A 121,896-nucleotide genomic window follows, 5' to 3' on the forward strand; every position below is an offset into this window, starting at 1 on the left:
CCAATTCAACTTGAATCGATTTTAGCAAAAGTTAATTCAAGTACATTCTCTGTATTCTCTTTTGACTTTTTATATTCAATTTAGATCAAATTGAAATTTCTCTTTGCTTTTGTATATACACTCCAAAATCGAATTGAATTTTTGTATGGAACCTAATTGATTTATCTAAAATCTCATTTTGTTTCAGTTTGTTGGATGCATGTCATTCATTTGATCTTTATTCAACTTCTTTCCTTATTTTCTTGATTTTTTTTTTGTGCTCTGCATTTCCGATTCCTTTTCAGGAGTAACCAATGGAGAAGAATTTGAAGAAAAAAGGAAAAATTTTGTCTATTGCCAAAGATTGTGAATTAGAAGTATCTCTTCAAGAAGATGGGTTCAAAGGTTCTTGGTTTAGAGCTATCCTCGAGCAAAATCCGACGAGAGTGAAAGGGAAAAAGCTTCGGGTTTGTTACAAAACTTTGTTCAACGAAGACGGTGTAAATCCTTGCAAGGAAACTATTGAACGATGTTTTATTCGGCCGGTCCCGCCAGAATGTCTGAATGAGGGTGTCGTATTCAAGGAAGGGTCGGTGGTGGATGCTTATTTTAATAATGGTTGGTGGACTGGTCTTATCGTAGTTGAAAGGCCAGATGGTAGTTTTTTTGGTTTACTTTGATGATCCACCAAACATAATGAGATTCATCAGAAGCCAACTGAGACCTCATGCTAATTGGATCGGCTCCGAATGGGTCAAAAGCAAAAACAAGGTATAGTTTTCTTTGTATGTTTTAAGTTCTAAAATTTTGAATTGTTGAGGGCTTTAGCTTATATATGATTGTTTTGGAATTGAAGGTATTGAGTCAACACATGTTTAGAACAGGGAAGTTGGTCGAAATGACCCCTGAAATTAGTGAAAGTGAAAAAGAAAAAATTTGGGTCTGAGAATTAGTAATTACAGAGATTCAAGGGGGTTATAGAAGAAATTTTTTGATCAAAAGATGTACAATCTCACAAAATTCGAGTGATAAAGCGGAAGGAAAACATTCAATAGTTGATATTTGCAAAATCATGCCATCTCCTCCTCGAGATCTTTGTGCAGAGTACAATCTGAACGACTATGTTGAAGTGGTTGTTACACATGGGTGGCGCAAAGGTCGAGTGACGGAAATTCTCCTTGAAAACAATTACAAAGTGTATTTCACTGCCACAAAAGAGGATGATTTTTAATTATACTGAGATTAAGCTGTCAATGGAATGGCTAGATGGTGGTAGTTGGATTCGGCACATGAGGTATTTTCTCACACATAAGTTGTATTCATTTTTGGTGTAATTTAAAATCTTCCTACACCTTTTTTCAGAGAGAATTTGAAAATAATGCTGCCACACCAATCAGACCCGCTCAAGAGAGCCCTAGTAACACACTTGTTTTAGAATCCAATGAAGATGATACGGTGAATGATGATGCCACTGAAATCAAATCCTCTCGAGAGAGCCACAATAACACTTCTTTTTTAGAAGCCACTGAGACTGAAACACAAAACCATGAACCCGTAGATGTAAGTTTTAAACTATCACCCCCTTGTGTGTTGTCCATAGGCATATTTTTCTTATCGTTAAACTATATGTTTTTACTAATGAATGATGTGTAGGGAGTGGAGTTACCATTACCTCATGAATCAGATGATATGATGGATGATGTAGCCACTCCAATCATAGACCCTCAAGAGATACCACGAGGTAAAATGTAAATTAGGATTTATAAAGGCCTATAAATAATTTATAAAGACTTACAAATCGATATATTCTAATTTATAAAGTCCAATAAATAATTTATAAGAGCATATAAATAGTTTACAAGGGCTTCTAAATCTATATTAAAAATTTGACAATTATTTTATAATGATTTATGAACATTTATGAAATAAGTTATAAGGTAATATATAAAGGCCTATAAATAATTTAAAAAGATTTATAAATGTGTATAAAATGATTTACAAATTTTTGCCAATAATTAATTTATAAAGACTTATGAATTTATATATAATAATTTATAAAGCCCAATAAATAATTTATAAGAGCATATAAATACTTTACAAGAGCTTGTAAATCTATAATAGTTTATAAAACCATAGTATTGTTTTCTAAGCATTAAACCATATATATAACTGAGCCTTAAACATTGATAATCAAAATTGGGCTTTAAACATTGATAATCAACATTGGGCCTTAAAAATAAAACCGTCACAATTAAGGGTAAAAAGACGGGACCTTTCATCGTCTTCCTCCGTTCGCGTCTGTTCCGATACAAATCCACAACCGCATCTTTTGATCTGTTTTTATATTCCGCCGTTCTCCATTTCTTTGATTACAAAAACCTACTTTTCAATGGTGGTTTTCAATTACCATCGATTTCTCTTAATTCCGGTAATGTTATTGGTTCTTCTTGGCGATTCTTCTTCTCGCTCTGTGTTGCAGGCTGGAAATCAGGGATGGCAAAATGGTTGATGGAAGCTTGATGGATCGACCAAAGATATGATCGGATGGGCGATATGATGGAATGCAAGTTATGATCCTGAAAACAAATGCAAAAACAAATGAGATATGATTTCTAATATGATAAAACAAGATAAATAAAGATAGATATGATGGAATTAGGCTGCTGGTCGTGTGACACTCTCAGCCTAATCAGTTGATGATTGAAGTGGATTGAGATGGTGCTTTGCTTGCTGGATGTGTATCACTCTCAAGCTTGGCAAACGAATTGGAATGGAAGGATGGGGGATTGAGGACGCCACAAGACTCTATGGAAAGGAGCCTTGATAAGTCAAGGTGCTTTGGAGTTGCTTCACACAAACTCAAAAGACTTAGAACAATAGTTTTAAGAAAACTAGAAAAACTGAATAATTTTTATTACTTTAAAAATGGGGTGATTTACAATGAAACAAAGACTAGAGCTTTATAGGCTCGACCAAGGACTCTCTAACAGTCATAAAATGACATAAGGAAAGAATTAAAATCGAAATAATAAACTTGGAAGCAAAGGAATTGATGGCTCCTTGAAAACTAGCCGTTGGAGGCTTAATGATGAGAATCTTGGCCAAATGAATGTAGATGGTGTCCTCCTTGTATCTGGACGGTTTGAGGGGGTAAGTGAGCTTCCTGGGAATCTTCTTAATGGTCTGGAAGGTGCTGATGTCGTGCATAGACTGAAGGAAAAGGAGCTGTTGGAGTTTTAATGCTTGAGACTCCAAATAAGGCAGTTTGGTGATAATGGGGATCTTCTTATTCCTATGTGGGCTGGTGCATGGGATGAAGTTGTAGAACTCTTCTGGCTCGTGTATATTGTCTCCTGGATGTCTTGGTTTTGTCTGGACGTCGTCTGGTTCTCCTGGTTGGATTGGAATTGCTTGGAAAGGATCAAATCGAAAGATTGTCCAATCTTTCCATAAATAGCTCCGGTTGGGTGTAAGTGATTCTCCATTGAACCAACTGATCTCCTGGGTTCTGGTGCAGAAAAGGACTTCTGGAATACCTCCTGATTGGTTAAGATGATCTCCTGGTTCCCATAAATAGCTCTGGGTCGAACCAAGTTGAATTGGTTGGAGACTTTCCATAGATGACGTCGGTTTGGCCGGTTCTGGGGAATTGATCATAACTCCTAATTTCCGTGGCCATTTCTCCTGATATTGGGCTTTCTGGAAATATGATAACCTCCTCTTGACTCCTATAATGGGTTTTTCTTCAAGCCGCTCCTTAATTGAGCTTGAATCTTCTTCTAAAGTCGGGTACTCGCAGATGGACGGGCTGGGAAACTTCTGACTTGTAAAATTCATAACTTCTTGCTCCGTGAATATTTTGGCTCGATTTCAATTGGGATGGACTCCTTCTTGAGTTTAAAATACAATAAAATTGGTTTCATGTTGAAAGTCCTTCTGGTTGTAGAGATATATGCCTTGGACTGAACCTCGGTCGCTGGTACCTCCTAGATGGCCGGTTTGGACGGTTTGGTGAGACTCTGGTTGGACCATGGATTTCGTGACCACAACATCCCCTCCCTTTTGACAAGGTTTTGACCTTGAAACTATGTAACCTGCACCAAGATAGAGCAAGTCAGATTTCATCCTCTTTTGAGATTCTAAAACCTTACCTTGAAACTGTTTCGGTTTGGGAATGGAATTTGTATCAGGTGGTTCTCCTTTGAGAAAATAGGAATGGATCACGCTTCTGCTCTGGACATGGTCATTTCTTATCTTCTGGAGTGGATGGTCCTTCAAATTTTTGGTGGCCACGTTTCTGATCATCTTTGGAGTTGATCCTCCTAGCAACATAAGATAATCTGGTGGGATTTCTTTGAAGCTTTCTTCCTTGCAACCTGAAAAATTCTCAACATTCTGGATAAAAAGCAAGTGCATTATATCTGTCATTGAAATATTAAGAACATGCTTATCTAAAAGGAATCTTACCATAGGTTTTGGAACTTGGACAATGGATTGTTCAGATTTCGGTTTCCACTTAGAAGTGGGTTCATGGCTGAGCTTAGGGTCCGGTTCTTTCTTTGGAACTACAATAAGCTTATAGCTTTCATTTGTTCTACCTGTACCAAGAACACACACGTCAGTACTAGTATCCAAAGGTGGTGTTTGAAACTTACCTTGGTGGGATACTTTTATGACCGGTTTTGCTTCTTTAAGCAACATGGACTGCATTGTGTCTTGAACCATCTTCTGGTCTATCACAGGTGTGGCGCCTGGTGGCTCCTCTCCTTTGAATTCATGCTCCTTAGTTCCTTGGCTGGATGCCTCTTCTTTCTTTGGGTTTGAAATCTCATCATTCCTTGGACTTAAATCATGAACAAATTCAACAAGGACTTTGAGATCGTGTCTTTCTTGACTTCAGGACCTGTCTTATCATCCTTGGACAAAGACAAGTGACTCATAACAGTGGAAGATGATTTATAAACAAATTTATCAAGTATAGGACTTACCTTGGCCTTTTCTTGAAAAATGTTTGTCTGATTTTTCTTTGTGTCTAGCCAATGTGTCTTGGCTGACAAAGTTCTTCTTCTCCATGGCCTTTGGGACCTCATAAGGCTGGTATTGATCATATAAAACCTTGGACCTCTTGTTTGGTCGAATCTGGTCTTGGTGGATTAAGCTTCTATGGCTTTGTTGTGGCATCATTTTCTTTGCCTCTTTGGAACCATGAGTTGGATACCTCCTTGGATAAAGTTCCTGGATTTCAGAACTTGTAAAATCTGGTGCAAACTCATATCTCATGACTTCCTCAAGAGCTCTCCATGTTTTGATAGTTGGCGCATTGTAAAACCGCCTATCATCTTCTTCTTGTACCCACCATTTAAAGGCTTCTTCTCTAAGTTGATCAATAGCATAAGCTAGCCTTTCTTTCCTCAGGATGTTGTTAAAGTGAAACCATTCATCAAGGTTCCTCTCCCATCTAAGATAACCTCTTTTTCCTGAAAATTTAAAGAGTTCAATTTTATCAGCAAAAGAGTTATAATCAAACCGAGAATTAACAACATGATTGTTGTGGGTTTTAGAAGTTGGAGTTTGATTGATCCTTGAAGGATCTGGTGGCTTGGGTTCGACATATACAGCCCCTGGTACATCTCCAAATCTCCTTTCTCCTTCAAGTGTACGTTGGCCTAGTGCCTTGTTTCTTTTCTCCAGCTGAGAAATCTGATCTTTTTCACCCATCATAGCAGCCAATAGCTGTTTTTGAGAGGCCAATAAGGCTTGACTTTGTGCTAATTCTTCCATTTCTTCCTGCAAACAATCACAAAGATCAAGTGAAGAATACGGAATTTATAGTCGGATCAGAATAAGAACCAAAAGGCAAGCTAATTAAAACTAAACCGAAAAAATATGCAATGTTGAACTGGAATGAAATAAATTATGCAAAAATGATTTTTCTTTTGGTTTTCTTAATGCAAATCTCGAAATGAAAGAGTAATAAATGACAATTAACAAAAATGAAAAGAAAATATGGAAAGCAAACTGATGCTGAATTTTTTTTTGTGAATTTTCTTTGGATGAAATGCAACAATTAAATATGCAAATGATATAAACTAAAGCTTAAAAATATTTTCTTTTTCTTTTCTGATGCAATCACGAAATGGACAAGTAGAAATGGTATGAAACAATAACTAGCATGATTTCTTTTGGCTCTGAATTTATGAATGCAAATGAAAAGGAATCAAATTCAAAACAGAAATGTTTATGGAATTTTCTTTTATGGAAACTAATGAATGCAAACACTTTCTTTTGGGATTTTCGATTTTTAAATGAATCAAACAAAACTTTTTCTTTTCTTTTTCGTGGCTTTAAAGTATGATGAACAGCAAGAACAAAAATATGCAGAAACAAAACTTGAAACAAAAAGAAACAGTTTTTTAATGGATTTTCGGTTTATGAATGGAAAAAGAAATGCAAGCAAGTATGAGATGCAAGGATAGATATCACCTGAGTCAGGAGCTTAAGCTCTGATACCAAATGTTGCAGGCTGGAAATCAGGGATGGCAAAATGGTTGATGGAAGCTTGATGGATCGACCAAAGATATGATCGGATGGGCGATATGATGGAATGCAAGTTATTATCCTGAAAACAAATGCAAAAACAAATGAGATATGATTTCTAATATGATAAAACAAGATAAATAAAGATAGATAGGATGGAATTAGGCTGCTGGTCGTGTGACACTCTCAGCCTAATCAGTTGATGATTGAAGTGGATTGAGATGGTGCTTTGCTTGCTGGATGTGTATCACTCTCAAGCTTGGCAAACGAATTGGAATGGAAGGATGGGGGATTGAGGACGCCACAAGACTCTATGGAAAGGAGCCTTGATAAGTCAAGGTGCTTTGGAGTTGCTTCACACAAACTCAAAAGACTTAGAACAATAGTTTTAAGAAAACTAGAAAAACTGAATAATTCTTATTACTTTAAAAATGGGGTGATTTACAATGAAACAAAGACTAGAGCTTTATAGGCTCGACCAAGGACTCTCTAACAGTCATAAAATGACATAAGGAAAGAATTAAAATCGAAATAATAAACTTGGAAGCAAAGGAATTGATGGCTCCTTGAAAACTAGCCGTTGGAGGCTTAATGATGAGAATCTTGGCCAAATGAATGTAGATGGTGTCCTCCTTGTATCTGGACGGTTTGAGGGGGTAAGTGAGCTTCCTGGGAATCTTATTAATGGTCTGGAAGGTGCTGATGTCGTGCATAGACTGAAGGAAAAAGAGCTGTTGGAGTTTTAAGGCTTGAGACTCCAAATAAGGCAGTTTGGTGATAATGGGGATCTTCTTATTCCTATGTGGGCTGGTGCATGGGATGAAGTTGTAGAACTCTTCTGGCTCGTGTATATTATCTCCTGGATGTCTTGGTTTTGTCTGGACGTCGTCTGGTTCTCCTGGTTGGATTGGAATTGCTTGGAAAGGATCAAACCGAAAGATTGTCCAATCTTTCCATAAATAGCTCCGATTGGGTTTAAGTGATTCTCCATTGAACCAACTGATCTCCTGGGTTCTGGTGCAGCAAAGGACTTCTGGAATACCTCCTGATTGGTTAAGATGATCTCCTGGTTCCCATAAATAGCTCTGGGTCGAACCAAGTTGAATTGGTTGGAGACTTTCCATAGATGACGTCGGTTTGGCCAGTTCTGGGGAATTGATCATAACTCCTAATTTCCGTGGCCATTTCTCCTGATATTGGGCTTTCTGGAAAGCTGATAAACTCCTCTTGACTCCTATAATGGTATTTTCTTCAGGCCGCTCCTTAATTGAGCTTGAATCTTCTTCTAAAGTCGGGTACTCGCAAATGGACGGGCTGGGAAACTTCTGACTTGTAAAATTCATAACTTCTTGCTCCGTGAATATTTTGGCTCGATTCCAATTGGGATGAACTCCTTCTTGAGTTTAAAATCCAATAAAATTGGTTTCATGTTGAAATTCCTTCTGGTTGTAGAGATATACGCCTTGGACTGAACCTCGGTCGCTGGTACCTCCTAGATGGCCGGTTTGGACGGTTTGGTGAGACTCTGGTTGAACCATGGATTTCGTGACCACAACACTCTGCCTATAATAGATGTGTAATTGATATTAGTGTTATATTTGACTAATTTTGTTAGAGGTTGTGGCCTTTAGGTTTAGTATGTCGTAACTTGGAATAGAGTAGATTAGGGTTTTTTGTCATTTGCGATATATTTCATTGCTAGTTCTTTCGTTATTGATGTGGTTCATCAATTTTAGATTGATATATTATGATTTACAAGTGTTGATAAACAAAACTTTTATAAGTCATTATAAAACATATCTTTGACATTACCATTTTGAATTGTTTCAGGTGAAAGGATGAGTAAATCTGATGATAAGATTGCTTTGCCAAAAAGAATATCCGAACCTGGTACAAATGGAGGCGTATTGGATAGAATTAACAAGCGCTCCAACCTGAAGTTGGTTGGTACAGTTGAAAACGTTTTGGGCAGAGAATTCAATAAGCTTGAAGATTCATTCTTGGCTCCGGTAATTAAGATGGGAAGGAGGCAGAAGTATATGGTGTTTTCAAGGCATTTGATTCATCACTTACTCTTAAGGAGAATAGATATAGGCAAGAAGGGTTTTTGGTTTTCTTTTGGAGAACAACTAATGAGATTTTTTCTAAGAGAATTCCACTTGGCAACGGGTCTGCCTTGTGTTGTTGACAAAGATGAAGAGGAAGTGGAGACTTCAAAAACAAAAAAACAAAAAGAAAGACCCATGGATGAAGAAGAATCAAACTTTAAACACCTTGCTTAATCTACTTGTGAAAAAGAGTACAAAGCTTACTGCTGATCAGAGATTAAGGTTGGGAGCTACAATCCTTGTGGAAGGGATATTAATGGCAAGCAATCCAGTGACAAATATACCAGAAGAGCTTCTGCTTAGAGCTAGAAATTTCAAAGAGTTTTGCAAGTATCCCTGGGGGAATTTGGCCTTTGATTATTTACGGAAAGAAGTGGAGAGCTTTACCTATACAAAGTTGACGGAGAAAGATCAATATGCGATTTGTGGCTTTATATATCCACTTCAGCTATGGGCGTTATCTTCTGTGAATCAACCAGGCACGTTCTTTGGTATTAGGAATGATGAAATTCAGTTTCCCTTGTGCTTGCATTGGATAGAAACCAAATCGCTTACTATTGAAGAGGTTAACAGATTCGACAAAATGGAGGAGGTAACCTTTTATAATGTTTTATAAAACTGTTTTAATCTTTGCATTCTTCTTTTATCGATTGTTTGACCATATGCAAACACTTGTCAGGTTGATGTCAAATGTATCTTTGGAGATCCCGAATTGCATAACGACTTGGTTGAAGATGTTGACAGTGAATTTGGAAGAGTTGTCGATCTTGTCAAAAGAGGATATCGTTTGAAGAGACAAGATTGGCTTAATGGAAGTGTCGACATTGCTGTTGCTGAAGCTGAAGTGGACGAAAATAATTCTGCTCCTGGGATTGATGCAACTGGTCAAGAAAAGATTGAATTCCTCACTAAGATGGTAGTGTCTCTTGAAGAAAAAGTGAAGTACCTTGAAGGTCTTTTGAACATTCGTGGAGAAACAGTGAAGGTAAATTATTTTCTATATTTGTTTCGTGTTGTAAATGAAAAGAAAGATTCATATGCTTCTAACTTGTAACAGGAAACTGAGAAGTCAAAAGAAACTGAAGCCGACACAAAAACCAAGGTTTGTTATCTATAACGTCTCCATATTCTTAATACAATGTGTGTGTGCTCACATATAATTTTCCAGGTATATGGACAGAATGCCGATTATGAATTTGATGAAACAGAATTTTTACAAAATTATATAGATGCCAAAAGACAGGAAATCGCTAAGGTTATTGTGTTTTTGATATTTTATAAGACTGTTATTAAATTCGAAATTGGTAAGCTATTTTTTTGTCTTGTAATATTAGGGAAAGAAGAATGGTGTAAGACCTCCACGTGAAGTAGATCATCAAGATGAAGATGATATAGAAGTCGAACACGGGGCTAAAGAAAGTGACACATCAAAAGTCAATGAAGTAAGCTTTTTTATAACCCTTTATAAATTGAACAACCGTTTTAGAATTATAAATCATTACAAATATGCAATTTTTTTTTTTAAATATGAACAGCCACAAGAAGAAAATGAACACCACGAAGAAGATGATACAGAAGTCGATGTGGACGACAGTGCTAAAGGGAATGAAAATTCAGAAACAAATAAAGTAAGCTGATTTATAAATCTTTATAAACTGATCAATCGTTTTAAATTTATAAATCATTATAAAAATGTAATCCTTTTATTGAAATAGGGACAAACACAAGAGGAAGAGGAACAACAACAAGAAGATGACACAGAAGTCAATGCAGATGTCGACGTCGGTGCTAAAGAGAGTGAAAATTCAGAAACCAATGAAGTAAGCTGATTTATAAGTCCTTATAAACTAATTGACTTTTAAAATGTTTAATATACTCTATGTAAATTTTTTTATTGTGTCATCAAAATTGAAGGATGGAGAAGTAAATGAGGATGCATTTAAAAAGCCCGTGAAGGTTACAAAGAAACGTGGAAGAGGAAATAAGGTAAATATCTTCGTGTATAATGGTTTATAAAATGTTCTTTCAAATTTCATAGACTACATTCAATTATCATTTCTGATTTACAAAAGCTGTTATTAAATTCGAAATTGCTAAGTTAATTTTTTGTCTTGTAATATTAGGGAAAGAAGAAAAGTGTAAAACCTCCACGTGAAGTACAACAACAAGTAGAAGATGATGCAGAAATCGGTGCTAAAGAGAGTGAAAATCCAGAAACCAATGAAGTAAGCTGATTTATATGTCTTTATAAACTGATTGACTTTATAAACTGATTGACTCTATGTAACTTTTCTTATTGTGTCATCAAAATTGAAGGATGGAGAAATGAATGAGGATGCATCTAAAAAGCCCCTGAAGGTTACAAAGAAACGTGGAAGAGGAAATAAGGTAAATATCTCTCTGTGTATAATGGTTTATAAAATGTTTTTTCTGATTATCATTTCTGATTTATAAAGGCTGTTATTAAATTCGAAATTGCTAAGTTATTTTTTTCTCTTGTAATATTAGGGAATGAAGAAAGGTGTAACACCCCCACGTGAAGTACAACAACAAGTAGAAGATGATGCAGATGTGGACGTCGGTGCTAAGTTGATTTATAAGTCTTTATAAACTGATTGACTTTTTAAATGTTTAATATACTCTGTAACTTTTCTTATTGTGTCATCAAAACTGAAGGATGAAGAAGTAAATGAAGATGCATTTAAAAAGCCCGTGAAGGGTACAAAGAAACGTGGAAGAGAAACTAAGGTAAATATCTCTCTGTGTATAATGGTTTATAAAATGTTCTTTCTGATTATCATTTCTGATTTATAAAGGCTGTTATTAAATTCGAAATTGCTAAGTTATTTTTTTGTCTTGTAATATTAGGGAATGAAGAAAGGTGTAGCACCCCCACGTGAAGTACAACAACAAGTAGAATATGATGCAGAAGTCGATGCTAAAGAAAGTGAAAATCCAAAAACCAATGAAGTAAGCTGATTTATAAGTCTTTATAAACTGATTGACTTTTTAAATGTTTAGTATACTCTATGTAACTTCACTTATTGTGTCATTAAAATTGAAGGATGGAGAAGTGAATGAGGATGCATCTAAAAAGCACGTGAAGTTTACAAAGAAATGTGAAAGAGTAACTAAGGTAAATATCTCTCTGTGTATAATGGTTTATAAAATGTTCTTTCAAATTTCATTGACTACATCCAATTATCATTTCTGATTTTCTTAATTCTTATGCATATAAAGGAACCTAACGTTGACACCTCCAAATCAAAAAGACAAAAAAAAACAAGAAGATTCAGCTGCTGATGCGATAGGACGTGTATTGGAAGATCTGAAAAAAACCGATTAGAAGCATCGCGAATTTGAAGAAATGAAGCTCTTTCAGTTTTTTTAGTGCTTTTAACTAATATCAATGAAACTTTTTCAGTTTTAGTGTTATCTTTTATTGACGTCTTCAATGAGGAAAATCTTTTGGCGTGTACCTTAATCCTCCATGATGAGGAAAATATCTTTTGGTTTGTACCTTAATCCTTTGATAAGGAAAGTATTTTATTTATGTTCATGCAGGTATGCTAAGATATCAAAAGAAGATATAATTTCTGCAATTAATCTGAATCCTAATGTTTTATAAAGGGTGGTTAGTGTAACCACACATTTCCTATAATAAGTAACATAATTTCTATTAGACGCCTGTAAACTTTATAAAGCATTATAAAATGATAAATGTAATAATAAAATGTTCCCCAAAAGCTATGCGATTCCAATTCTCTCTTATAACATCATATAAAAATAATCAATTGCACACAAGTTTTTATATTACTCTGTTATCAAATAGACACTACACAACTACCTTTGTTGTGACCTTTCTGTCCACATCTGCTACATTTGTAAGACTTGTGTGATATTTTAGATATGGGCCGATATTTTCCATACTCCCAGGAACTTGGTATCCTCTTTTTTTTCCTCATGCCACTAGGAAAACGTGTAGATGGAGGGCGACAGACAAACGAAGCTACATGGTGAGGAATATCCCAATATGCTTTATCGCCAACAGAATATATACTCTCTGAATATGCTAGTGTAAACCTAATAAGAAAATTAAGAGAATTAGGAAAAAGTAAAACCAAGAAAGAAAAATGAAAAAGAAGTGTTGTAAAACAATGTTTATAAAACCTTATAAATTCGATCAATTATATAAACATTTCTAAACGTGGTAATGTATTACCACAATGACTGAGAGAACGCACCTTTCATTGGAGAAAAAATCATCGACATAATCATTTTCATGCTTGTTTCCAGCCTTTGCAGCGACAATTGCATGAGCACAAGGAAACTTCTCAACATCAAACACAAAGCATGAACAATGCCTTGTTTGAAAATTCACCACTTGATCTCTTGTATCTCCCTTAACCTCAAACTCTGAATCATTGATTTTGGAAACTTCGAGAAAGCGAGACGTAAAATCATATAGCTCTTTCATCTTGTTCCCCACATCGAACGTGACAGGGTGCATGTGACGAACTCCTTGCTCACGTCGTTCAGTGAACCACCTAGTCATTATCATCCTAATAGTGTCAAAAAGACAGACTATTGGATACTCACGACTCACTTTCAGCAAAGAATTTATAGATTCGACCAAGTTTGACGTCATGATGTTGAAGCGATTAGCAGGAGAATAAGCTTGGGACCACTTCCTGAAGTCTGCTTTACGAAGATAATCTGCTAATACAATGTCGGATGCCTCAATCTCATGAAAATAGCAATCAAAATCATCCTTGGTGTAGGCATAAGCAGCTTCAACAACCAAAGGGACAAGTGTTGAACTCTTGAAATTGTCCTGGACATTCTTTTCAAAATGAAAGACGCAGATTCCATGGTGAGCAAACGGATAATGTTGTAAAAGAGCGTTTTCAATAGAGGTTGCACGATCAGAGACAAAAACCAAATCCTCTTCATCAGGAATGATGGTTTTCAAACATTTCATAAACCAACTCCATGAGGCATCATTCTCAGAATCAACTATAGCAAAAGCTATAGGATACAAGTGAAAATTACCATCTTGTGCTGTGGCAGCAAGTAGAGTCCCTTTATACTTTGCTTTCAGATGGGCACCATCAACAGAAAGTACCTTCCTCATCAACTTAAACCCTCTAGTAGATGGACCAAGCGACAAAAATAGGTATTTGAATTTCCCAACAGAATCAACTTTGATAAAAGTCACAAAACCTGGATTCTTTTCTTTTATCATGTGAAACTAGCTGGGCAAAGCTTCATAACTATCATCAGGAGTACCCCTAGCTATATCTTGGCCGTGCTCTTGAGACCTCCAAGCCTTTGAATATGAAATCACAACACCATGATCTTTTCTAGCTTTTTCCATGATCTGTTTAGGTTTCAGCCCAATCTTTCCTCCTTCATAATGATTGCTGACCATAGTTCCCAACAGTTTCGCAGTAGCTTGCCGATGACTAACACTTCTCAGAGAAGTGTCACAAGTATGTTTAGATACATAATGGCGAACAAAAAAACTTTGAGATCCTTTAACTGATTTTGCACGAAAACTCCAACTGCATCTTTCATCCACGCAACTAAGAACATAACGTGTTTTGTCTGAATATTCTGTGTGGAACTCAAAGCGTTTGCTAACTGTATGCAACCTCAACTTTCTGCTCATTTCCTTTTTGTCCTTGAAAAAATTCCCGCAGAACAAATCATCATCATCATCACATTGATTTGTTAAACAAATTGGAGACAATATATCAGAATGGGAATGTGAATCTTCTCCCATGCTTTCTCTACCACGTCTACTAGAAAAAGATGTCAATTTTGACTTTCCAGACCCATATCACTACAAGAAAACACGCCGAATTCCGACGGAGGTTCCGATGGACATCAACGTCGTCGGACATTTGTGACGGATTACTGACCAATTTCCGACCAAATCCAAAAAAATGAAGTCGTCGGAATTCCGTCGGCCATTTCCGACGGAATTCCGACGAAACAAGGGTCGTCGGAATTTTCCGACGACTTTTCGACGACATTCCGATAAAAAATGTAACCGTTGTAGTCGTCGGAAGTTCGTCGGTATATTCCGACGAATTTCCGACGACATTCCGATTAACAGTAAAGTCTTCGAAATTCCGTCGGTATTTTCCGACGAATTTCCGACGAACCATGTAACCGTTGCCGACAAATATATATGACCGTTGTATAGCCGTTTGAGATTGGACAATACCGACGGAATTCCGACAGACTGCTTTACATCCGTCGGAATTTCGTCGGAAAGTCGTCGGAGGGCCGTAAGCAATTTCCTATAAATACAACCCCTCCTCATTCAACTCATTCACACTTCATTCTCTCTTCATTCTCTTTAGTCATAACAATTCCGTGAAAATCATGTCTTCAGAAGTTTATTATCGTTCGTGGATGGATAAACCTCATTTGGATCCGAACACCAATTTGCTTACGGAAGAATACGTTCAAGGGATTGGAGAATTCATGAGGCTTGTTCAACAGCAACCGGATGCAAAAAGTGGTATGTTAAGATGTCTCTGCTCTTCTTGCAATAATAATAAGGTTATAAAAGAATTTGATGTTTGGACTCATTTGTATATGAAAGGGTTTTCACGTAATTATAAAGTTTGGTACCTTCATGGGGAAACTGGTTATGAATATGGTAGTACTAGCGAACCTCAGCCTGTTAGTGAACTTCAGCCTGATATTAGGTTAGAAGAATCTAGAATGGATTTAGATTATGGTGTAGGTACTGACCAGATGGTACATGATCATTATAGAGGGGAAGAACCAAATCCCGAATCTAGGAGATTTTTTGACATGTTGGATGCAGGAAAACAACCTTTGTATCAAAATTGTAGAGATGGTCATTCAGTCTTATCATCTGCAACTAGATTAATGGGTATTAAGACAGACTATAATTTGGCTGAAGAATGTATGGATGCGATTACTGATTTTGTCAAAGGTATTCTACCTGAAGATAACCTTGCACCGGGTTCATACTACGAGGTTCAGAAACTTGTTGCAGGTCTTCAACTACCGTATGAAGTGATAGATGTATGTATTGACAACTGCGTGATCTACTGGAGAGCGGATGAGACACAGAATGTATGCAAATTTTGTGGGAAACCTCGTTATCAGGAGACGAAGGGAAGAGTTCCGATCCCATTCAAAAGAATGTGGTATTTGCCTTTGAAGGAAAGATTGAAGAGGTTGTATCAGTGTGACCGCACAGAAAAAGCAATGAGATGGCATGCAGAGCATTCCACAAATGGTGAAATTAGACATCCTTCAGATGAGAAGGCTTGGAAACATTTCCAGTCAACATATCCAGAATTTGCGGAAGAGAGAAGAAATTTTTATCTTGGATTATCTACTGATGGTTTCAGCCCATTTGGAAAGCATGGAAGACAGTATTCTCTATGGCCAGTTATTGTGACACCGTACAACTTACGGCCGAGCTTGTGCATGCGACGAGAGTTTTTGTTTCTCTCAATTCTCGTCCCCGGGCCAGATCATCCTAAAAGATCACTAGATGTGTTTCTTCAACCACTAATATATGAGTTGCAACAACTATGGGCGCATGGTTTTGAGACATACGATGTTTCGTGCAAAGAAAACTTTCAGATGCGGGCAGTACTTATGTGGACAATAAGTGACTTTCCAGCATATGGTATGTTATCTGGATGGACAACACATGGGAAGCTATCATGTCCATATTGTCAAGATGACACAGATGCTTTCCAACTAAAGAACGGAAGGAAAATGTGTTGGTTTGACTGTCACAGACGATTTCTACCACCTGATCATCCATACCGCAGGAGTAAGACTTCGTTTACGAAGAACAAGCAGGTGTTTGATGGTCCACCTGAGGAAGTTAGTGGGAAAGATTTGTTGAAGCAGTTTAGGTATTTTGATGCAGAAAGGACGCCAGATGTAGGTGGACATGAAAACATTTGAGTCAATGCGGTTGGAGAGCTACATAACTGGCACAAAAAGAGTATTTTCTGGGATCTGCCATATTGGGAGAGTCATCTATTGCGGCATAATTTAGATGTCATGCATATTGAGAAGAACTTCTTCGATAATCTGATGAACACAGTCCTTAACATCCAAGGTAAAACGAAGGATAATTTGAAGTCAAGGTTGGATTTAGTCGATATTTGTGATCGTTCTGAACTTCACGTTGATGAGAACGGTACGGCCCCTTTTCCCATTTATCGGCTGGATGGTGCTAGAAAAGAAGAGTTCTTTGATTGGATTACAGATAAAGTGAAATTTCCTGACGGATATGCATCAAATTTGGGGAACTGCGTTGATAGAAGTGAAGGAAAGTTTACTGGCTTGAAGAGTCATGATTGGCATCATTCTCAGAATCAATTATAGCAAAAGCTATAGGATACAAGTGAAAATTACCATCTTGTGCTGTGGCAGCAAGTAGAGTCCCTTTATACTTTGCTTTCAGATGGGCACCATCAACAGAAAGTACCTTCCTCATCAACTTAAACCCTCTAATAGATGGACCAAGCGACAAAAATAGGTATTTGAATTTCCCAACAGAATCAACTTCGATAAAAGTCACAAAACCTGGATTCTTTTCTTTTATCATGTGAAACTAGCTGGGCAAAGCTTCATAACTATCATCAGGAGTACCCCTAGCTATATCTTGGCCGTGCTCTTGAGACCTCCAAGCCTTTGAATATGAAATCACAACACCATGATCTTTTCTAGCTTTTTCCATGATCTGTTTAGGTTTCAGCCCAATCTTTCCTCCTTCATAATGATTGCTGACCATAGTTCCCAACAGTTTTGCAGTAGCTTGCCGATGACTAACACTTCTCAGAGAAGTGTCACAAGTATGTTTAGATACATAATGGCGAACAAAAAACTTTGAGATCCTTTAATTGATTTTGCACGAAAACTCCAACTGCATCTTTCATCCACGCAACTAAGAACATAACGTGTTTTGTCTGAATATTCTGTGTGGAACTCAAAGCGTTTGCTAACTGCATGCAACCTCAACTTTCTGCTCATTTCCTTTTTGTCCTTGAAAAAATTCCCGCATAAAAAATCATCATCATCATCACATTGATTTGTTAAACAAATTGGAGACAATATATTAGAATGGGAATGTGAATCTTCTCCCATGCTTTCTCTACCACGTCTACTAGAAAAAGATGTCAATTTTGACTTTCCAGACCCATATATAACAAGTCCAATCGGGTCCAATCCTCTCTAAGATAAAAACATGAAACATGTACATTAAAAATAGAATTTATAACCCATTATATGACATTGATTAAACTCTTATATATTTATATTTAACAAAGGAAAAAGTTATATGTACCTTATTGCTAACAAGACCACTTGAAGGAGAAATAAGACTGTCTCTAATACGAATATGTTGTATACCAGAGACTTCGTCAACTCTCTGACTGTTGTTCCATTCAGTCTCCGGGTGTGGTTTTGTTCCTCTCTAGAAAATTAAACGTGTATATATTACCTTTATAAGACATTATAAAATAAAACCTTATTTACAAAGTTTTAATAAGTACGTCACAACCAATAATAGCTCAATAAGAGCCAATATTGCCAAAAGTAACGATATTATTGTAGAACTCCATATAGTTTAATTTCTAAAACAATTTATAGAACCTTATAATTATGAATGTTAAGGTAAGAGTTTTGAAAAGTACCTCAAATACATCACTACTTACAGCAATAAGCGAATCAATAGTACTGGAAATTTCATCTTGTGTCTGCATCATGTTTGACATAATCAATGGTGATTTTTGTGTTCTTCTCTGAAACATAAAAACATAAAGCTAGTAATGAATCTTGTACATTGTCTTTTATAAGGTTCTTATAAACTTTAAAGGTGTCATAAATACCTGACATAAATTTCTACTACCAGCAATAGGCAAATCATTAGTAATTAACACTTCATCATGTGTCTGAACCATATTTGACACAATCATTGGTGATATTTGTGTTTCCCTCTGAAACATAAAAAGATAAAGCTAAATATAGAATCATTTATAATGTTTTTATAAGGCCTTATAAATATAAGAGTTGTAATAAATACCTCAAGCGGATTATTATTTCCAGCAATAGGCAAATCATGGTTAATTAAAACTTCACCCCGTGACTGGATCATATTTGACACAATCATTGGTGATAATTGAGTTCTTCTCTAAAACATTTTAAAAAAAACATAAAAGCTAATAGTTAAAATATATGTGGTAATGATCCTCCAAAATGCACAATTATTAGTATAAGGTCTTATAAATGTAAAAGTTTTAATAGATACTGTTGTGGCATACTTCCTCAAGCAATGAGCAAATCATTAGTACTACATACTACCTTATAAAATAACTGATAACTCTAATAAACAAACAAGTTAGCAAAAGAGTTTCATGCAGTTACCTTAATGGTTACACATAGATGAAGGTCTCCATTCTCTTTAAGTTTGTTCAGATAAGATGTTACTTGACGATCATTCCTAATAAATGCTGGAGGAAGCTCTTTTGTACCAAAGTTTAATTTTAAAGGTGCCATCAATTCCAAAATCTTCCAAAACAGCCACAATCAAATCATTGTAGCTGATATCTTCATGAATCGTACTAAGAGAGGATCCTCGTTGATCATCTACTATGAAATCCCAGTGAATTCCATTTATTAGTTTCCATTCACCACATATAGAACATACTAGGTTTCTTACTGCACCATGTGCTGTAAAAAAATTTAAAATATTTTTTAACAGATAAATATAAATTATATTGTAAAATAAAATTTTATTAATATTGTAAATTTTCTTTTTCGCATCAATATTTTAATATAAATTTGATTTAATTAAACATAAAATTATATTTAAGAATATGCATGTATATATTTAAAATTATAATTTTAGATAGATTTTTCTATCTATTTATTTTAATTAAATATAGTAAATAAATTTGTAAAAGTTGCATAATTACCAAAAATTAAAATTAAACAATATTTATAAAATTTGTAGATATTTAAGAAAATAATGATTTTACGATTAAATTTTTTATAATTTTCTAAAAAAAATGTATATATTTTTGAAAATCCCTTAGACTATATTTGCGAAGTGATTTTGCCACATGTCCTCTCTACAATCAATTTCACGAAACAAATATAACATGGCTATTGAAATTGATGACATGGCTTCTGGAAAGATATGAATAATTTCATTTAATGTTGATTTATATTTTTGGCAAACTTATTTGAATATGGTAATAATTCATATACTACATTTAATATTGATATTTCTTTTTGGTAAACTTTTTTTAAATATGGTAATAGCTCATACATCATCTATAAAATAAATATATTCATATATAACATTTCAAATTTCAAAATATTATTATTATTGCATCATTATACAATTTGTATTACTAAAGCTTTCAAAAATTTCTACAATTTTTTAAAAATTTAAATATCTAATCGTAAGATCATCAATTTTTTTATATACCTATAAATTTTATAAATATTGTTTAGGCTAATTTTTTTATAATTATACAATTTTATATCATTTTTATTAGTTTTATACAAATTGATTTAATATATATCAAATCTATATTAAATATTAGTAAGAAAATAGTCAAATCTATAATATTTAATAAAATTTATTTTTAAATATAAGTTAGATTTAAAAAATTCCTTACTGCACATGAAATCAACATGATATATAATTATATTTCGAAATTTGTATAATTTAAAAATATATAATTAAATTATATTTCGAAATTTATAATGTCATATTTGAATATATTTATTTTAATGATGATTTATGAGTTATTCCCATATTCTAAAAAAAATTCCAAAAACATAAATTTACATTAAATGTAATATATGAGTTATTACCATATTTTAAAAAGTTTACCAAAAATATAAACTAACATTAAATGCAATTGTCTATGTCATATTAAGCTATAAGACATGTCATCAATTTCAGCAGTCATGTCATATTTGTTTTGTGAAATTGATTGTATAAAAGACATGTGGCAAAATCAATTCGCAAATATAGTCTAGGGGATTTCGATCTATCATAACCTGATTATAAGAACATGGGGATTAGAGAAAGAATGATAAACAAGATATATCAAAAAGAAAAATACATAACACTATGTTCTTCATAAATAAAAATTTATAAGGTTTTATAAATCTTAGATTTCAAAACTTCATGAGAAAAACTTCGTCTCCTTCCCAGAAACTGATCGATTTTAAGAAACCAAGCAAAAATTACAGAAAAAAGACGAAAATCACTATCTATTATCCTTTGACTTTTGTTACGCGTTCGTGAAGAGAGATTGTTCTATTCGTTTAAGCTTGTAGTCTTCGCCAAATCTCGTCGGACGTCAACGTCGTCGGAATAATCAAATTTCGTCGGGGAAATCGCCGGAGTCGTCGAATCTCTCGCCGGAATCATCGAAGCCGGAATCATCGAAGCAGGAATCGTCGAATATCTCTCGATCGATTTGGAGAATTTGAAAATTCTTGTTGGAGAAGGCATAGGTTTATGTTTGATTAGATAAGAGTATAATGGTACATTACCTATTAAAAATTTAATGGTAAAATTGAAAAGTGTAAAGTTGAAAAGTTGTATTAGTGACAATTCCCCTGTATAAGAGACAGTTTTACTGAATCTTTTTATGAAAATTTATATGTGGTTATCTTTTCTGCAACATAAGCCGTACGTATAAATAATATTTCTGAAATTTGGTTATAATTATTCTGTCTAAATAAACAAATTTTCTTCTCGAGAAAATATCAGCCAACCCAACACAAACAAGAAATGATTCGGAAGCTTGAAAAACTCTTGACCTGGCGCAAAATAATTTGCCGAAATTAAACGTGGCTAGTATTTATTGGTTTATTGACTCTGTTCAATGCGACTACCTCCTCCATGTTTCAAGAAGTTTCCTTCCGCGTGTTTCATGGCCCCCGAAAAGGTAATTAACATGTAAGAAGCGAGGGCATTATCGTCAAACACTCTCCAATCTTAAATTCCTCCTATAAATACCGAAGGGGCTTCTTTCATTATCTCGTGAATTTTTCTCTTAAAGCAAAAGAAAACAAAAGGCATGGATTCATTCTCGTCCTTCTTCGATTCTCAACCTGGTAGCAGAAGCTGGAGCTATGATTCTCTCAAAAACCTCCGTCAGATTTCTCCCTCCGTCCAGAATCATCTCAAGAGGGTAACTTCCTTCTTCCTCGAACAAACCGCCGGTTCTTGATTAGAGACGCTAGTTATACGATTGACCGAGATTCATTCCGTTTTCACGGTGTTAATCGTTGTAGTAGACTCGATTGCATCTCAATTTTGTTTTGATCGTTGCGATTGTACCTCCTACGAGGTTCTAGGGTTTCTAATTTCGTCGTGTTGGTTTCTGTGGAGAAAGATTCGTGAGATTGAACTTGTATGTCCGTTGATACTTGCTTTAATTCTATCATTACTGCTTCGCTTCGCTTGTAACGGTCAAGATCGTCTTAGTCATTTCTTGTGAAGCTTATTTTCTTTGTGATTATACTGATATGCGTTGAGGAGTGTTCTTACTGATTGGGGATGTTATGCTTCTTGTGGAATTTGTAGGTTTATCTCACTCTGTGTTGTGCTCTCGTTGCGTCTGCGTTTGGAGCTTACCTCCACGTGCTCTGGAACATAGGTGGTATTCTCACTACCATTGGATGCTTTGGAAGCATGATTTGGCTGCTCTCCTGTCCTCCTTATGAACAAGTATGTCAGCTTAAACTCACTTTCTTTCGTAAGGTTGCGTGCTTTCTTGTTGTATCCTTTTCCTGAGACATTGTTGTTCTTTTGGTGCAGCAAAAGAGGCTTTCCCTTCTGTTTCTGTCTGCTGTTCTCGAAGGTGCTTCAGTTGGTCCCTTGATCAAAGTGGCAGTTGATTTTGACCCAAGGTGATTTGCCGTTGTTATTTATCGTCTCTTCATGTTGGATTCTTTGTTAGACTTCTCTTAGAGCTGACAGTTATTATCGCATTCCAGCATCCTCATCACTGCGTTTGTCGGAACTGCGATAGCCTTTATCTGTTTCTCAGGGGCAGCGATGTTGGCAAGACGCAGAGAGTACCTCTACCTCGGAGGACTGCTTTCATCTGGCTTGTCCATGCTTATGTGGCTTCAGTTTGCCTCTTCCATCTTTGGTGGCTCTGCATCCATCTTTAAGTTTGAGGTACCATACCAATAAGCGTCTCCTTCTACTCTTGTTTGTAATTCTTTCTCTTTCAGATTCCTCATATTGATATGGATCTGGTGGTGCAGCTCTACTTTGGACTCTTGATCTTTGTGGGATACATGGTGGTGGACACTCAAGATATTATAGAGAAGGCCCACCTCGGTGACATGGATTACGTGAAACATTCGTTGACCCTTTTCACCGATTTTGTAGCTGTGTTTGTTCGTGTTCTCATCATTATGGTAAGTTTATTCCCTAGCTGATATTAAGTTACTGTGCTTTATCTGTTAAAAGATATCCATGTTGATGAGGCCTTCTGTTATACAGCTGAAGAACTCGGCAGATAAAGAAGATAAAAAGAAGAGGAGGAGGAACTGAGACTAAAAAGTGAGAAAGAAAGCTAAATAGAGTGGGTGTTATGTGTGTTTCAAAAAATAAAAAAGAGTGGGTGTTATAAGTACAGACATGATAGCGTTGGTGTTTTTTACTTGTTTGGAACAGTTTTGGTAACAACACACGTTACGTATTTGTGTATTCCTCTTAGTGACTCCAGATTGTGAATGGATCAGTATCTTGAAACTGTGTTGAAAATTATCAGTTGGGAGCTATGTTTTTGTTAGTTTAATAACGCTTCTGGTAGGCCAGAGAAAAGCAATTATTGGACCTCTTTATCTGTGTGCGAAATGCTCCGAAGTCTCCGCTATATTCATCCTTGCGGTTCCGCATGTGGCTCGACTCAAAGAATGTTGCTATGTAGGAACGTGTGGTCTCGAAAGGAAAGGGAAGCTATCGTTAGGCGGAAAATAACGTGTGTCGTCTTCGTTAGGGTCGTTCTTTCGGCTCAAGTATAATCCAAGATCAACCGAAATTGCAATTCAACCTAAAATAAAATAAGATCACATTTGTTATATTTTTGCTCTTTTTAAAAAATATTTCTAATTTAGACGTGACAATCATATTTAGAATTTTGAGGGGTTGATTGGAATGAGAGGTAAATATTGTAGATTTTCTCAATATATCTGTATAATTTTTTTATGTGGAATTTAGGTGTAGGTTTGTTGCTATTTAGTTGTTTGCTTAAAAACTTTCTAAAATTCAAAGTATAAGTGTTTTAGGTATTTTGCTTTTTAAAGTAAAAATGTAATTTTGAAGATCTTTTTAAAACATGATTGAAAGAGATTTGTGGTTTATATAAAATTTTGGCTGAGCACTTTCCAAGAGTTTGTTTTTGGATTCTTAATTTTATGTTTGATTATCAAATCACTATAATGAATTGTTAATATATAAAGACTATTCAACTAATTTGTTAATTTAGTCATAAATTATTTGATTTATGTTTGGAGACTCAGATTGGGCTTCATCTTGATCTGCTTTCTTGCATTGTTTCGTTGTATAGCAGTGTCACCTAGTTCCATCTCCTTGGCATAAGAATCGGAGGCGTTAGAGTTCGGATACTATGACCCCGCGATGGCAGAGGAACTAATCGAGGAAGCATTCAGTCCACGGGCTTCGTTCAGTCCACGGGCTTCGTTCAGATCATGTGTAGATCATTTTTATGGTTTAATTGATTATTTTAGTGATGTCTTATTTTACTACTGGTTTAGCCTAGTATTTTGTAACTATGTGGCCCAATTGCTGTGGTAAATAATATAACGATGTTTCAATCGGGTAGGGTAGGATCTATCCGATATATTCGTAGGTGATCCAGATCTCGTCATTTATATACATGGTTTAAATTTCTGTAAAATTAAAATGTTATATTTACATTTGGTTAATAAAAATTGTTGCTGAGCCAAAAATAAAAAGAAACGAGATAAGTCACAATAAGTGACAGTGATACCAAAAGCGCTCGTTGGAGAGTGAGAAGAAAGAGCATGATTACTAGAAGGTTCTTAGGGCGAGGTTTTTAGCGGAATATAAGAATCCGACTCTTAACTTTTAACTAAAAAAACTAAGAATCGGTTCTTAAATAAGAGTTTTAAGAAAAGATTCTTAACTTTTTTAGTTAAAAGTTAAGAGACGGATTCTTATATTTCGATAAGAACATCGCTCTAAAAACCTCCCAGTAATCATGTTATAAGTGAAATGCTAAAAAATATCTGTAATTTTTTTCATTCTTGGAAAACTTTCGTTTGAATAAAAAAGAACAAAAGAGATAGGACATATCATTCCAGTTAAAACTTTTGGTTTAATTGTTGTTATTTTGTGCTGCAGTGGTTGTGTTTTATTAGCATGGACTAGATTTTGATCCGCCTTTTAAGGGTAGATATATTTTTTGTTTTACATTTTTGTTGAAATTTAATTTTTATATTTTTGTTTTTAGTCATATATATATATATATATATTTTATAATATTTATCTTAAATGATTAATAAGAAGTTTTAATAATTGTATTATAAAAGTTGGATCACACTTATATTAACAGGTGATATTCATGTTTTAATAGTATTGATGGGAATTGTTAGCAGACCATCATTTGACATACTTTGTTTTTATTTAAGCACCACTCGTGCATAACCTTCGTGTATTTTAATTAACCTGATTTCATGCATTAGTTTCATCGCCTGATCTCCACCGTCCGACTGAATGATCATTATTACATTATTCCATCAGAATTTTCGTAAATTAATTAGGACGTAGTTTTTTTAAAAAAACTGGCCTATAATTAGGACGTAGTTGGTCACGATTTCTTTACCGTCTCGTTCCTTTTTACTCTATAACATCAATACGATTGACATTTTAAATATTGCCATTACAAAATTATTTGACGTTTTATACTTACAAAATAATTGTATTGTTTCATTATATTTATATCTCTCTTGGGAATATAAATACTATTATTTGATTGAGACTCAACATTATTTTTGGAGTTACGTAACAATAATCACTGTTTTCTACAATTTGCTTCTTCCTTGAGATGAAAAACCAAACTTTTGTTAGCCTAATATTTTTTTCTTTTGAGAAATTTGTGATGGCGCGTGAGAGCAACATTATCCGTTAAAAACTGTAAGGTTATCTCCAACAAGACACCAAGACACCAAAACACCTAATTTGGTATGATTTCATCTCCAACAAGACATCAAATTTTTCATCGCACCAAATCTTTAAATGTATATTTTATTATGTTTCATTTAATAACATAGTTCAATTATTATCAATTTTGTAGTTAAAAATTAATATATTGTATTATTTTTATTTTAAATTTATTTTTACATAATTAAAATACTAAATTTTTATTTTTATTCTTATTTTCAAAATAAATCACTAAATGACTATTATCATTCATCATTTACAAGTAAGAAAAAATAATAATAATATAAATGTGATAAAATAATTATTTATCAATTAAAAATAATATACAATAAAAAAAACTGAAAACATCAAATAATATACTCTCTCTGTTCCCGAAAAAAATATTTTCTTGAGTATTCACGCATATTAAGGAAACAGTTAATTTTTTACAACTGAATTTATTATTTATTTTACTATATATTTTCCAATAAATATCAATCAATAGTATTCAACCAATTCAAATATTTTCAATTAATGTTTCTTAAAACTATACAATTTTTCAACATTAACTACTAAACTAATTTAAAATTTTAGAAAATCTATTATTTTGGAACAAAAAATAAATCTAAAAAATCATACTTTGAAAAACAGAGAGAGTATAATATTACTTTTGGTGTAAAATTTGATGTCATTGTTAGAAATGACAAAAAATTTATAACACCAAAATACCAAATTTGGTGTAATTTTAGCACCAAATTTGGTTTGATCGTTGGAGATCGTCTAAGGGTTTTAAAAAAAACAAATTAATATTTTAGTTTTTCAAAACCTCTTGCAAGTTGTCATAGTGACAAGTGCAAAAGTTGATAAATAAAAAACTTTTGTGTTATTCTCTCACCTAATTTCTTTGCTTTCATTTATTTTAAATGTTTAGAACCCTTTAAAATCCTCCTGATGGAGGTGCACTGAAGGTGTCATCAATTAACCTAATATACTGATACTTCATACTCATACATCTCATCGTAACATGTTATAAGTTCACCAAACCTTAACATTATGTGGATCTCGATCATGGATGACTGCATGTTTAATTTTTAAGTTTATATGTATAGCTAACTTCGTGGGAATAGTATAACACGCGTAGACACGCAGTAATGTACCCAAATTAGTTCACTAATCACATTCACGGAACTAAAGAAGTGGGACCCATCACTTAAAAATACTTTAACCTAATCAAACGGTGCAGAAAAGAGCTGTGTCCATGATCGTCGTCCTCATTACGGCCGGTGACTCCAATAAACCATTTTTGTTTGATATTCAAAATCTATTAATAAAACTGTAGATATAATTCACCAAACGTCATGCCATCACATACGTTCAAATAAGTTAAAACCTAATCTTATAGCCAAGTCTTATCTTTATATTAAAAAGACAATTATTTACATCAATATCTACACTTTTATTTTTACAAAAAAAATATCTACCCTTTTTTATTTAAAAGTAAAAAGAACAAACCTTGTTGATTTCATCTTTCCTTTCCAACTCTTTCTTTATTGGTTTAACACTTGGAGATGACATTAATTTTATTAAGAAAAAGTTGATTTGTGACAAAACATCAACTAAAATATATTACATAATGTAAATCAGAGAAACGAGACTACGTTGTAGTTTAATTGACAATTTTCAGAATTATCTTTCAATATAATAATGTTGTAGACATTGTACTATAATTTCTTACATCAATTGTACTATAAACATTCATAGAATAGGGTATTTTAATAATAGGAAACTGTAATTTCAGTAATTGGTATTTTTATTCAGTGTAATATTATACGGTTCCATAATCTTATCAAAATTTTATTATATTTTTCTTATGACTAATATAACTGTCGTCATTAATAAATATTAATTATCTTCGTTGGAATCAAAGGAAAGAACAAATAAGAAGAAAAGTCTATAGTCAAAACAAGCAGGAACCATGAGGCACAACAAGCAATGGTATTCCTCCAGCCCCATTGTCACTTTCTTACCATTGGAGGTTTCTCTATGAATAATTGAGTTTAGATCAATTATTTTAATTTGTTTACAGAAGAAATGCCTCAATATATAATCCGTTCACTTTATCAGTTAAAATATTGTCTAGAAAGTATTCAGATGTGCTCACTTATTTTTAATTATTATAAAAAGTCACATGTAAATAGCCTTTGGTTAGTATTTACCACAACTACAAAATAGCTAAAAGTAGTTAATTGTATTTAAATTTAAAATGTAAACATGTATAGTATATTTGAACAAAATATTCCTACTTAACCATTTACACACTATTAATCAAATGGAAATGCCCTTTTGAATATTTTTAACAAAAAGAACTAATTAAGCAATTTAAAGAACTAGTTAAGTATGCTTACGGTTCTGGTGTTCATCGGAGGTCCCTGGTAGAAGCTCTGTCCACGGCGGAGCAGAAGCTAGACTAGCTGAAGATAGATCTGGAGCAGTGGCGAGCCGTGTGAAGAGAAGGCCACGAGAAGGTCGGTTTTTAGGGTTCAGTCGTCGATGCTCGGTGAACCGTGTTCCCCTTGGTTTCGTCGGCACTCGGCTCTGAGGCTGTGTCTCTCAAGTTACAGATCTGGAAGCTGGTGTGGTTTTGGTGGCTTGTAACTCAGACCTGTAAGGAGAAGGGGCGTGTGGTGGTGCGTGAAGCAGACTCGGTGCGTGGGTGGCTCAACGCCCATTCTTGCCAGTGTGAACTTTGGAGACTTACCTCTGGAGGCGCACCAGAGCTAAGAAGGCGGATGTGTGTTCGTCGGATTGACTCTCGTGATGTGTGTGTTGTCTTTTCGGAAGACTGAAAGAAGCGTCTATGGTTCAGACAGAGGAGGGAAGGGCAGCACTGCACTCTGACCAAACGAAGCCTCGACGTCGACGTGAAGACACCCTGTAGAAGAAGCTGTTCCTACAGTTCTCGTAGGCAGAGGGTGGCGAGTCTTGGACTTTCCCGTGTGGTCTCAGGGAGAGTTTCAAAGGCTTGGTGGCAAATTCGCTTAGGAGTTTGGCATTCGCAGTACCGATCTATTGTAACATCTGGTAGCTTGGCTCCTTCTTCCATTTACATGTTCCCGACTGATGGTGGACGGTGTCACTGCCTCGACCCGACTTTTACAGGATTACAAAGCCTTAGTCTCTGGCCATTTAGAATCAACTGAGTGGAATTTGCACCAAAGGTGTTATCGCGGTTGGTCATGAACAACATTCTAATCTTAAGGCATCAACTGCTCCAAGCTTCAATTGAGTCTCACTCTAGTTTTTTTTTTCTTGGTGGTTTAGAGATAGTTTTGTAATCTTGTTTTTATAGTGGTAGAATTTAGGTGGTTCAAGAGACGATTTGCTCTGAGTCGTGGAGTAAATTTGTTCTCATTGTGGTTACAAGAGTACAATGGAGTTTGATTAGGTAGCGTAGGATCCATAGACGTGTTCTTAGGTGATACTAGATCGCCTCCATTGTCTTGCGGTTAAATCTCTTGAGGTCTAATTCGTTTGTAACAAACTTTGTGTTGGATAATGAAAATTGAAGTTGAACCAAAAAAAAAGAGTATACATTAAAGTTGGACAAAGATACTTGTTAAAAGTTCTCTCTCTTCTCTAAATTTTCTTCAAAAGCGATTTTCAGCATATCTAGATTTAGTTCTCGGACAGTTTCTGCTTCGTCATTTTGAAGATCCAAACTGATTTTTTCGGCGCTTGAGAGATAGAGACAAGCTATCCACTTTGTTTTCCACTGATTTAGTGAAGGTGTTATCTATTGAGTGGTGGAGCATCAAACCTCTTTGAACCGAGGTTAGGCGTGTTGACCCATTGTAAGGTTGTGTCTTTGCGTTCAATGGAGGCAACAAATTAGCTTTGTTGGTTCGTTACCATCTCGTCTGGTGGCTGTGTGTCTACGATTTGGTTGAATTTTTGCGTTTGCGGCTTGGAATGGCGGGTGTCTATGTCGTATCTGGCAGACAAATCCATCTTCTTGGCGGTTAATCTCCATTTGCATGTCTTCCTTTCGTTCTAGTTCTAGTTTTGTTTGTGCCATTCACGTTTGGCTTCTGAGTTGTGTCGATTCTTTTCATCTCTTAACTTTTGTTCCTCCAGCGATGTGTGATTGTGAGGCACTAAAAAGACCAGACATGGTTCTCCTGTTCCGGACTAGGGTGTCGCTTTGCAACCAGATCGAATATGTTCGACGAGGAGACATGGCTGTGAATTAGTCATCCTAGGGCCACGATGTCCGTTTGGATGTTTTGGCAGACTAATTTTATTCTTTTTTTTTTTTGCAAGATCTAATAAATTTGGATCTAGAGATTGTCGTCTTCGTAATTCGCCTTTGTTTTAGAGTGACAATCATCTTTGCTCTCGACGGATGGAGACGGTTGGCATTTTTTGCAGATCATTGTTCCATGCGTCGTGGACTCTCCTTCAGGTTTGTTTCACTCTCCATCCTTGACCTCTAATGCTTAAAGCGCTAATGTCAATTTTGGCTGTAACTTTGAAGAGATCTTTATGACCTAAGATATGCTGGTGATGTCATGTGAGTTACGGGTAATCGAGGTGAACACCACGTTTCAATGATTAACATCGACGGTAGAGAACGGAAAGTGATACTCTAAAAATTATGGAGCAGTTTAGGGGTTGAGTGAAACTAGATTGCAAAATTTGAATTAATTTTGGAGTAAATTAGCTCAATATCCAAAAAGAAGTGAGATACCATAGAGTTGTGGGAAAATGGTGATGATGGGGGGAAAAAAATTGGGGGGAAATAGGGTATAGAGTGCAAATAGGGTATATGTTGAGTGTAGGGAATACAAATTCTCTTAATTTTGTTTGTTCGATTTAAGTTTATGGTCAATATTTGAATTCCCGATCATATCGTAAATGTTAAAAAAGTATACATTAATTTTTTTTAATAGATATGAAAATGTAAGTAAATAGAAGGGGACGCTGAAACATTAACTTTCATTATACAAAAAAAAAAAGAGCCATAGCCTCACCACATTCTCTTTCTCTAGCCTCACCACTTTCTCTCTCTCTTTCCCATTTTCACAGCCATTTGTTAGATTCCTCTCTCTCTCTCTCTCTCTCTCTTTTCTTTTTCTATTGTGGTTGTTTATTAGAGACTGATTAGCTCAAAGGAACCCAAAAGAGAATTCTTCCCTTCTCTTCCATTTTTTCTAAATTTTCTGGGCTGTTATTGTTTTCCTCTCCAGCCAATTTTCTAAGAAGGAGACTTTTGAGTTTCTGGGTTTTTCCTTCGCAGTGAAGCTTCTCAATACCCATAGAACCTATACTGAAGCAAATTACGGATTAATAAGAATTTGTTCAGAGTCTCTAATACTTGGTGATATTATAAGCTATCTATCATCTCTATATTAATAACTTTTTGTAAAAAAAAAGATAAAAGAAGAGATGGGGAAGCAAGGGCCTTGCTATCACTGTGGAGTTACAAGTGAGTTCTTGTTGTTTCTCCAAATCAAGATTTGTTTTCTGTGAATTAAAAGTCCACAACTTGAGAGCTGTTTACAGATTGTTTCATAATAGGAAAGAAGAACTGCTTTCAATTTGATTATGTGTAACATTTGTTGTGAACAGGCACACCTCTATGGCGAAACGGGCCACCGGAGAAGCCGGTACTGTGCAATGCGTGTGGCTCCAGATGGAGAACGAAGGGATCACTAGTAAACTACACTCCCGTTCGTGCTCGTGCTGAAGGTGATGAGGTTGAGATTGACGATCGAAGAGGTGGTCAAAAGATGATGATGATTAATGGAATGTCTATGAACAAAAAGAGGAAACCATATCAAGAAAACTTCACAGTTAAGAGAACCAACTTGGAGTTCAGTAACGGTTTCAAGAAGAGGTCTTTAGAAGAAGAAGCTAGCAACAATAGGTCGAGTTCAGGGTCTGTTGTATCGAACTCAGAGAGCTGTGATCAGTCTAACGTGTGGGAAACGAGTTTTGCTGCTTGTAAGAAGAGGACGTGTGTGGGGCGTCCGAAGGCTGCTTCTTCTTCTGTTGAGAAGCTCACAAAGGATCTCTTTAGTATTCTACAGGAACAGCAGTTTTCTTGTTGTGTCTCTGGTATTTCAGAGGAAGAGTTGCTGTTTGAGAACGAGTCACCGATGGTGATAGGACATGGGAGTGTTCTTTTGATAGATCCTCATGAGGACTCTGAAGCTAGCTCGCTCTTGGTTGAGAACAGCAAGTCCTCATCAATACATTCTCAAAACTCTGGTGGAAAAGCTATAAAGCAGGAGCAACTCAAGAGGTAAATAACCTGGAATAAATGTGATTTAAGCAAGTTGTAAATGATGTTTTTGGTTGCAGGACCAAATCTCAAGTCTTGGGAAGACATAGTTTACCACTCTGTAACATAGATTTGAAGGTAAAATTCATTTGCAGTTCCCTACAATTTTTGTTTTCTTCAAATATTGATTTGAATGTTTTTCTGCAGGATGTTATTAACTTTGATGAGTTCATAGAAAAATTCACAAAGGGAGAGCAGCAAAAACTGATGAAATTACTTCCTGAAGTTGACTCTGTTGATCCTCCTCATAGGTTAATGCAACTTCAGTGTTCACAGATTTGTTTCACTGGCTACTTCTGAGTTCTTAACTTTTGTTTATGTTTTCTCTTTTGCTAGCCTCATGAGCATGTTTGAGAGTTCTCAGTTCAAAGAAAACTTCTCCTTGTTTCAGCAACTAGTCGCAGATGGTGTCTTTGGAACATCAACTTCTTCCTCTGGATCAAAACTTGAAGAGTTTAAGACACTTGCAAAGCTTGCTTTATCCGATCCTGACAAATCCCATATGCTGGAAAGCTATCAGATGCTCAAGGTTTAACGTCATATACTCTTCTTGAAACAAAATAGTTTCTTGTCTTGCAGCTTCTTATCGTAGACCTTCGCCTCAGGAACAGAGAAAAGGGATTGAAGACTCATCAAGGGTCTCAAACCAGACTCCATCAGATAATAATAGGCTAGTAATCATTGAAAGACCTTGTGAAAGCTTAAACCAAAACTTCTCAGGTCAATTCAAAGATTCTTCAATTATGGCAATCCACAACTTTCTGCGATAAAAATCTGTTTGTTTCTGATTAGTTTGAGTTTTGCATTCTCCAGAGACAAGGGTTGTGACGAAGAGCCCCAAAGAAGTAATGAAGATTAGATCAAAACACATTGAAACCAAAGAGATTATAGAGAACAGTGTCTCTTCCTTAAACCATATGAGCTACGGTGGATCTATGGTGTGTGGTGGCTATGAAGATAATGATAACTCTGATCAGGATCTTCTTCTTGATGTGCCGTCAAATGGATCATTCCCTCAGGCAGAGCTTCTTCACATGATATGATATGAAAGATGAAAGTTTCTCAAACTCAGTTGTTGGTATTTCTCAGAATAAAGACTTAAAAGACTCTTTAAAGATCTCTCTCTGATCCGAGGAGAAAACTCTTTCACCCTTTTTGACTTTTTCTGAGAAAAAATGTGGCTAAATGAGTTTTTCTGAAATAGAAATTGCTATCATATGCAGATACATAATATAAAAAAAAGGAAGGATTTTTTATGTAAGGGCACTTTTTGGCGGTCATATACTGTCTTCTCCTTCTTACTACTAAACTTGGAGAACAAGGAAGTTCGTTTCCTTATTGAAATCTTTTTCTTGTGCTCAAAAGATGAGATCGAGGGTCTGATTGGTAATAGTCGTACCTTTAAAATTTTTGCTGTAGAAAATTTTGCTGTGGCTTTACATTTTATTAATGTAGAATTTTATGGAAAGCACTAAACAATTACTTTGGATTTTTGGTTCTGTAGAGCACTTGTATCTGTAGGTTATTTCAAGAGCCGTAGTTTAAAAAAAAAAATGTAAAGCTTGATTGCTCTAAATTTGGTGCTGTAGAAATAAATAGGGCTGTGGACATCACCTACCGCAACTACCAATCACCCCCTCATAAGAACAATAGTATTAAGATACCATATGCATAAATATTTTAGTAAGTAATTATTTTAATTATAAAACAATATTAATAGATATTTATTATTTTATTACAAATTATTAAAATCGTAACATATACTGTTTTACAATTGACAATTTTGCTATATTCGATACCACATTGAACTTTATATTCTATTTACACACCAGAGATCTTTGGTAAGTTATTTTTATCAATCTTTATAACTGTTAACTAGACCTAGCGTGGGTATGAATTTTCGGTTTTTGGTTATTTATTTAACTAAATGATGTATTTGTAATATTTGATGTATTATATTCACCAAGTAAATAATTTTTTTAGCGTCTTAAACCATTTATTTACGACGAATATTCGATATCATATACAAAATTGAACAAATGCATGTAATTAGAGAATTGTAGTAGATATATATAAAAATAGTGGTTATTAATGTAAAATATGAAAAAATATTATATTATGACTTAATATGGCATAAGAGATTATAAATTAGTTATACATGTTTTAAAAAAATACAATGATTTTTAAACTTCTATGAAAAATTTAACATATAAAAAAGGGCGATGAATTGGTTATCAAATTGTAAATAATTTCATAATTTTATTAGTAATTAATTATTTATAGTCTTTGTTTTGCGTCAATATAATTATTAAATGTCCATAACATTAATATGTTAAAAGGCCATATTATGAAAGACCATGTTGTAACCGTTTTTTTCCGGAAAGTGTAACAAAAAAAATTTGTCTTTAACTCTTCGTTTTGTTTAAGTTCTGTGTCGGTAAAAGATAAAAAAATCTCTCTATCTTTTTCAATGTTCAATCTGAAGCTTATTATGCGAAAATCATACGCAAATATAGGCAATTGGTTGGAATCTCTATATTTTTATATTCGTACAAATTTTAAATTTATTGTTTCCTCTTCTGTAAGCAAATCAATTACTGAAGTAATAGATCAATTGGTTGGAATCAAATATATTCTTATAATTAGTGTAATTATGGTTACAATTTCTATATTTAATAGGTACATTAAAAATACGACATTGAAGATATTCTGTTTTGATTAATAAAAGATATTGGATTTTGAGTTTGTATTTATTGATTTGCTTTTTATAAAGCTTAGAAAATCAATAGGATGATTGGTTGGTTGATACATCCTATAAAGAAAACGAAAACTATAGGTGGTTTGAATATTGTACATCGATCGATGCATGATGTAAGTTGACTATATAAAACTTGAGCATGATCATTTCAAACTAAAGTATAGGTAGGTTATATGCATTCGTTATATTGTAGTTAATATATTTTAAATATTACATACGTCAAATGATTCACGTTTTCGTAAAACTAAAATTCAAGTTCATTATTGGGCCGTACTCGTCCGTAATAAGCTACGTTAAATATAATATATTTTTTTAGGTTCATGACATTAAGTTTAAATTTGATTAAGGAAAATTCATTAATTTAACTGAAAAATACAAGCATTAAAATAGATAGGTTCATTTAATGACATTAAGTTTAAATTTGATTAAGGAAAACTCATTAATTTAACTGGAAAAGATAAACATTAAAATATGTAGTTTAATTTAATTCTCGGTAGCATAGAAGTGTAAATAAGTTAGAAAACTTAGGGGTATATTTTAATGGGTACTTCTCTTTTAATAATATAGATGAATTAGTTTCCTTGAAATTTAATTTTTTTTTTCTTTTTGGTGTAAAAGTATCAATAAACCTTGGTAAAATCACTAAATTAATAGAACTTCCACATGTAATCTACATTTTTACAAACTGGAAGAATACGTTTATTGATTTAACTGCAGTTACTTTTTACGCAAAAGCAATCATACGAACCTTATGGGTTAGAATTGTGGGATCCACAAAAACTAACGGTGTTAAAAGTATATTTTGAGAAATAAAAAGATAAAAGAGTCAAAGTCTCTCTCCATTAATTCTCTTCAACACTCTCTCTACCAGAAATTTTGTTTCTTTCCCGGCGACGATTAGTTTCGCCGGAGCCGGAGAGAAAACGCAGACGAGCTCGAAGAAGAAGAAGATCGATCGTTTACTGTTCTTGATCCTCGGGTAATGCATTTCATCTTACCTCTGGGCTCGGCTCGGCTCATCCTTGTGAAGTTTTGATAGAGAAAGAATTAGATCGATTACACTCTCTCTCTCTCTGTGATCTCACACGCTGCTTCGGAGTAAATCCTCAAAAAGTAGATATCTGTGGTTGATTTGTGTTAGACTTTGTAACTGATTGTTGAATCTATATAATATTAGTAAAGGAATAGACTTTGTAATGTTTTTGACAGGAAGGATGCACGGTTCACGTAAGCGATCAATCGTCTACGCCATTCGAGATTACCCACTTGGCTGTGGAACTCACCCTCAGAGATCCATCAAGATTCCAAGAACTAGTGATGTCAAGCAAGAAGACCCTGCAGGGTTTAAAATCTCTGTTCGTGATTGCGATGTTGCAGCTCCCACACGTGAGAGAATCGGTCTCAAACAAGAACCAGCGTTTAGAAACTCTCTCCCTAATCGTGTTCTTGCGGCTCCAAGGTTTAAAGGAGCTTGCTCCAAACAAGAAGCAGCTTTTAGAAGCTCTGATCAACATGTTCTTGCTGCAGCTCCAAAACCGCAAGGAGCTTGTCTCAAACAAGAAGACCCAGAGCTTAAAAACTCTGTTCGTGATTACACTGTTGCAGCTCCTTCGCCTAAGGAAACCTGTCTCAAACAAGAGCCAGCCTTTAGAAACTCTCACCATGCTCCTGTTGCTGCAGCTCCAAGGTTTAAAGGAGCTTCTTCTAAACAAGAAGCAGCGATTACAAGCTCTGATCAACACGATCTCACTCCTCGTGAGCAAGTGCTTGAGGTCCTGCGTCTTTTCAAAGATGTGTTCCGACAGTTGGACCGAGATAAACAAGCGAGGCTCCTCGGCGGAGACGTATTCGATGCTACAGCTAGAATAGACATCAGAACGCTAGATGTGTTAGAGAAGATGGGGAAACAAGTCAACACAGAGAAGAGAATCGGAGTGGTTCCAGGAGTCAACGTTGGAGACGAGTTCCAGTACAAAACCGAACTCCGTCTTGTCGGCCTTCATTTCAAGACAATGTGCGGGATCGATTACATGGACATCGGAGATGTTAAGCTTGCAACAAGCATCGTTTCCTCGGAAGGGTATGGTTACAGCGATAAGTTTGGTGCAGGTGTTGTGGTTTATACAGGTGAAGGAGGTAACGTGGTGACCAAGGAAAAGAAAACTGAAGATCAGAGATTGGTTAAAGGGAACTTGGCTTTGGCTAATAGTATGAGGAAGAGGAGTTTAGTGAGAGTGATACGTGGTGAAGAGAGGCTGGATAAGAAAGGGAAACGGTATGTGTATGATGGATTGTATTTGGTTGATAAGTACTGGTTAGAGAAGGAGGTTAGAGGTACTACTGTTTACAAGTTTAAGCTTTGTAAAGTCCCTGGTCAACCTCCTCTCTGTTGACTTGAGCAGAATTATTATCAGATGTATGAAATAAATTTGATATTGTGCAATAAGATTTTGAGGGGACAAGGTCGATTTTACTGAGTTAAAATGGAGTAAGATTTTATAAATAAATCAATGAATTGACTATAAGACAGAAAATAAAGACTTACGCAAATGACAAAAGCTAAATTGCTATTAGAAAATAATAAAAGCTACAAATAAGAGATTGGATGAAAATTTAAACCATTATTTATATCAAAGGCTTTTGAATTATATATACTTATATTCAGTTTATATGAATATAATGCAGGGCAATCCTATAAAATAGCACCCCACCCTAAATTAATGGATCAACAAAAATTTAGTATATATTATAAGAAAACCAGAAACACAAGTTCTTAGGAGACTTATTGAATCAACGATTTGAGAGAACTCAAGATTCGAGTAAATCCAAAAAATAAAAGAGATTTGAGTAAATCTTAAAAAGATTTGAATAAAGTTTCATGGGTTTTTGAAGAAATTTTGAGAGTTTTTGAAGATTTTTTAAAAATTTTAAAAATTTATTTAAAATTATATTTTTATTTTTAAAAATTATATAATTTGATATTTTTATCTTTTTATGAAATATGTAAATATTTTTTTTAAATCAATTTTCAAACAAGTTTTTGTTTTCTCTATTTCAAATAGTTAGTTTTTCTTTCTAAAAATGTGAAGTAAGTTTTTTTTTTAAGCTTCAAATACCATCACAGGAGGTGGTATTTCATCATTTTTCACTATAAATTATCATCCAAACTCCAAGAAATCCCATTTGATAGATTTTATTGCAAAATCCATATTTTCCAATAAATTGGAATTTGAGAAAATTATACAATGACTAATCCAACAAGCTTAGATTTCATATAGAATTTGTAAATGATAAATAAAATAAGAGAGATTTGAAAGAAAAAAGATGAAATCCTCACAAATCATTGATCCAATAAGACCCCTTAGTGTATGTTTATTTTGAACACTTTTACTCCATTGTATGTGCTTAGATATCTTTATATCACAATAAACACATATTCATTTTTTCCTTTTTACTATATGATTATAATTTTTATAAAGTTAATTTCATATTATTATATTTTAAAATTGTTTTTTTTTTGAAAATCCACCACTGAATACATTAATATTTATTACATTAAATGATGATATTGAACTTGAGAATAATAGATGATGCATTTATACGACATAAATATAATTAAATACTTAACTAAAATAGTATGATAGAGATGATTGGTGACATGCGTAGGAGCTATGCATAGCAGATTTACGTCTACAGCAGTGAACCTAAAGCAATCAAGCTTTATTTTGTTTTTTATCTTCACAGCAATTTTGTAACTAACGTGTGTGAGTGCTTTAGAAAGTTAAATTTCTACCGCTCAATTTTGTGGGTTTTCCAAAAGAAAAAAATAATATTTTATTTAACTTTTAATAAAAGAATAAGATAAAAGAAGCAACATCAATTTCAGTTTTGTGTGAAATTGATGCATTTGCCAAAAATCAAACTTACGACTTGGTTCTTCGGCCGAAGAATGTCAACATCGCCGGTTGCACGTGGGTTTATAAGAACAAATTTAAACCTAATGCTATTCAAGACCGGTATAAGTCTCGTCTAGTTGCGAAAGGGAACACTCAGCAGCCTGGCAGTGATTACAACGATACTTACAGCCCCATAATAAAGTCCACAACCTTGCGCCTTGTACTTGATGTTGCTGTCACTCGTCAATTCGACAATCAGATGTGAACAATGACTTTCTCCAAAGAACACTCACATACGAAGTCAACATGGACCAACCGCCTGGATTTGTCGATCAGGATAATCCTTCCTTTGTTTGTCGTCTCAAAAAGGCTATATATGGGTTGAAACAAACTCTTCGAGCCTGGTATACTGAGCTCAAGAATTATCTTCTCACGGTTGGTTTCTGTAACTTTCTAGAAGACACATCTCTCTTCATTCTTCGGCCTGGCTTGGTCTCTGTTTATCTTCTCGTTTAGGTAGACGATATTCTAATCACTGGAAACGATGAGCCAACGATTCAGCGAATTCTTCATCAACTAGCAAATCATTTTTCCATTAAAGGCCCGGAGGAGTTGAATTATTTTCTCGGCATTAAAGATGTGCGTACCTCTGCTGGACTTCACTTGTCTCAAAGGAAATATATCATGGACCTGCTTCATAAACATGGCATGACTGATGCAAAACCCGTGGGAAAACCAATGGCATCCTCGCCTAAGCTCACTCTCTGCTCAGGCACGTCACTCTCGGACCCAACGACGTATCGTTGGGAAGTCTACAATACCTTTCCTTAACCAAATTAGACGTTTCATGCAAAGTGAATCACCTCTCTCAGTTTATGCATCATCCCACATGCCTTCATCTTTAAGCTGCTAAAAAGAGTTCTTCGCTATCTCGCAGGCACTGTTACGCATGGGATTTTCTTCTCTGGAACAAACTCACTATCATTACATGGCTTCTCAGATGCAGACTGGGCCGGTGATTCGGATGATTACATGTGGACGAATTCCTTCATCATCTATCTCGGCAGTCATCCTATATCCTGGTTAGCCAAGAAGCAGAAGAGTGTTGCCAAGTCTTCAACTGAAGCTGAATACAGGTCTGCTGCAAGCATAGCTTCGGAGTTACGTTGGATATTCAATCTCTCGAACGAGTTGGGCATCACTCTTCCTGCGATTCATGTTATCTACCGCGATAATGTTGGCACCACCTTTTGTTGTGTCAATCTTGTGTTCCATTCAAGAATGAAGCATGTCGCATTAGATTACCACTTCATACGAGGACATATTCAAAATGGTTTGCTCAGAGTCGCACATGTGAACACACGAGACCAGCTTGCAGATGCTTTGACAAAACCATTACCACGCACCAAGTTCATCGAGCTCAGAGACATGATCCGAGTATCCACTGCCCCTCCGTCTGGCGGGGGAGTGTAAAGGATACATTAGTATCCCGAAGATATCTCTCTAATATCTTCTGTATTATACATTTATAGAATGTACTCTTAATGCCTAGACGTAGATCTCTCAGCGCACTCTGTATATATATACTTGTACATTCTTACTATATATGAATAAGAAACCACTTCTACACACGCCCCCTAACCAGTCTTGTTGGGAAGACTTTCGATACAATTTTCTATTCAGACCAACTGACCCAACGATGTTCTTGAGACTGCACAGCTCTCCTTGATATCACTACGTCATAATATCACTCCCAGCTTAAACTTCTTCCTCTATTTACTTACATGAGGAATACACTAACACGTTGGTTTCTTGTGCACTGATGTTCTTCTTCATGTTCTCACTTTATTTCTTCTCCTCCAGAAAACATAACATGTGCCCATCTTGCACCGCTATTTAAAATCAAATAGGACACGCCGTCTAACTTCTGTGTTAGAAAGACTATCGACACAAGACCAATATCATATATTTGCGAGTTAACTTTGAGAACCAATGCACTGTCCTACGCCTGAACTTCCTTAAGCCCATCATTACAGCGTCTTCCGACGTTCACGAACGATCACGAAACGCCACCATCTTTCTTCAAAGCATAACCTGAAGCTCTAACATCATCTCCACCTTGATCTTGACTCCTTCCTATTTAGAGAGATCAGTCTTGAACACACTTTGTACCGCCATGAGTAATGGAACCCGCTACTTAACTTCAACCTTGTTAGGAAGACTTTAGATTCCGACCTTGCTCAACTCCCTTGAGATGAGTGTTATTGCTTTGACACCTTGTACTTCCCTAAGCCAAAGACACGTTACCTTTTTATATGCGATTCCGTTGAGATTCTGTGATCTTTTCTACACCCGCAATCAAAACCTGGATTGCTTTGATACCACTTCTTAGGAATTATTTATCGTTAGATTGCTTAATTCTTTAACACAAATAATTTGATCACCGTGGTCTCGAAACGGTACGTTTCGGATGGGAACCGTATCCCACAATTTCTACTATCAATCAAAGAGTTTAAACAAACGCTCTAAGCGCTTAATAGGAAGACACAACAAAGAATAAGAAAGATCAAAGAAACTCTCTCTCTCTTTTTCTTTGCATGCCTCACTATATATAGCTCGAGAAATTAATGTATCCTAATAGGATTATGACATAATTTCCTTATCCAAATTTCTTTTAATGCTTTAGTTTCCTTTATGCATTTGTTAATAAATAAACTAGCTGACGTTGCTTCTTGTGCAGTCTAAAACAAGGATGGGTCATGTGCACGGAATTGGAATAAGAATCTGGGCCTAATACCCACAAAAAAACTCTAAAATAAAATTTTGGTTTTGATTTATAAACTTAAATCAATAATATAAATATGATTTTTCATAAATGAACAAAAATCCGCGCAATCGCGCGAATCTATATCTAATAATAACTTAATACTATATCTTTAAAGTTACAACATAAAATATATTAGATTTAGAAATCAATATTTTAAAGCTTTATATTTAGTGTTTTAAAAGTTATTGATATAAATCTACAACAATAAAATCTAGCGCTACAACATAAAAACTTACATCCTATATTTAAATTAAAGTGACAACCTCTACCAATCAATCCTTTTATCTTCCTAAATGATGCAGTGTGAAAACCAATTTATTAATGCATATCTTTTAAAAAAAATCATATTTTGTAATATTCTTGAACTTTTAATAGCAAAACATTCTTTTATAGACTGAAAGTTTATATACCTAATTATGATTATTTGATTCCACACAAAACTTTTTTATTTCTTGTGAACAACAAGGCAGCATTGCATGATTGATTTACTAATCTAAGAGTCATAACTACTTTTTAATTTCATTTACCAAATGGTGAACACAATTACATAAAATATCTTATGAACATTAATATCCGAATCCATGCCTATCCTCCCTAAGAGAGACCTTTAAGTAATGTACATAGATTACATTTTTATTATAAATAGATACAATTAACTACTCAAACTCTTCACTAATTCTCAAAAGAAATATGAATCCTTCTCAGAAGCGACCAGTTGTCAATGCATCTAGAGATTTTCCACCTGGTCGTGGAACTTCCACTAATGTTCCTGACAAGGCTTTCAAGAAATCAAGAGCAGGTGATGTGGTTGTTCATCATGCTGTTGCAAATTCAGAACCCGTTGAAGTTTCTCCCGGAGAAGAACAAGAGTTTAGAAACTCTCATCAAGAACATGTTCCTACACCTCGTGAGAAAGTGCATGAGGTCTTGCGTGTTTTCAAAGAAGTGTTCACACAGTTGGATCGAGAGAAACAAGCTAGGCGCGGTGGAGATTTATACGAGGCGACAGCTCGAATAGACCTCAAAACACAAGTTTTCTTAGAGAAAGAAGGCAAACATGTGAACACGCCGAACAGAATTGGACAAGTTCCTGGAATCGAAGTTGGGGATGAGTTCCAGTACAAAGCTGAACTTCGTGTCGTCGGGCTTCATTTCAGGACCATGTCCGGGATCGACTATGTGGAAGTTGAAGGTGTGAAGTTGGCGACAAGCATCGTTTCGTCGGAAAGATATGATTTTGATGATAAGTTTGATGCTGATGTTGTGATATATACTGGGGAAGGAGGAAACGTGATTAACAAAGAAAAGAAAGCTGAAGATCAGAAGATGATAAAGGGCAATTTAGCATTAGCTAACAGCATGAGGCATAAGAGGGAAGTGAGAGTGATACGTGGAGACGAGAGATGGGATGGTAAAGGGAAGCATTATGTGTATGCTGGATTGTACTTAGTTGATAAGTACTGGTTAGAGAAAGGAGTTAGTGGTAAGAGTGTGTACAAGTTTAAGCTTTGTAGAATTCCTGGTCAACCTCCGCTAACTTGATAACCATATTTGAAGGAACTATCAAATAAATGAAAAACTATAATTGTATAACTAATAAATATTATTTAATAAAGGGTTGATAGTGAAGTATGTTCTTTTTTTTTTTTCAAATAGAGAGGAAAGCTGTACGTGCATCAGTATGATGAGTTGGATTCGGTTCATTGGCAAGAGAGGTCATGGAGGTAAAATTATAATTAAGAATAAGCATTCTAGGGTTCCTGGCCAGCCTTCCACTAACCCGAGACACTATTGTGAGATGAAATTTTACATAAATAAATAGCGGACCATACTTTAAAAATATCAATAAAAATGGTTGGACTCCGTGTTACTATTGTTACATATGTTGCAAAATCGAGTAGTTTATAACTAATAACGTATATTTTCTTATAAAAAATTATTGGTAAATATAATAAAAATACGACGACGTGACAACAATCATTTAAAAATTGATGTGTTCGCATACTAATTTTCTTAACTTTAACGCAGTCAATTTAATGAGTTTACACACTAATTTTTTTAATCTACTCAGGTTTAGTTCTTGCATTTCTCCGTGCACCTACTGAATAATACAATCGAGTGAAAGGGGTTAAGGCTGCGTCAAAAATAATGTGATCTCTTCACTGGGCACCTGAATTTTATTTTTCAATCAATCAAATTTTCTTTTCTTTTAAAGATTTTCTGATTTATCTTTTTTGATTTCTGAGTTTTTTTTTACCATTTTGATTATGTTTCTAATAATTGGTCTGATATGAAAACTCTGTAAAGAAAAACAATATTTGGCTAAACTAAAGATCTAACTTTGTGTGTGGTGGTTTTCACCTTAGTTTCTTTAATTCATAACCAATCACAATTATTTGTTATCTCTGTATACAGAAGCCTCAACCATGGCCAAGTTCGGCATTGTACAAAACTATCAATTTTTAAAACACTTTCATTCCAGCATTTTAGTTGATGCAAATCTTAATGATTTTATAATTTTTTTCTTTCAACAATGAAATTATTCAGTAGTTGCACGAAGAGAACTTCAACTCACTAGTACAAATGTTAAAATGCAGGAACTAACAATAAACTGATTAAAAATTAGTGTGTGAACACATTAAATTGTTTACATTAGAGTAATTGATTATGAGGCTGTCCTGTCGGCATTTTAATTTTTAAATGATTATGAGATTGTCACGTGTCAATGTGTGATTACATTTATTAAAAATATTTCTCTCTTAATATATAAGACAAGATATATTTACATTTCATCAAACCCCACAAAATTCATTGCATTAGTATAAAGATAAGAGTATATATGGGTTGGAAATAGCTAAAAGCAACTTTGGATATAATTCAAGTCTTTGCAATCTACTTAGAAAAATAGCTCATGGTGAACCACTCTCATTTAATACCTCCAACTACCATAGAGAAAGTAGAAGAAATAGCTTACGTCAAAAAGTAGAAGAAATAGCTTACGTCAAATATATTTGGCAGTGTCTTTTTTTATTTGGCAGTGTCTTAAAACAGAATAAAGAAAGGAAAACCAACATCCATTCTACACAAAGACAAAACTGAAGTCGCTATGTTTTCAAACTAATTGTGGTTAAATCCAGCTGTTACAAATGTGAAATGTGGAACACATTATGATTGATTCCGAACTGGTAAAGGATACAACTAATTTCGGTGAATGACATACATAAACAAGTTATACTACATATCAGTGTTGTTTTATTAAATCCACAACGTTTAAGAATAACTCGAGTTTATCAGCAGCTTCAGAAACACTTCAGGAGAAGTCACCAATTCAGATTTAAGATACATTTTTTGGGCCTAAAAGTTAAGTTGAAATTTGGATATTCAACTAATTCAAAGAAGGATTATATTAAGGCTAAGAAGTGACTTAAAAGTCTTTTCAGAAACAGATTTCCTTCACAATGCGTACAAAGGATTAGGCATGACCACTAAATGGAGTAGTAGAGAAGTAAATTCGTATAAGGAAGGGTCTGTTGAGTCAAAAATGTACATCCAATATAACTGACAAAGAAGCAAATTTGATGGACAAAACAAAGAAGAGAAGATCATAGAGAAAGATATAGAGAGTTAACAGAGTAGAATACCCACAAAATGTGAAGCGCCGTTTTGATTCCTGCGGTTACATATGTTGAGAAGCTGCTGATAGTGGTTATGTGGGAGAAGCTAAGGTGAGTTTTAGGATGAAACCGATGATGAGTCCGATGAGTCCAACCAAAGCTGCCAACTTCAAGGATAACCCGCTGTTACTCTGGTTTCTTCGTCTCTTCACCATCTCCTGCAATGTCAATTTAAGAACGTGATTGGAGACTGTTAACGAAAACAGTTAAGTTCACATGATTATGTTTTTAAATGACATTGATTAATCAGCGATAGAATATCAAGGAAAAGTCTATGGAGGCGTACCAATTCATGCTGCAGCTGTTGTGTTTGCTTAACAGCTGCATCTCGCTCTTCCTTCAGCCGCTGTATAGTCTGATCATACATATTGATGGTAAAGAGATTAGAATGGGAATTAAAACAAGGGAAGAACTTAGTCTCTTTTAGACTATGATGTGGTGAGATTCTGTGAGCTACAGTTGTGGTACCTCTGCTCACACTATGAAGACAAAAGAAAAACAATATTTAAAGTATCAAAAATTCTCTGTATCTAAGTATCCCAAGCAAGCCTCGAAACAACAAGTTTGAATACTAGACAGTCATGGATGGAAATGAAAGTTTGTATTATTAATACAGCTAAAAGGGAACTATTGATAAAGTGTCTGTTTGAGCAAGAGGTCCATTGGTATATTAGTATCACATAAAGAGTCATCCTACTATAAAGGTCTTTGCTATGATCATAATTGGTTAGCACGCAAGCTAATAATGCTCTTTAAGAGATTTTGCAGTAAGCCAATAGAGAGCAAGCAGATGAGGCGGGTGTGGTTGTTACTCACAGAGATGGTTTCAGAGCCGTTTCCATCACCATTGGTTGCTCCAGATTCAGAGGATCTTTGGGTTGTAGACGGGGAGATATACGAGACCTTAAGCTTACACTCTGTTAATGTTTTCCCACTGTCCTTGGTGAACTAAACACAAGCATGCAATTTGTTTGTCAATTTCATTTTTCCCATTAAAAAGAGAAGAGAAATCATGATTCGGAATGAAGAGTGAGACTTACAGTGTCTTGAGGAAGGTCATCAACATCAGTGTGTGGAGGTACAATGGTACTTTGAAGGAGAAACTTGTCTTTGCACTGCATATCTGGAGGATACTCCCTTTGCGCTTGTAGAGTAACTACCAATTTTAGAAGATGTTAATGAGTCCCATGTTTAAAATGGCAATGAGGGAAGGAGTTATGAAGAATGAATGAGTGTAAAACCTCTAATGATGCAGGAGTCCCAAGGCTGAATGACACCAGTGTTGGGTCTTACAAAATACTTTTTTGGAGATGTTGTTTTCACCTGTATTTAGTCAAAAAAAAAAAAAAAAGAAGTTAGGGAGGGAAGAATCATGATAAAGAAAGAAAGAAAGCAAATGAAGTTGACCTTGAAAGCAACATAGTCCTCAGTTTTGTTGGCAACTTTGAGATCACAGTAGCTCTGTTTCTCAAGTTCAACTGATACAATATCAAAACATATATATATATATATATATATTCTCATTCAATTTCATAGAATCACTTTAGAAATGGCAAATCAACCATCACTCATAGGAGAATAATAATGCTTACAAAGGAATTTGAGTTCATCAGGTACAATGGAGATGAGCTGGTTCTCGCCAACGCCAGACATTACACAGAATATCAACAAATCACTCGAAACCTATACACATCCAAATCCAAACCCCCTAATTCCAGATTCTTTTTTTTTTTTTTTTTTGAGAAAGTAAGAGCAACAAAGACGGGATCAAACCTGCAGAAAAGAAAAGAAAGGAACAAAGGTGGATCAGCGAAGAAGGTGCTTATTTCTTTTCTCTTTCCCCCCGTAAATCGCTCTCCACCGTTTACCAAATTTCGCCAAAGCGCTTCGTGGAGCAGAGTTCCTCCGGAGGCGGGGAGGAAAATGTGACACGTGTTAAACAGTTGAGGAGGAGAAAAATGGTACTAGCGACAGGCTGGAAGTATAGGCCAATGACGTTGCAGTTAATTATTTGCAGTTATTTATTTATCTTTCTCTTTTCATTAATTTATTATTTATTTCCGTGTCCGTTAATGATTAATGCTTGTAGTGATTTAAACATCGGACGTTAAAGATTTATCGAGAATACTCGAATCATGAGGAAGATAATAGAAACAGCAGTTATAGTTAGGAATTAGACACAAGAAAATACATTTTTCTGCTCAGTCATTGTTCAATAAGAGCTATTCTAACAATGACAGTTTGCATTGTAACGTTTGAAAATTGAATTAGCAGTACCGTACTAATTTTTCTACTCCATTCGTATCACTTTAAAAGTGGTGTTTAAATTTTTTTATTTTGTTTCATAATCAGTGATGTTCTCACTATTCTATATAAAATTTAATGTCATTAAAAATTGGAGAAATTGCCAAAACGGAACAAAAAAATAATATAGTTGTCCTTATGGTATAAAACCATTTTTATCCATTTTTTCTCTCTGTTACCCTTTCATTTCTGAAAATTAATAAAATAATTATTTTTATAAATTCAAAAAAATATTAAAAATATAAACAATTAATAAAACACCTACATACATAAACACATTTTTTGTTTGGTTGAAAAAATTGATAAATAAAATTTTAAAATTACGTTCTACTAAAAGTAGAATTCGTCTTCTACAGAAAATGGGTAAGTAGAAAACGAATTCCAGAACAAACAAGTTCATCTACTTTTTTTATAAAAAAACAATCTACTTGTGATTAAAATTCTAAATATGAGGAATGCAAATTCTACTAATTGTAAAGATTTCTACTTTTATCTTGAATACAGTTTCTACTTTTATGAAGTATTCTAAAATTTCGGGTATGCGAAATCTAAACTTAACACAAACGTCTACAAGAAGTAGAAATTGTATTCATGATTTTTATTATGATTCTACACGGTGTAGAAGGTGTCTTCTACGAATAAAAAAACTGGTTTTACGAAAATTAAGGAAGTTTCAGTTAAAAAAACTGGTTTTCCGAAAATTAAGGAAGTTTCAGTTAAACTGCAAACCAACTAGAGATAGAGATGCAACTGCATCTCTAACGTTCATTCTGCTTAACCTGAACAGTCCATGCCTAAGTCTGGATAAGTGTCATCGCCAATAGAAACGTAGCGCCGATGGTGGCTGTCCCTGTCCACGGCTTACCGAAATACACACGCTTGAGGACTTGTTGACTTCACCCGCTATATCATAATAGTAAGAACCAGGATCTAGGATGACTGTCACGAGCTTGTTCACCATCTGCGCAACTTTTTAGCGGGTTGCCAAATCCAACTTTTTAGTATTCCTTTCAAACCAGAAACCACCACAAATCATTCAATGCACACGTTTTATATGTATACTGATATAAAATAAGGAGAAATGAGTTACCTTTCTCGAGAAGCAAGTCAACGTCTTTATCAGTGTCAATGAGATAATCTAGGAATAAGGCGTAGCTACAGACGTGGTTCTGTTTAGGGTAATGGCACTGCTCAAGAGCTATTATGTTTCTCAGTTTTATCTCACGGCTGTCATGCAAAGAAGAAAGAGATAGTTTAGACATAACACAAAATCAGATAGGATCTGAACAAATCAATCGAAGAAATATCAAAACCGAAAACAAAAAAAACTAAAGAGAAACTGGAAGGAAATAGTTTCGAGTTTTACCTTGCTTCTAGGGATGTTGGAGAAAGAGAGAGGCATAGATACAGAGGCTGAGAGGCGGAGAGGCGTAGCGGCTGAGAGAAAGGGACAGACGAAGAGGTTACACCGGAAGGGAAGGGAAGCTCGATTTCACCGGCGAAGACACATAATCGTGTCTTGTTCCTCTCGTCAGAGAGAAAGAGAGGGTAGAAACCAACTGTAATTAGGTTACGGGATATTTTTGGTCCGTGTCTTGTGTTCTTTTTTTTTTATTGTTTTTACATTTTTTTCTTTCTAAAACATTATTTCCCTCATTTTTTTTATCTCTTTTCGTTAAACTTTTTAAAAATGATTTTAATTTGTGTTTAATTCGATTAAAGAAAGGTTAGTTTTGGTATTATGAAAAATATTATACTATAGGGACAACTTAGTGATGGTTTTATACTATAGGGACAACTATGTTGTTTTTTTGTTCCGTTTTGGCAATTTTCCCTTAAAAATTTGTGACCAATTACAAAATAATGTGTGTTTTTCTTATTGGTTAGACTATTTTTATTTAATGCTACTTTTATATAACCAAGATAAACTATATAAAAATTTGTAATTTTTTAATATAATAATTTTTGGTAGTTGCACAATTCTGACAAAATGTTGAATGAGAATTTACACATTACTTCATCTACTTCAAGGGTTTTTAATAGACCAAATAGCATATTGATTTACTTTTCTCAAGTCTGTAAATTACATGAAGAGAAATGAAATCCAAAAGACAAAAAAAAAACAATTATTACAAGAGGAGGGAAGAGAGACAGAGTATGTAAGAGGCAGTGATTTAGCTACCTTTGAAGGTTGAAGAGAGAACAAGACGGTTGGGTTTTTGGTGTTCATTTAAAAGTAGAGAGGCGAGCAATTCTGTCTCTGAGATTGTAACGTCTTGCTCTTTCTCACTTACCTGTGACTCACCACTTTTATCTCCTTAATGTTGGGAGAGTATCTGTTTCAAATCAAAAACACATCATATACACATATTCTTAAGCCCCATTTCATTGTAGATTCAGACCAATGATACTACAACGTTCATGGAGACTAGTATGTTATGATGACGGCTAAACTCTAGAGTGATCAAGACTATGTTTGATGCTGATAGGTTTTAGCTATTTAGAACTTCTCAACAATGTAACACTTTCTTTATTATCAATGAGACACCGATAACAGCTTTGTGTATGGATACTAAGCTATGCTCTTATGGCGACAAGCTTAGATCATCAGTCTTAAAGTGACTGTGGTGTAAGGGCTCATGGCGTCTCTTAAAAAAACATCAAAGTATAATCCTCAACATCACTCGAGCCCCACTCTTAAACCGTCTTCTTTCTGTTTCAGAGATCCTAACTACAAAGCCTCTGAATCATCCCAAGCCTCTTTTTGTTCACGGCAGCAGTTCATTTGGCTTCTTCATTTTAAGTACCTATCAGATGCACTATTCTGTAACAGTCCTTCATTAGCACACTTGAAGTATCAAACGAAGATAGCTGATGATGGTATTTATGATACGATTCAAAATCAAAACTCTACTTTATTATTCAAGTAAAGAAGAGCATGATGACCCTATAGAGTTTGCTTTATATTAGTCTCTACATCTTAATCACTCCCAAAGCCAACAGGCTCAAAACAACCAAATGGTCAAAGACCCTTAACTCTGATCTCACCTACTCCTAACTTATATGATTAACAGAGTTAGTAAAATTATCAAGAGTAGCTAGAAAGAAGAAACTTACATATGAAAGACAATTTCAACACCAATGCCTGCAGTGATTCTCCGGATACGAATAGTAGTGTGAATACCAGTTTTGCCTAGACATCACTATACCTTTGTACATAGATAGCCTACGTCTGTTCTTAGGAACTTCATGTAAATACCAAACCCACCACCAATTCAAACCAAATCTTGCAGCTTGGTGGCACTGTAAGAGTAAGGTCAATTGACCCCATTATTTTTCTTAAAATATTTGTTTTTATTTAAAGAAAATTTTTATTGACCCCACTAGATATAAAAATATGACCCCACTAAATTTTTTTAATCCTAGTATAAAAAGTTTCTGAAAGATCAAATGGATACCAAAGTATAAGAACTGAAACACTTTTCAAAAACACAACTTGTTATATTAAGAATCTCTTAGACAATCATTCAAGATCTGTCTAATCCGACTTATACAACGTCAATCCTGACTTGTTACGGACCAATCCTTAATCTACCCAAACACTCAACTGGTGATGAAACTTCACCAATTGTTACAAAGCGAGCCAGTGCAGAACAACCTCTTACACTAGCTCTTTTCAATCACTAAAACCGTAACCTAGATCAACTCTCTAGTCACAGTTATATGCACTATTACATAATATTCTCCTCTCCTAATATTATGCTAACAACAGATCTTCTCATGCTTATCACCGAAGCAAAGATCTTCTAAGTCGATGTCTCCACGTCATCAACTGATAACCACTCTGTACCGGTATCTCACATACCGAACGAGCCATGTAGCACATGCTCTGTTTTGCATTGAACCAGCTCCTTTCCTGGAGCTAACATTCTCCCCCTTTTTATCTGAATGTGACACGCTATGCTACCTGCAAAACCACTGCAGCCAAAAGGTACACTAGGGTCAAAAAGCAGACTCAACACTTTAATCATAACGCACAAAAGACATGAATTCATTCCTGATAAGAGTCTTTGATATTACACAACCTAGAACACAGCTTAAAAGCATAATCGAGAAGTTCACACCAAAATACATCTATAAGCTCATTGTCTCCCGATCAATTATGAGACAAATCAAACACATGAAAATTTGAACTTATAGATGAATCGACTATATATAAGGTTCCCTTAGCCACTTCCACCATCTCTGTCTTCATTCTGCTGTTGGTGTGGGTATTCTCCCCCTGCATAGATGCACATTAAGATAAAAACACATTAGTACTGGTGCAACATTAATTATTCCAACTCCTCAAGATCATCTTACTCCTAAGACGAATGCGGATGGCCCTGAGACCAGCTATGGCATGCTCAATGTCCTCTTCAAGGTTAGGTGATCTAGACTCAGCTCCAGACCCTAAACCTGCCTTCTTGTCTTTGATTCTTTCTTTGGCATACCAGTGAATTCCTCATCACCAGAGTCCGGAGGAACGTTGCGCTGGACAAGCAGCACCTGCTGAATCAGGGTGGGGAAGATGATTCTTCGAGTGCGTTCTTCTCTCGTGTTCTCGGCCATTGACATGATCTGGTTGTAGACAAGCTTTCCGAAGTCGAACCTCCGGTCATGATAGAGCATGTAGATGAATCGAAGACGTTCCGGGTTCATGGCTGTGTAGCTTATGGTCGGAATCCAGTTAGCACAGACGAGTTTGTACAGCACTTGATTTGTGGCAGTTAGAAACTTGGAACTCATATCTTCCCAGCGACGGATTCGGTTATTTGTCAGAAAAGCACACACTCGATCTATGTTGTAGGTTGTCCAGTCATGATCCTCCTCGCATGTTGGAATGAGATACAGTGAGTTGATCAGGTTTGGATGAAATTGACAAGTGAGCCGTTAACATAGACTGCAACTCCATCTCCTCGAGGCTCAGCATCTAACATATTTGCGATGAACTGTCTCACCACACACGGTTTGAAGGGGTCAGAATCAATGACCGTGTAGATCAGCCCTGAGTCCACAATCACCTTCTTGACATCTTGAAGATTCTCTTCGTCCAAGGGGAGACGATACTGGATGAGGAACTTCCTGTTTTTCAGATCCTGATACCTCTCAGTAGCTTCCACCGTAGCAAAGCGAGAATTGATTGGTACCTTGGACGGTCGGAGAAGCGCAGGGTTAGCTTGAACCAGAGTTTGAAACTCTCGGCGACTCTCCTCGTATCTTGGTCCTTTAGGAAGAAATTCGTCCGGTTGTTCACCTTGAGGATTGTCACAGACTGCTTCTTCCTGAGATGCGTCTGATTCGTCATCACCGGAGTTGTCCTCGGAGAGAGATTCAACCTCGGGTTCCGGGGGCGGAGTGACTGGCGTGCGACGGCGGAGACGCTTGTGTGAGTACTTCCACTGGCATGAGGACGAGCCTGGATTGGTTAGAGAGGTCGGAGAGCTTGGGGTCTCCTGCGATTGTCTCAGTCGCGAGCTTCTTCTTGGTTGCATGTTGATAGTGGAGGTGAGAGAGAGCTTGGGGTGTAACACCCCGAACCGTTTTAGACATCGGTCAGTCAGCCGGGCCACAATCAAACAAGAACATGCCCGAACGACCTTCCTCTGCCAAGTCCGAAAGTGTTACGACGGGTTGAAAATAGACTTTCCAAGTCACAAACATAATTCTGTAACCCAGAATATCCATGCAAAACTCGTTTCCTCTAATCTTCAGCCTAAGGCTTTGCAACCCGTACCAAATCATAGATTTGTGTTAGGTTGGACTAACCTAATATCAGATTCAACACGTCACGAATATAAAACATATTTGATTCCATATATATAAAACATGAAGTTCACAAGCTCAAAATATTATACATATGGTCCATGGGCGCAGTCGAAAGTAAAACATACATTTATATATCTTGAAAATGAGTCTTTAGCAAAAGATGTCCAATCTACACTAGTTCCTACGGTTCCACGAGCGCTATGGTACTTTCTACTGGTCACCTGCAAAAGGATGTGAGGAGTGAGTGAACTAGTTTCACTCAGTGAGCCAGGGTTCCTTATCTAGCATATACAACTACCCGTCATTCTAAACCTAACCCCAAACACAAGCAAGACGGGTAGTTCAACAAGCAACATTCAAGATCATAAAGCAAGACCGATTTAAGCAATAAACCATTAAACCATATTAAATCAAAACACTCTTTACGAGTGTCGCATCAATCAAACAACATATATATATATGCACTCCTAGGGCCCAACAGAATCATTCTTCCTCCACATAAGGGACACCGGCAATCCCTTCACTATTAGACCACACAGATGTAGACGCTTGGGAATCGCCCGGTCACGGTCCTCAATCGGAATCGCCGTGACCCGGTCCTCTATCAGACTCGCCGGGGGCTGTCACATCCACGTGTGACACTCGGCCTTGGTGATCAAGCCAAGTTAAACCGAGCCCACCACTTTCCGGACCACGACCGGCTTAGTGGTACCATTTGAGGAAGCAATGACCTGCAAACTACTACTAGAACCACCACTAGGTTCTCACACAACAGTACCAACACGAGGTACACACTATAACAATATATAATAATCACACAATCACATTAATCCAGGTGCTTAGACTAGTCTTGATATCAACTTAGCCCAGACATCGTCTCAAGCCTCGGATCCACAAACTGACACCTAGACCGGTCAGGCTATCCTAGCTCGGAAGCCGTCTCCGATGTCAGGAACCTGCATTAATAATTTGTTAACAATCAATTAACCGTGACTCACAGTGATTAACCGATGTGGCTCGACTTTTTGATTCCAGATGTTGACCAAACCCTTTTTCTCCCCTCCAAATCTTCGTCTTGGTACCGTGATGCTAAATCCCAAAATCCAACGTCGATGTCTTGAATGGACTGGTCTGGACTGATCAGAACTCGGAAAGAACCTTCTTTCACTTCTGGACAGTCTTTCGGAACTTCCCGGCAGTTTATCGGTCTTTGGAAATGTCTATACTTCTAAAGCACCTCACTTCTTTTTTTCTCTCTCTCTCTCTAGCCACGTTTTGCTTTGGTTTCTATGGAATGAGATGAGTAAAAATGGTGAAGGATGGCTGGGTATATATAGAAGTTGTCGGCCGATAAGAACATGCCACCCGATCGCATGTGTGTCGTCTCGCATGCTTCCGGTCGCATGCGTGGCGACACATGGGCATCCACATGCCATGTTGCATGCCTCCTGGCCATGCCATAAAACTCCTCCACGTCCACTTGCCCTTCAGCATGTCTGGTGTTCATGCATCGCGACACACGGGCCTCTGCATGTCGGTTCGCATTCGCAGATCACAAGTACTGCGACACCTCGTGCTTCTGTGTGTCGAGCTGCATGGAACTGCTTCATGCACATCTACACCTCCTTCTTGTGTTGACACTCAGAAGGTTTAATGGTTGAGACCACGTCCTGACCCCTTAGATCAAGCCACCTCGAGCTTCTCAGTCGATTTGCGCGATTTCGGCCCTTCTGGTGAATTTTCGTCCCGCGATCAATCCCAAATATTTTTCCGCTCCCGTTCTGATGAGCTAAATATGTTTAATAGACTCCATACTAACCTTAATCTTGAGGATACAAATTTCCCGAGCCTTCGGCTTCCCCGAGAAATTCCATAAAACCGAAATATGGTTTTTTTTTTTTTTTTAAGACGGGGTATTACATGGGGTCTCACGATTTGGAGTGTGACACAGCAGCTGAAACCCTTAGTAGTTAAGTAGTTCCCCTTTCAGCTTATTTCGGCCCATCACACAAACCCATCAGCTTATTTCACAAACGACATTCAAGCCCAATATTCACTTTTGTACTAAAGAATCCTAATGCATTTCTAAGCATGACCCTTATGCAGAGAGTAATGAGAACTAATTCCAGTGATCATCAAGACATGATTGTCAAGATATTATTAACGACACATATATGCATAAACATTCAATGTCCTGTGAGAAAAGATACAACTAGCTCAGGCAAGATCAGACACTCTCAAGTCAAAATAAACGGATGAAAATCAATGATTCAACTCCAATCTGTAGCTGACTCAGCCGAGTAACTGACACAGATTAGTTCATTAGAAGTTTTGCAGAAACTAGATCAGTCGCCTATCTTAGTCACACTTTAGAAACACTTCTCGCAACATTGTGCTCCCACTTCTGCTTCTACAATGGGAACCTATCAGGCATTTTCTTTTCTTTACATTTTTTTTTCTCTTTCAAAATCATAGTCTTAATAGGGCAAAGAGCATTACCAGATACAGAGTGTTGTAGCACCCCGATCCACAACGAGTGTTCTACTAATTTCTGATTTTGCCTAATCTGAACATTGATCGTCTCAGATACAAAGTGTTGTAGCACCTTGGTCCAGAACGAGTGTTCTTCCTTTTAGGCCTTTCACACTGTTATTTTTGTATGTTACACTTTGTCTAACGTTTCAGTGTTTCTTGACCCAATCCAGACAGTGATCATTGCTCAGATCAAAATGTTTTAGCATCCTGATCCAAGATGAGTGCCCTTCACCATGGAGTCTCGTGACTATGATAACTAAGAACAGCTCAGATTATGACTTCTAACAAAGTGTTGGTACAAGGTTTTGAGAGGGGTGACTTGATATGTGCTTTCTTCTACCTGTGCTTATCTACCCCCTAGGACATTATAGGTGATATGATTATTGGTCGACAATTCCCAACGCTTTTCTGAGTCCCAGAAAAGTGTTGAAGTCGAGAGGTTTGGTGAAGATATCTGCTAATTGTTTTTCAGAAGAGACATGTTCAATGATCACAAGTTTTAGTTCTACTAACTCTCTCACAAAGTGGTGTCTGAGGTCGACATGCTTTGTGCGAGAATGTTGCACAGGATTCTTAGTCAAGTTAATGGCACTCATATTGTCACAGTGAACTAGCATAGGATCTGAGATGTACCGTAATCAACAAGCATTTGTCGCATCCACAGAAGTTGAGTATAGCAGCTTCCTAAGGCTATGTATTCGGCCTCAGCTGTTGACATGTATTTTTAAAAAAATAATCAATTAAAATTGTTATTATCATTGAATATCATTATTTTTGACATAATTTGAGTTTTCGTTTACATCAAAACTTATCATATTTTAGTAATTTTAATTTAAAATGTAATTTTCATATTTTTCAAACAAATTCTAAAAATATTTTTTAAATATTTTGTTATAATTGTTAAAAAAATATTGAGTTGCATTTCAAATAAAAAAGTAAAGATATTAAAAATATTCTAATTAAAATATGTAAAATTTAATATAGTTTTAAGGAAATGGTCAAAATAAAAAAAAATAATCATGATTTTTGTTAACTGGGCGGATCATTATTTATATGATATCGTACACGAAAGAAAAATTTCTGTTTTTAAAATTATCTAATTAGCTCTATACTCATTTTTTTATATTTTTTATATGATATCACACATTCGTAAAAAAATAGATAGTTTAAGATGCAAAAAAAAAAAATTTATTTAATGAATATAATATGAACGAATATTATAAATATATTATTTAATAAAATAAATAATTAAAAACTGAAAATTCATACCTGTCAGGATGTAGTATTATGTTTATAAAGAAGTACGTGCTCCAGCGACTTTTTCTAGACAATCCGCTTTATTATTCGCCTCTCTTTGCAAGTTGCATGAAGTTGTTGTAATCAAAAGTTTCGGGGGTGGCCATATGTAAGATATCCTCGAGGTCTATATTATTATGGTTAAATGACTCCATTATCGAGTTTCTCGAGGTAGTATTTGTTTTTTTATAGAGGGTTTCTATACGACTATACTTTTGAGTCTGAGTCTCCATGGTTCTTATTTCTTTGTTTGTTAAATCATTGTTTGGGCAAATCTCCAAAATAGCACCTTTCTAAGTTTATATCACAAAAATAGCACTCAAAAACTAAAATGACCAAAATAGCACATTTCTAAGTTTATCCTTTGAAAATTTTAATTTTTTTTATTTTTCAAAATTTGAAATCTTATCCCCAAAACCTCATTTCTCAACTCTAAACCCTAAATCCTAAACTCTAAACCCTAAACCCTAAAATCTAAACTCTAAACCCTAAAATCTAAACCCTAAACCCTAAACTCTAAACCCTAAACCCTAAACCCTAAATCCTAAACCCCACCCTTTAACTTTAAACCATAAGTTTGTGACTTTTGATAAAACATTAAGTGTTATTTTTGTGACTTTTGACCTTGAGTGCTAATTTGGGAACATAAACTTGATTTAGTGCTATTTTTGTCTTTTTTTCTTATCAAAATGTATTTCTTTTTTCTTCAAAAAGCTTAATAATCATAAAAGTAAGATTAGTGAGATTCGAAACCTAAAATTAGTTTTCCTCCGTCCGAGTGTATAGAATCAAGAAAACCCAAAAAAAAATAACAAAAAGTAGAAGGAAAGAACTGAATGATTCTTTGTCATCCACGCATCTCTCTCTCTCTCTTGGTTTGGCTTTGCCAAGTCAGCATTCAAACATCTCAAAGCTAAACGCATTTACAAATTTTCCCAAAGCAATTCCTTCAGCCAAAGGAGAAATAAATAAATAAAATTAACAAAAACATTCAGTCTATCTCTCTTTCTCTTTCTGTTCCGAGGAGACATTACTATCGTCAGATTCTCGTTTGATACGTTGTGGGAGATCGATCTAGATACTATACTTCGCCATGAATCCTGAGTAGTAAGACGCCTCTCTCTTCTCATGTTTTCGATGTGTTCGGTGGTTTAGTTTTGTTTTTGATTTTGCTTTTGGATCTATGTTTGTTGGTTACTCAAAGGAATCTACCCAAATTTGCCTCGTTTGGGGGTCTTATTCTGTCTGATCATCGATTCTCGATTGGGATCTCGTAAATAGGTTAGATCTACTAGGGGTAGCTGACTGAGATCTCTGCAGTCTCTGTTGATCACTTAAATAGTTTAAATTCGAGGGTGTGACGTAACACCTTTGATCTCTTTCTTACTCTCACAGTTTTGATTTATACGAAACCAATTCATTTCACTAATGATGTTTTAACCGTTTCTGTCTTAATCCTTTTTTTTTTCTTTATTTAAAAATGATTGCAGTGACTATCTGTTCAAGCTTTTGCTTATCGGTGATTCTGGTGTCGGAAAATCGTGCTTGCTTCTAAGATTTGCTGTAAGTAACTCTCGTTTCTTTTCTCAGCTGAAGAATTATTCATTAGATGCATCATCTTTAGTAATTGCCTTTTAGCATTGAATACAAATAAATCTATCTATAGGTTCTTGAAAATCACATCTTGTTTGTCAAAAAAAAACAGCTTAGTTCTCTGTTTACACTATGGTATGGTTGTTACTCTCTTGTGTGTTATAATTTGTTATCTTGAATTTGTGTGTGTGTGCAGGATGATTCTTACCTTGATAGCTATATCAGTACCATTGGTGTTGATTTTGTAAGCATCCTCTTCCCATCAGTACATGTTTGTTAATATATGCAGAACACGGAAAAACAAAAAGAAAAGTATAAATCTTTTTACAAATGATGTAATGTAGAAAATCCGCACAGTCGAACAGGACGGAAAGACAATCAAACTCCAGATCGTAAGAGTGTTCTTGAGCTCCATTAGCAACATATATATTCAGTTTAATATTTTGGAAGGAGCATATATTAACTCTTGTTTTGGTAATCGTTGTGTGTAGTGGGACACGGCAGGTCAAGAACGTTTCAGGACAATTACCAGCAGCTACTACAGAGGAGCTCATGGAATCATTGTATGTACTCACTCTCACAAAGCAATCACCTTTTTTGTCCTCCCTCACAATTGACTTTTCTTGGCAGGTCACCTATGATGTCACTGACCAAGAGAGCTTCAACAACGTCAAGCAATGGCTCAATGAAATCGACCGTTACGCTAGTGAGAATGTGAACAAGCTACTGGTTGGAAACAAAAACGATCTGACATCACAAAAGGTTGTTTCCACTGAGACAGCTCAGGTAAATATACAAACCAACTGGTCTCTTTTTGCTGTGAACCTTGTCGAACACACACAATAACATTGTCATCTTCTCCTCCTACAGGCTTTTGCAGATGAACTCGGGATCCCTTTCTTGGAAACAAGTGCTAAAAATGCAACCAATGTTGAAGAAGCTTTCATGGCCATGACTGCTGCTATTAAGACCAGGTTTGGATTAGATTCCACTTGTGTTCCTTAAACTCCTTGCTTCCATACTTAACCGTTGCTCTTGTCTGCAGAATGGCTAGCCAACCATCTGGAGGTGCAAAGCCACCGACGGTCCAGATTCGCGGACAGCCAGTGAACCAGCAGTCAGGCTGTTGCTCATCTTGATTCCATTTGTCTCAAAAGGTCTCTTTGGATCATTATAATCATTTGTTTGCATCGCATGTAATCCAATTGCCAACTCGTTCAATTGAATCCTTCTTTTTCCTAAATTTTATAGCTTTGCTATTATTTTCTCATGTATTTCGAAGTTTGAAACTCTCATACATTCTATAGTAAATTCTATTTCCTCCATTCCTATATATAATTCGAAATATATTTAATTTTATTGAATACTATGGTAGTTATAACACTAATCAGCGATGCTAAATATTTGTGCGACAGAAAGTTTATAATTTGTTTTTTCCATCATAACTTAAAAGCACTCAAACTTGTTCTGTAGAAAAAGTGTAACAAAAATGATAGAATTAAGAACAAAATTAAACTAAGAGAGTAGAGGGATAAGATAGATAGATGCTGAAGGACCAAGAGGGGTCTGTCTTTACTTGCCCAACGATGGGAACTGAGCACTGTCTCCGATGGCCGGAGCAGGAGCTCCTTCGTTCACTTTTTCATCTCTCTGTCCACGACCACCATTGCGGCCTCCTCTTCCACGGTATCCACCACCTCTTGGGTTGTATCTCTCTCCATCAGCCGGCTTCAAGAACTCGTTAATGCTCAACGACTAAAATCACACACAGAACAAAGCATAAAACTCAGTACGAAGATGTTTAAAACCAAAAGCTTGCGTATTAGAACGTGAGAAGGGAGAGAAACAAACCTTCTTAGCCTTCTCTTCTTTCTCAGCGGCATCTTTGCGTTTGTCCTTGTCGGATCCCTGAAACCATAAAGAGACAAGGATCAAATCTTGATCTGTTATTGTCAAAGCAACCGACAAAAAATAGAATAATTCAGATTCTGACCAGCTTGATGAAGATTTCCTCATTGTTGGTCTTCTTGCTGGAGAGCTGCTGCATAGACTCAAACACTTTGGTGTCAACTTTCCTTTCCTCAACCTTTGTGGCTTGCAGAGCTTTCTTCTTCTCCTCCAGAATTTTCTCATACTCTTCCAATGTCATTTCCTAATATTAAACCCAGTATCCATTTTAATATTAAAAATTCGAACTTTCTCATCTCATATAACATGTTAAAGCACATGAGTAGAGGAAGATGTTTATACCTTGTCTTCAGGTTCTTTCTCCTTTCCCTCATCAGCAGGAGTGTCTTTCTTTGCATCGGTGGTGTCATCCTCACCGCCTTCCTTCTCAGCGACAGGGCTCTTCTCAACCTCTGTTGTGGCTTCCTCCGTTGGTCTATTATTTAGACAAACATAGAGTTTCTTATCCAGTGTATAGTACAATACATCGTACATAGAAACTGAAGAGCAGGAGGATGCTTACGGTGGAATATCATCTTCAGGGGTACCCCAGTTTCCACGACCACCACCCTCACGTTTCAGGTCATTACTAGCAAACATCAAGTTACAAGAAACAAAAAAAAATCACAAACAGAACAAGTCAAACATAGCAGTAACGAAAGTAGAAAGACCTAAAAAGAGAGCTTACCCACGACCTGTCCCACTACGGCGCTCGAAGACCCTTCCATCACCAGCTCTACCATTGGCAGGTCCACCACGTTGACCTCCGCGACCACCACTTTCGCGGTATCTACGGAACCCACTAGTCCTTTCTCCATCCTTTAGATCATGAGGTCTGTCTCCTCCAGGATTAAATGAACCACGAGGAGGTCCACGACCCGCACCACCACCACGAACTCCTGAAGGAGCATTCCTTGACTCCCTCACTACATTCATCAAAGATAAACCACACTTCATTCAATAACTTATTTTTTACTTCTTATGTATACTTCAAAACAAGTAAAAGAAACTTTTCAATATTCATATTCTTAATAGAATAAAATCATAGCTCCAATTTAAAAGATTATGCATATCATCATCAAACAAAGCAGCAGAGAGAATCTAATACAGTAAAACACTAGAATCCCATATGAGAAAAGCTTACATCTTTCATGTCAACCGTCAGCAAGATTCACTTATATGACTTAATCAAACACTACCCATCATGTCTGAAACCTAAGTCTGTTCCACATCATCATTACACAAACAGCAGACAGAAGCTAGGTAAGACAGAAAAAAAACGCCCCCAAATGACCAAAGCATACATCTTTAAACAAGATTCACTTACACGACTTAATCAAACACTAACCAACTTGTCTGAACAATAAATATCTTCAACATCTACACAAATCAAAGAAAATTTACCAGCTTGGGAAGTAGGCGGCTGCTTGGTCTGAAGCTTAGCACCCTTAGCAGGCTGCGCAGGAGCTTCTTTCTCGACCTTCTTCGGCAAAGAGACAACAATCTGGCTTGGATCCTCAGCGTCACCTCCCAAGAGATCAAACGGGTTCAAAGTCGACATTTTCGGATTCTGGTGAGAAACTGTTTTTGCTTGATGGGGTTTTCGAGAGGGAAAAAACCTTATTGACTACACGAATCCATGGAATAAATCAGAATCAAAAGGTCGAAGAGATGATTTCGGACAAGAGTTGTGTTTGTTTTGTATGACTCAGAAGTCGAAGGAGAGTGGATGAGGGGAGCTTTGGAAAAAGTATGCGGCGGAGAGGTGTAAAGATGCTTTAAACCTAATCCGTAAAACCCTCTGGGGATTATACTCTGCGGATTGTTGTATCTTAAGCTTATCTATTCCTCTTATTTCGTACGTACGATTGGGTTTTAGTCCTGCGATCGTGTAGATTAGTTCTCGCGGGCTCCAACTGGTTAAGCCCATTAGCTGTTACAATACGCTTTTATTATTAAAAAGCTTAAAACCCATCACGAAACCTTTCTTTAGACACAGAATTTTAGTTATGATTTATTATCTTTTCTTTTAAGGTTTGCCGCTTTATTCATCTTTGTTTAAAATCTATGCGCTTCAAAAATTGATTTCATATGAATTTTCTCTTTATGGGTGTTATTCGGTCATTGATTTTTAAATTTCATTATATAGCTTTTTCTCGTTTTATAAGGATTTTAAAAGGATTTCATTTTGAATGAAATTTTGTGTGAATTAAATCTCTATAATATATTTTGAATTGGTTTAAATATTTTACCAGTTAATTTTGTTGAAGTTATTCCAAATGATTTCATATATATATGGTTTAGATCTGAATGATTTCTTTACTAAGGTATTTGAAATTTTAGTTGAATAGCATCAGGTTTTCAAAAAAATTATTAGATTCAAACCGAATTTTCAAAGCACGAAACATTTTTAATAAATTTTACCTTTTCTGAAATTTAGTAAATATTGATTAATATATAGTTGTAGATGTAAAATTGAAGATATATTAACAATTTTTTTTATAAATGCATTATATAGTTTACTAGTTTTAAAGAGTTCTAGCGGAAGTAATATTTTATCTAATTGTCAGTTTAAAGAATGAAATTTATATTTATAAAAATAAATGATTATGTGGAAGTTTTATATGATTTTCATATTTAACTTTAGTATGGTGTTTGTATTTTTAAATGAATACTATGAATATAAATATATAATAACATTTATTACTAATTATGAAATTAAAGAATTATTTTATTAAAAAGTATTTGAATTCTTTTTATAAGATTTTGTTAAATTTCTCAATAGATTTCATTATAATTAAAATGATATATATATATATATATATATATATATATATGTCAAATTAGATAAACATGATTTTACATTATTATTTTTAATAATACAAATCATAAATAATACTTGATACAAAATTTTCTTTTGTACAGTACTTATCTTTTATAGAATAAATGATGCAGTATTTATAATTATAATATCTATCAACACTGTTTTATAAACAGAAGTTCAAATTGTTAACTAAATAGGATTAGAATTAACTTCTCTTAAAATAATCATTAAAAATATCTTTTAGTCTTATGTTTGATTTTCTAGATGAGAAATTAATCTTGTGAAGACTCTACAAGTCTTCTGTAGAAAAGTATTCTATGATATTTTGCTTCAATGTACTTATATTTATTTTATTTTTCTAAAATTATTATTAAAATATAAATTTAAATCAAATTATTTAATTATAAAAAAAATTAGTAAAAATATAATTAATTACGAAGTTAGGAGAAAATTAAATTATTTAATATGTAGAAGTATCTTATATTTTAAACACACACAAAAATTCTAAAACATCTTAAATATTGAAACAAAAGGAGTGTACGAGCTTTTGACAGCAAATGAGCAAGTGTTTTATATTTATGAGAACATATATTACTGTCTAAACCTAGATGCTATTTTAAAATGAATCGAATTATACGCATATCATAAGTTGGTCAAAAGTAAGGTTGTCAAAATGAATCCAAATTTTGAACTGAAACTATGAGTTTTATTATTCTATGTAAAACAACAAGAGAACATATATTTAAATGATCTGTCTAAACCTGGATAATATTTTTAACTGAATTGAATTAAACGCATATCATAATCTGGTCAAAAGTAAGGTTGTCAAAGGGAATCCAAATTTAGGATTCAAAACCCTGAATTTTCTATGTTCTACGTACGTAAACAAACAGGGTGAATATTATTCAGCTACGATTCAATTCAATAAAACTTATACACGCACACTACACATTCAATTAGTATTGTGACAGTGTGACGACACTAATACATACTGATAATATTGTTATGTCTCGTCTTGCAATACAAAACTGATACATATATAGCAGTTTGTAAAATTTAATATGGTTTTGTTCTGGTTGGACCATATTCACATCATATGATATTTATGTACGAATTTATTAATGGAAATGGCTCTGTATAGTGAAAGAGAGACCAATAAAAAACAAATAAAATCCATATCAAATAATTTACATGAAGAACAATTTACTATCTGCCACAACAATTTAATAGCAAAACTTTCTACTACAAAACACACATAAAGCTTCGAAACCAACAAGTAACTGACACGTGTCTCTTACACAACCTCGCATTTCACCTGGAACTCGGACGGTACGTTCTCTGTTTTTCTCCTCCGTTTCAGCTTCCTGTTTTCTGACGAAGACGATGAAGACGAAGTATAAGACCTCTTTGACGTGATCCTCACCGGATCAGGCTCACCGGAATTAACTCTCAACGGGAAATTCAACAAAGCGCGGGAACCACGCATCCTAAAAGCAGCTCTATCGTAAGCAAACGCCGCGTCCTCCGCCGTCTCAAACGTCCCTAACCAAACCCTCGCTCCGTTTTTCGCCGGATCTCGAATCTCCGCCGCGAATTTCCCCCACGGCCTCTGTCTCACCCCTCTGTAATGCTTCCCCTTCGCCGTCGCCGCCTTCTGTTTCTCCACCGTTGCCGCTGCGAAGCTCTCCGCCGGTTCGGCTTTAGCCACCGGAGAATCGCTAGGGCGCTTCGACGACGTTTCTAAGTCTACAAATTCGGTGATACAACTCAAGTCGGACGACGGCGATGACGTGTCATAGGGGTCGTTAAGGAGTCCGTAGACTAACATATCTTCGGAATCGTTCTCTTTCAACGGCAAGTCTCCCCAGCTCTCTGTGAAACAAGAACTCGGTATTGACTCAGCGAACCGCAACTCGGCCTCTCCTCCTAGCAAGTGACGTCGTATCGACTCCAACAAAGCGTAGTCGGATTCTACCTCGCTCTGTCCGTACATCATTACAGAGAAAATGAGTTTTTTTGTTATGTTTCTTTTTTTTAATTGAATTGTCAAATGTCTGATTTTTTTTCTCAGTGGAACGATGGTGGAGAGGTTTATATGGTGGATACTAGAGGGGATAAGGTTCATGAACCTGGAAAAATTAAATTAGTTTTTCATGTTTTTCAATTTTATTAATATAGTGGGAAATTAAAAAAGGCTGGAAAATATGAAAGTTGTGGATTTTTCATAACCACGAAGGTTCGTGAATTAAAACACGTGCGCTTTATCCACAGAACGAAAGCTTAGGGTCAAGATGACGTCATGAGATTTACGGAAGCAAGATTCTGATTGGTCTTTGTCTCGCAACTTGTCTTTTGTTTTGTCGATTGGTTTTGAATTCATATTCCGGTTTTATTAAGCAACTTGTCTCGTGTTTGGTTTATTAATAAAACCAAAGTCTTCATCCGTTATTATATTTCTTGCAGCGGGTATGTTTTCCCTCATTTGATTTTTCAAATGTAACGATTTTATTTGGGTTTAGAAAAACGATTAATATATAACTATTGGAGATATAAACAACAAGATTTTAATTTTCTTTTTAAATTTACCAATAAATATAACCTTCAAAATAAGAGTTTATTAGTTAAAAGAAATATTATACGCTATCAAACAGAATATAAAAAATACACAACTAGGCAACTAGCTATGAGATGTGTTTATATATCTATTTAATATTCACAGTGTTACCTGTATCAGATATAGTGTAGGTTAGCATGTGGTGTATGTTAACAGTTAGTTGTACAGTGTAAGTTAGCTAACCACACTTTGTAAATAAGCTAGAAACATAGTGTACAGTAAGCTTTAATGTGAGATTCATATTCATAACAAACTCGTCTTCTCTCTCGCATTCTCCCTAGTTTTTCCTTTCTCAATATTCTTGATATGGTATCAGAGCTTCACGATTCATGAGTTCCTCCCTTCGTGAGCTTACATTTCTTCATATCTTCTCCATCATCCTTTTCGTTCATCGATTCATCGTTCGCTATCTCCGATCGATTATCTTTTCCTTCTCCATCTTCTTCGATTGAAGATTTGCGGTTCTGATTCGCTCTTTCGTGGTGTTTCGTCTCTTGATTCAGCTCAACGATGACTCCTTCTCAATCCAATCCACCGGATCCAACATCGCCGTCTCCGATCACCGATCATTACGACAATCTAACTATCTTCATAACTCCGATCATGCTGGATTGAAACTCGTCACCGATCGCCTTACCTCTGGTGCTGATTTCCATTCTTGGAGACGCTCGGTGAGGATGGCTCTCAACGTTCGCAATAAACTAGGTTTTATTGACGGTACGATTCGCAAACCTCCTCCTACTAGTCGTGACTCTAGATCTTGGTCAAGATCTAACGATATGGTAGCTACCTGGCTTATGAACTCAATTTCCAACAATATAGGCCAGAGTTTGTTGTTCATGTCTACTGCAGAATCTATTTGGAACAATCTCATGTCAAGTTTCAAACAAGATGATGCTCCTCGCTTTTTTGAGATTGAGCAACGTCTCAGTAGTCTTACACAGGGATCTCTTGATGTTGGTGCTTACTATGCTAAATTGATTACCTTGTGGGAAGAATACAAGAACTATATCGAATTGCCTGTTTGCACATATGGTCGTTGTGAGTGCAATGCATCTTTGTTGTGGGAGCAGATGCAACAGCGAGGACGCGTCATGAAGTTCTTGATGGGATTGAATGAGGCTTATGAACCGACGCGTCGTTACATTCTCATGTTGAAGCATATTCCTCTCATTGAAGAGGTTTTCAACATTGTTTCTCAAGATGAGAGACAAAAGAACATCAAACCACCTTCTAAGACAGATTATGTATCCCTTCAAGCTATTGGACCTGCTCTTGGCTCTTCTGGCACTGTATCTGAGTATATGGATCCTTCTGCGTATGTTGCTGCGTATAATACTTATCGTCCTCGTGGTAATCGTCCTCTCTGTACTCATTGTGGTTAACTTGGTCATACTGTTGCCACGTGCTTCAAGTTACATGGATATCCTCCTGGTTTTAAACCATCTTCTGGATACCAAGGACAAGCTTCTCATCCTCGAGCTTCCTCGGGATATGCTCCACGTGGTCAAGCAAATTACATTCCTCGCTCTCAAGCTCCTGCTAAATCTGTTGCTAATGATGTTACTGGTGCTGTGAATGTTGGGTCTACACCTTATCTGCCTCCACCTGCTGTTCTAGCAAGCTCTCTGGATGTTAATCAACTTACATCTTCTCAGCTCCAGTCTATTATTCAACAGCTTCAATCTCGTGTTCAAGTCTCTGACAATGTTGCTTCTTGTTCTGCATCTACTATCACTGAACAGGGTGTCATGGCTGATCAATCTTCTGCTGGTACTTTTCTTACCTTATTCTCTAACCTACGTTATCATCATCACACATTTACTTTCAACCATCACTGTCTCTCCATTCTTTATAATTCATTACCTCCTGGTTCTTGGATAATCGACAGTGGGGCTACTAGCCATGTTTGTGCTGATATCTCAAAATTTCAAGAAGTCTTTGCGGCTTCTGACTTAACAGTCTCTTTACCTAATGGAACAACATTTCCCATCATGCATACTGGCACAATTCGTTTATCTGACACTCTTGTCTTACATGATGTTTTGCATGTTCCTTCATTTCATTTTAATCTCATTAGTGTGCATTCACTTCTTCATCGTAATAACTGTTCTGCATATTTCTTTCTTGATTACTGTTTTCTTCAGGACCGTTCTCAGGCCTCGATGATTGGGAAGGGTGATGTGTTCCATACTCTTTACATACTGAACCTGCAAGCTTCTTGTTCTGCTTTATTTCCTGCTTTATGTGGATCGCTGTCTATTGATGGTTCTGTGTGGCATTTTTGTCTTGGTCATCCCTCTACTGCCAAGTTGATGTTAAGAGTTTTCAAGGCTCCTAAGACAAATGTTGTAGTATAGTGAATGTCGAACCAGTTCTGAGGGATATCAAAGCACCGAGAATGCAAGTACTCACTTAATCTAAGTGCAACCAATGATTTAGATGAGTTTTAAACTACTACTAATACTAGAAAGCAATAACAGAATGATACTTTCTTGACTAAGGGAAAAGAGAACTCATGGGCATAGGGATTAGACCTTGGGTAATCAAGTATCGAACTAAGGATGACAAATGATCAATCAAACTATCAACCTTAAGCCTAGACACAATTCTAAGCAAGCTCTATTTCTAGATGAATGTTCATTTGCTAACATATCTCAAACATCAAATGTCTTTGGTTGAATAATATGAAAGCAATCATTACTAACAAGTCTATTAGCTATTTTAGCACCTTTAACAACAAATGTCTTTGGCAAAGTATACTAAAAGCCTAGGAGAGTTGTCTCAGGCATTTCATCAAACACCTTTTGGGTGGGAAATGTCTATTGATCAACTTTTGAGTGGCCAACTCAGAAGATGCATTATGAATACTCTACTAGCAAGGAACAAGAATGATCTACACTAAAACATCCTAGAACTAACCTAATCACCATTAATCTCCCTAACCCATGAATTCAAAAAGTGATTACTCACTAATCTTCATGATTCCTCTTAAACCCATATTGGATTTCAGATTAATCATGTAGAGAAATAGATAAGAAATCAACAAGAACACAAGATGAAAGCAATGAAATCTGAATCAAAAGAAGTTTTTACTTGTTCTTCTCTCTAGGAAAGATATTATCTGCCTCCCATGACTTACAAAAAATACTTAACTTAGGTTTAGAAAGTGTAAAAACATCAAAACAAATGACTAAAAGGCCCCTGAAATAACATAAAAATCGTCCAAGCAAAACACGCGGAGCGACCTAGCATAGTCGCTCCCAGGAGGTCGCTCCCGACGCGTTTCTTCGTGTCTCGCCCCGTCAAAACGCGAGCGACTTGAGCTGGTCGCTCTGGCTGGGAGCGACCTTGGTAGGTCGCTCTGAGGGGTCGCTCCAGGATGCTCGATTTTGGTGTCTCCGGACGAGAGGACGCGGGCGACCTTTGTGTGTCGCTCCGGACTTCGGGAGCGACCTCAGTGGGTCGCTCTGAGAGTTTGCTCCGGGCTTCGTTTTGTGTCGTCTCGCCATGGAAACGCGAGCGACCTCGGAGCGTCGCTCTGGCAAGTCGCTCTGAGAGGGGTGTCTCACGATAGAAACACGAGCGACCTCTCCATGTCGCTCTGGCTGGATCGCTCCGGGATGTGTGTCACATCGACTTCACGGCGTCGCTCCGGTGAGGTCGCTCTGGTGCGCTGCTCGTCCGTTGATCGCTTTAAACAGTTTTTTTGAGCTCCAAATGCACCCAAATGCCTCCAAGAACTCCATGTGGTACTCCAATACCTGATAAAGACTCATGTATGCAAAATGCAACCTAAACATGGCTAAATCCTAGTCTATATGATCAAAATGCACATGGGTGAATGAATAAAACAATGTAAATATGCAAGATATCAACTCCCCCAAACTTATTCTTTTACTTGTCCTTAAGTGAACTTTCTAGAACTCATATGGAGAGAAGTTTGAAGGTGGGAACTCATAGCCAAAAGAAACACACAAAGCACTCAAATCAACATCTAAATTCAGCATTAGTACACCCTCTCTTATTATACTCTAGCTTCTCTAGGCCTATTCAACTCTTTTCATCCCTACACTCATCATCATGCATTCACACATGCAAATCAGCCAACTCTCAAGTTCATTAAGCATAGCATCAAGTGAATTCTTGCAAATGGTCAATTGGTCCAAATCATTTGGTTGAGTAAGGGAAGATTTTTATTCAAGTGGGTCAAGAGGTTCGAAATCCATGATCTTTTAAAGTGGTTTACTCTCAAAACAAGTAGTCTTGACATTGCACATAATATATCTAAGAAAGGGACCAACTCATGCATACAATGTTCAATCTCCATTGTTCTACCCTTTTTCCAAACATACAAGTTACACAATCACTTCCCAATGTCAAGCCCAACTTCCATCTCTCACCAATAGATCCCAAGAATACTTTACACATAAAACTCTTTTTCTTTGAAATCTATAAAGGATTTTCTCAACTTCTAAACAAATCTTAGCTCTAAACAACTTTGCTAGCCCTTTTTTTTTTCTTTTTCTCTTTTTTTTTTTATTTTTATTTATTTTTTTTTATTTTTTTCGGGGGCCAAGGCATTTCATAAACTCGAGCTAGACGTTTATCTATTAATTCCAATAAGATTATCCATTTAAACACAAAGAGTCTATTCTTTTCCTTCGAACTTTTCATGCTTCCAAACCATAGTCACAACACTCACCCCCACCTATAGCTAGACAATAGAGTGCCTAATCTAGCAAGAATGAAGACCAAGCATTGTCGTTCCCGATGCTCTCAACATTATGCACATGTAAGGCTTTTCGAAAAAGGCTTCACTCATCAAATAATGAAAGCTCAAAAGGAGGGAAGGGTTTTTGGAATGGTATACCACTCGAGTTTGTCAAAAAGATTGGCATAAAGGATGTGACAACTCAAGTGTGTATATCCATGACTCAGTACACAAGGGACCATGAGCAAGATGCATTAAGTTCGTTCAGTTCAAATAAGGTTGTACTTTGCTTCAAAGACTGAGTTTCAGCAATCAACAAGTTTCAGGAAGAGTCTTCAAGGCTCGAAGCATACAAGTGTTTTTGAGAGGTGCATAAGCTACTCAGGTGCAAAGTAATGTTCTTTACAAGGCATTTCAAATCATTGCTCACAATGCAAGTAAATGTTACCTATATGCTCTAGACTCTCCTAGAAATGCAAATGATGCAAACTAAATGATTATTATTATTATTATTTTTTTATGCAAAGATATATGTATAATGCAATGCATGAGACTCAAAATCATCAAAGCAAGCGTGATCAAATACTTGGTACCTCCCCCAAACTTAAATGACACAATCTCTGTGTTGTCAAGGAGAGAGAGATACCCAAAAAGAGAAAACTAATATGCAAAAAAGAAATGGTATATACAAGGGAAATTAGTGGACTACCTTCTATGGGGAATGAGTAGAGGGAGATGCTCCCTCCTCGTCGTCCTCAGGTGGTAACTCTTCAAGGTGCTCATCAGCAAGAGCGCCCATCTCTTCAATGTAGAAGACTTGCCCGAACACAGTTGATTTCTTCATTTTCTCCTTGATGTCAAAGTGGAGAACATGCCCTTTACCCAAATGGAGATCAATCGTACCCTCTTTCACCTTAACAATTGCTCCTGCTGTAGCTAAGAATGGCCTTCCGAGAATCAATGGGTCTTGAGCCTCCTCACCCATCTCAAGCACCACAAAATCTGTAGGTATCTCATACCTTCCAATCTTCACAGGTAGGTCCTCTAAGATGCCCACAGGGTACTTCACTGAACGATCAGCTAACACCAGAGAGAGTCTACACTTCTTGTACTGAGTGAATCCAAGCTTCTTTGCAACAGACAAATGCATCACGCTGACACTAGCTCCCAAATCGCAGAGACATTTCTCAAATACCATAGGTCCAAGAGCACAAGGTAGTGTGAAGCATCCTGGATCCTCTAACTTCTCTGGAACATCAAGCTTTTGGATGATGGCACTGCACTCATGGGTAAGAATCATCATGCTTTCCATTTCCTTCTTCTTTGCAGCTACAACATCTTTCAGGAACTTGTTGTATTGAGGAATCAACATGAAAGCATCGATGATGGGCATTGCAACCTGAGCTTCACTCATTTGCTTCTCAAACAAAGCCTTGTACTTCTCTAGCAGCTGCCTCTTGAATCTACCAGGGAATGGTAGTTTGGGTTCATAGGGAGGAGGAACAAAAGAATTCTCACTTGCTGGAGCAAGAACTTCACCATCCTTCACTGTTTTCTTCTCTTCCCCAACCTTTCCTTTACCCTTGGCTTCCACAATCTTCTCCAAGATTTCATCATTGATTTTCTCATCAACAATCACCACTTCATCATCTAAGTTGATGGCCGCCTCCTCACCTAGTTTCTCAGCATCCCTGGTGAGGATTGTAGGAGGTAACTGCTTACCACTCCTAAGGGTGATTGTAAGACCCGATCCTGGATTCCCCAATCCAACCAGACTGCAGCCTCACCAAACAATACAACCAGTTTCATTTACATATTCAAGTTCAAGTGTTAAATAATTCTAAGTATTTTTCATAGTTTTGAAGTTCCAACATTGACTAAGGCAAATAGATATTTCATAGATAATAACCAAGGTTCATACATCATTCATCATCCTAATAAATAGATCACACACTAGAATCGCATAAGTTCACAAGTTGCACAATAGGCTACAATAATTACACAATTTTCCGAATCAACCCAATCACCACACATCTTCCCATGGCCGCGGTCCTCATGGTGCTTTTCCCTTACCACGGTCCATTTCTGGTCATGGTTCCAACACAGACAAACACACAATCGCAAGGTTAGATTACAAAACAAGAATCAGTTCACATTGCATGGTCGGATCCAATCTAGACAAGAACAATCATCAAAAATGTCAAATCTGACCCCTTTAAAAAGAGATCCAAATACCAAATAAAATTCATGATAATTCATGACAATTCAGAAGAAAAATAATCAGATTCAAAAGAACCGGCTCAGATCATGGTGATCTCGGCCATGATCAGCCCACACAAGAACAAGGGGCTTTCATGGGGATTTGATCAGGCCTAGGCCTTAAGATCGATAGATCCTTCCCTGTAGCATCATAAAACAATCCCTAGTACAATATACATGAAGAAAACTGAGTAGAAGAAGTCAGAGTAAGGAGCAGCCAATCGATCCAAACCGGCCAGACTCACACGGCCATCATCCGCGGCCTTGTCCGGTTACTCTTGGCTACACCTCTCACCTTAGGAGTTCGGTCTCCAGGGGCGACTTCCTTCTCTTTCTCCTTTGCCTTCTCCTTGTCTTTCTGTCTCAAATCCATCCTCTTGATCAAACGCCCAACACACCAGGAACACTCAAGAACAATCTCTTGGATCCAATCGGCCAATCCAAGGTTTGTGTCTCTCTTTCTCTCTTGAATTTTCTCTGTGTTTCCCTCTGTCTCCATATGAATAAAATCGACCAGAATGGCAGAAATCAGAGAGTGAGGACGACTTAAACTGCCCTCAACCGCCTGGGGTAGCAGTTACCAAGAATCAGATCCCTTCTTCCCAAAACCGCCCCATAACCGTACCATAACCGCCCATTGGCGGTTTCTTCCCTTTTCTTCCTTTGACAAATCGATCACTGAGCCTCAGCTAACACTCTGTAAACTTGTCCACTCGCTGTCCCAAGCCTAAGACCAATTTGGTCGAACCGTCCCATACCCGGACCATCGGCTCGCCCAGTAACCGTCCCAGACTCGTCCACACTGATCCGAACCAGAACGCACCGTTCACCGGATTGAGCTGACCTCCAGCTGTTCCCAGCTGAGTGAGCTAGTCCACCAGCTCCCGTGAGCTGAATAGATCTTAGTGAACTGAATACCAGCTGAACCGAGCTGATTGAACTGAAACCAACACTCGTCCAGCTGCCTAAACACTCACTCAACTCCTTTAACCTTGTTTCCATCCTATCCTGGTTATGTCTCAGCTGACTGATGCCCTTAACCTTCATTTAGGGCCATGATACGCTTGTCTCAAGGTCCAATGACCTGACTGGTGCGTCTCCCCGCACCATGGCCCGTCCGGCCGATCCTATTTATTATCGGGGACATGACAAGTCTCCCCCACTAACTTGGGATTCGTCCTCGAATCCATGTTAAGTGTTTCCTCAGGAAGAAATTGTCTGTACCAGTCCAGATACATAACTTTCATTTTTGCTTCTGTTTCCCAAGTGATGAGGTCTTTACCATTGTAATCCCACACCACTTTGATCATGGGAACTGTCTTCTTTCTCATAGCTTTCTCTTACCGATCCACAATCCAAACCGGCAAGGTTTCCAAAGCCAGGTCCTTACCAAGGTCAGCAGGAATCTCGGGCAAGACAATGTCTTGTTCAGACAAACATTTCCGGAGTTGGGATACATGGAACACATTGTGGTATGCATCCATTGCTGATGGCAAGTCCAACTTGTATGCCACTGCACCCACTCCCTCTATGATTCTGAATGGACCCAAGTACCTAGGATCCAGTTTCTTTCGTCCAGAAACCCTGGTCCTACCCTTAAAGGTAATCATCTTGAGATACACCAGGTCATTGACCTCAAACTCAAGATGTTTCCTACGCTTATCTTCATAGCTCTTTTGGCGGTCCTGCGCCTCTTTCATCTTCTCTTTGACCATCCTGATCTTTTCAGTGGTCTGTTCTACAATTTCAGGACCCAACATGCTACGCTCCCCCACTTGGGTCCAGCATAGGGGTGTCATGCACGGCCTACCATACAAAGCCTCATACGGCGACATGCCAATGCTTGTATGGAAGCTGTTGTTGTAAGCAAACTCCACTAAGGGTAAGTGTTTTTCCCAAGACTCCCCCCAGTCTAACACACACGCCCTTAGCATATCCTCCAAGGTTTGGATTGTCCTTTCAGACTGCCCATCCGTTTGAGGATGATAAGATGTGCTCATATTCACTCTGGTTCCCAAGGCCTTTTGGAAAGCCTGCCAGAAATAAGATGTAAATCTTGGATCTCTGTCCGAGACAATGCTTGCTGGAACACCATGCAACTTCACTATTTCGTCTAGGTACACTTGCACAATCCTATCAACCCCATCCCCTTTCTTGATCGGCAGGAAATGAGCCGACTTGGTCAGACGATCAACCACAACCCATACTGCATCTTTCTTATTCCTGGTCGTGGGAAACCCAATCACAAAATCCATTGTGATGTGATCGCATTTCCATTCTGGTATGGGTAGTTTCTGAAGTAGACCACTGGGAACCTGATGTTCTGCCTTCACCAGTTGACAAGTGGGACACTTAGCCACCCACTCTGCAACATCAGATTTCATCCTCACCCAATGGTAGTACCTTTTCAGATCCCTATACATCTTGTTCAGTCCATGATGAACTGAAAACTTAGACTTATGAGCCTGTCTCATAATTTCTTCTTTGAGTTCCTTATCATTAGGAACACTGGCCCTCCATTGACCAAGATGGTACCATTGTCAGTTGTCTGGTACTCGGTCTTGTCATTGGCGGCTACTTTCTTTAGATTTTCATCCAGGCCTTGTGCTTGCCTGATCCTGGTCAGGAGATCGGCCTGGTTCACTGCCTCCAACCCCAATGGCTCATCTGAACCAACCAAGGTGTTGAGGTTCAAGGACCTGATCATCCCTTCCAGTTCATCCGCCTCCCTCTCAGATGACACTTCTGCCCTTCTGCGGCTCATAGCATCAGCCACTAGGTTAGCTTTCCCAGGATGATAAGCTATGTCCAGATCATAATCTGCAACAAACTCAATCCATCTCCTCTGCCTTAAGTTTAACTCAGGCTGAGTGAATATGTAATTCAAGCTCTTATGGTCTGTGAGTATTTGCACCTTGGCACCATAAAGATATGATCTCCATATCTTTAATGCAAATACTACTGCAGCCATCTCCAAATCATGGGTAGGATAGTTACCCTCATGCTTCCTTAGCTGTCTGGATGCATAGGCTATCACCTTCCCATGTTGTGTCAAAACACAACCAAGACCAGTTATGGATGCATCCGTATACACCACATAAGGCTGATCAGTCTCAGACAACACCAGGACAGGCGCATTAGTCAACATGTTCTTGAGTGCTGCAAAACTTTTCTCGCACTCCTCAGACCATGTGAACCTCACGTCCTTGCCTGTCAGCTTAGTCATAGGTTGAGCTATGCTCGAGAACCCCTTGACATATTTCCTGTAATAACCAGCCAACCCCAAGAAGCTTCTAACTTCCGTAGCATTCTTTGGCTGTGGCCATTCCTGAATACATTTTATCTTATCTTGATCCACTGAGACTCCTTTATCAGACACCACATGTCCAAGGAACCCAATGCTCTTCTGCCAGAAACTACACTTGCTTAGCTTAGCAAAGAGTTTCTGTTCCCTCAAACGGCCCAATACCGCCCTAAGGTGTCTTTCATGGGCTTCTTTTGTCTTGGAATACAGGAGTATATCATCAATGAAAATGATCACAAACTCGTCCAAGTATTCCCTGAAGATGCCGTTCATCATCTTCATGAATGCAGCAGGTGCATTGGTCAGTCCGAACGGCATAACTACAAACTCATAGTGGCCATACCTAGTTCGGAACGCTGTCTTCCTCACATCATCTGGTGCAATGGGGATCTGATGATACCCAGAGGCCAGGTCAATCTTGGAGAACCACTTGGCTCCACGGAGTTGATCCAACAACTCATCAATCCTGGGTAAAGGGTACTTGTTCTTCACAGTCACCCTGTTCAAACCCCTATAATCAATGCACAACCTAAAGCTACCATCCTTTTTCTTAACAAATAGGACTGGTGCTCCCCAAGGTGATACACTAGGGCGTATGAACCCCTTCTCAAGCAACTCCTCAAGTTGCTTCTTCAGCTCTGCCATCTCAGCTGGTGCCATTCTATATGGACTTTTTGATAATGGGGCCGTTCTAGGTTCCAATTCAATGATGAATGGGTCAGCTCTATCAGGGGGGATGCCCTGTAGTGCCCCAAAAACATCCTGAAATTTCCGAACCAACGGTATACCCTCTGGGTCACAGGCCCCTACAACCTCATCGGTGTAAACGGTAGCCAAAAAGGCCTCACAACCATTTCCAAGCATCCGTTCTACTTGGACTGCTGAAACCACCAAACTACAAGAGGTTGGCTTGATTCCTTGGTACTTAATCGGAGGTCCAAACTCGTTCTCAAGTTGCACCCTTCCCCGGTGACAATCTAGAGTTGCCCGATACTTTCCCAACCAGTCCATGCCCAAGATCACTTCATGATGCTTGAGGGGGACAACAATCAGATCTATAGGCATCGGCCTATCCAAGATCACCACAGGGATGTCCTTAACCAGACTGAGTGAGTTCATAACTTGCCTTCCGGCCGCACTCACTCGTTCAGGACCATCCCATGTTCCATACTGGAACAAACCTTTTCCAATCATACTTGGATTCACAAAACTATGTGTAGCTCCAGTATCAAATAACGTGTGTGTTTCCACACCACCAATACTTAAGGTCCCTACACAAGACCCATCAAAGTATATCTATCCATCCTAGGTTCCATACCATGCAATTCTACTGGAATTGTAAAAGTAGTAGTCTAGAATATTACCAGTGATCGCTTGGAAAGGCTGAGTCCCACCCACATCCTTGGATATTTCATACACACGAGGTGTTGAGGTCTGACCTCGTCCCTGGACTGGCTTGTTAGCCTCTCCACGACCCTTACCCTGGTTGCCTTGCAACTTAAGGCAATCCCTGCGGTAATGGCCCTTCTGGCCGCAGTGGTGACAGGTCCTGGACTGACCCAACGGGCTTGGACAATCCTTGGCTGAGTGATCCATCTTACCACATCAAGTGCAGGCACCCATGGCCTTCCAGCATTCTCCACCGTGGTAGCGACCACACTTAGGGCACTCTGACCTACCACTTGAGGCTTTACCCTCCTCGGTCGAGTCCCTCTTCCTCTTCTTGTCACCACTCTGGCCCGAGGATACCACCACACTCTTCAGCTTCTGTTTACCCTCCTCGGTGAGGTTGGTCTCCAGCAAGGCCATCCTCTCAACCAACTCAGAAACCGTGTGGAACTTACAAACAGAACAGTAGGTTCGAAGCTCCACCCTTAGGCCTCGGATGAACCTTCGGACCTGAACCTTCTCATCCTCCAGTTCTCTTCCCACATACCTCCTGAGTCGGTTGAACTCTTCTTCATACTCACGAACAGTCCTCCGTCCCTGAGTCTAGTCCAGGAACTTGGACTCCAAACGATCCCACGCCTTAGCAGGAAAGTACTTATGGTTGAACTCAACCTCAAAGTCAGCAAAGTGCTCAATGGTGCCATTGGTACGCTTGTCCAAGGCTAACCACCAATTATGTGCATCTCCCTCCAGGAAATGCACTGCTATGTCCTTTTGGTAATCCTCAGGACATCGTGTGGACTTGAAGTTTCGAACCAACCTGGTTCTCCACTCGTCCGCCTCCATAGGATCAACACTTCCAGCAAAGTGTTTGGTCCCCAACTTGGAGATATGCTCCAGCACCTTCAGGTAGTCCATACCATGCACTGGCCTGACCAGTGGGTCTATCTCAATCACCTTAGCCACACGGCCAGCACCAACATAAGCCACTCCAGTAGCAACCCGAACCGGGGGATTAGCCTGTCCCACAGACGAGTTCACCAATGGTGTGAATGCCTGTGTCAAGGAGGCTATCTGAGCTCCCATGATCTGCATAGCCTCCACCAAGCCCCTTATGGTCGGCTCAATGACCTCCTCGGCACCAGTGACCCGAACATTGTTTGCATCAACATTCTGGCCACTCCCAGCACCAACGTTGGACGACCCAGTGTCGTCTCCATGGACTTACTCTTGCTGCTCGTCCACATTAGTTTCATTAACCTCAGTAGGAAGAGTTGGACCCACTGGAAGTCCGGTTACATTGCCCACCTGCTCCATGTGAGAGACAAGGTTTCACTTCTTAGATTTAGGTTAGGTCAAGAGAGATGAATGAGAATCGTGGGCTGAATCCCGTAAATAAACTTGAAGAATGAATATGATTTTATTGATGAGTTGAAAGATGATGAATACAAAGGGATGTATCTTGAGATGATTACTAAAGAATACGTAATGCTTTTAATCTAGTACAAAAGTTGATATATGGAAAGAGATGGCTTGTCTTTTATCTTCTCCGTCTTTATATAGTCTAGGTTTCGTTGGCAACCCTTCAACTGTTCTCCTAGATATTCGGCTTCAATTACGGAACTCGCTTTAGGCTCCTTTTGACCGAGTCTCTTAAGGTGTTAGCTCACTTTCTGTCGTGACCTCTGCTATGATGTCTCCCAGGTCCAGTCGTCAGCTCGGCTTTCAGCTCCCTTTGTTATGATGGGCTTATCGCAACCCACATGCTAGCTCACGCTTATCGGTACCTCACCTGAGGGTCATATTCGGGTCCAACAGTTGCCCCCAGCTTCCGAATAAAATCCTTTGTCTCGGAAGCTAGAATCTAGCTATCGATCTTATCTTTTCGTTAAGATAATGATTAGTTCTTATCCTATTTAGATTCAGCTTACTCGATCTAACGGTCTTTATTACGTTTGGCAGAATCTACGGTTCAGATGGAGAGGGTTTGAAATGACTTTTCCGAATCTCGAGAGGTGATGGGATATAAAGCGGTGAACATTAACTGCTAGCCTCCCACTTTCTCCACGCCTCCGTTCGGTTTTCAAGGTAACTTCTCTCCTCTCTCTTTATTTTACTGCGATTTTTTTATCTTCCTCGTTACTTTTCTCTGCAAATTCTCTCCCAAACCTTGCAATCGATTTTCTCCTTAACCTTCCCATACTATGGATCATCCGAAAGAAGGTTCCGGGGAATCCGGGATGCCTCCCTCTGCTTCTGGAGCTAAACTACTGAAAGTTAAGCAAGAAGTCGGAGCCAAGATGAGGAAGGGGAAAAAGACAGCCAGGGAGGCAATCGCGACCAGAGTTTCTAAACGGAAGAAGAAAGACGATTCTAGTGGGAGCAGTCCTCACTCGCCTTCGTTGCTGAAAAATCAAGACGTGGTTAACCTCATGGTTCAAGCTCTCGGCCAAAAGGAGCTTGGCCGTGCCTGTAATTCCGACGAAACCCCCGAGACCGCTCCGGAGGGTTGGTTCTGTTGCCATGAGAAGTACATCTCCAAGTCTCACTTGAGATTTCCTCTTCCGACCCTACTGCTTGATCTACTAGATCATTATCAGTTAGCCCTTTCCCAACTCTGTCCCTCGGTTATCCGGGTGATAAACGGCTTTATCACTAGGTCCAAAGAGGAGGGGGTTAGCGTCGGTCTTACCGAACTTATGAGCCTCTTTTCCCTGAAGGAAAGCGCCTCTAAGGAGGGTGGTACCGGGACCTACTACCTCCCTAGTCGTCCCAATCATGTTATCTTCAGATTCTCTAGTAGTGATGATGACTGGAGGAAGAAGTATTTTTACGTTAAAGTTGATCCTTCGACGGTTCCTGTGGGTCGGAACCTTAGGGTCACTTGGACTAATCCATCTGGTTAGGAATTCTAGGGATATGCTTTTTCCGTTTTATTCATTTATGGCCGAGTAACCTTTTTGCTCTGATTTACTTGCAGAAATCGAAGATCCTCCGAAGCTCTCTACCAAGCTCACCAGGGCTCTATACCGCAAGTTGCAGCAGAGTCCCTGTACCTGGGTAGCCTACACCACTTCTCGAATAAGTGCAGCCAGATTCCCAGATACCTACAACGCCTCTTTCCAAGATCCCATTCCTGCTGAGAACCTTGAGAGTAAGTTCTTGTTCGAACCTTTTTAATGATTTTATCGCTTTGAAGTTTTTAAACTTAAGGATTTCCATTGTTCCAGTTTCGGCAGGCGATTCAGTTGTATCGATCTCAACTGGTGCTAGTGCTTCGGGAACTGAAAAGTCTCAGCCAGGTGACATGACTCTGCGACCATCATTCCGTTCTAGGGGTAACCCCTCTAAAGCTGCCAGTGCTTCTCGTGGAAGCGACAGGAACCAAGGAGGATCGTTCCTTATCTCAATGAAGGAAGTTTTGGACGACGGAGGATCCAAACCTGTTGTCGAGACTACTCCAACTGAGGTTGTAGCTCAGGATGCTGCTCCTCTCCCTGAGGTCCAGGTGCCGGAGGCTGACTACCAGGCTCCGAAGGGTACCTCTGAGGTCGAGCCGTCGAGACACAAGAGGCCCAGGACCGATCAGGGCGGAGCTCCCACCCGTTCTTCTTCCTCGTCCTCTAGAGGAGGGACTGTTGGGTGGAGCTTTACCCATTCGAAGCCTGGGTCGATCCTGGACGACTCTTGGGGCCTAGCTGCGATAATGAGGCACCTGAAGAGCGTGGGATGTCCCCTTCCAGCGCTCAAGGACCTGACTAACCGAGATGAGTATCTCGATATTGCTCACTGTATGGGTCAGGTACGTGATCTCTATCTGTTCTTTGTTTACATTCTTTGGAGACGATGATATATATATTTTTTTGGATTTATTGCAGTTGGCTGGGGCTGTTAACAGGGCCCAGCTCAGGTTTGAGAATGCTCTGTGTGCTGCCCCCAATGCTGGTGAACTTGCTGAGGTTACCGAGATGGTTAAGGCAGCCAAAGCCGATCTTGACCAAGCCCGGGTTCGAATTTCTGAACTCGAAGCCGAAGTGACGAGGCTAGGCTCGAAGGCCGATGCTCAGCAAGGAGAGATCGAGAGTCAAAAGCTCGATATCCAGGTGAAGAGCAGGAGGATCAATGATTTGGAGGCTGCTCGAAAGATAGCTGAGCATCAAGTACGTGAGCTCATTGCCTCATCCCAGGATAGCCAGAAGAACAAGGAAGCTGAAGTCAAGCTGGCTGTCAGGGAAGGGAAGAAAGAAGTCGCCGAAGCTTACGGCAAGATCCTGGTCTGTGTTAAGGAGAAGTTTGCTAGGAAGAAAGATGAGGTCAACGCCTTGGTGTACGCTCAGGAGCTCCAAGCTAATGCCGACCTCTTGAAGGATATGCTGAACAACAAGATCCAAAGCGTTGAAGAGGAGTACAACCAATTGGTGGCCTTATTACCAGAAGCGACAACTGCGTATGAGAAGGCTCAAGTCTCTGACTTCTCGGTCAGCAAGCTTCCTCTTCCCCAGATCTCGGAGAGTTCAGGTACTTTCGAGATTAACATGTTTAATCCATCCTTTTCTGGGGAGTATGGCTCTAATTTGGGTTTGATGGCTCCTGACTTAGCTCCAGTCGAGGCAGCAATAGGAGGTGATGGCAATGTGGTCGATGAGGGAGTTCCTGCCGGTGCTGGTGATCCGATTCAGGAAGAGAAGGAAGATTGAGAGCTACGGCTCTTTTAGCTTTATGTTTTGTGTTTTTAAGACTTCGGCCTAAGGGCTTTGTTTCGTTATGCATTATGACTTAGTGCCTGAGGAGGCCTTTAAACCTTAACACTTGCTGGATTTCAATAGCCTGGGGAGGCTTTTAAACCCTTTCTTATGTTTAAATCGTGGCTATTATTTCTGTTTTAAGTTTTTGAACTTAACCTCGTTTCATTTAATCATAGTGATTGCGAATCTCAAATGAGTTGTGTGCTGTCATCGTTGAGTCGGATTAGGACCTTTAGTCTTAATTTATGATAAGCATTTAGCTTAATGGATATTCGGTCGTGATAACCTTAAAGAGAAGTTCTTGATTTTAGCTCGGGGACCTGAGTCCGATTCGAAAGGTTCTGGGACCTGGTTGTTCAGGTTCGTAGGAACCTGGATTTAGATTCATAGGGACCTGAGTTAATTCGAAGGACTTCGAGGCCTTTGAAGTTTAACGGATGGAATTGAGGAATTTCGGGATTTTCCTGATTCTTTAGGATTTTAAGACCTTTCGATTTTGATAAGGGTTTCAAGACCTTTTGGTTTTGATTAGGATTTTAGGACCTGGTTGATTGTTAAGGATTTTAGGACCTTGCTGATTGTTAAGGATTTTAAGACCTTGCTGATTGTTAAGGATTTTAAGACCTTAGTTTATGTTAAGGATTTTAAGACCTTTGGGTGTATTAAGGATTTTAAGACCTTAGGTTCAGGTTTTCAGGGACCTGAATGTATTCGAGATTGTTGAGCTTAGGTCCCGATTTAGGGGGACCTAAATTTTCTTAGAGGGTTTTAAGACCTTTAATGTTTATGAAACTGAATCAATCGTTTTATTAATATCAGATATCAGAGAATACATGATTCAGATTATTTACACAGTAACTATTTTTAGGCTAAGTGTTCTTGGTAACACCTGCCCCTTTGGCTTAGGTGAGGAGGTTGGTGAGAAGAGGTTGGGGCTGCACTCATGACGGAGTTGCCTACGTACCCAGTCAAGGGATCAAGCCAAACGTAGTTCAGGGGTTTTAGGTACCTAATGATAGTATCTTTTGAGGTTCGTGGCATTCCACGATCGGATTTCAGGTACCCCGGTTCGTACCTTCTGGAGTTTGTAAACTCCGGGTCGTACTATGTGGATAATTCGGTAGGGTCCTTCCCAGTTGGTTCCTAACTTTCCAGCTCCCGGTTCCTTTGTTCCTTCGAACACTTTCCTAAGCACTAGGTCCCCTACGGCGAACTGTCGGGGCCTTACTTTGGAATTGTAGTGTCGTGCCATTGCTTGCTGATAATTTTGAATGCGAAGCAAGGCTTGGTCTCGTCTTTCCTCGATCAAGTCGAGGCTATCCATCAGGAGCTGGTTATTAGCTGCGGGATTTGAGGTGCAGAGCTCCCGTCTGAGGCTACCTGCGGTGGTTTCTGCTGGGACGACAGCTTCCATCCCATAAGCTAAGGAGAAGGGAGTTTCCTCTGTAGCTTTTCGTGGGGTGGTTCGGCAGGCCCATAGTACTTCGGGTAGTTTTTCCGACCAAAGCTCCTTTTGGGCTCCTAGGCGTTTCTTGAGGTTTGCTAAAACTGATTTGTTGGCAGCCTCCGCCTGTCCGTTCCCTTGAGGTCGCCGAGGTGATGAGAAGGTGAGGCGGATGTTCCATTTATCGCAGAAACTTTTGAAGTCGTGGGATATGAACTGTCCTCCATTGTCGGTTACGATTTCGTATGGGACGCCATGCCTGCATACGATGTTTTTCCAAACAAATCCTTCGACCTCGAATCTGTTTATTTGTTGGAAAGCTTCAGCTTCAATCCATTTCGTGAAGTAGTCGGTTAGGACCAGGAGGTTTAGTAACTTCTTTCCTTTCCCTGAAGGTACTAATGGACCTATAATGTCCATAGACCACCTCATGAATGGGTAGGGAGCTGATATGTTAGACAGCTTTTCCGCTGGTTGGTGTATGATCGGTGCATGCCTTTGGCATTTGTCGCACGATGAGGAGTAGACCTCACAATCTGCGATAATGGTAGGCCAGAAGTAGCCTTGTCTTTTTATTCGGATGGCTAAGGCTCTGCCTCCGGAATGGTTTCCACAGGAACCGTCGTGTATTTCCTTCATGAGTTTCATAGCTACTAGGCCGGAGACACTTCGTTTGTGGAGGGCTGACTCGATTATACAGTATCTTGCTGCTAAAGCTTTGAGTTTTCGAGCCTCCCACTTGTTGGGTGGAATTTTTCCCTCTAGGATGTAATCCATGATTGGAATTCTCCAGTCTTCTCTCCCTACAACTTTGTTGTGAAGAGAGGAGGGAGATTCCTGTTCGGGACCTGGTGCCGTGGTGCCCCCGGAGATATTCGTTGGAGTAGGTTCTGGGTTCTGAGGAATATCTCCAATTTCCTCGTTATCCCCTGTGGTTTGTGTAGCGTTCCTAGAGGCGTTTTTAAGAGCGGTGCGGCTTCTTGTTTGGACTTTATAGACAAGTGGCTCCGAGGTCTGGATGGTGCCCCCGGAGGTACTCGTAGAGTTAGGCTCTAGGGAGTCTGAACTTCGGTGAGTACCTTCACTTTTGTCGTTGTTTTCCGGGTTCTGGGTTGCTTTCCTGGAGGTGTGCTTTCTAAAGCTGCGTGTTCTAGTTTTCGGGAACCAGAATGTCGTGAAAACTTGGGTAGCTACCGTCGGGAGGCTGTTATCCTCTATTTTTTCCTTTGGTTTGCTATCCATCTCAGCCTTGGTAGCTATGTCGATACTTGGCTTCTCGATTCCTTCCACGGGTATAATTCGTTTTACGAGAGGGTCGGATGTGGAAGCTAATGCGGCGAGCGCGTCTGCTGAGGAGTTCTCCCCTCGTGGGATCCTCGTTAGCTCGAACTTGTCAAACTGCTTTGTGAGGTTTAGGACGACCTCGAGGTATGCCCCCATTCTTTCGTCCCTTGTTTCGTATTCCCCGTGAAACTGGCTAGCTACCAGCTGCGAGTCGCTGTAGGCGTTTAGCTCCCGAATTCCGAGGCTCAGGGCGAGCTTTAATCCAGCGATTAGTGCTTCGTACTCGGCCTCGTTGTTGGAAGCGTTAAATCCAAGTCTATAGGATTGTTCGATGGTTTCTCCGGCTGAGGAGGTTAGTCTTAAACCGACACCGGAGCCTTGCCTTGACGAGGCTCCGTCCACGTATAGGCTCCATTTCGGAACCTCTGTTTCCTGGTCTAGATGTTCGGATGCTAGCTCAATAACGAAATCGGCGAGGACCTGAGCTTTTGCTGCTGCTCGGGGTCTGTACTCGATGTCGTACTCGCTGAGCTCTATAGCCCATTTGGCTAATCGTCCGGATTGGCTAGGGCTATGCAGAATCGTCCGTAATGGTTGTGAGGTCATTACGATGATCGAGTGCGATTGGAAATAAGGTCGCAGCTTCCTGGCAGCTGTCACGACTGCTAGGGCTAGTTTTTCCATGGTGGGATATCTCGTCTCGGCGTCTATTAAGCTTTTGCTAGTATAATAGACAGGTCTCTGTTCGTTTTGTTCCTCTCGTACTAGCACTCCGCTGACTGCAGCTGCCGACACGGCGAGGTACAGGTACAGTGGTTCTCCTACTACAGGTTTGGATAGTATCGGAGGTTCCGAGAGGTAAGCCTTCAGCTGTTTGAAGGCTTCTTCGCACTTTTCATCCCATAAGAACTTCTTATTATTTTTCAGAAGTTTATAGAATGGAAGGCATTTATCGGTGGACCTGGAGATGAATCGATTTAGTGCTGCGATCCGTCCGGTCAATCTTTGTACCTCTCTGGTCGTTTTAGGTGATGGCATTTCCAGGAATGTCGCTATTTGTTTCGGGTTGGCTTCGATGCCTCTTTCGGTTACGAGGTAACCTAGGAATTCGCCGGAAGGTACTCCGAAGGTACACTTAGCTGGGTTTAGCTTCATGTCGTATTTGTTGAGGATTTCGAAACATTCTCTTAGATGGGAGATGTGGTCCTCCCCCTTTGAGGATTTGACTAACATGTCGTCGATGTAGACTTCCATGGTTTTTCCGAGTTGTCCAGCGAACATTTTATTTACTAACCTTTGATAGGTAGCTCCCGCGTTTTTCAAACCAAACGGCATGACCTTGTAACAATAGGTTCCTCGTTCAGTTATGAATGCGGTTTTCTCTTGATCCTCAGGATCCATCATAATCTGGTTATATCCTGAAAAGGCATCCATAAAGGACAAGAGCTGGTGTCCAGCCGTTGCTTCGACCAAACGATCGATATGAGGTAACGGGAAGCTGTCCTTAGGACAGGCTTTGTTTAAATCGGTGAAGTCTACACAGATTCTCCATTTCCCATTCTTCTTTTTTACTACCACTGGGTTAGCTAGCCAATCGGGGTATTGTACCTCTCGGATGGACCCGGCCTTTGTTAGTCGATCGACCTCGTCGTTGACAGCTTGGGCTTTTTCTAGACCTAGCTTACGACGTTTCTGTTTGATCGGTTTAAAAGTAGGGTCTACATTGAGCTTATGAGTGGTGACATTTGCATCTATGCCTTTCATGTCGCTGGTGGTCCATGCAAAGGTTTTGATATTCTGTTTTAGGAATTCGACGAGCTCCTTTTTGGTTTCGAGAGGTAGCTCGGATCCGATGCTCACCTGTTTCTCAGGATTTGAGTCGTCGATGCTAACTTTTTCGGTGAGGTTCTTAGGGGGACCTCGGATATTTCGTTGCATTTCGCGACTCTCCTGGATCTGTAATTGCTATTGGGGGGATTCTTTTATGATCTCGAATCCTCCCAGGTAACAGATCCTTGAAATCTTTTGGCTACCGTGTATGGTAGCTATTCCGTTGGTTGTTGGAAATTTCACGCATTGGTGATAAGTTGAAGCTACTGCTTTCATCTTATGAATCCAAGGCCTTCCGAGGATTGCGTGGAAAGGGGATGGTTTGTCGACAACTATGAAGTTGGTCATTTTCATGACTCCGCCAGCTATAATTGGGAGCTTAATTGTTCCCAATGAGGTGGCTGTTTCACCTGAGAAACCTACGAGGTTGGATTTCTGGTCGACAATTTCGTAGTCGTCTATTTCCATTCCCTTTAGTGCGTTGTAGAAAATAAGATCGACGGAGCTTCCGGTGTCGATCATGAGCTTAGGTACCTCGTACCCTGCTATATTTAATGTTATGACAAGGGCATCGTCATGAGGTCTATCGAGGTCTAATGTCTCACTCTCCCAGAAAGAGATCTTAGTGTTAGACTCAGGCTTGGTCGGTTTGGACTGAGTGTTTGACACAGCTTTCCGTACGTGACTTTTAATAGAGTTAACGGAGTCTTGACACACATCGGACCCTCCAAGGATGTAATCGATCCTTGAGCCAGGGCTCGATTGGGGAGGTGGTTTACTCAAGAGGGCCTCGATTTGTAGGCTTTTTCCTTGTGGAAACTTTCCAAGGATCATATCGACTCTCTTTTTGGGAGCTGGGGGTGGTGAGTCTGTTTCTTTTTCAGGTGACCTCTCGCGTTTTGGAGAGCTATCTCTGGGACCTCTCTTCTGATAAGGTTGTGGCTTTTTGAGGTCCACATCTTTTATTTCTCCGGCTGCGAATTTAGCAGCCAGTTGTCGTTGGAGGTCCCAACATTCTTCGGTTGAATGTCCCTTTCGATCGTGGTAAGAGCAATGTTTGCTCTCGTCATAACCTTTGGACCAGGGGGCTTTAGCTGTCGCGGCGACAGGTTTTTCTTCCTTGTCTTCCTCGACTACGTAAGAATGTTCTCCCTGGGTCTGATTATTTCGGGAGCTACCTCTTTTGTGAGGTCCCTTTCCATCGGAGGCTTCGCCTTTCGGGTGACTCTGGGGTTTTCTGTGGAGCTTATCTAATGCTGCCATTTCCTCCTCCAAGGTAATGTATCTAGAGGCCTTATGGAGGGCGTCGTCGATAGTTGGAGGGGGATTTAGCGTTAGCTCCGAGAAGAAACCTGATTTATACCAGAGACCTCTCCTAAGAGCCTCAATGGCTACCTGATCGTTGGGATTCGAGAGTTTAGTTCTTACTGCTCTGAACTTTTCGATGTAGACTCGCAGTGAGTCTCCCAGTCCTTGTCTGATCTTCCAGAGGTCAGCCTCAGACGCTTGTTTCAGGATGTGAGTTGAATATTGCTTCATAAAGGCGTTAGCCAATTGATCGAAACTGTCTATAGAGTTCGGCTCGAGGCTGGAGAACCATTCGAGAGCTGTTCCGATCAGGTTTTCGGCAAATGTTCTGCAATATCCTGCATCACACTCTTCCTTTGTGAAGTGAGCTTTAACGATAGCTAATCGGAAGGCTCTTAAATAGGCCTTTGGGTCTGCGTTCCCATCGTATTCAGGAATCTTAATTTTTCGAGTATCTCTTATGTAAGAGTTGGCAATTCTATCGGTGAACGGAGTTCCACGAGTCTCCTCAATTAAGCTCTCGATTTCGGGAGCTGAGCTCGTTACCTTGTGAACTTGAGCTCCCAATTTCTGGAGAGCTGCGTGGGTTCGCTCCATGTACCTGCGAATTGCGTCAGGTCCCTCGAAGGGAAGGACATTTGGGTCATTATCAGATACTCGGCGAGCAGGTTCCTGGTGAGACCGAGCTCGGTCGTCTTCCCAGCTAGCTGGCGAAATAGGTCGCTCATTGGTCCTTAGGCTCCGAGCGAGGTTAGTGCGGAGAGCTGCAGGATCAGCATCCGTCCTTTGGTATTCGTCTGTGCTTGGGGTTGAAACCCTAGCTTGAAACACTGAAGCTGATGTTCTGGCCCCGGACGGTATGTTGGTTCCTGCTCCAGACCCGGAAGGAGGTGGCGGTGGAGGCAAACGGGTGCTCCCACCGGTGTTTCGATCAGGCATGGAGCTAGTTGTAGCTACATTGCTCCCCATGGTGCTGGTGATAGGAGGGGTAAACGCAGGAGCTGTCCTAGCGCGAGGCGTTTGGAAAGCAGGTTCCTGCCCTTCTGCACCTGGGCTATCAGGGGAGAAGTTCAGGCGCTCTCTAGGGAAGGAAGGGTCAGCTAACCGTTCATGGAAAGTGACTCCTCTTCCCTGGTGGACGGACGGTTGGGTCGTTGCGGATTGAGATCTGGTTATCTCTTCGAACTGTTGCTGCCGTTCGGCTAACTGTTGCACCGTTCGCTCGGTCTCTTGAGCTTTGTCCACTAACTGGAGCATCATCCGACGGATCTCAGAAAGCTGATCTTCCGTTTGGTTCGGAGCGGATTGATGCGATGGGTTATTGAGGGCTGAGGACCCAGAGTTGGTCCCTCCGGAGGCTCTCGGGTTATTTGCCCCCGGAGCAGTGCGATTCGGTGAGCTATTGCTCTGGTTCGATTGATCGGGGTTAGATGGATTCGTTCCGTCTAATGGATTCATCCTTTAAACTTTAGAGAAAGGGATTCGATTATTTGTCCCCACAGACGGCGCCAATTGTGAGAGACAAGGTTTCACTTCTTAGATTTAGGTTAGGTCAAGAGAGATGAATGAGAATCGTGGGCTGAATCCCGTAAATAAACTTGAAGAATGAATATGATTTTATTGATGAGTTGAAAGATGATGAATACAAAGGGATGTATCTTGAGATGATTACTAAAGAATACGTAATGCTTTTAATCTAGTACAAAAGTTGATATATGGAAAGAGATGGCTTGTCTTTTATCTTCTCCGTCTTTATATAGTCTAGGTTTCGTTGGCAACCCTTCAACTGTTCTCCGAGATATTCAGCTTCAATTACGGAACTCGCTTTAGGCTCCTTTTGACCGAGTCTCTTAAGGTGTTAGCTCACTTTCTGTCGTGACCTCTGCTATGATGTCTCCCAGGTCCAGTCGTCAGCTCGGCTTTCAGCTCCCTTTGTTATGATGGGCTTATCGCAACCCACATGCTAGCTCACGCTTATCGGTACCTCACCTGAGGGTTATATTCGGGTCCAACACTCCACCTGAGCGGGTAGCACTGTGGTTGGAATGGTTCCAGCTGGTAACCCTCCGGTCTGTTCAGCACCATCCTACCCCACTGCTCTAGACGCTCCAGTTGCCTCCTTCCCTTTCCGAGATTTATACTTTCTTGTACCCTTAGGAGTTACCGACACAAACAAAAGGTTAGTCCACCACTGAACACACAACCTCAATCACTCCTAAGTTAATCAGTACAAAAGATTACTTAGAACCCAACTATCTCACCATGAGTCCAAACGGCCAAGTGTGTGGTGAACCAATAACCCAACAAATCCTAGAATCAAGAATGCTCTGATACCAACTTGTAAGACCCGATCCTGGATTCCCCAATCCAACCAGACCGCAGCCTCACCAAACAATACAACCAGTTTCATTTACATATTCAAGTTCAAGTGTTAAAAAATTCTAAGTCTTTTTCTTAGTTTTGAAGTTCCAACATTGACTAAGGCAAATAGGATATTTCATAGATAATAACCAAGGTTCATACATCATTCATCATCCTAATAAATAGATCACACACTAGAATCGCATAAGTTCACAAGTTGCACAATAGGCTACAATAATTACACAATTTTCCGAATCAACCCAATCACCACACATCTTCCCATGGCCGCGATCCTCATGGTGCTTTTCCCTTACCACGGTCCATTTCTGGTCCTGGTTCCAACACAGACAAACACACAATCACAAGGTTATATTACAAAACAAGAATCAGTTCACATTGCATGGTCAGATCCAATCTAGACAAGAACAATCATCAAAAATGTCAAATCTGACCCCTTTAAAAAGAGATCCAAATACCAAATAAAATTCATGATAATTGATGACAATTCAGAAGAAAAATATTCCCATAATCAGATTCAAAAGAACCGGCTCAGATCATGGTGATCTCGGCCATGATCAGCCCACACAAGAACAAGGGGCTTTCATGGGGATTTGATCAGGCCTAGGCCTTAAGATCGATAGATCCTTCCCTGTAACATCATAAAACAATCCCTAGTACAATATACATGAAGAAAACAGAGTAGAAGAAGTCAGAGTAAGGAGTAGCCAATCAATCCAAACCGGCCAGACTCACACGGCCATCATCCGCGGCCTTGTCCGGTTACTCTTGGCTACACCTCTCACCTTAGGAGTTCGGTATCCAGGGGAGACTTCCTTCTCTTTCTCCTTTGCCTTCTCCTTGTCTTTCTGTCTCAAATCCATCCTCTTGATCAAACGCCCAACACACCAGGAATACTCAAGAACAATCTCTTGGATCAAATCGGCCAATCCAAGGTTTGTGTCTCTCTTTCTCTCTTGAATTTTCTCTGTGTTTCCCTCTGTCTCCAGATGAATAAAATCGACCAGAATGGCAGAAATCAGAGAGTGAGGACGACTTAAACTGCCCTCAACCCCCTGGGGTAGCAGTTACCAAGAAACAGATCCCTTCTTCCCAAAACCGCTCCATAACCGTACCATAACCGCCCATTGGCGGTTTCTCCCCTTTTCTTCCTTTGACAAATCGATCACTGAGCCTCAGCTCACACTCTGGAAACTTGTCCACTCCCTTTCCCAAGCCTAAGACCAATTTGGTCGAACCGTCCCATACCCAGACCATCGGCTCGCCCAGTAACCGTCCCAGACTCGTCCACACTGATCCGAACCAGAACGTACCGTTCACCGGATTGAGCTGACCTCCAGCTGTTCCCAGCTGAGTGAGCTAGTCCACCAGCTCCCGTGAGCTGAATAGATCTTAGTGAACTGAATACCAGCTGAACCGAGCTGATTGAACTCAAACCAACACTCGTCCAGCTGCCTAAACACTCACTCAACTCCTTTAACCTTGTTTCCATCCTATCCTGGTTAAGTCTCAGCTGACTGATGCCCTTAACCTTCATTTAGGGCCATGATACGCTTGTCTCAAGGTCCAATGACCTGACTGGTGCGTCTCCCCGCATCATGGCCCGTCCGGCCAATCCTATCTAGGATCGGGGACATGACAGTGATAGCTTTGGCCTCCTTGGGGTTTTGGTCAGATTTTCCAGGTAGAGATCCTTGCTGGCGAGTCTGGTGAGTGTTCATGGAAGCAAACTGATTCTCTAAATTCTTGACTGTAGAAGCAAGATGTGAGAACTTGTTGTTGAGCTCATTGTAGCTCCCATCAATCTTGGAATGAAGGTTCTTCAACTCATAACCAACATGCTTCTCACTTCTAGTCTGAGACTCCAAGATTTGTTTCAGCAGGGTGTCAGTGCTGCTCTCTTGAGGAGCAGAGGAACCAAATGAGGGGTTTTGCTGAGGTTGATAGCTGCCTTGCTGGTTGTTTCGAGGCGGATAACCACTCTGTTGGTTGTTGGGATAGGATTTCTGTTGGTAGTTGTTGTACTGAAAGTTGGGCTCTTTTTTGTACCAGCTACCATTGTTGTTGATGAAACACAGCTCTTCCTGACCTTCCAAACCCTCAACCTCAGGGACAACAGGTGGTGTCTCTTGGCTTGGGTTACCAACAAAGTGCAGCTGCTCTTGTGTGGCTTTATCAGCAAGGAGGATGTCTATCTTATCCTGTAGAGCTTTCAACTCCTTCCTTGTCTGCTTATCATCTGTTCGACTGCCTCTGTCGTGGTCTCCACTGTAGACTGCATCATTCTTTACCATGTTGTCAACCAGCTCCTCTGCATCTGCCTCAGTTCTCCCCAAGAAGAACCCATTGCTAGCTGTATCCAGTCTGGCCCTGTACTTAGGAAGAGCACCACGGTAGAATGTGCTCATCAAGCTCTCCTTAGAAAAACCATGGTGTGGGCATTGAGGTTGGTAGCCCTTGAATCTCTCCCAGGCTTCACTGAAGCCTTCCAAGTTCTTCTGTTGAAAGCTGGAAATCTCATTTCTCAGCTTAGCAGTTCTTGAAGTAGAGAAGAACTTCTCCAAGAATGCTCTCTTGCAATCATTCCAAGTGGTGATAGAGTCGCTGGGTAGAGACTTCTCCCACTGACGTGCCTTATCCCCCAAAGAGAAAGGGAATAGCTTGAGCTTTAAGGCATCTTCGGACACACCATTGTTTTTTGACAACCCACAGTAGCTGTCGAACTTGTCCAAGTGATCAAATGGGTCCTCTAGAGCCAAGCCATGATACTTGTCATTCTCGATCACGTTGAGGAGTCCTGACTTGACCTCAAAGTTGTTGGCTGCCATAGCCGGTGCTCGGATTCCCAGTCTATGCCCATGAATGTTGGGCCGGTCATAAGTACCAATGGGTCGAGCTGCTCGCGGTTGGTGTTCTGCCCCGTACGGTTGATCTTCCATATCAATATCGAATCTCTGCAAGTGGGCTTGTTGTTCTTCTTCTCTTCTAGCTCTAGCACACTCCCTCTCAAAAGCTCTGATGTCTGCTACTATTGGAACTAGGTTTGATGGACCTCTGCTCCTCAAGTTCATACACCTGAAAGTGAAAGGTAGGTGAAGAAGAAGAATCAGTAACAAAACAAAATTAAAATGACTTAGTCTCAAGCAAGTGACTAAATCTCAATGTTTAAATCTACTCAGAATTTGGCAACGGCGCCAATTTGATGGTAAGAGTTTTCAAGGCTCCCAAGACAAATGTTGTAGTATAGTGAATGTCGAACCAGTTCTGTGGGATATCAAAGCACCGAGAATGCAAGTACTCACTTAATCTAAGTGCAACCAATGATTTAGATGGGTTTTAAACTACTACTAATACTAGAAAGCAATAACAGAATGATACTTTCTTGACTAAGGGAAAAGAGAACTCATGGGCATAGGGATTAGACCTTGGGTGATCAAGTATCGAACTAAGGATGACAAATGATCAATCAAACTATCAACCTTAAGCCTAGACACAATTCTAAGCAAGCTCTATGTCTAGATGAATGCTCATTTTCTAACATGTCTCAAACATCAAATGTCTTTGGTTGAATAATATGAAAGCAATCATTACTAACAAGTCTATTAGCTATTTTAGCACCTTTAACAACAAATGTCTTTGGCAAAGTATACTAAAAGCCTAGGAGAGTTATCTCAGGCATTTCATCAAACACCTTTTGGGTGGGAAATGTCTATTGATCAACTTTTGAGTCGCCAACTAAGAAGATGCATTATGAATACTCTACTAGCAAGGAACAAGAATGATCTACACTAAAACATCCTAGAACTAACCTAATCACCTTTAATCTCCCTAACCCATGAATTCAAAAAGTGATTACTCACTAATCTCTATGATTCCTCTTAAACCCATATTGGATTTCAGATTAATCATTTAGAGAAATAGATAAGAAATCAACAAAAACACAAGATGAAAGCAATGAAATCTGAATCAAAAGAAGTTTTTACTAGTTCTTCTCTCTAGAAAAGAGATTATCTGCCTCCCATGACTTACAAAAAGTACTTAACTTAGGTTTAGAAAGTGTAAAAACATCAAAAATAAATGACTAAAAGGCCCCTGAAATAACATAAAAATCGTCCAAGCAAAACACGCGGAGCGACCTAGCATAGTCGCTCCCGACGCGTTTCTTCGTGTCTCGCCCCGTCAAAACGCGAGCGACTTGAGCTGGTCGCTCTGGCTGGTCGCTCTGGCTGGGAGCGACCTTGGTAGGTCGCTCTGAGGGGTCGCTCCAGGATGCTCGATTTTGGTGTCTCCGGACGAGAGGACGCGGGCAACCTTGGTGTGTCGCTCCAACAAGTCGCTCCAGACTTCGGGAGCGACCTCAGTGGGTCGCTCTGAGAGGTCGCTCCGGGCTTCGTTTTGTGCCGTCTCGCCATGGAAACGCGAGCGACCTCGGAGCGTCGCTCTGGCAAGTCGCTCTGAGAGGGGTGTCTCATGATAGAAACGCGAGCGACCTCTCCATGTCGCTCTGGCTTGACCGCTCCGGGATGTGTGTCACATCGACTTCACGGCGTCTCTTTGGTGCGCTGCTCGTCCGTTGATCGCTTTAAACACTTCTTTTGAGCTCCAAATGCACCCAAATGCCTTCAAGAACTCCATGTGGTACTCCAATACCTGATAAAGACTCATGTATGCAAAATGCAACCTAAACATGGCTAAATCCTAGTCTATATGATCAAAATGCACATGGGTGAATGGATAAAACAATGTAAATATGCAAGATATCACAAGTTGAAAGTGCTTTCTGATACATTGTCTTTATCTGAATCGAGTCTATCTACTCATGATCATTGTTCTGTTTGTCCTTTAGTTAAACAGAAGCGTGTCTCTTTTCCATTTTTCAATCATAAAACTGAAAAACCTTTTGAGTTGTTACATTTGGATACTTGGAGACCCTTTTCCATTGAGTATGTTCATGGTTACAAATTTTTTTATACTATTGTTGATGATGCAACTCGTGTTACTTGGGTTTATATGATTCGCAATAAGAGTGATGTTGCTGTTATTTTCTCTACGTTTCTTACTCATATTACAACTCAATATAATGCTAAACCGAAAGCTATTAGAACTGATAATGCCCATGAACTGCGTTTTCCTGATTTGTTGCTAAACATGGCTTCATTCATCAATTTGCTTGTGCTTATACGCCTCAACAAAACTCTGTCGTTGAGCGTAAGCATCAACATCTCTTAAATGTGGCTCGCGCATTGTTATTTCAATCCAACATTCCACTTGTGTATTGGCCTGATTGTGTGAGTACTGCTGCTTTTTTGATAAATAGAAAACCTTCGCCATTGCATAACAATAAGACTCCTTATGAACTTCTTTTGCGAAAACTTCCTAATTACAAAATGCTTCGTGTATTTGGATGTCTTTGCTATGTTAGCACGCTGTTGAACGATCGTCACAAATTTAGTCCACGAGCTCGTGCTTCAGTTTTTATAGGTTATCCTTCGGGTTACAAAGGTTACAAAGTTTTGGATCTTGAAACGCATTCCATTTCTATATCACGCAATGTCGTTTTCCATGAAAAAGTTTTTCCATTTCATGATTCTAACTCCTCTATGTTTGATTTCTTTTCTCATATTGCGTTACCTGCCTTTGTTCCTTTTGTTCATGTTTCTTCTGAACGTGTTATTGCATCTCATCCTCCATCTGCATCTCATCATCCATCAACATCTCTTCCTCCATCTGCATTTCATCTTCCATCACCATCTTATCCTCCATCTGCATCTCATCATCCATCTAATGTTGTTCCAGTGGTTTATGAAACTGTTACGACAGAAACTGCAATGGTTCCTTGTCATGCTGAGAGACCTCGCAGACAGACTAAAACCCCATTGTACTTATCTGATTACCATTGCGCTATTTTACTATCTCATTCATCTCATTTACCCTCTCATCATACTACACCTTACCCTCTTTCCTCTGTTCTGACCTATAAAAGAGTTTCTCCATCCTTTTATCAATTTCTCTTATCATTCTCTGTGGAAACTGAACCCAAAACCTTTTATGGGGCCATGACTTTTGAACGGTGGAGAGGTGCTGCGAATGATAAACTCAATGCCATGGACTGAACAAGACTTTGATTGTTGTCTCTCTTCCTCCATGGAAGAATGTGGTTGGCTGCAAATTGGTTTTCATCATTAAGTTTCGACCTGATGGCACTATTGAGCGTTACAAGGCTCATTTAGTTGCTAAAGGTTATACACAACAGGAGGGTGTTGACTATAATGAAACCTTTTCCCCTGTTATCAAGCAAACCAGTGTCAAGCTCATGTTGGCACTTGCAGCTTCTAAAGGATGGAAGTTATCACAGATGGACATATCCAATGCTTTCTTGCATAGCACACTTGATGAGGAAATCTATATGTCTTTGCCTTAAGGATATACTCCTGGTCCAAATGAAGTTTTACCTCCCAATCCTGTTTGTCGACTTCACAAGAGTCTCTATGGCCTTAAGCACGCCTCACGCCAGTGGAATCAGACGTTCACAAAGGTTCTTGTTGATGCTGGTTATACTCAATCTGAGTCTGATACAAGTCTTTATGTTAAAGCTTCTCCTACGGCTTTTGTTGCTGTCTTGGTATATGTGGATGACATTGCCATTGCTAGTAATAATGATGAGGAGCTTTCTGCATTGAAGTCGACACTTGTTGCTGCTTTTAAGATCAAGGATCTTGGTCTTATGCGGTTCTTTCTTGGGCTGGAAATTGCGCGTTCTGTCTCTGGCATCTCTGTTTGCCAACGCAAGTATGCTTTGGACTTACTAGAGACTGTTGGACTTCTTGCATGTAAACCTGCGAGTGTACATATGGATCCTTATGCGCATTTGAGTCTGGAGGATGGTACTCCTTTACCTTCTGCTCGGCCTTATAGAGAACTCATTGGTCGATTGTTGTACTTGACGATAACACGTCCTGTCATCACTTTTGCAGTTCACAAACTGAGTCAGTTTCTCCAGCGACCTACTGATGTTCATCTACAGGCTGCTCATCGATTTCTTAAATATGTGAAAGGCAATCCTGGTCAAGGTTTGTTCTATCCTTCGAATTCTGAGCTATGTTTGAACGCTTTCGCCGATGCTGATTGGGCTTCTTGTCGAGATACTCGTATTTCTACTACTGGTTATTGCGTTTATCTCGGCACTTCTCTCATTTGCTGGCGTTCTCAGAAGTAGAAGGTGGCTAGTCGGAGTAACACTGAAGCGGAGTATCGTAGTTTGGCCGATGTCACACGAGAGATCTTATGGTTTCAGAAGTTGTTGCGTGACTTTCACATTGTTGTTACTGCGACTGCTAAGTTGTTTTGTGACAGTAAGTCAGCCATCTACATCGTCACGAATCCTGTTTTTCACGAGAGGACCAAACACGTTGAGCTTGATTGTCACATTGTGCGTAATCAGCTGAAAGCTGGAACTCTCACTGCGATTCATGTTACTAGTGTTAATCAGCTCTCCGATATATTAACCAAGCCTCTTCATCCTTCTCCATTTCATTTTCTGCTTGGTCGACTCTCGGTTTCAAGCCTTTATCTTCCTCGTGATCCAGATTAAGGCTTGAGGGGGGCGTATCAGATATAGTGTAGGTTAGCATGTGGTGTATGTTAACAGTTAGTTGTACAGTGTAAGTTAGCTAACCACACTTGTATATAAGCTAGAAACAGAGTGTACGGTAAGCTTTAATGTGAGATTCATATTCATAACAAACTCGTCTTCTCTCTCGCATTCTTTCTAGTTTTTTATTTCTCAATATTCTTGATAATCTATCTTTTGGTATACCGTATGTTTATATGTTTTGTTTTGTTAAATCTTGTGTTTCAGAAAAAAAAATGTTTCAAAAAACAGAACTAGCGTCTTCTTTTTTGTGTACCTAGCGATAAGATATTAAAATTACAAATGCGTACTGAATAAGATATATTTAATTACATGAAATCTAGCTTAGATTTTGGTTTGGTGGTAAAACAAAATTTTAGCAAGGTGGGTCATAGGCTCATAGCTATTTGAATGGGACACTATTAAAATGTCTGCACAAATCGGGATACATTTCTCCTGGTCACAAACTAATCATCTCACTTTTTCTTTCCCTTTTACCTTTCCTTTATACTACTAATTTTCTAAATTTCTAACTCCATCTTCATTTTCCAACTTCTTTATAAAATAATAATTCATGTTTATTGAAAGTTCATTAAGAAATAAACCTTTGTGTTACCCTAATCCTAAATTCTTAATGATAAGGCATTCAGGAGAAATCCATTTGAGAATTCATATAGTTCAACTGATCTTTGTGGTTTTTTCCCCTTTGGTTCAAATAGCTTTTTATATTTCTTTCCACAAATAATTTGGGAGTTTGTAGATAATCTATCCCTTTATTTTTTTGTCTTTTTCCTTGTACTGCACTTAGAGTTCAATCAATAAACCATACAATGCTACAGCCTACAAGCAAATGAGTGGTGGGTCTCTCACGTGTGTTCACTTGCAAAAGAGACCTCTTTCACGGAAGCACAGTTAGACAACAGTCACTTAAGCTCTCTTAAAATATTGTATTATTTCCGATCTCTAATTGATCCCAGTATTAGTTGTGTAGACGCAAGCCTTGGGCCATTTCGAATAATACGAACAAGTTTACAGCTAATACGGTGGAGACGTATTTACAACGAATAACCAGAAGTTTATGATACGGGTTTTATGTGCAGAGAAACTAGCTTTGACTTTTGCATTACGTGGTTCTTTAACTAACGATAAAATAAATAAAATAAACGTTTTACTGTCTAGAAATCAAGCAATTTATATGTCTAAACCAGTCATATATTCGGGATGTGAAACCAATTATGTATGATGTCATGTTTGATTCACCTCAAGATGTCAGAGCATCTTTATCCGGGGTTCTCAGTGAGGTTCTTAGTACGTGAACCCCTGCAAAACCCTTAAAGATCGGTTACAAAAACTACTAATTAAGAACCGATTTTAGTGAATTTTTTACACTGTTTGCGGATTCCACTGACTAGTGGCGGTCTACGATTGATTTGTTTTTAATTTTTTTTTTTAGACAAAAAAAACCTAAGAAATCAAAATGGGTTTCTTAGGAATAAACATGCTATTATGATGTTTGATTCAACAACAATCACTACAAGAAAACATATGCTTAACGACGAAAATTAACGAGGAAAAACAATCCTCGTAAATTTGCGTCGAATTTACGATGAATTTACGTGAAAAACTAAAGTCATCGTTATTTCCTCGTAACGTAACGACAAAACTATTTCGTCGTAAAGTGGATGTAATTTTACGAGTATTTTACGAGGAAAAACTATTTCCTCGTAAATACGACGTAAATTTTGCGTGGTATTTACGAGGGAATAGTTTACGTGTATTTAGCGAGGAAATTTTTGAATCCACCAACTTCATAGGTGTTACACGTTTTTTTTGCCCACCTAATTAATTTTCGTCGTAAATTCATAGGAAAATTACAACTACCAGATTCGAATTTTCCTATAAATATGGATGTTTGAACATCATTTTAAACACACCAACAACAAAAAACGTGAAAGAAAAAAAATGGCTGGCTCCGGGACTATTTACGAGTTGCGGAAGTGGATGTATATGCATAGAGATGCTAACGGGAGAGTGACGAAAGAATACCTTGCGGGTCTGGAGACATTTATGCATCAAGCAGATTCAACACCGCTCGCCCAAGAAAGTGGTAAGATGTTCTGTCCTTGTCGGAAATGCAACAATTCGAAACTGGCAAACCGTGAAAATGTTTGGAAGCATTTAATAAATAGAGGTTTCACGGCAAATTACTATATCTGGTTTCAACATGGAGAAGGTTTTAATTATGATCAGAATGAAGCTAGTAGTAGTAATAGCAATTTTCAGGAAAAAGAACCGGTTGATCATCATTTGCATAATGAACATAGTTACCATCAGGAGGAGATGGTAGATTATGATAGGGTTCATGATATGGTAGCTGATGCATTCGTAGCTCATGATGAAGATGAAGAACCTAATATAGATGCAAAAAAGTTTTACGAAATGTTAAACGCGGCGAATCAACCACTTTACAGTGGTTGTAGAGAAGGTCTCTCTAAATTGTCGTTAGCTGCTAGAATGATGAATATTAAAACTGATCACAATCTACCTGAAAGTTGCATGAACGAATGGGCGGACTTGTTTAAAGAGTATTTGCCGGAAGACAATGTGTCTGCTGATTCTTATTATGAGATTCAGAAACTGGTTTATAGTCTTGGGTTGCCTTCGGAGATGATAGATGTTTGCATCGACAACTGCATGATCTATTGGGGAGATGATGAGAAGCTAGAAGAATGTCGATTCTGCAAGAAGCCACGATTCAAGCCGCAAGGACGGGGACGTAATAGGGTACCGTACCAAAGGATGTGGTACCTACCAATTACAGACAGATTGAAAAGATTGTATCAATCAGAGCAGACTGCTGGAAAGATGAGATGGCATGCCGAGCATACTCAGACGGATGGTGAGATGACTCATCCATCAGATGCAAGAGCCTGGAAACATTTCAACAAAGTACATCCAGATTTCGCTAGCAATATCCGGAATGTGTATCTCGGATTATGCACAGATGGATTTAGTCCGTTCGGAATGTCAGGGAGACAATATTCATTGTGGCCAGTCTTTCTTACTCCATACAACCTGCCACCGGAGATGTGCATGCAACGGGAGTTACTATTCTTGACCATATTAATACCTGGTCCGAACCATCCAAAAAGGTCCCTGGATGTTTTCCTACAACCACTGATAAAAGAGTTGAAGGATTTGTGGTCAACAGGGGTGAGGACGTATGACTGTTCAACGAAGACGAATTTTACGATGCGAGCGATGCTTTTGTGGACCATAAGTGATTTCCCTGCCTATGGGATGTTGTCTGGATGGACTACACATGGGAGATTAGCTTGTCCATATTGTAATGGAACGACAGATGCGTTTCAACTGAAGAATGGTAGGAAGACAAGTTGGTTTGATTGTCACCGTCGATTTCTTCCCATTGGCCATCCTTACCGAAGAAACAAGAATTTGTTTAGGCACAAAAGGGTTGTGAGAGACACTCCTCCTCCATATCTAACTGGAGAACAAATTGAAGCGCAAATCGACTACTACGGAGCTAACGAAACAGTTCGTTGGGGTGGTAATTGGCATGTCCCTCGTAATATGCCAGATTCTTACGGTGTTCATCACAACTGGCACAAGAAGAGTATATTTTGGGAGTTGCCATATTGGAAGGATCTTCTTCTGCGCCACAACCTCGATGTGATGCATATAGAGAAGAATTTCTTTGAGAACATCATGAATACAATATTGAATGTCCCAGGGAAGACAAAAGACAACATAAAATCGAGGTTGGACTTGCCGGATATTTGCTCAAGAAGCGAGTTACATATTAAAAGCAATGGACAAGTTCCCGTTCCGATATTCAGATTATCTTCAGAAAAAAAGTCGGTGTTGTTCAACTGGGTGGCATCAGAAGTGAAGTTCCCCGATGGGTATGTTTCGAATCTCTCTAGATGTGTTGAAAAGGGTCAAAAGTTCTCCGGGATGAAGAGTCATGATTGTCATGTATTTATGCAACGACTACTGCCCTTTGCATTTGCGGAGCTACTTCCAACAAACGTACATGAAGCACTTGCAGGTACGTAGTGTATTATATCACAATAATTTACAAAATAATATATGACTAACAATGTGTTTAATTTTTTTTTGAATATAAAAGGCATTGGAGCATTTTTCAGGGATCTGAGCACACGCACTCTTAAAGAAGAAGTTGTGGAACAGCTTCAGGAGAACATTCCCATCTTATTGTGCAACTTGGAGAAGATATTTCCTCCCGGATTTTTTGACGTCATGGAGCATCTAGCTGTCCACCTCCCATATGAGGCATTGCTTCGTGGACCTGTACATTACGGATGGATGTATCAGTATGAGCGAGCCATGAAATATTTGAAGGGAAAAGCAAAGAACCTCGCCAAAGTTGAAGGTTCTATAATTGCTGGAAGTTTGACGGAAGAAGTTTCTCACTTCACATCGTACTACTTTGCGTCAAAAGTACGTACACGGAGAAGAGCTCCAAGAAGATATGATGATGGTGGTGTTGCGCCAACATATGCAGTTGCTGGTGTTCCAGACATCTTTAGCCAGATTGGGCGACTCGGTGGGAAGTCTAAAGAGGTTTGGTGGTCGAGTGAACAAGACGCTCATAGTGCACACACCTATATTCTACTCAATTGCGAAGATCCATTGATGCGTTATTTTGAAAGGTAACATATATTGACACTTCGAAACACATATAAGTATAATTAATTGTATAATTGCGAGAGATTCATTCCTATAAAATGTGATTTTACAGCCTATTTGTTTCTCAAGTCGAAGAAACATTTCCTGGTATATCCACAAGTGACGTAGACAAAAGGAAAGATCAACACTTCATTAAGTGGTTGCGGAATCAGGTATTAACTAAAACTTTTTTTCATACATTATCTGTATTTCATTAACATTCTCTTTATTTTTGCAGGTTGATTATGACGACGACGATGCAGATTATCCTAAGTGGTTACACGAAGTAATTCAATCTCCACTTGTAAAGGTCACCACATCACAGATGTATTTCACACGAGGCTATACTTTTCATACATATGACTATGGTAGACAGCGGGCGACCAGTAACTATGGAATATGTGTGAAAGGGGAAACAGATTTCTACGGGATCTTGACGGAGATTATTGAAGTCGAATTTCCAGGGATACTGAAGCTGAAATGCGTCCTCTTCAAATGTGAATGGTTCGACCCCGTCGTCAACAGAGGTGTTCGGTCTAACAAATTCGGTGTAGTTGATGTCAACGGTGGACGAAGGTACAACAAATTCGAGCCTTTCATCTTAGCTTCACAAGCAGACCAAGTTAGCTTCCTTCCATACCCTCGGATGAGAGATTCAGGTATAAATTGGTTAGCAGTAATCAAAGTTACACCTCGAGGACGAATCATCAGTGGAGAAGAACCACCATTGCAAGAAGAACAGATAAATGAAGTTGAGGAACCTGAACAAGAAATTGATGACATCCTTCTCATTGATCCGCATAATCACGAGTACGAAGATCTTACCGATGATGCCACAGACGAAGCTGTTGAAGACGAGTTTAATGAAAATGATGATGTTTCTAGTGATGACGAGAATGTCGATGTATCCGATTGATGTATTTGTTTTATGAATAAGATGAGAGAGTTTGTTTTATGAATAAGATAATGTGGGGTTTGTTTTATGAATAAGGTAATGTGGGAGTTTGTTTTATGAATAAGCAAATGTGGGAATTGTGGTTTGGAATGGAAATAAAGATGGGGTTTGGAATATATGAAGTAGAAAATAAGGAATATGGGGTTTGGGGTTTCGGGTTTTGGATTCTAGGGATTTAAACATAACAGTCGTTAATTCCACGTAAGCTTAAATCGTCGTAAAGTCCTCGTATTCCAACGAGTAAATAACGACGAAGGACTCGTTAATTCCACGTAGGACTAAATCGTCGTAAATACCACGTAGGATGAATTCGTCGTAAAAACCACGTAGGATGAAATCGTCGTAAATATAACGTAACATAACGAGGAAATAACGACGAAACCTAAAAATAAATATGGAATATGGGATTTAGGGTTTAGGGTTTCAGGTTTCGGGTTTCGGGTTTGGGGTTTGGGGTTTCGGGTTTTGGGGTTTCGGGTTTTGGATTTCGGGTTTCGGGTTTCGGGTTTTTGGTTTCGGGTTTGGGGTTTCGGGGTTTGGGGTTTCGGGTTTTGGATTTCGAGTTTCGGGTTTCGGGTTTCGGGTTTCGGGTTTCGGGTTTGGGGTTCTAGGGATTTAACCATAACACTCGTTAAAAATAACGACGAAACTTAAAATTAAATATGGGGTTTGGAATATATGAAGTAGAAAATTAAAGATGGGGGTTTGGGTTTCGGGTTTCGGGTTTCGGGTTTCGGGTTTGGGGGTTGGGGTTTGGGGTTTCGGATTAGGGTTTCGGGTTTCGGATTCTAGGGATTTAAAAATAACACTCGTTAATTCCACGTAAGCACAAATCGTCGTAACTACCTCGTAGGATGAAATCGTCGTAACTACCACGTAAAATGATTTAAACAAAACACTCGTTAATTCCACGTAAGCACAAATCGTCGTAAAGTCCTCGTAGGAAGAAATCATCGTAACTACCACGTAAAATGATTTAAACAAAACACTCGTTAATTCCACGTAAGCACAAATCGTCGTAAAGACCACGTAAACGGATTTATACATAAACCCGTTAATTCCACGTAAGTACAAATCGTCGTAAATATCTCGTAGTGTACAAACTTGAAAAAAAAGGAAAAGGAGAAAAATACCAGATTAACATGTGGCAAGACTTCCAGCAATTATAATACGTAAGTCTCGCCCACATGAATTCTAATATCTTCTCCTTTTCCTATTTTTTTCAAATATTTATAATTTGAATAGGATTTTTTTGAGGATTGTGATTTGAGATAAGGTGTGATTTGGGAGTTTGTGTGTGGTTTGAGAGTGAGAGTTGTGGGTATATTTATAGGAAAGCAAGCCTCGTTAATTCCTCGTAAAGTAAATCGTCGTTAATACCTCGTATAAAAAAACACGGGCCTTTGTGATTCCTCGCAATTTCCTCGTAAAAAAAAAGACGGGCCTTTGTAACTGCTCGCTATTTCGTCGTAAACTTACGAGGAATTTGCGACGATATGTAATCTTATATATACACCCGAGCGCTCACTCTTTCTTTCCTCTCTACTTCCTCTCTACTTCCTCTCCATTTCGTAGCAATGGTAAGCCTCTCTGATTCCTCTCTAATTTGGTTAGTTTAGGATAGATTAGGTGGTTAGTATAGGGAATTTAGATAGGTTTGCGGATTTTATGTTATTTAGTGTTGATTAGGTGGATAATGTTGGGAAATATATTGTTGATGTTAATTTTAAAAATTTCATTTTTTTCCCAGGTTCGAAAAGGAAGACTTACTGCCCATTACAGAGAGATCTTCGGTGAGCCGGGTAGTCATTTAGACCCGGCCTCTTCTTCCGCTCCCAGTTCTTCGGGCCAGGAGACTGTCCCCGAGACTCAGTACACTCAGAGAGTCTCTGGGTCTACTTCTTCTAGTGCACCATCGGCTCCTCATGTGCCTCCTCCTGTGCCTCCTCCGATGGCACCTCCGATGGTCGCCGATATTCATCCTGATCTGATGGTGCCTCCGAGTGCTCCTTACTCGCAGTACACTGTAGAGGACATTCTCAGTCTGCCAGGCAGAGAAGGTTTACCAGTCATCGACCCAGACCGACCGGACGGAACGTTGTGGTATGTTGCATTAATTTTTTTTTAATTCGTTTAAATTTCTTTTATAACATTAAAAATAATTTATATTTTAAATTTGTATTTTCCAGGTGGGGGGGTTGACGGATGTCTTGCATCGGACGTAACCGACACGATCAAGGGTTACTTCTCCATGGCACATCCAAACTGGAGTAAGACGCCTCACTACGTCAGAAAGACGTGGTTCAAAATTTACGCTGTAAGTTTCTATTAATTAATTATATATATTTTAATTTTTTCATGATTTATATATATACTTTCTAAAAAACTAATTGTTAATTTATTTTTTCCAACAGCAAAAATATAATTGGGCCTTGGGGATCACTGAGAGGGTGAGGAAGAAGTTTAACGCGAAAGCGAAAGTTCGCTTGTTGGACACGGTCTCCAACTGGAAGGGTGACTGGATCGTGAAGGGGTATGAGCGTGGCAAACCCGCTGAGCTCACCACGGATGTGTGGGATGGCCTCATCCGTTATTGGCGCCTTCCTGATTCCATTAGAATCGCCCAGGCTTGCTCTAACTCCCGTAACACGGTCGATGAGCACGGGAACGGGCCGATGCTTCACACTACGGGCCAAAAACCCCACGCCGGTGTCCGTTTGGAAATGGTAATTAAATATTTTATTAAATAATTTTTTTAATATATATATTAATTTATTCTAACTTTCTTAAATGTTTTTTAGGCCAAAGAGACGGGACATCTCCCGTCTCTTATGGAACTTTACGAGAGGACCCACAAGAACAAGGCGGGCGTATTTGTAGATGGCAAGTCCGAGCAAATCTACAACGACGTAGTTGCTCGGGTTGAAGACCGCCAGACTCAGCTGACCCAGCAGTCTACCGACGGATTACCCGTCACCTTATCCACACTTGAAGTGGATAAGATTTACGAGGAGGTAAATTTTCAAAAAAATTAATTTTTTATTATTCATTTAATTTAACTTTAAATTTTTACTTACAATATTTATTTTTTGTTTTTAAGGTTGTCCCTAAAAAAAAGGGACGGACGTTGGGTATTGGTTCCGTCAACGATGTTCCGAGAGCGACATCGTCTTATGGTCAGCGACGGGATGATGAAGTCACTGAGCTGCGTAGAGAGTCCGCTCAGCTGCGTAACGAGTTGACCGCGACAAAATCTCGTATGGGTGGAGTCGAGGGCTTCTTGGACGTTATTGCGGCCACAAATCCGGAATGGGAGTCCATGTTGAGGAACATGCGACAACAACATCCCATTCAAGGCGAGTCATCCGACGTACATAACGAGGCGGATGTTACGAGGAGGAGTGATGAATTCTACCGGGCGATGAACGACCCTTAGTTTTTTTTTTTGGTTGTTGTATTATATAAATTCAAAACTTATTTATATATAAAATATTTTCATATTGATTTATTTTTATTTTGAATTTTAATTTATTATTAAATTAAATAATTTTAATTATTTTTTAATTATATTTTTAAATTCTGTAAAATAATAAAAACGAAGTAAATTCGTAGCCAATGTACGACCTCTTTACGTGGAAACCTCACGAGGAAATGACGAGAAACATTTAACGAGTATTTTACGAGGAATCATTTACGAGGAAATAACGAGGAAAAGTTTACGACCATTTTACGAGGAAATCATTTCGTGGTTGTTACGTGTATTTTGCGAGGAAACTCTTTCAAGGTATTTGCGTGTAGGTTACGAGGAACTATTTTCGAGGTATTTACGAGGTATTATAGCGACGTCCTTACGTGGAATATTGACGTGGTCTTTACGACGAATCGTCCTACTTCGTCTTTACGACGAAATATATTCCTCGCTAAGTTACGACGAATTAGCGAGGAAATATGTGTTACGACAGACGTGTAACGAGCAAACGCGTTTCCTCGCTAATTCGTCGTAAAGCCTCTCTTACGACGAATTAGCGAGAAAAACCGCCATCGTTAAGATTATGTTTTCTTGTAGTGAATTAATTAATATTTGTGTTTTAAGGTTTTCTAACGGGGTGGGGGGGGGATGATTAAGTATTTAAAGCATGGATCCAATCAGGTTTGATTAATTCAATATCAAAAGAATATAATATATCAGTGTAGTAGTTGAACGTCCGTTTTCATGTTTGAACTCCGCAGCTGAATCCTCAAATTATCACTTCGACGGTTTCAGATATACATCCACTTGGGTTCTTTTATACCTTACGAGTATTTTTTTTTCATTTTAATTTCATGGTTTCATCTTAACGAAATACACAAAACTTGTTTTTATGGTTTGGGAAATGTTTAAAATGACATGGCTTTACGCCTTTACCCATAATAATATAATTATACACTAATATCTGGTGTAAATTATCTGCTACAATTTATAAAAATTATAATAAGATTTATTTTTTGGAGAAAGATACGTAAATAAGCTTTTTTTATGTCCATGATGTTATTATGCTTAAGATTAAAAATTTCATGGATAATTGGGTGAGAGTTAACTATAAACTAGATCTTGATCCGCGCAACCGTGCGGATGTTATTTTCAGTTTTATATGCATATATATTTATTTTAGATCATTAGTGGTATACATTTTTAATTTTAATCATATATTTAAATGTTTATATAACTATTTCAAATACAATAGTTTACATGTTGTAAATAATCAATTGTTTAAAACCGTCACATGTATTTGTTGCTTCTTATTATATATTTATCTTATTGTATTTGTATTTAGTTATTAAACAAATTAATATGTGCATGAAAATACATATTTGAAAATTAGTTTTTATTTAATTTATGTTAAATTTTTACTCGCCCTTCAAAACTGGATTTCCTTTTAGTAATATTTTTATGTTTAATCATTTTATATAATATATTATTGTATATACAAAAGTCTAAGATATGTTAATTTGTATACTTGTATTGTAATCTGCTAATGTTAAGCCGTTAGGTCATCATATTGTATTTTAACATAAATATTTTATATTTATGAAAATAAAATTTATAAATCTATCATTTTAATATAATTTTATCATATCTTGTTCAATATAGTAATTTTATTTTAACATGATTGATTATGATTATAAAATAGATAAAAGTAGGATATAATTTTTATTTTTAATTTTATATACAATAATTGTATATATATATTAATAGTTCATTGCTAATTACGAAATTAGTGAAAATATTCACATAAACATATTTAAAATTATGATATTGTTAAAATACTAACGTAATAATTTTATTTTAATATGATTTATTGTGATCATATAATAGATAAAAATATAATATAATATTTATTATTCATTTTATAAATGATAACTGAATAGATTAATGTATAATAATATTTCAAATCTAATTACGAAATTAGTGAAAATATTTACATATAATTTTTGAAAATTAAGATCTTGTTGAAATCTTTTTAAACATTTTTTGAAAATTTTAATATATATATATATATATTTAAATGAAAAAATATCAGAAAATATTATGATTAAAGTAGTTCAAAGATTTTATAGATAATTAGTTTTATTAAAATACATTTAATAAAAACATTTATGGATGATCCAACTTAAAAATCACATATGAAATGAGATTGTGACTTCTATTTTAATAGAATATATTATTTTCTATAGAAATTGAGTTTATACATATTTATTGTACTGATATTTATGCTGAGTTTACAAAATATTATTAAAACAATTGTATCTATATCTTTACTACAACATAAAAATAAAATCATACTAAATAGGTTTATATAACTATTTTATTTGCTGACAAAAAAAAAACTATTTAATTTTATTTTAGATGCACTTTTGAAATAAATTTAAATAAAATATTTTTTTAGTTATAAACAAAACAAAATTAGAAATAACAAAAATAGTCTTCCATCCAATAAAACCACCTTATATAACAATTGTGATTTTGACCAATGTGTTATTCTCTTTTTTTTATATATATAGAAACGTACTATTTGTTGTGGAATCCCAAGGAACCTGTCAGCAAATCAAAACATTGAAGGTGACAAAATCCAGTCTTGTCTGACTTTGAACGCTGAGTTTTCAAACCTTTCTTTTCTTCTATTAGCAAACTCAAAATCGTTACGTGCAAACAACCGCGCACGTGCGTCTCCACCGCAATGTTTGATATTTTCTTCAAAAAGAAGAGGATAATAATTCTTCGTTTTTTTTTGTCCCAAAAAAAAAAAGAAGAGGATAATAATTCTTTTAATTATTTGTTTTCTCACAATAGAAGAGAGAATTCAAAGTTCACTTCAAATAAATGAATCATCACCTTCTTTCTATCAGACTCGAAATTGAATCCAGTTAATCATTTTAGAATGCTGAGTAGTTGTCACGTTGACTGAAAATTTGTTGGTGAAAATTGTTGGTTTTGTATCATTGGTCAATGGTCAATGGTCAATTATAATTATCCTTTTCCACTGAATTTTGTAATTCTTTTGTTCAACCATTTATGTAATATAATGATATTCATGACCCTTTTTATATAGATTTATATGGAAAATAGTTAATTACTTGTGAGATGCTAAATAAGTCGTCTTATAATACGACCAACAAAAAAAAATTGACTGGCTTTACTAGATTTTGAGCAACAACTACTAATAATGATAATGGAGGCCAGATTTGTACAAGAAAACGACATGCCGTTCATGTTAGGACAAATCTCCAAAATAGCACTTTTCTAAGTTTATATCACAAAAATAGCACTCAAAAACTAAAATGACCAAAATAGCACTTTTCTAAGTTTATCCTTTGAAAATTTTAATTTTTTTATTTTTCAAAATTTGAAATCTTATCCCCAAAACCTCATTTCTCAACTCTAAACCCTAAACCCTAAACTCTAAACCCCAAACTCTAAACCCTAAACCATAAACCCTAAACCCTAAACTCTAAACCCTAAACTCTAAACCCTAAACCCTAAACCTTAAACCCTAAAATCTAAACTCTAAACCCTAAACCCTAAACCCTAAATCCTAAACCCCACCCTTTAACTCTAAACCCTAAGTTTGTGACTTTTGATAAAACATTAAGTGCTATTTTTGTGACTTTTGACCTTGAATGCTAGTTTGGAAACATAAACTTGATTTAGTGCTATTTTTGTCTTTTTCTCTTCATGTTACATGATTTGGATGTTCATTAAGATTTGTTACCATATAATCATTGCTAGTGTTACCAAAAAACCATTGTTTTTGGCACCTTAATTGTTGTATTGACACGACAAAATAAACTGTTGTATGATAACATGATCTCTGTAACCTCGTGTATTGGAGTATATAGACTAAAGTTTATAACCCTCTTTTATGCAATTCTAGAATTATGAGGATATTGTTATCTTCTTTTATGTAAAGCGACAGCCAAATTGATCGGTTTACATCCTTAAAGAATATATATAGTTACAAATTTGTGACTTTTAACACATATTATATTGTAATAAACTCAAAACATTATAACCAATCTAATAAAATTATGAATTTGGTCCGACATGCATAAACCAAAAACGATTCGTTATCTTGATTGGATGGATGATGTGCTAATCCCATATTTAAAGTGAAATCATTATAGAAAAGACAAAAAAAATCTTTTACTGTAAAATACTTTTGAATTGAAAATTTCATGTTAGTTGTATTGTTATAGGGAATGATTGTAACAATATTGTGCCGATTACAAACAGACAAAATATTATAGGGAAAGGATGACACGTCAAGCCGTTTCTCTGACACGTCAAGCCGTTTCTAGCAGAAACTGGAAGCATCCTTCTGCTCCTCTCTCGTAACTTTTAACCAGGTACAAACCCAGGTACACAAACATCTGTTTGTTTCCATGATGAATAGTGCCACGAATAACTCGAACTGGAGCTTTGTGTTTCATGTTATTCACCAGAGCCATGTTACCTTTCAACAAACCTTTTCCTACCCCAGAGTACAGAAGCTGGTCACCCTTGAAAACGTTACGGTACTGGCTTCCTTCTGATGCTACAATACTTGTAGCGAAGATCAATCCTGTACGCATTTCCTGACAATCAATTCCACTCATAATCCCAAAATGTAGACCAACCACGCTCATCTCAGTTTTGTACTCGAACTCGTCACCAACTAGGATACCAGGAACTTCTCCTACCCTATAATCTGTGTTAACACACATGTTCTGCTCCTTGAGCATCATCCTAACGTCGTGATCAATACGTGTTGTGCGTTTAGCTTCAACATCAACCAAGAGCTCCTTGAAGATTATCTTGAAAAGCCTACGAGCTTTGCTCACTTTCTCACGAGGGCAAAGATCCCTCTCCATTAGTGGGATGGTCACCCCACTATGTGTTTGACTCTGTCTCTTATTCCTAAGAGCATCATCATATTTAGACCTGCGGTCTGAACAATAATAATGGAGGAACAGAGGATCAGAAGAAGAAGAAAACTCAAAATCAAGTTGCAAGCACAGGACTTATGTTGAGACTTTTGGTGAGTCTTGAGTGCAACATTGGAAAGGGCTTATTGCGATTACTGTTTGGGGCTAAAATTAGTGGTATTAGAAGTAGGGATGGTAATACAGACGCATCAGCTGTAGTCTTTAGCACACTCTTTACAGCCTTCTGCGTTGGCACACAAATATTCAGAAAATGTTTTTGTGCTTCTTACTCAATGAAATTGACAACGAGTATCAACTCTTTGATCATAAGATTCTTAGAACATTTCAGACCCTGAGATAATTGAATGAAAAGTGACTATAGATTTGTAATATATGTGAATAAGACAAGTAATAATGAGCCAAACTAAGTTACCACCGGATCTGAGACAAACAGAGAAGTTGCTCTAATTTGAGCTTATTTTATCTTCGGTTGCCAATACAATATCTCAAACACAATGTCTTTTAAACTAAACTCGTTCAAATCGATTTTTGAAGAAACACAATTTGTTGGAGGTTTGTTTTGCAAATAAATTAACCCTAATTAAGAAGCTATATATGCTACACAATTTGTTGGGGGTTAGTTTTTAGGGGTTTTTATTTTTATTCTAATGTTGTTCTACCCTATGGAGCTTGTCACAACCAAGAAGTTAGAACCATGACCGTGTTGCAAAGCTACAAAACCTGAAGGAACGTATTTATCTCAAGAATATGTCCAACACGTTACAAAAATTAACCCATGATCATGTTGTTGACAAAAAAAGAAAGAAAGCAAAGCTTAAGAAAAAAACAAAAAGAATGAATAAAAGGATTTGATTCTTTTAATCTGGACACAAAAGTCAAAAACCTAGTCACGGAAAGGATGACACGTCAAGCCGTTTCTCTGACACGTCAAGCCGTTTCTAGCAGAAACTTGAACAGTCCTGCTCCTCTCTCCTCCGAGTATCTTTTAACCACATATAAGCCCAGATACACAAACATCTGTTTGTTTCCATGAGTGAACCCACGAATCACTCGAACTTTAGCTTTGTGTTTCATGCTATTCACCAGAGCCATGTTACCTTTCAACAAACCTTACTGTATTGGCTTCCTTCTGATGCTGCGATACTTGTAGCCAAAGTCAATCCTGGACTCATTTCCATATAGTCAATTCCACTCATAATCCCAAAATGTAGACTAACAACGCTCATCTCAGTTTTGTACTCGAACTCGTCACCAACTAGGATACCAGGAACTTCTCCTACCCTATAATCTGTGTTCACACACATATTCTGCTCCTTGAGCATCATCCTAACGTCGTGATCAATACGTGTTGTGCGTTTAGCTTCAACATCAACCAAGAGCTCCTTGAAGATCATCTTGAAAAGCCTACGAGCTTTGCTCACTTTCTCACGAGGGCAAAGATCCCTCTCCATTAGTGGGATGGTCACCCCACTATGTGTTTGACTCTGTCTCTTATTCCTAAGAGCATCATCATCTTTAGACCTGCGGTCTGGACAATAATAATGGAGGAACAGAGGATCAGAAGAAGAAAAAACTCAAAATCAAGTTGCAAGCACAAAATGAAGTATATAAAAAGAAAGAAAAGGCACAAGGAACAAGGACCAATTTTATTACAGCGAAGAGCAGGAGGAGGTGAAGATAAACGTTGCAGCTCTGCTCTCTCAGTAAAGCTTAAGTTCCCGCTTGACTTGAAGGAGAAACTGCGTAAGCATTGGTGGAAGGCCCCGCTTGTCTTTGATTCACACATCCTGAAGTTGATCCCCTCATTGTTTCAAAACCTAAAAAGGAAAGTGAGACAATAAGTATGGAGGAGGAACAGAGGACCAGTTCCGTTTTTACCAGTGGCAAAGAACAAAAAGAAATATACAAAACAAAAGGGCACACGACGAGTAGAGAGTAGTGCGCTCACGGTTCTTTGCGCTCTTAGATTGGCCAGGAATATAGTAACGACTTGTCTTTGACTCTCTCTAGTCACATCATCATCAACATCTTTAAAGCTGCCCTCAAAGTTTCCTCTTTTCGAAGTTGATCCCGTTTCATTCATGTTTGAAAACCCTAACCAAGAAAATGGAGGAACAGAGGATCAAAAGAAGAAAAAAGGCACAAAAGATTTGGGAGTAGCAGTTTTAGTTCTCGTTGAGAACCTAAGCAACAATCACAAGAGAACCAATCGAAAAGACAAAAAACTCAGAGAGAAGGAAAAGAAAAGATTTTCTCAAAAACAAAGAAAGAAACTTTCGTGGCAAGAAAGTATGTTTGTTTCGACTTACTCAAGATTTTTGCCTCAGCCCCAACCCAGTAATGATTCCGTGAGAAGAAATTTCCAAGGTTTTTGGCGTTCTTGGATAAAGAAAGAAACAAAGGGGGAGATAGAGAGGAGAGAAACAATGTTTAACGGAAACTTAGATGGAGAGAGAGGGAGATTTGATTTGATTGATATTTGTTGGACTTTTTTTTTTTTTTTAAGTATTTGATTATATTGGGCCTTTTTAGCCTGGCCCAATTGTTGGGACTTTCTTTTCAGTTCGACCGTAGCCGCGACTCGTGGCGGTTCCCTTCATAATCCGTCGCCGACTCAGTCAAGAAAAGAGTCGTGCGCCGTTTCGGATTCTCACAACTTCGGAAACACCACAGACTGTGGTAATGCTCTTTGGTATCCTTTGCTTGCTAGGGTTTGGAACAGTTAAAAGCTAAACCAGACAGAAGACAGAACCATATACAAGGTTCCTCTATTTTATGAACTTGTTTGTGAGAGTGGAGACGACATTGTCTGTGGTGGGGGGTTTCCTTGTAGAATGGTAAAAAGAGGTTGGTGATTTGGATCTATACTCCATTACGATGGATGGGTCTTGCTCAGATGCTAAACTGTTGGACCAGATTCGTACAGTTTCTAGGCTACAAAAAAGGAGAACTTCAGCTGCAGGAGATTGAGCTCCGAGCTCAGATGATGGCAGTGGAAAAGCCAGAGGAACTTTGATGTCTCGGTCTGCTGAGTATGAGAATAATGCTGCTAGAATGCAGGTTATTATTTACTCCTTTGATTGTTTTTTGTATTATCATTTAGCATTTCAATGTTGCGTAGAAGATGAAGTTGACTTTTATAGGAGCTACTTTGTGAAAAGGAGGGTTTAGGGGATCTGTTCGGGAGATGGAATAGATTTTCATATTGCAGACGACTTTTGGCAGCAGTTTTTGAATACTTTGGACCAGATTCAGAGTAAAACACGGCATTTGAGTACTTTGCGTGAGATTAAGAGTAGTACAGATCAGACGGTCAAGCTACTGACTGATGGACATGGATTTGGACCACATCCTTCTGCTGCCGGATCCTCCAAGAGACAGCGACTTGAGGAGGATGAAGAGAGAGGTGGCGATGGAGAAACAGAGAAGCTGCAGAAGAAATAGGAAGGTAACGATAAAGAAACAGAGAAGAATGAGAGAGGTGACAATGAAGAAGTAGAGAAGCTGCAGCATTAGAATCTACAATTGCCACAATGAACGCATGGACAGTTCTTACATTGCGTATGACACATATACATGTTGCTTACTTTCTTATTATCATCCTAGATGCTACTACTAGTACTAGCTACGCTGTTTGAAAAAACATTGGGGAGCAATTTTATTGTGTTTCTCGAAGCTTTGTATTGTGGAGGAGGGATAAACATGTAAACAGTTACAATCTGATGGAGTTTTTTTCATAATTCGGTTAATACTGTAGTTTTTAACCGATCTTTTCTGATACAAATATTTAAATGTCACATCGTCATACATATATAGGTACTATAACTTTTAAGTACCTAGCGTTAACACAAAAAAAAAAAAAACCCAAGATAATTGAATGAAAATTGACTCTAGATTTGTAATAATATGTGAATAAGATAAGTAATAATGAGTCAAACTAAGTTACCATCGGATCTGAGACAAACAGAGAAGTGGCTCTAGTTTAAGCTTATTTTATCTTCAGTTGCCTTCTTCCACAAGGCAGTGGAGATAATAGTCTCAGCCCACTCCGATGTATTAGTGAATGCAAAGTGTGCAGTTTTGATTTCATTGTTGAGAAAGTATAAGGAATAATGCTTCACTTATACGTACATTTTGTGGAGATAGGACATAGAGGAAGTGGAGTAAAACCATTTGAAGACCATAAACAACCATTTTAAGATCATATTTTTGTGGTAAGAGATTTGTGTGTCTGCGTGTATACTACTTGTGTGGAATCTATGACCATGTCTTTTTTGAATTATATAATCTATGTATGACCATGTTACTCCCTGTTAGTGTTCAAACCTTTAGAAAATGGACGGCTAAGAAACAAAACTGTTTTGACGAATTTTTTAAGTGTTTTTGGGTTTGTATTTTAATTTAATGTTGTTCTACCTTATGGAACTTGTCTCAAACAAGAAGTCAGAACCAGAGTATAAAAACTCGGATCATGTGTCGTAGCGCTCCAAAACCTGAAGGACCGTATTTATCTCAAAGAGTATGTCCAACTCGTTACGAAACTCTAACCATGATCATGTTGTTGCGGCTCCTAAGGTTTTTTTAAGGTTAATAGAAGTTGTTCAAAAACAAACAAAAAGCACGAGTTTTGCGTGTATACTATTTGTGTTAAAAAAACAAAAAGCAGAGTTTAAAAACATTGATTCAACATGAATGACATATCAAAAGAAGGTATTTGGCGTGAGCGTGCTTGAGTTTTGGCGTGATTTCAAAGAAGTTATCAGAAAGTTGGATCGAGCAAGCGAGTGAGGAAGATTCATTTAATTCTAACGCTAGTGGAACAGACATATCAAAACACAAACTATGTTCGAAAAATGGAGGAAGAAGGTGAAGACAGAGAAGAGACTTAGACTGGTTCCTAGAATCATATAGTTTTCAGTACAAAAATGGAATTTGGTCTTGTCAAGTTTTGGTCCAGAGGAAGATGGTGATGATGTCTCAAATCGATTTTTGAAGAAACACAATTTGTTGGGGGTTAGTGTTGCAAATAAACTAACCTTAAGAAGCAATGCTACAGAGTGGTAAACTATGTCTTCCAAAGATGGGTCAGAAAAATCCGAGAAATTATTAAGTGAACCCTAATCACAAGGAAGGAGTGAAAGACAAGAAATCTGACATGAACATTAAAAATTGGAGAGAAAAAAAAAACTGAATTCAATAAGTTTGACAAAAAGAAAGAAAAATAGAAGAGATGCATGGTTGTCAATCATCATAATCAGAAAAAGTGCGGCAGAGAGGGCAAGTCTTGCTACGCCTCAACCACCTGGATATACATAGATCATGAAACTGATGAGAACAATTTGGCATGTCGAAATAGATTTCACCCCTCGGATTTAGCTCCTCCAAACAAATGCCGCATGTCTCCAACTCCTCGTCTTGTTCAGGGAAAGGAATATCGTCTCCTAGGAATCTGTGTGGGGTGACTGTGACGTATAGGGAGATGTATAATGGCCCTGGAACTCGCTCCTCGGCTGCTTTGGAAGCGATTATAACAGAAATATGATCGCATAAAACAGGGTCTAATTGGAGGAGAGGATTGATGTTGTGCGGATCAAAGCTACCGATGTCTTTTAGGAGGATGTGAGGGATTGGGAATGGAGGAGCCGGCTGTGATCCGATAATGTCCACGGATCCGTCACGCTGGTGTACGAGAAACACTTCTGTATCGCGCTTTAGTCTTATCTTTAAAGTGTTGGATGAACACTTGCATGACACAGTTGCCTCAATATCAATCGTTGCTTGTTCTCCACTCTCCAACATTATTAACGAACAATTTGCTCCTCTCTCAAACATTGTTTTTTTCTAACATTAGCACGCACAAGTAAATGAGAGAGGTTATTAAATAGTGGCCAAGATTTTCCTTTTTTTTCATTCTTTCTATTTTTATAATTTGGATGATAAAGAACGAATAAAAACCAAGCTTAAGCAAAAAAACAAAAAGAATTGAATAAAAGGAAAATCTTATAGTATATTTGATTCTTTTAATGACCTGTGAGCGTGTTGCATCAAGTACGTAAAACATAAACACACATCGTTTCTTGTCGCACAAGTTTCTTTCCTTTTTGGTCTTTTTGCGACTGGTGTAAGGCAGAACTGGTTTTGAGTTTTTGTCTTTTTGGTTATCTTGTGATTGTTTCGCCACGAGAGGGAACTTCAGCTATACAGGGAGAGCAAGAGAAGCAACGTCTATCTCCACCACCTCCTCCTCCTGCTCGCCGCCGTAAAATAAACATGCATGTGTTCCTTGTTCTTTGAGTTTCTCAGTGTGTCCAACCTAAAACTGTTTGTTGACATTGTCTTTGCTTCTGTTATAGCATTGTGGAATTCTCCAATTGTCCAGAGATACCCTGCTGCATCACCACACGTGCCGCAAGAAGCTACTAATAATGATAATGCTCTAGAGAACCAAAACCTTCAAGCCTCTCCAGCTTTCCACAGTAATTAAACTACTCTCAGCCTTCCTCTCTGTTTCTCCTTTTGTGCCTTTTCTGAATGTCAAACATTGTGTGTTGGTTTCTTATTGCAGACGACTTTTGGCAGCAGTTTTTGAATGCTTTGGACCAGATTCATAGTAAGACACGGCATTTGAGTACTTTGCGTGAGATTCAGAGTGATACAGATCAGATGGTCGAGCTACTTACTGATGGACATGGATTTGGACCACATCCTTCTGCTGCGGGATCCTCCAAGAGACAGCGACTTGGGGAGGATGAAAAGAAAGGTGGCGATAGAGAAACAGAGAAGCAGCAGAAGAAAGAGGAAGGTAACGACAACGAAGCAGAGAAGAATGAGAGAGGTGACAATGAAGAAGTAGAGAAGCTGCAGGATTAGAATCTACTATTGCCACAATAAACGCATGGACAGTTCTTACATTAGCATAGTTTTTTTATTACCAGAACATATTGCGTATGACGCGTACATGTTGCTTACGTTCTTATTAACATCCTAGACGCTACTACTAGCCACTCAGTTTTTTAAAATCATTGTATTGTTGAGAAGAGATAAACATCTTATATATTAAAACAGAAGTCACGACATTGATTCATGTGTGATTTTTCTAAAAATGGACATAATTGACCTATTCATAGAAAATCATGTTACATTTAATCTCTATTCTTATCATTTAAATTTTAGGGCCTACCAGAAATTTTTATTGGGCTATCAATAATTAGATTTAAACAATAGATTATCCATTGGATTTATAGATAGTATAAATTAAATAGATATAATTTAATGTTGTAATACTATACCTCCATATGTTAAATATTTGTCGATGTTAACTTTTAAAATTATAAAGAATTTTTTTTAATAACAAAAGTTATATTATCTAACAATGATTAATCTTTACTACCTTAAACCATTGAAAACAAATTTTAAACTATATACCAAATTTTAAACTATATAGTTTATTTTAAAAATTAAACAAAAACTAAATGTTTAGTTATTTACTCGATAATATAAATCTATGAAGCGAAAAGTTTAATTTTAAAAAAAACTTTCTAAATTTGTGAAATGTTATCTTTGAATATGACAATAAAACAATATTTTACTAATCTTTATATATATAGTTACGATTTTAACAATGAAATAATAATCCGAAAATATATATATAGAAGAAGATACAAATACATGTGAAAATTTGAAACAATCAATTCAATAAAAAAAATATTCCGTAAACTTATTATGTTTTAAAAATTGATAGACACATATATATTATAATATATATCAATTTTGAATTGAAAACAAAATATTTATATAAAAATAAATGTAAACAAAAATCGTCGAGATCTAGTGTAACAAGTTAAATCTGAAGTATTTTTTTAATAATTTGGTTAATATGTTAGTTTGTAATCGATCTTTTCTGATTTAAATACTTGAATGTCACATCATAGTTTGGCACTATAATTTGGGAAGGCTAATCATCCAAAATAACAATGACCACCCCACGCAGCAACAACGAGTCTTAACAAAACACCCTTCCTTCCTCTCAAGATCGTGGACGTAAGGTTTCAAAATTCAAACCATGCGCCACTTGACCAGCACAAGCAACCCACGGGTTGATCGGAACAGGCTGGTGATGGTTTGATGATGATGGCCCAGCAACACGCTCACACGATGGACACATGATGAGTGTAGTTGGTGGAGTAATTTGACCGTAGATCTGTGGAGACAGCTTGAGAGTTCGACGCTCCATAGCCTCTTTGATTTTGTTTAATTTTATATTATTAAAAAGAAATTGAACAATCATATTAAACATATAACACAAAAATTTATATTTTTCTTATAAATTATATTTTGAATTTTTAAAACGCCAACAAATTACTTCAAGGCTAAAATCTCACATTGAAAATTTAGTGATTAATGATTTATTTGTTTTTTGTTCAAGCAAGATGCAAATGATCATAAATCGTATGAATATAAAGTTTCATTAATAAATTTTCATATATATATATATTATATATCATTTAAATTAAATGATCTACTATATAAAAATATATAAATATGTTAATTTTAAAATTTGCATTGAAAAATTACTGCTATCTTAATATTTTAATTTTGAATTTTGTATTGAAAAAAATCTCACATTAAATGCTTTGTGATTAACGGTTTAAATTTTTGTTACAGTAAATATACAATGTTAATAAAATCATATGAGTAGAAGTGTTAATAATACATATTTTATATTAAAATATACTCTATATATATATATATCCATGTTAATATCACTGAAGTTTATTTATATACCATATAAAGTAAATAAAATGATTCTTTTGATTTATTTACGAAAAACATGATCGTAAATAGACAAAATGTATTGATTTTGATTTGTGTGTTTACTCTAATTTATATATTTTTATTTATATAAATAATTTTTTTTAATATCTGGTTTCTAATATGTTATTTGATTCTGACAATCTCATAAATACATTTTTTCAAATCGAAGTGATTTTTAATATTGAAAGCACTATATATATATTATTTCCCTCTGATTAAAAAATTTAGTATTGATTTTTATTCCTTAATATTTTTAATAAAATATCATCACAATGTTCTAATTACCTCATTTTAAGTTTGTTCGAAGAATGAGAGATTTGATCATTCATCTAATATTTGTTTCTCCCTAATACCCTATCTAGCTATTATAATTTTAAGAATGA

At 37.9% G+C, this 121,896-nt stretch overlaps 14 protein-coding genes, 1 long non-coding RNA gene and 1 other non-coding gene across 20 annotated transcripts; 8 read left to right on the forward strand and 8 right to left on the reverse strand.

The window, feature by feature from the left end:
• The first annotated feature begins 8,012 nt into the window (after positions 1-8,012).
• On the forward strand, positions 8,013-12,054 carry LOC106379697 (kinesin-like protein KIF21A). Its single transcript, XM_048749152.1, has 17 exons — positions 8,013-8,028; positions 8,347-8,525; positions 8,815-9,216; positions 9,304-9,609; positions 9,682-9,726; positions 9,793-9,879; positions 9,959-10,066; positions 10,160-10,252; positions 10,340-10,444; positions 10,539-10,610; positions 10,748-10,849; positions 10,941-11,012; positions 11,133-11,201; positions 11,301-11,372; positions 11,493-11,594; positions 11,689-11,760; positions 12,049-12,054. Exons 1-17 carry the CDS (start codon positions 8,013-8,015, stop codon positions 12,052-12,054), a joined length of 1,908 nt encoding a protein of 635 aa, XP_048605109.1.
• A 771-nt stretch (positions 12,055-12,825) lies between these two features.
• Positions 12,826-13,758, reverse strand: LOC106378485. The gene has a single exon (XM_013818602.2). The coding sequence runs from the start codon at positions 13,756-13,758 to the stop codon at positions 12,826-12,828; it is 933 nt and encodes a 310-aa protein (XP_013674056.2).
• Positions 13,759-21,710: 7,952 nt separating this feature from the next.
• On the forward strand, positions 21,711-23,461 carry LOC106381875 (bax inhibitor 1). Its single transcript, NM_001315785.1, has 6 exons — positions 21,711-21,856; positions 22,252-22,395; positions 22,486-22,577; positions 22,665-22,851; positions 22,941-23,096; positions 23,182-23,461. The coding sequence occupies exons 1-6, from the start codon at positions 21,743-21,745 to the stop codon at positions 23,230-23,232; spliced, it is 744 nt and encodes a 247-aa protein (NP_001302714.1). The 5' UTR covers positions 21,711-21,742; the 3' UTR covers positions 23,233-23,461.
• A 7,392-nt stretch (positions 23,462-30,853) lies between these two features.
• Positions 30,854-33,489, forward strand: LOC106381874 (GATA transcription factor 27). Of its 2 annotated transcripts, none has more exons than XM_013821814.3 (7): positions 30,854-31,351; positions 31,495-32,170; positions 32,230-32,287; positions 32,357-32,460; positions 32,546-32,738; positions 32,815-32,929; positions 33,023-33,489. In XM_013821814.3, exons 1-7 carry the CDS (start codon positions 31,312-31,314, stop codon positions 33,250-33,252), a joined length of 1,416 nt encoding a protein of 471 aa, XP_013677268.1. In that variant the 5' UTR covers positions 30,854-31,311; the 3' UTR covers positions 33,253-33,489. The 2 variants fall into 2 exon arrangements, with proteins under 2 accessions (XP_013677268.1, XP_013677269.1); XM_013821815.3 differs by having other exon boundaries at positions 30,862-31,351; positions 32,821-32,929.
• Positions 33,490-35,698: 2,209 nt separating this feature from the next.
• LOC106381873 (YDG domain-containing protein At5g47150) lies at positions 35,699-37,435 on the forward strand. 3 transcript variants are annotated; one of them, XM_013821811.3, is made up of 2 exons: positions 35,699-36,080; positions 36,156-37,435. In XM_013821811.3, the coding sequence occupies exon 2, from the start codon at positions 36,164-36,166 to the stop codon at positions 37,358-37,360; it is 1,197 nt and encodes a 398-aa protein (XP_013677265.1). In that variant the 5' UTR covers positions 35,699-36,080; positions 36,156-36,163; the 3' UTR covers positions 37,361-37,435. The 3 variants fall into 3 exon arrangements, with proteins under 3 accessions (XP_013677265.1, XP_013677267.1, XP_013677266.1); XM_013821813.3 differs by having other exon boundaries at positions 36,177-37,435; XM_013821812.3 differs by having other exon boundaries at positions 35,778-35,946; positions 36,177-37,435.
• A 4,213-nt stretch (positions 37,436-41,648) lies between these two features.
• LOC106380299 (YDG domain-containing protein At5g47150) lies at positions 41,649-43,322 on the forward strand. The gene has a single exon (XM_013820080.3). It carries the CDS (start codon positions 42,381-42,383, stop codon positions 43,230-43,232), a length of 852 nt encoding a protein of 283 aa, XP_013675534.1. The 5' UTR covers positions 41,649-42,380; the 3' UTR covers positions 43,233-43,322.
• A 1,863-nt stretch (positions 43,323-45,185) lies between these two features.
• LOC106381872 (vesicle-associated protein 2-1) lies at positions 45,186-47,319 on the reverse strand. Its single transcript, XM_013821810.3, has 8 exons — positions 47,138-47,319; positions 46,957-47,047; positions 46,772-46,842; positions 46,606-46,687; positions 46,405-46,520; positions 46,181-46,312; positions 45,651-45,719; positions 45,186-45,522 (listed from the first exon to the last, which is right to left on the reverse strand). Exons 2-8 carry the CDS (start codon positions 47,015-47,017, stop codon positions 45,397-45,399), a joined length of 657 nt encoding a protein of 218 aa, XP_013677264.1. The 5' UTR covers positions 47,018-47,047; positions 47,138-47,319; the 3' UTR covers positions 45,186-45,396.
• A 917-nt stretch (positions 47,320-48,236) lies between these two features.
• LOC106444369 lies at positions 48,237-49,508 on the reverse strand. The gene is made up of 3 exons (XR_001288228.3): positions 49,035-49,508; positions 48,759-48,895; positions 48,237-48,675 (listed from the first exon to the last, which is right to left on the reverse strand). It is a non-coding gene; the product is annotated as an uncharacterized LOC106444369 (long non-coding RNA).
• Positions 49,509-58,096: 8,588 nt separating this feature from the next.
• On the forward strand, positions 58,097-60,225 carry LOC106381870 (ras-related protein RABD2b). The gene is made up of 8 exons (XM_013821809.3): positions 58,097-58,414; positions 58,798-58,870; positions 59,097-59,144; positions 59,245-59,292; positions 59,392-59,463; positions 59,531-59,686; positions 59,771-59,874; positions 59,946-60,225. Exons 1-8 carry the CDS (start codon positions 58,401-58,403, stop codon positions 60,037-60,039), a joined length of 609 nt encoding a protein of 202 aa, XP_013677263.1. The 5' UTR covers positions 58,097-58,400; the 3' UTR covers positions 60,040-60,225.
• A 94-nt stretch (positions 60,226-60,319) lies between these two features.
• On the reverse strand, positions 60,320-62,661 carry LOC106381869 (RGG repeats nuclear RNA binding protein C). The gene is made up of 7 exons (XM_013821808.2): positions 62,252-62,661; positions 61,536-61,773; positions 61,371-61,436; positions 61,151-61,283; positions 60,894-61,052; positions 60,752-60,808; positions 60,320-60,655 (listed from the first exon to the last, which is right to left on the reverse strand). Exons 1-7 carry the CDS (start codon positions 62,406-62,408, stop codon positions 60,473-60,475), a joined length of 993 nt encoding a protein of 330 aa, XP_013677262.1. The 5' UTR covers positions 62,409-62,661; the 3' UTR covers positions 60,320-60,472.
• Positions 62,662-64,929: 2,268 nt separating this feature from the next.
• LOC106381868 (ethylene-responsive transcription factor 2-like) lies at positions 64,930-65,664 on the reverse strand. The gene has a single exon (NM_001315741.1). It carries the CDS (start codon positions 65,662-65,664, stop codon positions 64,966-64,968), a length of 699 nt encoding a protein of 232 aa, NP_001302670.1. The 3' UTR covers positions 64,930-64,965.
• A 15,265-nt stretch (positions 65,665-80,929) lies between these two features.
• On the forward strand, positions 80,930-82,837 carry LOC106381867. Of its 2 annotated transcripts, XM_048748251.1 has the most exons (4): positions 80,930-81,105; positions 81,182-81,753; positions 81,830-82,469; positions 82,551-82,837. In XM_048748251.1, the coding sequence occupies exons 2-4, from the start codon at positions 81,259-81,261 to the stop codon at positions 82,646-82,648; spliced, it is 1,233 nt and encodes a 410-aa protein (XP_048604208.1). In that variant the 5' UTR covers positions 80,930-81,105; positions 81,182-81,258; the 3' UTR covers positions 82,649-82,837. The 2 variants fall into 2 exon arrangements, with proteins under 2 accessions (XP_048604208.1, XP_048604209.1); XM_048748252.1 differs by lacking the exon at positions 80,930-81,105 and having other exon boundaries at positions 81,255-81,753; positions 82,557-82,837.
• An 868-nt stretch (positions 82,838-83,705) lies between these two features.
• Positions 83,706-87,362, reverse strand: LOC106378481. The gene has a single exon (XM_048749153.1). It carries the CDS (start codon positions 87,360-87,362, stop codon positions 83,706-83,708), a length of 3,657 nt encoding a protein of 1,218 aa, XP_048605110.1.
• A 6,003-nt stretch (positions 87,363-93,365) lies between these two features.
• LOC125582583 lies at positions 93,366-93,472 on the forward strand. Its single transcript, XR_007320040.1, has one exon. It is a non-coding gene; the product is annotated as a small nucleolar RNA R71 (small nucleolar RNA).
• Positions 93,473-111,335: 17,863 nt separating this feature from the next.
• Positions 111,336-119,887, reverse strand: LOC106400828 (RING-H2 finger protein ATL48-like). Its single transcript, XM_013841222.3, has one exon. It carries the CDS (start codon positions 118,529-118,531, stop codon positions 117,941-117,943), a length of 591 nt encoding a protein of 196 aa, XP_013696676.2. The 5' UTR covers positions 118,532-119,887; the 3' UTR covers positions 111,336-117,940.
• On the reverse strand, positions 112,058-112,624 carry LOC106417470 (YDG domain-containing protein At5g47160-like). The gene has a single exon (XM_048749155.1). The coding sequence runs from the start codon at positions 112,622-112,624 to the stop codon at positions 112,058-112,060; it is 567 nt and encodes a 188-aa protein (XP_048605112.1).
• Positions 119,888-121,896: the final 2,009 nt, after the last annotated feature.

The sequence above is a fragment of the Brassica napus genome, chromosome C2, assembly GCF_020379485.1.
Source record: "Brassica napus cultivar Da-Ae chromosome C2, Da-Ae, whole genome shotgun sequence".
In the NCBI taxonomy this organism is placed as follows: Eukaryota; Viridiplantae; Streptophyta; class Magnoliopsida; order Brassicales; family Brassicaceae; genus Brassica; species Brassica napus.

Excerpts from the sequence above, each read along its gene's own strand:
- LOC106381873 (XM_013821811.3), top strand. The coding sequence starts at position 36,164 with ATGTTTTTGACAGGAAGGATGCACGGTTCACGTAAGCGATCAATCGTC.
- LOC106381868 (NM_001315741.1), bottom strand. The coding sequence starts at position 65,664 with ATGTACGGACAGAGCGAGGTAGAATCCGACTACGCTTTGTTGGAGTCG.
- LOC106381867 (XM_048748251.1), top strand. The coding sequence starts at position 81,259 with ATGACTCTGCGACCATCATTCCGTTCTAGGGGTAACCCCTCTAAAGCT. Across the intron at positions 81,754-81,829 it reads TTGCTCACTGTATGGGTCAG|TTGGCTGGGGCTGTTAACAG; the intron begins GTACGTGATCTC and ends GATTTATTGCAG. Across the intron at positions 82,470-82,550 it reads CCAGATCTCGGAGAGTTCAG|CTCCAGTCGAGGCAGCAATA; the intron begins GTACTTTCGAGA and ends CTCCTGACTTAG.
- LOC106381874 (XM_013821814.3), top strand. The coding sequence starts at position 31,312 with ATGGGGAAGCAAGGGCCTTGCTATCACTGTGGAGTTACAA. Across the intron at positions 32,288-32,356 it reads TCTGTAACATAGATTTGAAG|GATGTTATTAACTTTGATGA; the intron begins GTAAAATTCATT and ends GTTTTTCTGCAG. Across the intron at positions 32,930-33,022 it reads CTTAAACCAAAACTTCTCAG|AGACAAGGGTTGTGACGAAG; the intron begins GTCAATTCAAAG and ends TGCATTCTCCAG.
- LOC106379697 (XM_048749152.1), top strand. Across the intron at positions 10,253-10,339 it reads AAAATTCAGAAACAAATAAA|GGACAAACACAAGAGGAAGA; the intron begins GTAAGCTGATTT and ends TTATTGAAATAG. Across the intron at positions 11,202-11,300 it reads AAGATGATGCAGATGTGGAC|GATGAAGAAGTAAATGAAGA; the intron begins GTCGGTGCTAAG and ends TCAAAACTGAAG.
- LOC106381875 (NM_001315785.1), top strand. The coding sequence starts at position 21,743 with ATGGATTCATTCTCGTCCTTCTTCGATTCTCAACCTGGTAGCAGAAGC. Across the intron at positions 22,396-22,485 it reads CCTGTCCTCCTTATGAACAA|CAAAAGAGGCTTTCCCTTCT; the intron begins GTATGTCAGCTT and ends CTTTTGGTGCAG. Across the intron at positions 22,852-22,940 it reads CATCCATCTTTAAGTTTGAG|CTCTACTTTGGACTCTTGAT; the intron begins GTACCATACCAA and ends CTGGTGGTGCAG.
- LOC106400828 (XM_013841222.3), bottom strand. The coding sequence starts at position 118,531 with ATGTTTGAGAGAGGAGCAAATTGTTCGTTAATAATGTTGGAGAGTGGA.
- LOC106381872 (XM_013821810.3), bottom strand. The coding sequence starts at position 47,017 with ATGTCTGGCGTTGGCGAGAACCAGCTCATCTCCATTGTACCTGATGAA. Across the intron at positions 46,843-46,956 it reads TGATGAACTCAAATTCCTTT|TTGAACTTGAGAAACAGAGC; the intron begins GTAAGCATTATT and ends ATATTGTATCAG. Across the intron at positions 46,521-46,605 it reads GGACTCCTGCATCATTAGAG|TTACTCTACAAGCGCAAAGG; the intron begins GTTTTACACTCA and ends TAAAATTGGTAG.
- LOC106380299 (XM_013820080.3), top strand. The coding sequence starts at position 42,381 with ATGAATCCTTCTCAGAAGCGACCAGTTGTCAATGCATCTAGAGATTTT.
- LOC106417470 (XM_048749155.1), bottom strand. The coding sequence starts at position 112,624 with ATGGAGAGGGATCTTTGCCCTCGTGAGAAAGTGAGCAAAGCTCGTAGG.
- LOC106381869 (XM_013821808.2), bottom strand. The coding sequence starts at position 62,408 with ATGTCGACTTTGAACCCGTTTGATCTCTTGGGAGGTGACGCTGAGGAT. Across the intron at positions 61,284-61,370 it reads CCTGAAGATGATATTCCACC|ACCAACGGAGGAAGCCACAA; the intron begins GTAAGCATCCTC and ends TCTAAATAATAG. Across the intron at positions 60,809-60,893 it reads AGGAAATCTTCATCAAGCTG|GGATCCGACAAGGACAAACG; the intron begins GTCAGAATCTGA and ends TTATGGTTTCAG.
- LOC106378485 (XM_013818602.2), bottom strand. The coding sequence starts at position 13,758 with ATGAGGAAGGTACTTTCTGTTGATGGTGCCCATCTGAAAGCAAAGTAT.
- LOC106378481 (XM_048749153.1), bottom strand. The coding sequence starts at position 87,362 with ATGCAACGAAATATCCGAGGTCCCCCTAAGAACCTCACCGAAAAAGTT.
- LOC106381870 (XM_013821809.3), top strand. Across the intron at positions 58,871-59,096 it reads GCTTGCTTCTAAGATTTGCT|GATGATTCTTACCTTGATAG; the intron begins GTAAGTAACTCT and ends GTGTGTGTGCAG. Across the intron at positions 59,145-59,244 it reads GTACCATTGGTGTTGATTTT|AAAATCCGCACAGTCGAACA; the intron begins GTAAGCATCCTC and ends GATGTAATGTAG.